This window comes from Thunnus maccoyii, chromosome 13 (assembly GCF_910596095.1).
Source record: "Thunnus maccoyii chromosome 13, fThuMac1.1, whole genome shotgun sequence".
Taxonomy (NCBI): Eukaryota; Metazoa; Chordata; class Actinopteri; order Scombriformes; family Scombridae; genus Thunnus; species Thunnus maccoyii.
Genome location: NC_056545.1, coordinates 12,346,302 through 12,454,267, shown reverse-complemented (window position 1 = coordinate 12,454,267; position 107,966 = coordinate 12,346,302). Strand labels below are relative to the sequence as shown.

The 107,966-nt window shown below is 39.1% G+C and overlaps 3 protein-coding genes across 7 annotated transcripts; 1 reads left to right on the top strand and 2 right to left on the bottom strand.

Annotated features, from left to right (window-relative positions):
- Nucleotides 1–1,188: 1,188 nt before the first annotated feature.
- On the bottom strand, nucleotides 1,189–41,251 carry dpysl3 (dihydropyrimidinase like 3). 3 transcript variants are annotated; one of them, XM_042430767.1, is made up of 15 exons: nucleotides 41,094–41,251; nucleotides 40,393–40,746; nucleotides 21,289–21,377; nucleotides 19,478–19,662; nucleotides 17,752–17,916; nucleotides 17,073–17,134; nucleotides 16,292–16,372; nucleotides 14,832–14,900; nucleotides 13,502–13,622; nucleotides 11,103–11,259; nucleotides 9,961–10,102; nucleotides 8,936–9,106; nucleotides 5,312–5,491; nucleotides 4,111–4,282; nucleotides 1,189–1,344 (listed from the first exon to the last, which is right to left on the bottom strand). In XM_042430767.1, exons 2-15 carry the CDS (start codon nucleotides 40,735–40,737, stop codon nucleotides 1,250–1,252), a joined length of 2,034 nt encoding a protein of 677 aa, XP_042286701.1. In that variant the 5' UTR covers nucleotides 40,738–40,746; nucleotides 41,094–41,251; the 3' UTR covers nucleotides 1,189–1,249. The 3 variants fall into 3 exon arrangements, with proteins under 3 accessions (XP_042286701.1, XP_042286702.1, XP_042286703.1); XM_042430768.1 differs by lacking the exon at nucleotides 41,094–41,251 and having other exon boundaries at nucleotides 4,129–4,282; nucleotides 40,393–40,808; XM_042430769.1 differs by lacking the exons at nucleotides 40,393–40,746; nucleotides 41,094–41,251 and adding an exon at nucleotides 32,788–32,995.
- A 5,109-nt stretch (nucleotides 41,252–46,360) lies between these two features.
- On the bottom strand, nucleotides 46,361–74,985 carry jakmip2 (janus kinase and microtubule interacting protein 2). 3 transcript variants are annotated; one of them, XM_042430766.1, is made up of 24 exons: nucleotides 74,735–74,985; nucleotides 62,515–62,762; nucleotides 61,425–61,679; nucleotides 61,047–61,289; nucleotides 60,078–60,287; nucleotides 59,674–59,772; nucleotides 59,351–59,497; nucleotides 59,109–59,249; nucleotides 58,097–58,153; nucleotides 57,467–57,589; nucleotides 57,099–57,227; nucleotides 56,027–56,110; nucleotides 55,658–55,720; nucleotides 55,466–55,564; nucleotides 53,499–53,600; nucleotides 53,087–53,140; nucleotides 52,933–52,998; nucleotides 52,756–52,824; nucleotides 51,916–51,993; nucleotides 51,516–51,566; nucleotides 50,963–51,115; nucleotides 50,747–50,812; nucleotides 50,360–50,436; nucleotides 48,626–48,710 (listed from the first exon to the last, which is right to left on the bottom strand). In XM_042430766.1, the coding sequence occupies exons 2-23, from the start codon at nucleotides 62,641–62,643 to the stop codon at nucleotides 50,386–50,388; spliced, it is 2,469 nt and encodes an 822-aa protein (XP_042286700.1). In that variant the 5' UTR covers nucleotides 62,644–62,762; nucleotides 74,735–74,985; the 3' UTR covers nucleotides 48,626–48,710; nucleotides 50,360–50,385. The 3 variants fall into 3 exon arrangements, with proteins under 3 accessions (XP_042286697.1, XP_042286698.1, XP_042286700.1); XM_042430763.1 differs by lacking the exon at nucleotides 50,360–50,436 and having other exon boundaries at nucleotides 46,361–48,710; XM_042430764.1 differs by lacking the exon at nucleotides 50,360–50,436 and having other exon boundaries at nucleotides 46,361–48,710; nucleotides 74,753–74,985.
- Nucleotides 74,986–78,243: 3,258 nt separating this feature from the next.
- On the top strand, nucleotides 78,244–91,059 carry LOC121910892 (sodium- and chloride-dependent betaine transporter-like). Its single transcript, XM_042432278.1, has 14 exons — nucleotides 78,244–78,361; nucleotides 78,532–78,666; nucleotides 79,065–79,205; nucleotides 79,622–79,709; nucleotides 79,998–80,130; nucleotides 84,141–84,275; nucleotides 84,366–84,469; nucleotides 84,772–84,896; nucleotides 85,688–85,800; nucleotides 85,906–86,043; nucleotides 87,529–87,631; nucleotides 87,795–87,895; nucleotides 88,344–88,522; nucleotides 90,736–91,059. Exons 1-14 carry the CDS (start codon nucleotides 78,244–78,246, stop codon nucleotides 90,794–90,796), a joined length of 1,674 nt encoding a protein of 557 aa, XP_042288212.1. The 3' UTR covers nucleotides 90,797–91,059.
- Nucleotides 91,060–107,966: the final 16,907 nt, after the last annotated feature.

Sequence of the window (107,966 nt, the reverse complement as noted above, 5' to 3'; positions counted from 1 at the left end):
AAAGCCAGAGTTGAAGTGCTATTATCTGAAAGCAGGTTTTTGTCACTTAATCATTTTATTGCATCTGTTTTTCTGTTTTTGTTTTTTTTCTGTAATCGCCCTCAATTGCAAAGCTCAATACAAGTTATGGTGAAGCTACGAGGGACAGTTGAGTTTATTCATACTTCTTGTGAACAGGTTTTTTATCTTTTTTTGCTCTGTTCTCCTTCTCAAGATGATGACAGGAATAGGCAATATGCTAGAAGCAAATGCAAAGGACGGTTTCTTACAATGTTCTCTTTTTATACAGCCATGATGAAGTGCAGGAAATAAACAGACATTAACCTTTTGGGGATAAAGAATAGTAAAACCCTTTCTAATATTTATTTTTTTCCACTCCATTGCCTTCACAAAATCGTTTCTTTAGCAAATGTGTCAATCTTCCTTTTTTAACATTAATAATCACGCAATCAATACATCATGGGGATGGTATTCATCAAGTACCTCAGAAGAGGAGGGCAAAAGGATCATGAATCACGTCACCAATGTCAATGTGGCCCATGCAGCTCCACGTCCAACAGCACTCCTGCTCTCAGATTTGATGAATACCTTTTACTTGGTCCAATAAACCCAAACAGGCTGCAACAACATCATTCACAAAGCTACATTACATCTACTGTATATACAATGCCACCTAGAGCTAATCAATGGTACTGCATGATATTACATGGCTAATGTGGGATCTAGTGTTATGTTTTGCGGACTATGGAGCGAGCAGGCTACTGAAAAGAGGGTGACATTGAAAGCCAAACAGGATGAAAGAACCATAGCATCATTCTGAGAAAAGCGGTATCCATTTTCCTTTGAGAACACAGTTTGTGTTTCTTTCTTGGTTGAATGTGAAGGTTTACATATATAGTTTCCCATTACCAGAGCACAAAGTGAACATGTTTTCACTGTATTTGTAGTGGATTCTTTACTGAGAAGAAGTGAGGCTACAACTGGTCATGTGTATTGTGATTTGGTGCTAAGTTTATCCATTCGTGTCCAAATTCCCAAGGAAAAGGGATGCTGTTCTCGTCTGAGCAACGTAGCATTGTGACAGGTAAGGCATGAGGATTCAGTGTTTTGCTCTTTTATTTTTTTTTTAACTAATCATGGTCCTCTGCATCTCCTCCTCCCTCCCTCCCTCTTTCCCTCCCGCCCCGTTCCCCCCTCCCTACACACTCTCACTCCTGCACTCTGTTGTCATTTTCTGTCCTCCTGCCATTTAACTGAGGGAAGTGATGTTGGAACGACCACCAGGGGGCACTACAATACGCCGGCCAGCAGGCCTGATGGGGATGTCATCTGGGGTGGGGGGACCTAAAGGGAGAGAGATGGAGATAAAGATAAGGATTACATAGAAAAAAACAAGATAACACAAGGCAGTACGGAGGACACGTGAGGGAAAGAAAAAGAACACCAAAATCAAAATAAAGGGCAAAGAAAAATATAAAGACATGCATTTTAAAGACTGTTGTCATGCTGGTCTGAGGAGAAATAAACACTGAGAAATGTCAAAACTGTAACAGGATGATTTGAAATTCAAGTAAACGTTAGAAACTGGAATAATTTTTCTTTGCACTACATTTCCATATAAACTATTTTGTCAAAACACCAGTCTTTGATTATATATTGACATCCCTACCTACATGCTAATTAGCTAGTGGTGCAATGCAGAACACTCACGTGTGAGCCCCAAACAAATGTTTTCAAATATTATATTACAGAAAACATATACAGTAGTAGAGTAAATGTTACATTTTACATGAACTCAGCTGAATTTCTAATGAAACAAGATTGTGGTATACTGTCACTTCCTGGAACAAAGGAGGGACATTTGCTATGGAACGTCAGCACAAAACAGATTTTGTAAAGCCTATATAAGACCTATTGGATTAAACAGATACAGATGATGAGATTTACTTTCTCTGCTCTTCTCTCTATACTTCAAATCCAAAATCTAAAGCTTCTTTTGTCAGTCCTTTAAGACTTACTCTACACAGAACAGCTTTTATGCTGTCATAGCACACAAATAATTGTTGTCATACAGTAACATTATTACTTTCCAGGCACTAGAGGTTTTGCAAGACATATTATTATTGTCTATGATATATGGTATGTGTCACTGAGATGACAGGGGAATGCAAATTTCAGCGGACCATGTGCTGTATGAGCACTAACAAAAGAGGCTACAGTTTGACATAACGCGCAGTGTTTCCAAAAGATGAGCCAGGGTTTCTGCTGCAACAAATTATCGGCAAGTATATATAGACTAAATGGAAAGTAGAATGATGTCAGACTATGATACACTGCATCTAAGCAAACAATTTTTCCCATCTCCCTCCAGACAAATAAATCAACTCTGCAGGTGGTGGACCTGGAAAAACTTAAATAGACATGAGACTGACTCACCCTGAGAGTACACACACACATATGCACACATACAAGAATACACACCATCTTAAACACACATAACCATTACAAAGCCTGGGAAACCAGGAGCAGCCAAACTCTCTTCTAAATGCATGTACTCAAATGTGGAAATTCTTTCCAGCGGAGGTCACCTTCTTTTTTCATCAATGAGGTATCACACATCAGCTATGCTTGTAAAGGCAGGTTGCTTAATACTGCCAAAGGCTAACCACCATTCTGTAGACTTTTTTTTTTTTTTTTTTTCAAAATCACATATCAACCATTAAAAATAGTACATGTAGTCACAAGGATCATGTTGAGTACAGCTGTGCTCTGTCCAGATTGAAAGGCGTTGCTCTCTTGGATTTAAGGTTACATATGGACACATTTAGTCTGTCAGGGAGGACAGAGTGACTAGCTAATAGCTATACGGTTGCTCTGTTTGATTATAAAACAGTGGAAACGCTGACTCTCTGGTTTGTGATTTCATTGTTTGGTAGCCTGAAAAAGACAATTTCTTGTGTTTGTTTTTTCTAAATCAAAGTTAATCCATTGCTGACATTACAAATAGGCACAATCAGACTGTCACTCAGCAGCTCTGCATAATAGAACAGATGTCTAATGTGAAGACATCGTGTTATAATCTCTCACATTAGATAGGCTTTTTTTTTAACAGACCATGTCCAGATGCCTGGACTGAAATCTTGTACACTGTATGTTTCAGGCCTTGAGCCAACACTCATCCAGCATGACTTACAATAAGTGTAACTGTGGAGAAAACTTCATTCCCTACTGTAGCTTAATGTTACAGGGAGGTTGTAGTTGTAGCGCAATGTCCTAAAAAGCCCTCCAAAATATTTTATTTGAGAGGTGTGGAATACTGTAAGAGAGCTTATCATTCAGCAGGAGAGAGGGATTCAAGATGCATTTTTTACAGATGAATCACAATGTGAGAATGACCCATCTGAGTTCGTTAGAAAAAGTATGATAAAATTTATGAGCAAGAATGCAGGATAATATAAACCATCATTTGCTTAGTGCAACATGCATAATAGAGAAACAGACTTAAATACTAAGCTCCAAACTTGAATGCTAAAATATAGTTTACATCAGAGATGAGTGTGGGGCAAAAGTACAGTTCATGAGGTTTCATTTTGAGGTAATGCTGACGTCATGTCAAACCACACTGAGGCAAAAACAACAAACAGCCATCTCTAACTGTGTAGATACATTTAACTTGATGCTGTCTGCATTGTGGCTCAAACTCAAAGGAGCTATGCGGCTAAGTTAGCAACATGCATAAACAGCCCAAATTGTCATATAAACACTGTATAGACCCATGATGCACTGCAGACAAATGCATACCATACGGTGCACATCATAAAGTATGAAACAGGATAATGAGAGATTATTAGGTTTTTTTTCTACAGGCTTATGATGTCTGAATGCATCATTCATGGAGAGCAACTACATGCCAAGATCACATGACTGTTGTACTTCACAGCATGAAGTTGAGTTGAGATAAAACAGGGGCATGATGGGAGATAGACAGATGCACATGCTCCTTTGATGTATCTACATACTGTACAGTGTAAATCAATGTAGACCAAAAACAGACGAAAGGAAGGACAGGGTGATAGAGGGGTTGATGTTGTATTAAGAAAATGAGCTCACCACATGGTGCAGGGTTACCTGCTAGACTAAATCCAGACTGGTGCAGGTTTCTGACGGGCTGTTTGGTGGGAGAGGTGCGTGCCGAGGCCGAGGGGGTACCGCCACGGGACATTGAGAATTCAGACACAGGTCCGTCATACATTCCCCTGGGTACTGCCCTCAGGACCGCCAGCTACAGGATGGACAAGAGGTAGAAGAGGAGAAGATGGGTAAGAACAAAGAGAGACATTATAGTGATTAAGCTTTATATGGTTGTGTAACTCCTTGTGCCCGAATTATTTATGCATTTTTCCTGCTGAGAACCAATTTCAGATTTACACATCCACACGCACACACTCATATGAAGGCACCACATACAAGTTGAAACTCTACGTTGTCAGTGAAAAAGCCATTGTCTATCTGTCTGTCAGTGGCGTGACTCAGTGGAATCTTCAAATCTCTGTCAAGAGTTAAAAAGAGACATCTGTGAATGAAGAAAGCATAATAGTGACTGCTACCAAGATAAACAGTGCACTGTTACTACAGCTCCATTTTCTCATCATCAGCCAGCTGCGAATAAGGAAATTGTTGAACAATGAGATTTTTGGCACATAAGAAAGGCGGCAAGAGAGCAGAAAGCAGGGTCTGCTTTCAGTTTAAGCCATTGTAAATGGTTAAATGGGATGTTTTTATACATTTTCAATTAACTCTTAATGCTTTGGAGGAGATAGGAAAGTGCTTTTGCATTCATTTTTTTTGACAGTAAACCTAGCTCTGTGTGTGGATGCCACCAGTAAGTACTCTCAAAAGGATTTTTAAGAGTGCAATTAACATGAATATCTGAGTGCAATATAAAATGTTTTATCCAGTCATCTATAAATTTTAATTCTTTAAGGTTTGATGCTAGCTTTTCAATTAATACAACAGCCTTACATCTTTGGTACTAAGAGATAATTCGCAATCCAACAGTGTGGTGGATCCTGTGATGGCTTTTTGCATTAAATGTCTGTTTGTCATTTTATCTTCATCTGCTCAGCAGCTCATTTTGATTTCAAACTAAATATTGTATTTAAAAATAGTAATGGTAGCTTTGTACTGTACAATCAGAGCTCATTTTTCCAATAGGATACTACATACTGTTTGAGGATTCGATAGCTGCCTCACCAAAATGATATCTGCTTAGTGTAAGTAGCACGCTGGACAGTGGTAAACCTTCATTTACCTGCTTCCTGGCTTTAACACGCTTGTAGGCAAAGTCAGGGAAAGGTGAGCAGGGAATGAAGCGGCCCACGCCGGGGGTGACGTGCAGGTTCCCATCTTCCAGGACAATCTTCCCCTGGCAAATCACCACTAGTGGGGCTCCGCGCAGCTCCATGCCCTCAAAGACATTGTACTCAGCAGCCTAAAGCACAAATATTAAATTACAACAGATACAGCCAAAGTAACATAATTGTAAATACACAATCATGGTGCTCAATAAATGCCACACTGACGCAAACCTTTGAACAAATAATTCCACTAAAAGTAAGAATTGGCAGAGGGGTGTTTTCAATTTGTCATGTGGTTTTATGATAAAAGTTCTTTCTGATCATGGTTTTGAAAATTAAATAAAATTTGATTAGAGAAAGAACAAAAACAACTGAGAAAAACTTCCCAAATCTTCCAGATTAAATAAGGGATGGATGAAATGAAGAAGACAACAACAGAGGGAGTTGTGGGAGGATGGGTGTAGAGACTAGAAGTGGAAACATAAACTCTCTTCCTCATTTTACTCTATTTTAATCCCTCACTCTATCTTTCTCACATTCTTTATCATTCATCACCTTGTTTCTTCTGTTCAGCATGTACAAACAGCTGCCATCATCCAGCTGGTGTCTGATAGTTCTACTCGCTCTCTGTCTCGATCTCTCGCTCTCTTCACATTGCTCACTTTCCAGTTGTTCATTTATCTCTCTTTCTACCTCTCTTTTCTCAACCTATGCCTTTCTCTCCCTAACCCGTTCTTGCTTGATTTACTAAATCCCTTGCATTTTTTTTTCCAACCTTGTTCACTATTCATCCTCTTCCAATTTCCCTTCAGCCAACTTTCTTTTCTCGACATGTTTGTGATCTGTGATGGTCCCCTCCCCTCATTCCATTGTTGCTTACTTCCTTTGCACACGGCCCTGTTTTCTGCTGCCGTCCAAATTCAGGCCAGAACAGGACATAACTAAGACTTACTGCATGCCAACATGATGTCATGCCTAAGCTGTGTGTGTCTCAGAGTATGTTGCTGCTCAGTTTTGTCTATGTGTCAGAATATCCTTACATTCATCTATGTATGTTTATGTTGACAGCAACAAGCAATCCAGACCAGATGTGGGCTTACTGATAACAAACTAGGGCACAGCACAGTGTAAGTCATATTTATCTACAGAGGAAGGCTTTCCCCTGCTCAGTGTGCTGGTAAACAGGACCGCTCCTGTTTGGCCTGGCATCAGACTATCCATTAAGGTAGATTTATTGAAGCTGGGAGCTGCCGTGCTCTGGTCTTCTGCTCTCTTCTGTTATTTTATCTGGAAGGACGACCAGCAGGAAATGAAAGGGTGACATCATTATGTAAGAACCCATGGATCCTCAGTGGATGTACTCCACATTTGGAGAAGGCATATTATTAGTCCAGTTCTCTCTTTCCGTTCTTCCATCTGGAGACAGAGCAGCGTTCTTTCTCTTCTACTAAACAAAAGCCATAACTTGATCGTCGGTGAGCAAGGCAAATTAAAATGCACAAGCTTCACCAACCTACATAAATTGTTAGCTAGCAGTAAGTTGATGAATACACCGTGCATGTTCACGATGGAAGCAGTGACATGCTCTAGCAGCTGCAATCCCAAGTTTAATGTATTCTTCCTCACTGGTGTATTTCTGTAAAAGCATGAAATGCAGTAGGCTGGTAAAGCCTTCATTTCCTGTGCAGACACTTCCTCTGCTGCCGAGTGGCCTGTTTGGGCTCCTCTAATGTCAGTGTAGTGGTAAGGACATAAGGACACATACTGCACACAGTGTGCACAAGAAGTGTGTGTGTGTGTGTGTGTGTGTGTGTGTGTGTGTGTGTGTGTGTGTGTGTGCTCATGTACGTCTATCTTTGTGAAGCTCTAGTCTTAGGCCTTGAGAGTGCGGATATTTATAGAAAATGAGGACATTTTTGGCTGGCTTAATGAGAGTCTCACATTATAAAGATTCAAATGTTAGCTGTAGTTGGACTGTACAGTTTCATTTGTTTCAATATTTATTTTTTTAATTTTGAATACATGACAAAAAAAATTCTCTTGATTTCACAATGTACTGTCATCATGAGTCATTGAATCACTGACAGTTACTGACAATTTTACACATATTTTATATGAAACAAGTGACAACATTTTCTATAAATAACTTCAAACCCTGGTGTTTTGTTGCAATTAATGGTCCAGACTATCATTAATGAAAATCTATCTTATCACATATATAACACAGCTGGATAAACACAGGAAAAAGTAACACTTCAAAAGGATTCATATAATTTCACTATGAGGAGATCAGCACCAGCAGGCAATATGTAGCTTATATGTTTATGATGTTGTTAAATTGCTGCTAACTTAGTTTAGTTAATAGATTTTCCCAAACAATGTATAATCTTCCAACTTAAATACATAATAGAATACAATGATTAAAAATCAATGCACACGTTTTGAGTTAAAGAAAGTGGATTGCAGAGGAGGAGGATGGCGTAATTGTCACACAGCACTACCAATTCTGATTAAGATTGCATGTTAAGTCAGATGTTTCCCGTGAAATCAAATGTCTTTGACTAAAACTGTTTTCCAGTTATGAGATCAGTTGTTTTCCAACAAGAAATGTGTACAGATGTCCCAAATCTCTGGGGTTTGTGAAAGTATTTGAAATATCAGTACTTACTGTAGCTTAATCCTATGCAATGAATGACATAATTTAAACCCACTAATCACAAGAATATTTTGGATGATAAGTGAATGTGATATAGAGGATATAGTGGATATAGAGGATATAGAGGACGGAGATACCACTTGATTGTTGGTTAGCTGTAGTTGGACTGTACAGGGCATTTTGGAAAATGATGTATATGTCATTGACATATACAGAATGTTTTTTGTATTTGGATAATCCTGTGTATTTGAACCAAATCAGTATTTTCGTAATTGCTGAGGGTTTTTGGATTTAGTGAGCCTGAAATTTACATTGAGAGCCGCTCATGTGGTGAGTACGGTGCGAGTCGTATTAGTAGTTAACATCCACTGAGACCTCATTTCCGTTCAGGGGAACTGAGAGCTCTCTGGAAGCTGATCAAAAATGCGCTCCCTCTCTCTCCAACCCTCGCTCTATATCTTTTTTTTCTCTCTATCTCTTGCACACATACACACACAGCCGCAGACACTGTTCTTATCTCATATCCTACATTCTGCTTAACTCTTTCCCTAAAAAATCTGACCTCTTTTAAAAGCATGCTTTTATTTCTCCCTTATTTCCTCTGTCTCACAATGCTTTTTTTTTTTCAACACAGCTCTTATATTTAGCCAACAATAGATCATCTGCACAAAAAATGGATTGATAATGCCACTAGCACGCAAGTTACATTGTTTGAGAAGCTGTGAAACAATATAGCTTCTACAGTTTCAGTAGTTTAAACACTGAAATTTTTGCTAAAATCTTTTCAGCTCTACTTAAAAGCTGAGTGAAAGGAGAGGACAAAAGTAAAACTGCAAAAAATGCCATGAGTTGTGAGCTGGAATTTCGCTGAAACTTGAAACAAACACAAATACAAACTTTGACCTGTGCACACTGTACGTACCGATTGTTGCGTCTTTGCAGTGATGGTGCGGATAGAGTCTGTATCCCAGATGACCAGGTCAGCATCAGAGCCCACGGCGATCCGACCCTTACGAGGGTACAGGTTCAGGATCTTAGCTGAATTGGTGCTGGTGACCGCCACAAACATGTTCTCATCCATCTTACCTGTAGTCTGGAACGGAAAATAAGCCAAGAAAAACCAGGGTGGCATAATTAGTATTTGTCAAAAAGGATGACTGGTCACTAGATGCCACAATGATAACCTTTTCACTTTCTCACGTCCTTCACTTTCTCATTCAAGTGAATAGGAAAGTGTGTCCAAACTTTTGACTGGCACTGTATGTAGCTCTAGCTGGATTACATTTAGATAACAGTAGCCAGCACCTCTAAAGCTGCATTCAGTCCAAGTTTGGTGTGAGCTTGGATTTTAAGTTACTGCCCTAGGGACTTATATTCAGTTTTTTTGTCCATTTTACAGGCAGCACGGTGCTCCACAGCTGTCTGAAGCTGCAAGGTTCTGTGTCTGTTAGCCATACTCTGATGCAGCGATAACAACAAAGAGGAAAAAAATGAGGGCAGAGTGCTGCATCCAAGGGTGAAGGAGAGGACAGACGTGGAGATAGAAAAGGCAAGTATAAAGCAAGACAGAGACAACAAGATGGTAAAATAAAGCTGGAGAGAGGGAGGGAGATAGACCAATAGCTGAGCAATGTAGGCAAACTAGCAAAAGCCAGATGAAAGAACAGAGACAGAGAACAAGAGCATCCTTATAAAACAAACAAAAAATAGAAACCACAGAAAGATGAGAAAGATGCAGATTTGACTACAGAGCAAACAGCACAGACTAAAACTCACAAAATAGAAGAGATACTGAAGGTGAGAGGTTTAAAACAAAGCTAAAGCTTAGAAAATTATGATTTGCCTTAAAAGAAAAGGGTAGAAAATGAATCTGTGAACAGAAAGTGAATTTTGTCCCTCTCTGTCTTCCAAAGTTTAAAAATGGAGGAAGAAAAACATAGTCCTCACCACAGCTTTATCCCAGATGAGGGACATCCTCTCCTCCACCCCGTTGACACCCTCCGGGATCTGAGTGAAGTCATCCTTGCCAATGGCCTTCTGAGCCACGCTGAAGGTACAGTGAGCACTGCCAGTCACACTCAGGTCTCCACTGGGAGATGAAGAGACATGGAAATACAGGGTTAAGATGGAATTACACCAACACGGCACGCTCTGTGTATTGCAATCACAAGGAAATATGTTTATTTACTTAAGCAGGAAAGGCACAACAAAACAGAACAAGGAATGGGAGCAATTGAAATATGCCTCATGCCAGAGTTTGTTCTCCCAGTGCAAACCGTTACTAATGTTTCCTGTTTCCATATGACGTTCTAACTCACTTACCAGACAAAGTTCAGCAGTTGTGTAACAACTGCTGAACTTTTTTTATCATAAGAAAGGAGAGAAACTCAGAGTTTCAGTTGAATGCATTAATTTAAATCTTACTTAATACAGCAGGGTGGATTTTTCAGAGATAAGCTTTGGACACGTCCACACAGACAAAAGATGTATTAAAGGACACTTAAACAATGCCAAAATCAACAAATAGCTGTCAACACGCATTTCTATCCAAGGACATTCATTAGGAATTGTGCCTGTGTGTGGGAGCTAATTTTTGACTTATTTTTCTTCTTGCCTCCTAATAATGGCCTGGTGAATGCCCTCAAGAATTTGAAGACTAGTATTTCAGCAAAGCATTGTGATTAAATCAGTCATGCTTTATTTGCCACTGTGCCATACATACAGTATGTTAACCATGGATCTTGTTAGTCTAATCTTGTTATTTCTGTGTGTCTATAGTACTTGCAGAAACTAACTAGTGCACATTCAAGTTGGGTCTTTAAATGTCGTTCACTGACAGGCTGAGTGTAGTTTGGATAGAAATGTATGTTTGAAATAGTGTGAGACAAGTGACTACCCCGCTTAAATGTACTCTATTGTGTTTTGCCTTGTATTATGTCATCTTTGCACACAACAGTAATATAAGATGATACAACATGATGTGACATACGTGATATAAATGCATGATGTGTTACATCACGTCTCAGCCAAACATAAAAAAGATAAAACATGCCAACAACCTAACTAGAAAGAGGCACTGTGATAAGTACCTGGACAGCAGTGTGTTCAGGTAGTCTGGAGTGGTAGGATCAGGGCTGAGAGGAGGTGATGTTACAAAAGAAGCAGCCTTGGCCCAATTCTTGCTCCAATAATGTGTCCCATCAGTCCCCAGGCTGGCTGTGATTGGCTCCCCAAACACAACATTTCCTGAGGAAGAAATATTTGTAAAAAATGCATCAAACCGATTTATTTGAGTGATTCTTGGCATTCTCAAAATCATTAGTTGCATTAATCAAGCCTGATTATTTTATCAACAGTTTAATCTCACTAAAAGCCTTGGTAATTCAAGTGTTTGCAGGAGAGGAACCATGACTAATCTCTGAAAATCCAAACACCACCCTTGGCAATGTGCAAATTTCACTTTGGCTCAACTGTCGTTTAGCCTGTTCTTCCATGCATGATGGGCCGGGGTTTGATTCATGTCACTAACACTTGCCTGCTCTTGTGTCTCTTCATGCTGCTCTGCTCTCACACCTCACTGTCTCATGTGTTTCCTAGTTTAAGGGTTTGGGAATAGCTCCAAGCAAAGGTGTCAAGTCCATAAAGGCTCTTAATGGGTGTGTGTGTGACTGCAAGAAGAAGGCCATCTGAGGTCTGCCTGTTCAAACCTCACTTGGCGCTTCAACCAAAGACATCCAAACACACATTCTTCTTCTCTGCCCTCCCCCGTTTTCCCCTTCTATTCTCAAAAATTGTATATTTTACAGTCCATCACAGCCAGGGAGCCCCCACCTCCGCTCTTTCCTGGGGTTGTGAGGAATCGTCTGTGTGAAAGCTGAACCACAGAAAAGATCCATATGACAAAGCTGAAGATTCCTCTGACAATATCCAAAGTCTGTGAACATATGCAGCTTCAGGGAAGAGAGTACAATGATCTTATAAGGGCATATGTGTAGGTGCAGTGATACTGGTGTGTGCATTCCTAACGTCTCAGAAATCAGACAGAAACACGTCAACCAATGAACAGAGCTGAATAACCAAAGAAATATTTAGAGAGGAGAAGACTGAAGCAAATTTCTAAAGCAGTAATTTCTCAATTCAAATGTGGTGCTCTTTTGCCAGATTATACATTATTTTAAAGTCTTGATGGTTTATACTGATTTGAGTACCAACATGTCAATGAGAAATACATGGAAATGCCGTAAAAAATACTTTGAAGTGGAATAAACATCATGTCAAAGATTGCTTGTACTCTACTCATTATACGCAATATCTAAATCACTGCATGCTTTACTCTGAAATTAGATAAATCTTCTAATCTCAAGCAATGTAGCGTATCTGAACTAATAGCAAGGCAAGGCAAGTTTATTTGTATAGCACATTTCAACAACAAGGCAATTCAAAGTTTTTTTAGCATTTCTTTCAAAGATAAAATGCACTCCTTTTAATCTAAGTTCCTTTTTTGTGTTGTAGAATCTGCTGTTGGTGATGCTGTTATTCATTGGTGGGAGAGAAGTTTCACACAATCTTCATGTAAATATCATGTACAATAGTGGAAAACCGGGATGTAAGTAACACTTTTCAGATACAGGTCATTTTAAAAGATGACGTTACAGACAAAAACTAATTTTCATTGTGATCAACAATTCACATGTGTGATCTATCAATACTAGGTGCTATTTTGTTCAAATGTGGAATGACTTTGGTATAATTTGACTTTGAACAGAAGGCTGTGACCGTCATGAGTTCAATCAAGTCCTTATAACACGGTTTGCTTGTATTTTTCCAGTTCTTTCAGGCTGCATTGAGGAAGCCTGCAAGGACTAACCTAAACTATGCCTTTGTAAGTCCAGCTGGTAAAACAGATTTGTCTCCAAGAAGGCAAAGACATGGCGAGCTTGGCAAGGGCTGGTCCAACCACTCCTCAATTTCCCCAACCACTCATGCTCAAAATGGGGAAACCAGTGGACAGTCCCAAATGAGGTGTAGAAAGGTACCCATGGAACTCTTACATTTCCAGCATTCATCGCTTTGAATAAGACCAAGCTTTTTAAGTCTGACTGGAGTCCAATAATATCTATTATTTTATAATGTACAAATTTGCTCTTACTATCCCTTACTGACCAACCCATGTGATGGACAGTATTCTCCCAAACCTCTTGTTCAAGCTCAATGTCCATGTCCTTTTGCCATACTATCCTCAGATTCTCACTTTTACCATACAGAGGCTTTGCTGTGACAATGTCCTTATTAATATGTAATTGCAGACATATTATATCCTTTACTTTCATCCCGTGTTACTTTCATGCCGGCTTTCCCTTACAACCTGTGATTGCTGCTGGAGTGTACAACATAGCATTAAATTACACTAAACTGAACCCACTACTCATCACACACATAGTTTACAATCTTCTACATTTAGCAGTGAAGTCTAAATGCTGCTCTTTACCTTTCTTCCTAGCCAGTGAGATGATGTCAGCAGCACTCTTGCTCATGACCCTGGTCACGTAGAGAGGACAGTTGGTTTGGCTGGCAATGGTGATGGCACGAAACACCGCCTCTGCCTCCAGCTAGAGAAGGGACAGGACATTGTGGCTGACTTGGAAATGTTTTTCCCATTAGGAGCTTCTCAAATAAACTTCAAATATCTTAACCACAGCAAAATTATGTATTTTTGGAATGTATTATTTGAATAATTCATTTTTAACCAAAACGAGAAGTGGAAGCTTATAATTTTAACATCATAAACCGGTGAGGTTAGGGATTTATTATATTACATTTAGTTCATAAGGTAGTTAAAAGTAATTTTAATGAGGCAAGAAAAAAAAATGCTGGCACCTGTCATTTAATTGTGATTACAGTTACATTTCTGAAAGTCAGTTGTGAAAGTCAATTCATAAGAGTCAGTGAGCAAACAAACAATCAACTTCCACGAAGAAATGGTAAAAAATAACGTTGCGAGAAGAAGGCCAAGCATAACTCCAGATGTGACGACTGTCTCCTACATGTGTTTTGTGGTTTGCAAGGTGATGTAAACACTTCAGACAATTATTGTGTTCTAGTCCACAAGCTCAACCTGGCTCCAATAAGCAATAAATTAAAACCATAAAGGACACCGGACATTGATAAAACACTAATCCAACTTGGCCTCTGATCAATTAAATCATGTTACCAAGCTTTTGATTCTTAAGACTCTGCTTAACTGCATGACACTATGAGACTGTGTGAGACAGCTTCACTCTAACTGCACCAGAGAGCGGAAAATCCCTGTCAGGCTAAAGGCAGACAAGTTGCTGAGTTGAGAGCATGGCTTTCATTTTGTTGTTTGTTGAGAAAACAATAGCAGCAACAATTGGGGGAAACCAGAGAGTTTTCACCCAACGCCTCTAATGTGTCTGAAACCACATGTGTGTAACAGGAACAATCTGTGTGTGAAGACAAGTTCAGGAACGTCATCACAACAATTTGACCCTGCTTATATGTGGCCATGTTTACACTGCAAAAAGCTGCTTGTACATTTTATTTATTTTACTTAAATTGTCTCTTGAGATTGAATTCTCCTAACAAAACTGGCAGCACATTTATGTTACACATGCCAACACAGAGTTGACATTCACTGAAGTAGGAAGATCATACAGAGGACAGATATCTAAAAGACTTTAAAATACAATATCTCAATAAAAAAACTAAAGGCGTGTACAAAAAACAATCATACTTGCACACATCAGTCTTTACACAAACAAAATAATTAGTGTATAGGTGCAGTATGTGTGTTTTACCTCTTCTGGCCTGCTCAGCACATGTCCCTCTGGTCCAGTGATACCCATCTGCAGCATACGGGCCTGCTCCTGTTGAACAAACATACAGCAAGTACCCTGTTAGCAGCTGCTTAGTTCATAGATACATGCAGACCTATAGTATATGCATACACACACAACCAAAGACATAATTCCCAACAGTGAAGTCAATTTTTTTTTTTTTTTTTTTTAAATTAAACTGGAAAGTTGACCAGGTGTGAATGCTCAGGCTGATGTGAGGTTTTAGTCACACTCTGAAATGATGTTCTGCTTCTGTTTCTTTCTGCCTGTGTGAGGAGTGTGTAAGGACGTGAGCAGCAGCTTTATCATCTGGGTCAGGCCACACACAGAGGATCGTGGGAATCTAAAGGATTTCGAGGGTCTCTGAACACAGGTAGACTCACCTCTCAAAATTTCTGACAGTTTGGTTAGCTAGAAAGTTGCTCTGGTAGTAGATCCCTATGCAATTTGCTACAAAAGCTAATGCACTGGGCTAATGATTATTTTTAAGTTGGACTCAGAGACAAGCATTTGAGATCATAAGCTTTAGGAGGCTCGTGTTGCTTGCTCCCATATATGTCATTTGCCTGAATCTCTACAGCAGAGGTGATGGGTAAAATACTCAAATCTTCCTAACCCTATGTATCCTTGATAGGAAAATATCTTTCAAAACTGCTGTTAAGACACACAAAATCACTACTAAGGCCCGACCTTTGTGGGGAAATGCAATGTATTGTATTTCTGGGGAGAAAATGAAGTTGGAAGTCTGAGGTTTCCTTAAGTAAGCATCTGGTGGCCATTAGAGGAACTGCAGCTTAAGGCACTTAGTTGCAGCGGTTTCAGCACTTATCCATGGTGGTTGTCACAACATGTGGCCTGTTACAACATGTCCTCTGTACCAGCACTAACAGCATTTATCACAAACAAATCTAAGGCCTCTCTGTCTCAGCAGCTTTTAAGTAAATTCAAGCCATGACATAATCTAGGAATTTAGACATTTTTGGTTTAAAAGATGATGGAAATCAGACTCCTTCAAAGTCCAACACTCAGTGACAGGATCCAGGCATGGTCTAGAGCTCTGACTAATACCAACCCTCTTAATCCACCAACTATTACGGTCCATTCACTTTCATTTGTCCACAATACGTCACAGCCCTGTATAAACTACACCCACGCATTAGTGTCCTACAGGAAACATATTCTCCCTCTCATCAGTGACAGTGTGTTTAGTCTGTAGGTAGTAGAGATGCACTGCGATAGGGCCCTACTATAAAGGTGAACTAAACTGAGATAAATCACACTAAAGCTAAAAGAGATCACACACTTGGACATGAGACAAGTAATTAAAGACAGACTAGGAAAGAAGGAGGAGACAAGAGAAGAGGAGGAAGAAAAAAATGTTTAAGAGTGGTATCTGTCGGTTTATTTATGGTAATTTTTACCTCAGCGATGATCTCGCCATTCTCAGCATGGACCTGAGCGATGCCTCCCCTCTCTGCCAAGAAGGTAAAGACTTCATAGAGCTGGATAAAGAAAAAGACAGTGAAATTACATTTTTAGTCTTCAAGAATCAGACTCTCGTTTTTATCCTAGGGGTCACCCTTGAGCCACAATTTAAAAGAAGCCCACAATTTACATGATGTCTACTACGACACACACACTGCAATTATTGTGTGTGGTCTCCAGAAACAGTTAAACTCATGTGGGATGAGCTGCAGTAGTTGTTAGTTTGCTGCACCACAGTTCCTCAGCGAGCTGCATGACATCAGTTTTTCAAGCTGCACTATTTCAGTTGCCTCATGTGTTCCTTTGACCAAACGAATTAGTTACAGCTGCATGAGAAACACGGAGAGTCCTGCCTTACACCGTCTGGACTTACACTTTTTCTGCTAGGACTTATGAACTCTTGCTATACATCACAGGCTACAAGTTACATAAGGACAAGGTATTTAAAGGGAGATAAAAATAGATGAATGTTTTTCTGAAACTATACTTAAAGCTAGGGTTCTTACATATTATGGTGAACACCAACTGAAGGTCATAATTTAATCACTTTTTTAAACACTGAATCACTGCTAAGATATTGCCAAATGTTTGTGCTTATTAAAGATCCAGTTTAACAGCAGGTCAGCAGTGACTAATTCAGTGAAATCAAGATAATTCCACCTCTGTAGCTACATGTTTGGGATTTTTCTAGTGTGCACCACATTAAAGTTATTGTACCTCACTGTTGCTCATCTGGTAGTAGTCCTTGTAAGCCATGTAGACCTGGAAAGAGTTCACTCCTGTAAAAAAACAACATTAGGAAGAAAGTATGTAAAAAAAATGCTACTTATGTCCCCCTAAAAGGGCAAATAACCAGAATGTAGTCATTATAAGGTATAATTTGAGTCTAATCTTGCAACATTATCAGATTTTTTGGTAAGGAGGTTTGCTTATTTGCCTGCCAGAACACATGACTTTTATTAATTAGTTATACAGTAAATGCTTCTGTGGTTACATTTTACAGCACCAAGGAAACTACATTCAAATTTGTCATGACCTTTTACTGTTGTAGGTTATCATCACCTGTGATCTTGAGCTACTTATTTTTAACTACTGCAAATACAATACTAACATCTTGGACAACAATAAAAAAGGAATCATTTTTGTTGTTGTATATCACTTTAATTTCATGTATTGCTCCCTCTAATCTTTGATTCACCATTTTCCTGTATCCTAAAAACACTAACTACACTATGTCTTTATCTTTCAACAAACATAAAAACCAAAACAACTTTAAAAATACTTAAAAAAAAAAAAAAAAAAAAAGTACTATATATATATATTTCATTCTCAAATTAAAAGAACTACAGACAATCACTCCCTTAAGTAGTTGTAATGTGACGCCATCACAGCCTACCTTTATCCTTGATGAGGTTATCCACCTCCTGCTTTACGCTATCGTCCCAGTGGGTGATATCCACATGGAGGGAGTAGTCGCAGCAGGTCTTTTCATCAGCCCACTGCCTCCACTGGTCATAGGCCTCCATCAGGCTGCTGCCTGCCTCCGGGATCACATGGTCCACTGGAGGAGATGAATGGTAGAAGAGAGAGCAGAGAGGGATGAAGGGATGAGGGGAGGATGAAAGTTTGGAGGGAGAAAAGGGTTTTAGGAGAGGAGACAGAGCCGGGCGGGGACAGTCACACATGGGGAGATGAAGACAGGGTGATGACAGGATTTGTCTGCTGGTGTTTCTACTTTCTCCCTGTGTACTTTATCTTGCATAATCAGCTGTCTGTCTGTGTTTCTGCTCAGCCAGTGGGGACCAACTTTGTCAGATGTCACAGTGAATTTGTACGACTTTGTCTGGGGTATGGGTGTCTTTGAAAAATTTGGGGCCACTTCAGCAGTGGATGTCAGACTTTTGGTTTTTGTTATGTCACCACAATCAATCTCATAGCTTTGAGTCCGGCACTAAAGAGCAATGGATTTTTCATAATGGAATTTGGAAAGAGTAAAGAAACATAATATTGGAAATATTGGCAGTAAAATCAAGCCTCTCTGCTGAAACATATCTTTCAACAATACATGCACACTAAAATTACAAATATAATATAGACATGGGTTCTGACATATTCATTTGCATAATTTACTGTGTATATTTGAGAACAAAGAGTACATGTTTTTCTGTGTGCATGCCTGTAAGGTGAAGACAGTCTCTTTTCACTGAAATTATTCATGGACAAAGTAAATCCTCATTGTACACAACAGTATCACCATACACAGAATATCCTGCCCCATCTTACTCAGCTCTAACAAAATAAGGCCGCCTGCTGGCTTGCCACCTGACTAGCTTCTTTATCTCATTAAAGACGACCCAATCTGCTTATGCTGTTCTTTGCATGTTAATGGGATAGAGCTGGCAACGGCAATCACATAAAAAGACACTTTTGTTTACAACGCCAACCGTCTAAACTACTTTTTTTTTTGCCATGACACAAACACAACATCATCTGTTAGCGTAGAAAGACATATACAGTATACAATACACACAGGCAGATACAACCCACAGTACATGTTTTCACTTTCTCACTCACACATCACCCACTGGAATATAATCCCTCTATGAATGGAGCCGATGAATAGGGCTCACTACAGTAGCACGCCTGTTAGTGAATGTGTGTGCTTGAACACAGAGCCACACTGGCACACAAGCAGCAAAGTAGCAGCCAGCTCAAAAGAAGTTAATGGTATTAATGAGACTTTGGTATCTACCAGCTGTTGGCTGTGATAGCGTCTGGTCTCTGAGCGGCATTAACCACACAAACACACACTTATAAACCTTTACTGTACACAGACACATTGCTGCTCTATTTCCGTGGGAGCAATCTTTCACTCTTCGGCCCCCTTTCCCCAATCCCACCCCCCCCCCTACACTGAGTCTTTTGTATGGTCCTATTTTGGAGAGCTGCCCATAATAGACCAAAATCGCTTCTCCCCCCTTTCTCTTTTCCTTTGTTGGGGTCTTGTCCATCCCTCCTCTTCTTTTTATCCCCTCTTTTTCACTTTTTTTCCCTCCTCTATCTGAAACAAGCTTTGTCCTCACTCAGCCTCACTGTGTGAACTTTTTCTTTTCGGCCCTTACCGATCATGGTTGTGCCCCCGGCAAGAGCAGCCTTTGATCCCTGAGCAAAGTCATCCACGGTTGTTGTTCCACGGTACGGCATCTGGAAGTGGGTGTGGATGTCAATGCCACCGGGGATCACCATCTTCCCATTGGCCTCGATGGTCTTCACCCCACCAGGCACGATCAGATTGTCGCCGATCTGCCTGTCAAGTGCAGATGATGCCGTCAGACACACAGTATGAAATATTACTACTGAAGATGTTTTGACAGCAGTTCCTAGGCATAATAGGACTTCTACAATGTACTGAGATGATCCATATATTCAAATGACCTTGATGTATTTTCAATTGAGTAAAAAATTGTCCAGGATGTGGTCAATTTCTCTGTCAACCCTAATGAGCATATTATTTGATGAATACGTTATTGGAATGATTTGAGCGGAAACAATTATTGATTATTTGATTAGTTTAAAGTCCATTCACAGAAAATTACTCAGCACCTACTGTGATAACTGATTAATCATCATTTTTCAAGCACAAATACCAAACAGTACCTTGTTTCAGCTTCTCTTTCAGCAACTGTGAGTATTTGTCAAATTTCTCTTTTTGTAGAATTGTATATTGAATGGCTTTGGGTTTTGAACTATTGATCAGATAAAACAAGCTATTTGAATATGTCACTTTGACTTCTGGGATATTGTGTTGGGTATTTTTTGATTACAAGAAAATAATTAAGATTAATGAATCATGAAAATAAGAGGTTTGACAAAAATTCATATTTGTGTTTGTGTCCTAGCTTTTATTTTGACACTATTTCCAGCATAATACAAACCAAACTACCAAAATAAAGTTCTTGACTTTAAAGTCACAGCAAAACAAAGTCAGCCAAGTTTGAAGCAGCACATTGCCCCCATGTCAACACATCAACGTTTCACCCCTGTTAAAAAAAAACAAAAAACACTGCTGGCCAGATTTTATAAAGGAGACAAGCCAGACAGACACACAGGCAGGCAGAAGCCAATGTCTCTGTGAGTTTGCCAACAGCCTAATGGTCCACCAGGCATTTAGGCGTTTATTATGCAACTCCAGGCCAGGGTACCTCTCTCTGTGCTGCCTCACTGAAGGGCAGAGGGGACAAAAGGCCTCCACTAGAAAATCAAGTGAGCAGGACAGGGGGGGACGAGTGAGAGAGAGGACAGACAGGGGAATTCACCCGAAGTACCCTGGCCTCATCTGATGGGGTGGGGACATGCTCTTAGTAGCACATAACATTGGGACTAGAGTGGTTGTTATCACCCTAACCATTACCCAGATATGGTGTAAGTGATCACCAGAAAGAAGTCCCATTTTTGGTTCATTTGGACAAATAGGACACAATGTACATGATCGATCGATCGTTTCTATTTAGTTTCCTTAAACTTGATTCTGGAGGAAGAGTTAATACGCTGTTATATTTAGTTAGGGTTGATATCGAGGGCAATATTTGGACTTGAAGTGAAGGCCAAAAAGTTCTCAAAAGTTTTCTTTAAAAAAACATCAAAAATATAACAAGGGGAACCAATATTTTCCTTTAACCTTTACATAAATTCATCTGGCTAACCATGCAATGGAAGGTCAGAATATCTCTCTGAGCATTTTGCACTTTACATTTCTGTAACAGCAATCTGCACTCTCATAAGAAAGATGCTGTTAAATATGAGAAAGGAAAGAGAACAGATGAATAAACTGGACTAAAAGATAGTAAATGGATGATGAGCCTGCGAGTGGAGGGATGAAAGCAAAAGGGAATGGATAAGAGCAGAGCAGAAAGGGGGACAGTGGAGGACTTACTTAATGAGGCCATCCTCCATGTAGATATCGGCATGGAAGGACTGGTCATCGTTCACAATCCGCCCACCTTTGATCAGAAGCCTGTCGCTCTGTAGAGAAAAAAGATGGGGGGATGGAGGGACAGGATAGAGAAGGAAAAATGTTATGATTTGCTTAACAAAGACCCAGTTTGGCTTGAAACACTGTCGAGAAAACCCCAATTGGATGAATATCTACTATGCCAGAGCCAATCTGTTCTATATTTAGAACTGCCCAAAGCTTCTCTATATCTCTGTACTGTAGTTAGATTATATCCATCTTTTTCCACCCAGAAAAGATGAACAATGTCTCCTTCATTCAGTCATTCATTCACAGCAGGGAAGAGACGAGGCATGTTTGTAAGTCTTGTCCTATGCAAATACACCAGACACAGTTTACCTATGAACCACCCTGTTGGTCTGTCTGCCCAGCTCTCAATGTTTCTGCCTGGCTTTTGTCTGGATATTTTCTCAATTTCTTGGACAAACGTGTCCATCAAATAGTATAAGTTAAGTTACCCGCACTGCTCTGATGCTCATTCTGCCCTTTGACTAGCACAAAATTATTCAGGATTAAATTTCTGTTATGTAAACATAGGCTTTATAAGATTAAGTTAATTGAATACAGAAATGAGGCTCACAGAGTCCTCAGTATGTAGCAGTTTAATCACAAAATTATGAATATTACTGTAAATATAGGTTAAGAAAAAGCTATTCATTAATAATAATCATAACAAAACTCTATTTGTGTAGCCCTTCTCTTTACAAAGGAAAAGGAAAAAGCACACAAATGCAAGTAAAAACAAGAAATGGAATCATAAAACACAAGGATAATAAAATAATCCTAAAGGTAGATAAGAATACAGAATTCGCTGAAGCCTGTACTCAGCATGGTGTCCTTTAAAATGACCTGAACCAGTCATGCTGATAACATTTGGGTGGTTGACAAGTTTGCTGTTGGAAGCAGCTTTTAAGGCCTGATCTTGGATTAACATCTTAACCATGTACATCCAGATTTTGTTATGCAACAAAACTAACTGTGGATGTTATTTTCTCAGTAGAATGCAATTATCCAACAGACCTTCTGCAATTGCAAAAATATTGATTATCGACCATTTCATGAGGCAGGATTTCTGTATTCTACATGAGAAAATAACGATCCTTATCACTGAATGTAATGCATGCATCCTGCTTTGGTGCAGGAAAATGAAGCGCATCTGAGGAGCCTTCAACTTCACATCCCGTAATGTGGTCTGATCTGGGCGTTGCCATGACGCCACACAGTCAGACATGAAATCTGCTGCTGCCACTGCACCACGGACTGACTCTGGCAGGCCGTTGCCATGGCAACGGGCTGACTGCAGGGAGAGAGACTGGAGAGGAGACTGGGCGCCTGGTTTTGCTGACTTGTTGGAGAGCTGGGTGAGTGAGCAACTGGCTGTCGAACAGGGTGGAGGGCTGCATGGATAGAGGGGAGTTGTTGGTGGGTTGACTGGGTGATATATGGACAAACTGTTTAAGATGCTGGTTAATTGACTGGCGATATGATGAATGCTAAAAAAAGATTTTAGTTACAACTTCTTAAATGAGAATGTTTTTCTTTGTCTTATATGATTGACTTTCTTTGGGTTTTGGACTGTTTTTCACCTTGGGCTTTGTATTCTTTTGAAATTTTATTTTATAGACCATGTGATTAAGCAGATTTATCAATAATGAAAATAATTGTTGGTTGCAGCCCTAGTAACGTCCAAAAAACATGCTGGTGTGCAGCGTAGGATTGGATGAGATTCTTTGAAGCTTCTTCAAAGAGTGGAGCCTTTTTTTCTGCCAATTCTAACCGTATAACCATCTGCTATAAAAGGTCAGTTCCTTGAAATGTGTGTCCCTGACTGAAATTTATCAATTTTATTCAACAACAATTCTGGTAATCAAGATTTGTTTCAATTCTCTGTTATATTATGGCATTATAAGGAAAATGCTTTTGGGATTCAGGCTGTTTTTGGAACAAATCAAGCCATTTCATGATGTCACCTTTGGCTCTGGGAATTTGTGCAGTACATTGTTCTGTTTTTTTTTTGTGACATTGCATATATTAAATGACAGATAAATTAAATGGTAACCAAAGTAAACCATGCATCATTCTGGTACAACAAATGTCTTTCTATATTATATTTAGGTCCACGTTTATGACATAGCTACTTTTATGGAATAAATATAATATTAGATTGTACCCTAAACAAACATATTCTTGGTTGTAAATTCACACTCTGTAAAATGACAGGGCTCAGTTCCCAGCCATGCAAAGAAAGACAGACTTCCATAATCTCTCATCAGCACATGTGCGCAGTGATTTAACACCCCTGGCTGTGGACCCAGTGTTTCATCACTGGGATGAACTGCAGCTACTCCTTCACACCTCAGATAAAAAGGAAAGAAAAAAAACATAATACAGTTTTGTATATAGCTCAAATAGCACAAGCCCAATACCTGCTGTGCTCCAAACACACACAATGTGTATATTCTTGTGTCTTTGCGTTTGATGTGATGGAGTAGTGTGAAGCAGAGCCCAGATCCTTCCCAGGCAACCACACCCTGAACACATTACACACAGTCATCAGTGACTGGAACAGCACCAGCATACATCATACTGTAGAGCACGCTGCCCTAAAACTATCGCTCATTAGCTCAGAGATCCTTCCAAAGCAGAACACTCTTCCACTGCTTCACCGCCCTGCAGTATCTTATTATGAACTTGAAGACAGTGTTCATATACTCATAGCTTCCTTAACCTCTTTAACAGGAGTACTGTAATATGATTCCAGGTTTGATGTGAATAAAAAGATACTTTGGATATAATCAAACTCAGACCCTTTAAATCCATTAACTGCGACAATTACTTGTTCCATAGTAGAAATGACCCAAAACTGAATAGAAGAGTATATAACATGACACAATTCATGGATTACTTCATTAGTTAATCAGCAAAAAGTGAATTGACAACTATTCTGACATGTGATTCATTGTTTCAGTTTTTCATCAAGCAAAAACATTCGCTGGTTCCAGCTTCTCAGATTCGCTGCTTTTCTCAGTTTCTATCATTGTAAATTGAATATCTTTGCAGGCTCTAGGAAATATGCAACAACAAAACAAAAAAAACAATTGACAAATTTGCATGGCTACATGTACCAAATAGTGGATATTGTTGCTGTATTGTTGTACTAATGTTTCCAATTGCTCTGCATGGTTTGTAGACTGTCTTGAGAATGCTTATTTTCTTGCTATTGTCTTAACGACATCTTGTTGTCTTCTGTCTGTAATTTCAAACCAGTTGTCTTCTGTCTGTAATTTCTAACCACTTCATTGGTTTCAGAACATCTTGCCAAAGGATTGCAGTTAAAAATTAGCCAGCTGGCTAACACTGGCACATTTACAGAAATGTTAATTAAAGTGCATTGTCCTTTTGAATAAACACATGGATGGAAGGAAATGAATTGCAAACTTCTAGCATTCACTAGAAGTTTAAAATGAGAATACTGCACAATCAAACAGTAGTTTCCATGCATAACATTTATTATTATGATTATCAATTAATTGTTTAAGTCATTGATTAAATCGAAAGTGTGAAATTCTGCTGTTTGCTATCATTGTAAACTCAATAGCACTGGGTTTTGGATAGTTGGTAAGACAAAACAAGCAATTTAAAGACACAACCATTTATTTTTTTCCTTAACAATTTCTTCATTAATAAAAAAAGAATTGATGAAAATGAAAATAATCAGCAGTTCCAGCCCTTATACAATAATAATGGAGTTCCACTCAGCAATACAGACCTGCTGTCATCAGCTGCACCAGACAAGTAGACTTTTAATGTGATTTACAACACTGCAGTGCTTTAACAGTCTCTCTTGCTCTCTCGCACACACATATTTGTCTCGGGCAATTTCTGCCCACTCTCCCCACTAGTCTATAAAAGCATGCAAGAGACCAAAATCATTTAAAAATCAATGGCTCTCCATTTCCATTTCAACCCAGCAACTCTCAGTCTGCCGATTTCCTCATTGGTGCATTTGCCAGTGACATAAAATGTGTTAAAATGCATAACGTCAACAACTTAAATCATTTTTCAAAAATATAACAGTACAGATCATTTGAATGGCAACAAGCATGTCCAAACTGTCACAGAATTTCAGGGACACATAGAGAAACTTAAATCTAAGTAGCGTTTGGCAAGGCAATGCAGACCGAACTGTCAAGACTTTTCAAAGACACATTATCTGACACAGGAGTTTTGTCATTAACACTCATAGACTGCATTTCATAAATCGAAATGCAGACACAACATCCTTTGTGGCTTTTACTGGAATCTATGACAAACAGCTTGAATTGTCACGTTTGCCAGCGCTCATGTCATCTGACCACAAGCAGCAATATGTTACAATTCAACGTTTCATAGAAAATATAACAAGTGACAGCATGATGTTTCCCAATGTTGCCACAGTTATGTAGTTAATGTGTGCCAAAAGACTGTTTATGTTTCAGAATTTATTCAGGGTTTCCATCAATTTGGAGAAATTGAAGGGATTTGTAAGCATATCTGCCTTTTTTGACTATTTAAAAAAAAAAAGAGGGATACAACGTGGGGCAAAATTTGATTTTATTGTACAGTAGGTGGGGATATCGTGTACGGGTACCTTGGTCAATCATGCCACCAAAGTTTTTGCAATGTCACATTATAACACTTTTCTTCTCAATATAACAAAACACAAACTCTTGTGACAGTGCCATAGTGACACTGCTAGAGTTAAACTGTCTGTGCTACGATTTGGTTATGGGAACAAATCTAACCATTTGTTCAAACATTAACGAAACAGCACCATCCACATAATGAACAAATACCACAGAACATACCGTTGTTCTGTGGTATTTGGATGATTTAATGGCATGATGTGGCTCTAGTGGTATTCACATGACCAAATCCTGACTCTGAGATGGGACTGTATAATCACTACTGCTTCAAGATGGTGGATTCAGGTAAATACAATATCATAGTGAACGTATTAGTGATGTGCAACCAATGACAGGCTTTTATCTGACAGGCCTTGAAGAGAAACAAGAGCAATGGCTGCATATAAAGCCTTATTGTGCTGTTATTACATTGCAATCACCTCTTTGTAGTGACTTTGTTTGGGAAAGGTGCCTGTTTTCACACATGTTGTGGTGAACATATGATCTGACCACAGATACTAGGCATCAATATCAGTCGATTCTTGCCCACACTTCCCCTGGAATCCTTGTTGGACAAACTAGCTCATATTCCCTACCTTGTTTTAAAGCCTCAGTGTTTTTCTTGGTGTCTGCCCCCCACAATAAAAACCAGGAAAGGGGATATACAAACACTGTTCAAGACACAAGTATCTCAGATGCCACTGGTCAGAATTTCATAAAGTTTCCAGGAATGATGCATGTGGTCCTTTCATTCTAGCATTTTGAAAATGTACTGACTGGCTGCAGTTTGGGACTAGAAAGTTTGTCTGTATATCATATAATATTATGCCAGTCACTGGATTTTCATGGAACTTTAGGGAACAATGCATCTCTGTTCATGGATTTTGAAGTAATCAAAGTAAAAGAATTCCCAAATTTTACACAACTCTGCCCTGCACCCATGCAGGGGACTGCAAAAAAATTTCTCGATCCATTCAGAGTTTCAATCATTCAAATTTGGACTGGAAGAGCCAACTAACTGACCAGACAGACTGAAAACTGTGATTCTTTTGGTTTCCCAGAATAAGCAGCTACTGTACAGTGGTGAGGGACAGCATGTACAACCATGCTGAACATCCTATCTGTCTAAAAAACCCGCCCAAATGTTCAGGAAAATACAACAAAGTGAAGTATTTGCTACAATTTGTTTGTTCTATGCTTAGATTCTGTTAATCTCATATCAAAATGCAACAATATAAAACCATGACACGTCACAGGTGTTTGAATCACATCCGTTTGTCATTCGCTCATATCCAGAAAGTGACTTGGTAACATATTTATTTTGGAGATTTTTTTTTTCTTTAATTTAAATTGGGTAAAACATTTATGTTTAGAGATTTATATTAGTTTAAAATGCTAGAAAAAAATACTATTCCTGTTTAAGTGCATGATTTGATGGCGAGTTAGAACATTCACAGACACAGACATCAATGATGATGTTGATCCTGATTTGTTCTGACCTTCCAGGGTCACTAACCATGTCCTCGTTTGTCAATCATGTCACTGTTAATGCATCCAGTTTTTGGAAGGGGAAAAAGTCTCACTGGATGAGCTGCACCCAGTCAGTAGTCACTAACAATAATGAACTGTAGCATGCTCACAGAATGTTAATGGAACGTGTTAATGCCCTGTTAAATTAATGCTAAGATTAGTAGGCAGTAGGCTTAGCTGTTACTAGCCTATAAAAACAAAACACACTGCGCATCTCTATAAAAGATCCAATGAAGTCCAGTCAAACTTTTTTTAGTTGGTCTAAATGATGGAAACATGGAATGATGGAAACATGGAAAATAATTGCAGCACTGACAGCTTGAAAGGTCATCAATGTTTTTTTTTGTGAGGTTCTTGGATTGTTTTGTGGATAACAGATACAACGCTTTGACTGTGACTGTGACTGTGTTTAGCTGGAAACAATGCCAACATTTAATTGTTAGTGGGGGTGTTTATGATTCCCAGTGTGACAAATGTTTCTTACTCATCTTTACTTCCATATGTGTACTTGCTTACGTGTGTGCGGGTGAAATTTTGGCGCTGGTTAAAGAGTAGAGGATTTGGTGTTTATCTACTGTAAGTCACAGAGGGCAGGATTTTATCAACAGTCCTGGAGTCGACAAATTAAAACAGTTGAAGGAGGATTAGCTTTAACACAAACATCACGCAGGATCACAACTGCCTGAGATCAACTACAAAGCTCTGTCAAAAGTCTGTCCCGATTTGAAACATAAGAAATCAGCAGGGCTTATAAAACTGTGTGTTCTGGCTCTTTTCATGCATTTAAAGGTTGGAAGTCTTACAAGAAAAAATCATTAAAACTTTTTTACCTGCCTCAACTGCATCTTACTTCTAGTTCTGACAAGTTCGTTTGATACATTTCTGACAGCGAAGTCAAGTAAAGTCCAGGTTGGAAAAATATCTTGTCATTCAACTCTGAAAAAAAAAAACAAAGCACCGAAAATAAAGCACCTCTCACAGCGCAGGAAACTGTCATTTTCTGTTACACAAGCCAGCAGTAATCAAAAATAGACGGCAGGATGTTGCTCTTGTACTACTACGCTGATATCCAGTGACAACTTTTTTCCACTTCCACCAGACTGGAGGGGGGAAGTGCTCATAAACTGGGCCGAAAATTTCTAATAGCCACTCCTCGGTGCTTAAGTGGGAATAGTCCTGGAAAACACCACAGCTACAAAACAGGCCAAAGGGGCTGTGAGGATATTAGTGGAGACCTCCATTTGATGTGACAGAGACCTTTGTGTGGGTGGAGAGAGCAGCAGGGAGGCAGGCAGGGACCAATGGAAGAGGGAAGTCATCCTGAATGTGCACCAGTGCCTCTGCTTCAGCCTTGTTGCCTAGCGAGCAAAAATATTTACTCTTCACCCAAAACTGCACTGGGATTTTTTTCACATTCTGGAAAATGAAAACAATGAGACTTATCAATCTAAATTAATTGTGGAGAGTCCTGCCAACTGAGATCACAGAGAGATCCTGCTTGTCTGGAATGTGGATCTTGTGATAGGCTGGAGTAGCATAACCATTTAAAACCATGGTGACAAAAAAAAAAAAAAAGAAACAATCTGGAGTTTGAGAAGGGTTTGTAAGTGAGTATGACTGCTCATTTAAGTGTGTCAGATCGTATCCCCACATAAGAAAGCAAACAGGAGTTGTATTTTCCTGCCATCACAACTGTATGCTGGTCGCCATGGTGAGTTGCACGGCAACGTCTGGGTGGCCACAGGGTGTTTTGTTTGCACTCAAGCCCGCTACGCTGCAGCCTGCGTGGCGATGGTACAGTCTGGTGTGGCGGAGCCCTGTTTTGTGGTGTGTCAACAGGGGGAACGGGTTTAATTTCCCGGGCAGAGCCGCTGTCTGCCGGCCCTGTTTCATGCCCACAGATGTTCATTCCAGCTGGAGGGGATTACTGATGACATGTACCAGCCTGGAAGAACACTGAGGCTGCTGTGAACGAGTATGAGGGAAGGGAAGAACCACACCTAAAAATCTGACAGAGCCACTCTGGCAGAGAGCAGATGTAAGGAAACAGCTGGAATAGAGTGGACATGCATGGAAATACAGTAGGAAAGTCTGGGAAGGAGAGGATTGTTATAAATACAGTATTTAAGGTCCTTGTGTGTCAGTATGTGTCTTAACACAAGATTTTATGGCCGCAGCACTTCATGGAGAGTTATTTGTCAAAAACCGCTTTTGAATCCTCTTTTAAACTTCCACCCTGATGAAAGCAAAATAGCCAGAAACATTTGGTGAATAAAGCATGGTGGAACTGGAGAAGAAATGGGCGACGTGTTTTAATCTGGATGGACTTGCACTGGTCTGCACCTTGCCATATGAGTGTTCTCAAAGTAAAAACTTGTTGAAGACCACTTTTTAAACCAACAGGCAGTGAGCATTTGATGCTCAGAAGAAATAAAATTGATGATATATTGATGATAGCATGAGGCCATTTCCATCACCATTATATGACTAATGATGGTGTGTAGAAATACAGAAATAGAGTTTCCATTCTGTTAATTTATAATCCTTAAGATCTGTATTCTGCAATTACCTCTGTATATAGTAGTTTTCATTATTACTGGCAGAGTCCACCTCTCCCGCGTTGGATTCAAATTGTGTTTTGACGACATTTACATGGAACAATTCATGCTGACTGGACATGATAAGGAAGTCGATATCCTGTGTTTTTGTAATTGAATCATAAATTCTGTATTACTAATGACACTGTTGACTGTGTTCTTTAAAACAACGTGACATGTTGAATTTTCTCAGTTTGTTTGGTTGCACTATTAACAGATGCGTGTGTTCCTCTGTTGTATTTCTGAGTAGCCATTAAAGGTGTGTTTGCTGCCCCCAGTGGTTGATACAAGCATAATTTCAAACGGAACACAGACCTTTATAATTAAGGGCATTTTCAAACCTGCATTGGTCTATCTAGTTGAATCAGACTGTGGTTCGGTTTCCCCCTTGTTACGATTTGTTTGAGCAGATCTGAACCCAGCAATCATACTCAGGTGTGAGACCCTGAAGAGAAACCGACCTTAATCTGACCCAACTATAAAGCGTACTCTGCAAGTTTGAGCTAAATGGCTCCCGTAGCCAGGAACGCTTTGCATACTTTGATGCAGATGAGCGAAATCATCAGTTTCTAGCAACTAGTCGGAGAATGAATCTTGGCCTGACCTGGACTAGCAACAAAGTGTGTTGCCTTGATTGATATTTGGGCATATAGGACCTGCTTCAGGACCTTCTTACTGTATTTACGTTTTCACTCCTGCCCAAGACACATCTAACCAATGAGTAGAGTGAACGTGCTCACATGGCTTTTAGTAATACATTTTGGTTAGCTTGAATTTATACCTGTGTGAAAAGAAACCAAACCATGTAGAAAACGTAAAAAGTTTACCAACTTAACCGCTAATTTAACATAGGTTTGAAATCGCCCTAAAACACACTTGCCACAACCACGAGTAGGCAAAGGTGTCACGACATTAACCAAGGATGAAATCTTAATGATTAATGAGTTTGTCACTCGTGTTACCAATCTTTCCAGGGAGATATCTTGCCTCCGTGTCAAACTACTAGAAGGTGAAAGATTGTATCTTGGTGAGTCTAATGCTCTCAGTTGTAGCATCACCCACTAATTTGGCCTGAGGAGATGGGCGTTATTAGACACATAAAATCATGCCTTCTGAAGATCTAACACCCCAAAAATCTCATATAAAAGCAGACCAAAAAAGGAAAAAGGGGATCGTTAAATTAAAATTTCCATCCCTATAATGACTGTGAAATATGCATTGGAAAATCATGGCCTACTTTAGCATATTATAGAAACATGCCCTACTTTAAAGAGTAATGACATTAAGAGACCAAAATTATGGATGCAGAATACAAGATCTTTACAGGCCAAAGCTACCACAGTCTTCACCCCTGTGGTTGTAATAGCAACTGAGGAGACGAGACAAAGGCTGTGTCTCCCACAGCCGAGCAACACACCCCTGACTGCAGCCCGAGCTGCAACAATGAAAACTGGCAGGCATTTCAGACTCACACACACATACAGACAGAGAGAGAGAGAGGGGGAGAGAGGGAGAGGGAGTGGGCTGCTAGTTTTATCTGCAGTTGTAACACACACCAGCACCCAGCTGGCTCACTGTGTAACACCAGCCTGCCCTGAATTCAACCTCTAACGGAGTCTGAATCTTTCTCCTTCTTGTGATGCAGAAAAAGAGGCACCCCTTCACAAGGCCGGTTTATCACAGCTCATCACAAATGGGCGTGTATTTCCCCCCCCCTCTCCTTTCCTCCTCTCACTCTCCTCTGCACCAGCCTGCAACATGAACAGTGCAGTGGCCCATGTCTGCAGGGGACAGCTTTCATTTTTAACAGTAAAATGAATAAACCCTTTTGTGGAAAAAATGAGCTTATGTGCAAGAATAGTGAATTATTTTACGCCATACTTACTTTTGTGCAATTATTTGCCAAAGAAGAGCCTCAGGACAATGTGATAAGGATATAGTATAGTAATGTCACTAAAACACTGTGCATCAAAATGGCACAAAAAGCTCACTGAGTAGGGGATTAACATCGGTTTTCAATAGCCTGCCATTTGAGTGATCAATTAGGCCCGAAATAATCTCCATGAGAGAGAAAGGGTTGAGAAGATTCCTGTCAAAATGGCTAAAACATGATTTTAATGGCTTCAAATGAATTGGAAAAATTCTTTTTTTTCAAATACAGGGAAAATGCACGGGCAATTAATGGCCTGTAATGCACATTCATGCAATAATATAACGATTTGCTATCAAAAAGAATTAAAAATGAATCTTTAAGTACGATCTTAAACCATAAACTAAAAGATATGCACATCAGACAGCAGAAACATTACAGTGATTATTATATGGGCGAGCCGGCTCGTCACACGCATGGATCCCCTCAACAAAGAAGATGCGGGACACCTTTAAGAAAACGCCTTATCTCCCTGTCTGACTGTCACTGTGTCATGCTATTTCATCGTGCGTATTTTTTCCAGCGGCTTCCTGCAGGATGAAGTCTGAAAATAGACATAAGAATTATAATCCCTACTGGTGCTCGTTGAGGATCCACAGCCGAGTCAGCGCAAAAAAAACACTAATAAAGCAGTGATTTCGCAAAAGCAGGCATCAAGAGTTCCCACATCCAATGAAGCGTAAATAACTCTTTTACTCACTGTGATCTTTGGGATATTCTTTTTTCCTTGATAAGACATTTTTCGTTCGATTCCACCTTTAAATCACGATTTAAGAAACGGTATTCCCTCTTTACTGGATGCTGCAGCGGCCCTCGCCTGGATGGGAGCTTCAGGGAATGGTCGCCCCTCTGTCAGTGCGATGTATAGTGCCTCGCAGACTGTTATAGGAGCGTCAATGGTCCAGTCACCCGACCGGCCCCTCCCTCAATAGGCTCAATTGGAAAGAAACAGTGTCGCAATCTTTCCACCGGAGGGCGCAGTGGAGCAGCTGGGGAGCAGACTGCAGCCCCCCAGTTATCATCCAGTTGTCTGCATTACTGAGCTGTCAGACATTTTTTCTTGCACATAAACAACATATATCAGATGTACAGTCGTCATTGTTGACCTCAGATCAGATTGTATTGCCTCATATATATAACAAATTACTCTAAACTAGCTGTCTTAAAATTCACCTGTCTGTAGTTTATTCTATTACAGAGTATCACAAAGTCACATAGGAGATTAATTGGTGAAAGTAGAGGGCCAGCAATGACTGACTGATTGATATATTTATTGAAAGAGAAGATATAACACTCCCTTTAATCCCTACAGGATGGAAATCACCATCATTAAACTCATTATTGTCATTATTATTATTACAATTAGGTACTGACATGTATTCAGAGGAGATGGAATTCACTCTGCTAAAATCCTAATTCTCAGGTACATACTGAATGAATAGACTTTGAACATTTTGCCTAATTATAAAATTAACTAACTGGCAAACTAGTGTGAAGTTGTAAAGTTTAATTTTCAAAAACACTGTAATACACAATGAAACACCAAAGTAGGCCTATGGGTTACATTTTCTATAATCATGTGATTTGCAAGTGTCTTCAACATTTCAAGTGTTGAATGAAAAAATAAGTAATTTCAGCCATTTTAAACCCCTTCAAATGGCTTATTTTCTAAGTGCAAGTAAATCTAACTAGATAAAATGTACATACATGTGATCCTGGATAAATTCAGGATCAAATATTTGGTTTAAATTAAAACATTATGTCGAAACATTACATCCAAGTGTAAATCTTTACTAATGATTACCTACAGATTTGATATTTTGTTTTTCTGAGCACAGAGGAGGGGGGCAAAATGGAGTAGCAGCTGTCACAGAGCCTGTCCACCACATTACACACCCCACATGTCTACTCATCCCACACACACACACACATACACACACATGCAGAGAGACCCTCTCCCTCTCTCTGCATGTCCCCACCCAGCCATGTGTCTCTATTGTTCGGACCTAAAGTGGATCCCCCTCCACTCCACTAGTCGTTTTCCTCCACCACTCCCTCCTCAGCACTAATGCACCCATAATGAGGCTTTGAGAATGACATGCATGTGAGAGCAGGCACGTGACTGAGGGTGTGCCTGTTTATGTGCGTCTATACTACTATTATAAACTGTAAAATTGTACTTTCATTCGGTACATATTTTTCATAGTTTTCAAGGAAGATATTGATTTATCGCATGCAAGATGTGAAGTGTAATGTTTAAAGGTTTTATGACAAAATGGTGGTACCCTATCTCTCTTATTAGTTTAGTTTTAGAATATTTGTAAGTTACTGTATATTTAACAAAAAAAATAATTGTGATTAATATAATTTGAGGAATATCTCATCATGCAATATGTAGATTTTGTTTAGATCTTTTAAGCCCCATAAAACAAAAAGAAATGTAGTATTTTGCTTGGTGTTTTAATCTGCAGTCATAAATTGTATATATCAGGAGGGCACACACTTTAATGATTCATATTTTGGGTATAAATTAGTAACTACTGATTGTTTTTCTCCTGCTTTTGGCATCTAGAGGACACAGCGTCTGCATGCTGACATGTCCTTTCATGGCAGTGAGGCAGGAAGGCATTACCTCAGCATTCCCCGGCCTTAGAGAATGCATCAACAACACACTTCAAGATTGCAGGCCTGCAACCTCTGCAGTCCACATTAACCAGCCGACACTGACAGACAAACCAGGGGAAGACAGATCAAGGATGCAGAAAGGACTCTGTCACGCCATCAAAGCTGCACCAGCAGACTTGGCACCTTGGTGGTCCCCAAATGACAAAGAGGGGTAACTGCAAAAATATGTACTTAAGGGATTTAATTCAATTTCTTTGGGTGAAAAATGGAACACACACACCTGACACAAGAACTGGAGAGCACTTTGGTAAAGTTGGGTGACTTGCAAGAGACAGATTTGAAAAAGAATGGTAAAAATCAAAGCCGCAGAGGCCGAGATATCCTGTCTTTTAGCACCAAAAACACTGGATCTACCATATCCCATAATGCAAGTCTTTGGACAGCCCATGTTTGGCAGTCTCCAAGACCGAGCTGAGAATGTTTTTCTCAGCTCATATATATTTATTTATTTGACATTATATATTTAGCTTTTTATTTTATCAGAATAAATAGATATACAACTGATTTCATGTGCTGAGTAGTACTAACCACAACAAGTAAACTGACCTTTATGTGTACAGTTGGTGAAATACCCCTTTAATTTCCAGGCATTGGTGCTTTTTTTTCTCTTTGAGTGTCATTCTATGAATCTGGATTGTATAAAAAAAACAATTTACATATACTTGTGGCCTACATGCATACACTTCACATAGATGTGCGCATATGGACAAGAGTAAATGTGATGATGTATATGTGGGCATATAATGTATGTGTGGGTAAGTGTATAAAGTGCTTCTCCCAGTCTGACTGCCACCCTGCAGGATAACAAAGAGGGTGGTCCTTCCCAAACCAGCTCCCCTGGACATCTGGTTAACCACTCCCCATTCTTCACTCCACTACAGCATCTGATTGCACTAATTATCATCAGACAGGAGAGAACCAATCAAACCTATAGTTATGATCAATATTGTTTTTATTACTACAACATCAACACAACCTGAAGGGTTGAGGGCATCTCAGTGCAAAAATACCATGTTTTTCTTATTGAATATTGTGATTATTTTACCATAATCATGATAATGAAAGGACTATAACAATGATTTTAACTTTTACATTTATCATCTGCTTGCATAAGAAGGTTCATGTTAGGCTACACTAGCATCCGCAATGTACTAGACAATGTCGGAAGAGTAAGTATGTTCTGTCTGTGCTGTCAGTCTGATTTCTTCAAACAGCTTACAAACAAAGCAAACACATACACACACATACGCGCACACACATACGCGCGCGCACACACACACACACACACACACACACACACATACACACACACACACACACACACACACACACAGCCTACTCCCTTGATTTCTGCTGAATCATCTGGTCATTCAGGAGGTGCAGTGTTGCAGTTCAGTCTCAGGCCAAAAGGGGGAAAACTGGCTGTCTGCTGTACTGAAGATGCCCACATTGTCCACATATGTACATGCTTAGAGGAAACACTTTATTGTATACAACACTGTGATGGTAAAAGTATTACAATTAACATTTAGAATTCAGAAGAGATAAGTTAAATATATTATTGGAATGATGTGTACTGTATGGATTCAAATACAGATAGGTTAGTTAGTGCGTGCAGCAGTCAGACTGTGAATCAATAACAGCACAGGGATTACTGAGGTGTTAGTGATAAGGACAAAAAAAACCCCAAAAAACAAAACAGCACTTTATGGTTTCAGTCAGTCCAGTCCAGTAGCATTATTCTGACATCAGGTCTGTCACCCTTCTGCTGCTGCTGAGTCTCCAATGAATTAATGATGGGAGACAAGGGAGAAAGACAATTTGCCCCCCCAGCAGGAACAGACAGTCTTAGGTTTTAGCCATGTGAGTGGACTTAGATCACGCAATATTTCGAAAAAAAATAAATCTGCAGTGCGGAACTTTTATTTATAAATGAACGTCCATTACATTCAAGCCCGTGCCAAACAAGGTCACACAATGCTGATTAAACCTATCACCAGCAGATAACTCTGTCTGTATTTCACAGTATAGAGAGTTTTTAAAACTCATGTCTGGCACAACATTCCCACAATGGCTGTTTGGCCATTAATTGTGCGGCTCTTCTAGACTTTCAAAATGTTATAGGACTAAATGGATCAAATTCTGATGGTGAAACGAGTCATTTCACAGAGGTTGTATGAAACTCCAAAAAGTTTATCCACTGTTTTACAGCCGCAGCAGTAGGTTATGGCCACTGGCCATCTGACGTTCTGGGACAAATCCCGGTGGGCCAGTGGGCTGTCAAAAAATATGTTTTTGGGCCGGTGGACCATCGAAACATATCCGTTTTTACTGGCCCTCTCTGTGTGCTTGTTTTTAGGGGTGCACACGAGTTTAGACAAGAATTTAATAAAGTATATGACTTCCCTCACCTCACACAAATATATGACTTCTGTCAGTTGGAGACAGTAGATTTTGCTGCCAAAATCATAAAAGCTCATATCCATGGCAGTGCTGAGCAGGTTTCTCAAGAGTAGTACAAAGTAAGTGTTGCTTTCCAAAGACGATGTTGTTGTTTCCTAATAAAATCCTAATAAAAGTGATCCAACAATCCAATTTTGATGATTACCCCATTAAATATATGACCCTAGTTACTAGACAGTGTAGTATCCTCTAAAAGAGAACAATCCATTTTGTAACGTTCTAAACTTGACTACAGCAACACAATCACTGATGCTGCTGAATCCAAACCAGAGTTGACGTCAGGTTGATGAAGTTTTATGCCTTTAAGTAGGCAATTAAATTTTATTGGATTCTATTTGACTGTAATCTATGACATATTGTATTACATCATATCATTAAATAATGTTTAACCCCTTCCTGCTACTCATAAAAATCAATTTGCTCCATTCCTGCATTGTGTGAGTATGTCTGTGCATGCAAATACATCATCAGCCCTGAAATGGTTAACTAGTAATCATCCTCCCTTTGTCTAATGGCTTCTTTCTTCTCTGAGCCAAAATTGTGTCTGTGTGTGTGTGTGTCTGTGTGTGTGTGTGTGTGTGTCTGTGTGTGTGTGTGTGTGTGTGTGTGTGTGTGTGTGTGTGTGTGTGTGTGTGTGTGTGTGTGTGTGTGATCCAGAGAGAGGGAGGGATATGAATCATCGTTTTTGTTGCCCAGAGAGTGATCTCAGTCTGGCATTACAAGAACCAAGTTTTACTGCTGAAAAAAAAGAGTCATTTAACAGTGGATGTAGCAAATAATAATAATAATAATAATCATATTACTGATAAAGAAAAAACATGGGAACATGGAGCAGGTTATAATTCAGATTAAAACACAATAATACAATACAGTCTACACTACAATTTTGCAGCAGGTATGTGAGAAACTTAAAGTTCTTTGTACTCAGACATAAGGTAGGTACCATAAACATTTTAGTTAGTGTGCCTTATTGGTAAGACATGGAAATAGTATCTTCCTTGCATATTATTCTTCCTGTTCCATATACCTTTTTTCCAAAAAATCAAAATCACTCTTGATTTTATTTATAAAAGACTGAAAAACATGTATTTTCCAGGAATAAGGAAATAGAATTCAGGATAAATCATAAAGTTTTTGCCTTTGTCATTGCTGTTCTAATGTCAGCATTTGGTTGTTGGAAGATGACATAGACTAAACATGTGTTTCATTTTGCTCTGTTTCCATGGTGCAGAAACTTTCAAACCCATTCTCTCTGTTTCTCTCTGTCTAAATGGTGCCACATGTTGCTCTTTGAGGACACCTATGACAACAAAGCTTTCCTGATGTTTGCTGTGCACATTGAGAATAATGAAAAAAGGTTTGGGAGGAATGCTCAAACCCTTACTTTTATGAAGTCATAAGTGTAATAAAGTTTTGCTGGAGTTTTGACCCCTTCAAACTTCTTCCCTTCTCCATGCACCTTGGAAGAAGGTGAAGTTGTGCCAGAAACCCCTACTCTCAAAGTCTTGAACAGGTCACTACACTTTAATGGACCACAATGAACTTTGTTGGTTTAGATAATGGGCCTCTGTTACTACTAAAACTAGTGTTGCTTCCACTGTTTGCACTATAAGTAGCACACCCTAGCAACCATGCTGTTCCCTCTGTACAGCCACAACCACTATAACAATGAGCTCATGCACAATGGTAACTAGGTAGCAACCATACAAAATCTCTAGAAACTATCAAAAACACTCACTCAGTACACCATAGAAACCACTACACAACCACTCAGTAATGCGCAAATCCAGAGCACTCTATCAACCACCTAGTACTTCCATAGCAACCACTCAGAGCACCCTAGCAACCACCCTGAATATGGTAGCAACCTCTTATTCATCCATCAAGCTGAGTCTTCTACAAACTTTTATGCCATTAAAACTAAGTGTGCTATACTAGGAAACAAGAAAAAGAGGAGTTCTGCAACAGAAGAGCACATATAGACGTTTACTTTTTGGTGTAAATATACTGCAGTTTTTTTTTCTGAGTTGCATTTGATGTGTATTCCATGTCTAATCTGTGTGGTTTAAGATAATATCACTAACCTTGTCATACTATTATAATACCTCTCAGTACTTTCTGTCTAATATACAGTATATCACTGACTTGTATTTTGGCTTGTTTTGATGAACTATACACAAAAATAGCAGATCAATGTGTTACTAAATGTGTGGGCATGGTCTGTGGTTTCATTTAATCAGGAGTCAGGTCTTCAGTTGCCCAGACCTGAAGCAATGAAAGAACTTTTCATTTGTCCAGTCTTGAGACATGCCCTGTGGCCATGTTTGCTTGTGCCTTTTTTCAAATTTTATTGTCTTGACACATTGTCTTGTTTTCCTGCAGTATTCCTCAAAGGTTTAAGAATTATACTAGCCAAACAAATGTTCGTAAATGTTTGCTGTGTATGGTAAGTCCGCCTCATTTCCCCGGCTTTTTTAACAGGTACTCTGTTGGTGTATTTTCTCCACATATGCTTTTAAGACTAATTTTATTTGTTGCAAAATCAAATTTGCCAATAAAATCCTAACTCCATTCATGGCTACTCATTATTTGCTTTGGGGTTCTATGACTGCACAATATACTGAATATATGTTAAGTTAAAGTATCTATTCTGCAATGCTTTTAAATTCTCTCTGCAATTTCTTTAGTTGATTTCTTCCAGTTATTTTATATAGGAATGTAACAGAATGACGCATAAAATCAGCAATTTAGAGTCTCATCCACATTTTCAGCTCCCAAATGCACTTGGCATAAATCCAGCCTCTCTGAGCTTTGAATGGGTAGATGAAGGGCAGCTTTTAAATTTTATTCAGGTGTGGCCCACAGCTTGACAGCACCATTGTCAATGTGGGCATTCAGGAGTCAGTTGACTGTACTCATTGTTTACAATTTCAAAAGGTTATAAGCCTGTATAGTTTGCCTCTACATCTCACAAAGCTTATTTCATGATCAAATATTGTTGTCTTACAATAATAATTGAATATTTAGCCCCTTCAAAAAACAAAGTGGATACAAGAAGTAAAAAAAAGGTGAAAGTAGTGACACACATCGTGGGAAACACTCCTGTCATTCACACATGCTGCAGCTCACATTGTCAGTCACACAAAAGTTACCTTACCTTCACGTCTCCCATGTTTTGCAACACTTCTTTACCGCCGCTGGCTCTGATCTCCAGCTGAGGTGAGTCTAAACCTCTTTTCTCTCCGGAGCAGCTCTTGTTGTCATACGCCGGGTTCCTCGCATCAAAACCGGTCTCCCGTTTGGCTGTCCTCGGGGTGCGGGAGCCCCTCTGCCCGACGCTCAGGGCATCAAAGTCTATGGTTTTACTTTCAAATGCGCCCTCCACGTTGCAAAACAAGCCGCCGTATTTCTGCCTGGGCACCTGGTCGGCTGTGCCGGGTCGGGCGAGATAAACCGGCAAGTCGTCTTCTGCCATGTCCCAGTTTCCCCTGCGCTCTGCCATGGTGGAGCCCTGCAAGAGTGACCGAGGAAGAAGTGAAACTAGTGCTGAAGTGGTGTGTGCCTGTTTGTGTGTGTGTGTGAGTGTGTGGCACTGTGGGGCTGCCAGAGCAGACAGGCAGGCAAGAGTTCAGTTAAAGCCAGAGGTGGCACTGTAGTGGTGCCTGATACACGGCCAGGTAGCATATAATTTACACACAGATCATGAGTGCTTGAGTTTGTGGTTTTAATTAGTCATTGAAAACAAAAATGCACTGCAGTAGAGGGATCAATGAACCCGTAAATTTCATTTGGAAATATTTGGTTAAAGGGTACCAGTCTCTATTTATGTAAACTTACATATTTTCGCTGTTTACCTACCTTTACTCTCTGAAGCAGAATTTTTAAATGAGCTAAGAGTCAAAATAGGTATATTGACACTTGAAGATGTCGATATTCAGCAGTTTCAGTAGTCGGCGCACTAATATTTTGGCCACAGGTGTGCTTTCAGCAGGAGGCAGGAGCTGTCCACTCTGTCGCTGTCCTTTCAGCACCACTTAAGACACTTGATAATGTATGTACACCTGCGCTCTCCATTCATACCCCTTGGCTAGGCTGAAACATTCGGACTCAAAGTATAGTCTAAAGCTGATGTTGCCTCAAGTGCCTGTCTGCTTTGCCTTCAACCGTCGACACCCCGGGGTGATTACTTGCGCCAGCACAAATGAGACAGGATCGTGTCAGCAGCAAAGCAGCTTTCAGGCAGCAGGTCCTCAAACTGAGAGAATGCTGAGTCGAGATGGCAGGAATGCAATTATGTAACGTCCACATATATCAGCTTGTTTCAAAAGTTAAAGTAGGGGTCAGGTCAAAATCGGTTTTGTAGGCCTTGTCCTCTTCTTTTTTCCTCCAAAAAGTTACTATACTAACTTTTCAGACAGCACTGACAAAACTAAAAGCAAGGGAAGAAATGTGGCATGGCACTTAATTTCACCCCTGTTTAAATCAACCAGAATATCCACAAATGAGTCTCAAAATTCAGAATTAAATTCTTATTCATCGCCTGTTTTATCCACTATTGATATTCATTAAAAGTGGAAAGAATAATGACAGTTCAGTCCTGTAACAGTACTGGTACTGGCACTGGTACTGTGTAAGGATGGCTTTGATATCACTGTGAGGTGAAAGGCTTCATCAACTGGATTAGAAATAACACGCCTGCCTCAAAAATCCCATTGAAGTGCTAAGCATATGAGAAAGAAAGAGGAAGAGCATACAGAGACTGAGACAGAGCCCCCAAGGTCAGTTACACTGTAGGCTACAGTGAAATCAAACAGGGCACATGTTCAGGTCTCATCTGACAGGTTGTCATCACTGAAATGACACCTTGGCTGGTTGTCAAGCCACTTCATGGGGGCACTGCACTCATGTCAGCTTCCAGTGTTTTCCTACAGTGCACACTCTTGCGGAAGTTTTGCAACCAAACTTAAATTTGTAAATGACTGAGCCTGATGATGAAGATTTAAAAATATATTTATAAGCCTGCAGAATAGAAAATGTAACTAGCAACATGCAGCATTTGAACATCCCTTTTAAACTGCAAATACATACAATATATGCAAGCGTGATGGATTTGTAATGCTAGAAATAAATGTAGTATTGTGCAGATTATAAAACTGAAAATCAGACAGTTGTATCTAACCATACATGTGTTTTTTTCTTTAACAACAGCTGACATCACCTATATTTGCAGAACCTTTTTCACTGGCACTTGGAGAAAGCCATAAGTTAACATGTATGGGAGGGGGAAAGAATGGTCAAGCACTATATTCTAAAAAGATGGTTTAGTGGAGATTTTTTCAGGGGACTGAAGCTAAGTAAAATATGATAAGTAGCTCTATTTCCACACATTCCTGGCTGAATACCACTGTCGCAGTTCCTGTGGCTCTGTTGGCATGGAGCACAGCAACTTGTCAGGCCAGCAGAAATTTCCCCTCACATGAATGTGATTAAAGCATCAAGGTTTGTGGAGATGCCAGGAGCCAACTAATATTTCTTGCTTCAGTAATTCTATGGTGGCTTACTCCGAGTGTCTCTGTCTGTCCTGCCCTATTTTCTGTCTCTCCAGTATGTTACTTCTTTAGACTGTAAATAATGCTGAGAGAAGGGGGACAAAACTAAATAAAACTGACAGCATTCTTTAGATTTTCAGCCATGCAATGGCTTTGTGTTTTGGCTGACCACACGTTTACATGCTGACACCAACCGGTTCTGATGACCTGAAAAGAATTAAATATTATGTAAGCAAACAAGGACAGTGCTCAAAGGCGGAGATGTTTGTCTTAAACTGTACCCTGTTTTACTGTGGTCGAGACAGAGCAGACTGACTGGGAGGCAGTGTAGCCATCAGCTCACACTGTCTGGCTTGCAATGTCAGTAATGTCAGGATAGCTTCAAACCAAAATAACAAAACAAGTTGTTTATTCCATTTGGGTGCAGCACTATTTTTCCATGCTTCAGTGTCAAAGTGAAAACCCTCTGATGACATAAATTTTTATTTAAATCGATAATATTTTCCAACAAATACACCACACAGTAACATAAAACTTGGCATTTCAGTTTTTGAATAACGTACTCAATTCAGTGATAAGCACAAATCCCAGCCTGGCACTTGGTCAAGAAGATGACTAACAGGATATTGCTCTGACGTAATGAGGTTTTTAAAGCAATGACAACAGCAATACTGGAACAAAGCAGGAGACTATCCTCCATCTTAGTATTAAAATGGATGTAAGGTAGGCCAGCTAGTAAAATGTATGTCCCCCTTAAAACAATAGCTCTCACGTTGCCACTGGCTTACTGTAATTGCATGTTCATTCAGGCATGATGGAGGGATGTTTGGTTGGTAGGACAGAGTTTGGCAAATTCATGCCCAGTGGTCTTCATGGATTTGGCACAAAAGGCCTTACAGCAAATGAGGCACTTTAAAGAAGTGGGTAAGTGGGCCACCGTTCCACAGGCAAGTCAATAGGAGTTAATTCAAACAGCAAACTATAACCACATGAGGTCTGACAATTGGGTTCTGCATTGGCTCACCTTGATTCAAGAAACTAAATACATAAAAAACTGCAACATGACAGGTTTGATTGTGACGATGTTTGTTGTGAGATGTTTTCTCTCTACACTGCCGCCTGTCAAAAAGGCTTAATACCACAAAAAATGTAATTTTATTGTATATTTCTAGAATTTGCCAACTACAAACTCCCTTCATTACAGCAACATGGCGCAACAGAGCGGTAGCCCACAGTCACCAGCAGCAGTCGACTTTTTGGCAACATGCACAGGATGATCAGCAGAAAAAAAAAAGACAAAGGTTTATGTGTAAGACCTACATTTGGATACTTATGTGAATGCCCATCTGCCTGATGTAGCTACATAAACAAGGAATGACAAACTGAGGACAAAGCTACAATGCTAACACACCTCAGCTTTGCACTATACCTCACAATGCCCTATGCAATGCACTTTCTTACTAGTCATAGATTTAATTCTTAATAAGTCATTGAATCAGTTTTGCTCTTTTAAAAGGACTTGAACACTGTGCATTGCAATTTGGCAATTTTGTAAATTCCTTGAATCCTTTGCTGACTAGTTGTCAAAGTGAATCTTCACTTTCACTAGAGATGAAAACCAACAAATCAATTACCAGTCTCTGTTTAATAGGAGTATGAGCCATGAAGTCAGTGTTGCTAAGCAGCTGAACACAGCAGACTGGGCAGCTGCATCCGCCTGAGCTGGTTTGCCTGCTGACCAGCTGCTGCTGAAATAAGGTTAAAGAGCCTAAGAGGATGTACTGTCAGGCATTTCAATCTTGTATCTCTTAGAGGGGGCTTCAAGTCATCCAGAATGGCCCATAATTAAAATATGGGCTTTCAACCGTCCACTCTTTTCTGAGTTCAAATAGTTTTTTGCTGGAAAAGCCTCACCAGTACATTTTCTGCAGAGTAAGCTGTTTCTGTTTCCACACAAGAAATACTGTATGTCATCAAGGATTATGTGTTCAGGAATCAAGAAATATGCAGAATTAACTGTAGATTGTCGAGAAAGAAAAAATAACATATACTAACTCCTTTCATGCAGCTTTTGTTCCATTTAAAACTTTATTTCCCCTATAAATGATCAGTTTTAGAAGGCAGTGCACTAACCTTTGACAGTGACCTCTATGTAAGTGGTGAGAGGAGGACAGATAAGAGTGCGTTTATGACAGACATCCTTTGGCAGAGCTGGTCTAAAATGAAGCAAAACCTGGCTTGAACTCCTGTTCTTGTCTGGCTTGGCAGGGACAGTCACAACTAAAGTGAAAAGACAGACTGTTATCCTGGACTGACTCTGTTCTGTGTTCTTTACAGCTGGTAAAAAAAAAAAAAACTGTGGGAAAGCCCAGTGTTTAACAAGCTTATGAGACAACTGTAACTTTCATTGCTTCAGTGCAGAGAAGTTTTATAGTATCATTCTGGTAATATACTACAAGTCTTAAAACTGGTTCATAACACCAAGCAAATTTATGAAAAACTGTTAAATATCACAGATAAATAATGTCTTTTGCAATAAACATACTGTATGTGGTTCTTGAAGAATATTATTGACCTGTAACAGCACAGGGTGTACACTAGCTACCCCTGATATATTTGTCCATTGATTATGGAGTGAAACATGTGCAGAGCAACACCAGCCACAGCTCAAAGCCTATTTCCCTCTCTGTGACATGAACAGCAAGCAGAGCAATAAGTTAACATGCTCGATTAGAACTGCATCAGGCAGGACAACTCATGACAGCTGCTGACTGAAGTCAGCATTAAACTAGATACACAGAGAAAAAAGCCAGATTAAATAACAGTGGTGAATGAATGAAAGATCATTCTTGACCTTGAAAACAGTGGTAGACAAAATAATCTCACCACAATGTCCATTTAGTAGCTATCCTGCATATTTTAATTGTATCACATGATCTTCTTCAGCAGCACTGTAAATCAACTGAAAGCTCCAGGAAAATGAATATGTTGTCAACTGTCAAAGAAACCATAAGAATGATGGAAACAGCAGCTGACAAAACAAATCCATTTCTCTGAGCGCTTTATATTGACTAAGAGCTCCAGAACAACTACTAAACGGATTGTGTGGTGAGTTGTTTGTCAAAACAAAAAGATAACAAATAGGACTCAAGTAATAAGTATAAACGAAATTTCTTCATATTGTATCTTACTAATTTTAAACAAAATGTTTTAAAGTCAGTCAAAATGGATATTTTGAAATATAATTCTCTAAAATATAATTCTTTAAAGAGTAAATTGTACATGTGACAAAGAAAGATATCAGAAAAAAATCTCTGAAAATGTCTTGTGGCAGCCATTACTCTTTAACTTTGAATGCAGAGAAGACTCAAATTTATTGAATTTGGAATTATGGAATTGAAAACTGTGTGAACTTACTGTGGAGTTGGGATGTAGAAAGGAGTGGGAGGTTTGGAAGAAAATTAACATTGAAGAAACTATCAGACGCTTTAAAATGCTCACCTTCAACATAAAAACCCCTTATCAAAAGATGTGAAAAGAAGACAATTTATCCTTCAAGGTCAAAGGCCATGAAATTTTTATTTTTTACAGCATTACTCGTTTTTCTGTTTATTTAATAATCTAGACGAAAGTAGGAGGGGTTAAATTCTCGTTGGAAGACAGACGGGGGTAAAGATAAAAAAAAAGATCCTCTGTGAAATAAAAACAAAAAAAATATACATTACATTACATGATAATATCAACCGCCTGAAAAAATAATTGTTAAAAAGGAACATACAAGCGAAAAAAGGGGGAAAGTGCATTTAAGGCAACTGCTAGTTAGCTGAGTTTGCACAAAAATAGTCTCAGTCATTCCCCTCGGTAAGTTAAAGTGAATGAAGTGGGTCGTAGTTACTGTTGGCTATGTAATGTGACGCTGGAGAGAGGCTAGACCTGTGAATGGAGCCAGAGGGATGGTCTGATGGCAGATACATTAGCTCAGGTACACAGGGAACAAGCACGGTCAGCTAGTAAATATTGCAGGGACTGGGCAGAGTTAGCTTGACAGGAGAGACGTAGAGTAGGTGTAGTGTTCCATTAACTTTCTCCTGTTTCATTTGGTGGAAGTAATAGCCTAAATAGTGTTTAGTAAAAGAGGGCCGTTAGTATCAAAGAAGTTTTGGTTAGTACAAAAGAAGGGTAGAGAGAGAACCTACAGTATTCTTGAGAGAGAAATGGGGGAAGTTGTTTTTTTTCTGTCTTTTCAGTCATATGAATTTAGCTTTTGCCCATTTTTTGTGTGATAAGAAATTACTGATGACATAACTGTTAGATCTGAATTGAAACCAACCAGATATTTTGCAAGGTAGTCTGAAAATATTTACAGTCTTGTTAAAAGTTCATGTAACTTTAAAGGGTGAGTAGTCGAAACTTGTTCAGGTGAAACCAGCACCCCCTGCTGGTCAACCAGAGCAATACATTTTCAACAGAAAGAATAAGGAACATACTGTAGGTGATAAGGAGGGCAGACAGAGGAAGGGGAGGCAAATATTCTGTTATTCAACATTCATATTCCAATGATTTTTCAGTTATAATTTCCAAGGAAATAAAGTTCATCTTTGCAGCTGTCACTACAATATATCAGAGCAATTTATACCCCATTTGAGTCATCCATAAACTGCCAAGTACATCAACTGTTCGAGCTGCTTCAGAGAGTTAAAAGAAAATGGCAACTATTCACAGAAATATAAGGGGGAGACTACATGAAATAATTCAGACACATGTACATATCAACAAATGTGTATATATTACAGTACAGAATTAGGATGTTTTCTCAGTGGAAATCTTGGGACACAGTATCTGAGTGGTGGGAGCTGTAAAAAAGAAACAAAGGAAGAAAAAAAAAACAAGAAAACCAGAGAGTAAAGCTCTTACAGTCTGCTGGCTTTTGAGAAAAATTAAGAAGCGGTTTGAAAATCCGTAGGTTTTTCTGTGGAGATCCAGACTGAGTGGAGCTGGATCAGAGAGCTTCATTTCACACTTGATCTTTTCTTCTTCTTTTTATCTCTCTTCACTCAAGTCTGTTATCAGTGTCCAGTGAAGTTGCGTCCTGTATCCCCCCTTCAGCTATAGTGTCTGTACACACTAGTCTCTGCAGTGTAGTTCAGGTCTTTTTTCCAGGAAAGTCCTAGCAGTCTGTGTAAGCACCATTCTGGGAACAGCGAGGGCAGGCCAGCCTGTAAGACACCATGTCCTGAGTGTTCCTTATTATAATCTGACCTGAGACCAGTCTGTTCAAATGGCCTCCGCTCTCATGGGTCCTGAGTTGGCTCGCTTCTATTCACCGAGAGGTTGCATTCGCAAAGAACGTCCTTTCAGGTTTGGAAAGGAAAGAAGAGAAAAAGAAGAGAAGCTGTGGTCTGGCGGTTTGTTTGCCTCTTTGTCTATGTGTTTTTCTGTCTGTTTATATTCCCACTGTGGCTAAATGGTGGTGAATGACATATTATTACCCTGCATGGCAGAGAGAACATTTCCCAGGCTTTGGTTTGGATTTGTCAAAGCATCTGTGTATGCATGCGTGTCGGTAAACTGTATGTAAGTACATACTGTATAGGTGTGTGTGTCTGCGTCTATTGTGAGCGTCTTTCTAATTGTGTGTCGTTGTTGCAGCTGTTTGGAGAGACGTTTAATGTCCAACACCGCTCTAAAAAATATCATCCTGGGCAGCATCCTGAGAACCCTACCCCCATTTAAAAAAACACAAAAACAAAAAGAATAAGATCTGAAGTGTGAACGTCCATGACCAACAAACGACACGTCCATCTATACTGACAGCAGTCACTGATGTTATGACATTTGCAGCCACTGCTATGCACATTGTTCCACACTTGTCCAGAAAATAAATAACACTGCAGTCACAAACAAGATCTCCAAGCTGACACACCACCTGAGAGAGAAACACAGAGAGACAGGAGTCATAGAGAATTAGAACAAAATTCGACATGCACTGAACATTTTGTTATATCTTTTTTATATCTTAATCTTAAGATATCATCTTTTTTATCTTTATGTTTGTATTTAGCAGTGTTTCAGCAAGTCTATCATTACAGTGCATTCCCCCTAAATTTTGACGTGACCTAATCCTTTTTTATTTCTCTTTTTTGTTGCTTATGTGTAATCCCCACAGAGAATTATCACCCAACTCTGCACTTCCTCTCAGATTTGTGGGGTATTTCAGGGTCTTGTCGCTTTGGTTTTACAGCCAAGATCTTTACTGTCTGAGTTCAACTCTCTGATCGACGTCACTTTCTGCCGAGGCAGGCAGCTGTTTTCAGTGGGAAAAAGCTCTGCACGCTACTTACTCTACACCAAACAGCAGCTAAAGAGCCAGATATTAGGAGTTGGTGGAGAGTTAAAAGGAGAGTGAATACTGGACTTGCATTCTCCAGGGGCCAGAAATATGACATCAAATAAATGGCAATGTTGCTCTGTGCCTCCTGCTAACATTTTAGCCATAACAACTTTATTAGGTGATAATATGTCAATGTTGTTTTTGCAGCTTGTTGTGCTGCCCCCAAGTTGCTAAAAAATCTAAAATCTATCAATGCAGGTTTAAAGGTCATTGCTGATATAACACCTAAGTTGTAACAACATTTTAATTTTCCTGCAAGACTGTTTACTGTTTTCATAATTTAAAAAACAGAGACACATAGAAACATGGGTTATGAGCTCAGAGGTGACAACAAACAACATATACAAGAAGGGGAAGAGGTGGTGATGTTGATGGCACTGTTTGCTTCCTGAGATATCGGCTACTGTACCTGGAAACCTTTCAATAAGTACAAATGATATGCTTATGTGATATTGAAGAAAATGTTGAAGGATGATTAAGTAGAAAGATTTTGAGAGTGTAAAGAGAAAGAAGGAATGACAGTTGAATATTTCTAAGTGAAGGCAAGGTGAAGCCAGTAAATGTGTAGGAGAGAGGGTGAGCAGACCAGGGTCAAATAACTGTTGCTTCTAGAAAGGACTGAGCCCCCTTGTGGTCAAAAGGTAGAGAAACATCTCAAAATGTCACCATTGTACAGTTGAGGGTCTGTAGTTTCCTTTCTGAATCCAGTAGGGATTAATGTCAAGTGAGCATTAAGTACAGTAGTATTTGGACATACAGTATATTTTGTGTATTAACCATAAAGACGAATTGCAGAGTTTCTTTTTCATTTTATATCAATGCAGCTTCTACAGTTCAATTACAACAGTTTATTTTCTATCTGTTCTTATTTGTTTTCATTTAACGGGTATGATGAATGAAATTACATTACTTTAAAATGATTAAAAAATCTAAACTTTTATTTTAAAGGCCAGAAACCCTTATCAGATAGTATTAATGTTACTAGAGAAATGCATCTTGACTGAGCGCTTGTCAAGGCCAATCCAGGCTATGTTCCCAGAGTATTCCCAGTTTTTACTTTGGCTGCTGCACTACGCCAAAACACTTAGTGTGCAGTTTCTGTTTTACTAGGAACATATTTGACCGAGGTCGACAAGAGAGAGGGTGCTGGTTTGAGCGTTCTACTCAAAGCCCGCAGGACTCACCTCTGCTACGGGACACGCCAAAGACTTCAAGGCCAAAGGATAAAGGCGAGAGAAAAGAACAAGAACAGAAACAAAAACTGGAGAGAAAGAAAGACATGAAGAAGGGACAAAGAAAGTGAGAGAATTAGAGGAACACTTGACATACAGCGTGTTAGTAACAGCAGAAACACACAGGTTCACCGTACAAGGAAACACATACAGTATCAATAATGAAACCATACGGAATATTACTTATGTGTTCATAGGCTTTCAGCTGAAAAAATCCTCTTAATTACAGCTGCCTGTCAGCAACAGCCTTAAAGTCTTATAAACTTGGTATCATTTCATCATGAGTTTCATGTAATTGACGGATGTGGTCACGACAGAAAGACATTAAACATGGCCTACCTTCTCCTCCAGGTCTTTAATTTGCCTCCTCTGGATTTCTGTCTTGTCTTCAAGGTCTCGAATTCTCTGCAAACATTCAGAGAGAAAATGGTGATTAGGACAAATGCCATTTACTTTTGAAAGAGAGGGGTTAAATCTCCAGCCAACAGAGGTTTCTCACATGCAAACCTATTTTCACACAAAGTTCTATTATCAGATTCACAAACATGGACGGACCTGGTGCGCCTGGTGCAGCAGTTCCATCCTCTCCTGGAGGATCTGGCAGTCGTACTCTCGACTCTTCCTCAGCATCTGCCTCCTCAGCTTCTCCACTGCCGTCCGCAACTCGTCCTTCTGAAGCTCATCTAGAGGCTCACCATACTTTATCACCTGCAGGAAGGAGACAGGCACCAGAGAGAGTAGATACCATGAAGGTTTTTTTTAAAACCCATGGTAATATTTCTTGTCTTATTGTTCTAATGCAAATTCTTTTTCTATCTGTAGAGCTTTCTTGGAATAAGATTCCTTGAAGCCTTCTAGAAATCTTCTGTTTCCTTGAGGCCTGTCTTTTCTTAATTCATGTTCATAATTTCAAAGACGCCACAGTCATAACATTTAATTTGCCAGAAATCATGTAAACAGGTCATTAAGACTCCGTGTAGATAGTGCAGATGTTTCAGATTAGTGGGATTTGCACGATCATGAGAATTCATTTTGAAAGCAAATTCATAATCATTTTTTTATGAATAATAATAATAATGATAATATTATGGCTGTAATATGTAAGAACCTTGTCCTGCTGCAGGGCGTTGTATAACGTTGCTTCCAACTCCTGGATTTGCTGTCGAGGGGAGAAAAGAGGAGTTGTTATTACTTTTAATGTCATACAAACACACACAGTACTACTGTACTATACTTATGAGGACTCTGTATTGACTTACCTTCATCCCCTGAAGGCTTAAACATAACCCTATCTATAACTACTACATACCTAAACCCAACTCTTAGCCTAATCTTGTCATGATTCTAACCACAACCCTAAAACCAAGTTTTAACCTGAAATTTAATGATAAACCTAGTGTGGACCCACATATTTGTCTCCAGATGGGAGATGACTCTCAACATTGTGATGGTGAACAGATTTTGGCTCCACAACTCAATGTATACATGGCAAACAAACACACACTTACCATGTAGGCCTGGTCCAGGGCTTGTTTTCTGTAGTCCAGCTCCTCTTCTAGATATCCTTTTTGTTTACAGAACATTTCCTGTACAGATTGTGTAGGGCAGGGTCCATGAGGAGGAAGAAAAAGGTTTTTTTAGCTACTCAGTTACAACATAATACTTAATTCAAACCAACATTTAAGCCCATGTGATTAAGCCTACAGTATAGATATGGATTTATTTAAATAATATAGATAATCCATGACCCTGTAAATGCACTATTAACTCCGATTTCAGCAACATTTTCTAAAAACTACAGTGGCAAGCTGTTTTAGGATATCATTTAGCCTTTTAAAAAAGTATATATTTGTGACCCATTTTAAAGTTTTATGTCTTCAGTAGGAATCAATGGGCTCAGGACAGAAAAGTTTGTGAGTTGGACTAACATGTTGTTGCTTAGTGCTTTTCATGGGATATCAAGAGAATATCGCCAACCTTATCCTTTAACCACCAAAGACAAAAATACTGAATGGAATGTTTTTTATTCTATTTTATTGTTCTTGTATTTAGAGAGATTAATTTATTATGATGATTCACTATTTAGGACTAAGTATTATACAGGTAATAACTATAAAAAGTGAGTTACCAACAAGGACCTTTTTGTTTTTGTTTGTGCAATGTGGCCTTTTTTATTACATCGTAAACTTAAAACTGGATGAAACACTCTATGGTAGTGTGCCTGATTTCCAGCATAATCTGTAGCTCTTTTGTCCTATCACATAATGTCTCCCCTGACCTAAGCTAACATTTACCGTTTCACAACCTTTAAAACATGTTTTTTCCTGTGAAAGACTGATGTCACTCACCATCTCTATTTCAAGATCCATCATCTTCTGATGAAGAGCTGCCTCCGTCCCTTCAATCTGTTGAATCCACTAGAGGGCAACAAACAGCAAAACATGAATCTGTGCAGCACAAACAAGTCTGTATGTCAGTTGATATGACTGTTATCCAAGGAACCATGATGTAGTCTCCAAACTTACCTTTTCTGCTAGTGACAAAACAGTGCTAGCCTGAATAATGGCCACTTGCTCCTCATTCCTTAAGTTCTATACAAAAGGAAAAAAAAATACTTTCATGAATAATGTTCCTGTATTAAGCATCATATGTTGATATGTTGAATTACACATGAGTTACCCCGTTGTCTCCCAGGATATCTAGAAGTTTGATGAGATCTGGTATGCACACATCCTGTCAAGAAAACAGAATAAAAACCTGTCAGGAGCGTCACATAAACCATTTACCTTCTGCTTTTACTTTTAATCAAGACTCTTTTCCACTTATTACATGTTATGAGTTTACAATCTTGTGATTGGAACTCCACATGCAGTCATCTCATACGAAGACGACAGGTGGTGTTATTCTTTTAAGAGTGATATAAAGATAAAGGTCGTTAAAATGAAAAACGTGTAAAAGGGATATAGAAACATGCAACATCTCAATTTATGGCACATGTACTGCACTGTACTGGGATACCTGGCCAGAAAAGATACTTTATGAGTAAATTTTTAATAAAATGATAAAACAGAGACTTTATTCTTCTGCATACCTTGACACCCTCCTTCATACAGTAAATCTGCAGTGCACTGACTCCCTCAGAGAAGGGATGTATCCTCAGGTGGTTGAATGGAGGAGACTTCCTCTCACGCTCCTACAACAACAGATATACACATTTCATTATGCCAAAAACATGTGTAACTGTCCATTTTGCTTCTGTATTCAAATCAAACCTGGATGAAACTGTACTTTCACTTTTACTGGCTTGTTTTAGACTGTTATCTGCAGAAAAATTACTTTTTTTTTTTTTTTTTATCAAACTGCATAAATGAATATTTACATTCAGAGCCACGCAAGATTTTTCATGACATTCTTATAGGTTACCAAAATAACTACTTTAGCACCGATGAAATGAAATGAAATATCAACCTGAGATTCTCTTTTTCTGACATTAACCTCATTTAGCTCTTGCTGTATTGACCCTTCTGCTCTTTTTCAACAACCACTAACTGCTGATAATCCTTCACATTACTGCTGTCAAACTAGTCCCAAAATTCTCTGATTCAGTCCATCATTGTTTCCACTGATGTCACTTCTTTATTTTTTTCATTGATGATGATTTAGTGTCAGTCATTGGTGCTCTTTGCTTTGTTTAGCCACGAAAATGCCAACCACTATTCTAGACAAATGGCATCACCAAGTACAGATACCACCCTGGTTACAGCCTTTTACCACTGAGGTCAGACACTGAATTTTTCTTTTCCCCAAGCAGCCTGAAGAGTACTGAATGAGGATAATTATACCTCTGTACAATTGCACAGACTCTTTTTTAACAGTATTTGCACAAATACATGTACCTTGATCTGTGTCCACTTTAAAAAACCTCAAGCTTGTATGCAACAGAAAACATTTCACTACTGTCATTTAGGGAATGTATTTGATTTCTATGTGAGAAATAAAAACCTTGAACCTAAAAGCTTTTAATTTAAATTAAGGTTAAATCACTGTAATGTTTTAAAAGTACACCTTAGTATTTTGATGAGTACATCGACAGTAAAGTGATGCCTTCTCCTTTGTACTCACTAGGTGGCAGCTTTGGCCCTCACAAGCATGTGTTAGTATCTGCACTGCAGCACAGCCAGAACACAAAGACCACTGTCAGCTAGTTATCATCATGACTGACAGGCTAGTGGGCTGCCTGTCTTTACAGCTGAGTGGATGACTTGACAGGCAAGATTAACATAGAAATCTGTCCTTTAGTGATTCATCAGTTAGCACACTGAGTTTAGTTTAGTTCCTCTGACCTTCATTTGAAGTGGAAATTGATTTATTAAAACAGCAAAACAAGTGCCACACTGTATAGTTTTTTAAATCTCAATAGTCTTTACGTCTTCCAACTTTATGTCATGGCTCAGCATCTGTACCTTTACAAAAATATATTATTTCTGAGAGACTGATCTCCAGGAAACCAGACTATGAGATCACTGTAGCCAGGGAATAGCTCTGTCAAAACTGCAAAAACAGCTGTTTTTTTCCGTCAAAAAGTGGCCAAGATCTGATTTGCAACGGAATATCAAATCTTGGCTTAATTTATTTTATACTGTACTTTGTTATTACATAACAGACATAAATAATAGCATGAAAAACAATTTGGATGGCAATAAACACCGGTAAAATGTGAGACTTCCCTTTAATCATCAAGGGGTTATTTCTGTGATGGATATGCGGACAGGAGCTTTTGGAAAGACTAACATTGGTTTTGTAACCTAACAGAGTCCCTGTAAAATGATGTCAGGATGTGTTCTCAGCATACTAAAATGTTTTTCTGGATTTCAGTAAAACACCAATAAAATGGTTCACACTGTTGGACCAGTAACCCGGCTAGTAAAATGATATTTGATCTTACAGCCTGATCAGTTTGCCTCACAAGACACATTTATTAGATTACAAACATTTTGGAAGAGCTTTGGACTCATCTCACAGGAACATTTGTCAAGCTTGTGTATCTTTGTGCCTCACCTCTAACTCCAGTATCCTGAACTCTAACAGCTCATTCTGGTCTTTGGAGTCTTGGAGTTCTTGCTGCAGCCGACTGCACTCTGAGTCCATCTTTTCCACCTGGACATCAGAAAGAATTAATAAGAAGATAGGAAGAAGTACTTGATCACAAATTTATTCAGATACCTTGGATGAAAGTTTTAAAAGCGCAACCTTCTCTAATAGCTCCTGATTCCTTCGTAAGAAGAGTTGCTTCTCCTCCACCCATTTGGAGTCCTGATGGAGAAAAGAGGCAGTTGATGCTTTAAATCACAGCTATTTTAACAAAGACAAAATATAATTTGCTTTATCTTGTCTCAAGAGATATCCCCTGTTAAGATCCTAAGATGTAGATAGAGTTAAGTTATTGGTTCAAGAATTAAGATATTCACTGGATATCTTTTAATTTATTTTTTGTTGTATTTTTGTGTGTAATCGATAGGCTTCTTAAAATGAAAAACAGCATATACAGCATATTTCATGTCCATCCACACCCATGCATACATGCATGTGGCTTCATTTATGTGTGTGCGTATGTCCTACCTGTCCCTTCAGGGTCAGTTCCTTCTCCAAGTCCTCTATTTTGGCCTTATACCTGAGAATGTCTGCTTGGAGCTGCTCCTGCGCCTGAAACATAGCAAAACAGCGATTCAGTCATTTTTGATCTGTCACTGTGTCACGAAAGCACGTCAGCTTCATTCTTTTGTCACTGTAACACTGGTGCAACTGCTGTGCACCATCAAAAGTGGTGTCAGTACTCTCAGCCCAATACACAATATAGTTATGTCCAAAAGTCAAAAGAAAAAAAACCCCTGAAGCCTTAAATGAAGCTTTGTGTCCTTGTAAAACATGGTCCATTACCTGGCCTACATTACGTATTTGCATTTGGGCTGCAAATATCCCTGTTACTGAACCGCTTCTTTCTTTCTCTATGTCACATTAGAATTAAATATTCACACCTAGAAAGAAAACCGCTTAAAATATTTTATAAATGAGCAAATTATCAAGGAAATAGTTGTAATTCATCTCTGAGCAGGAAAACTGAAGAACCACAACTGGCTTCATCTGAATGTGGCTTTGTAAGAGTCACAAGTGTGCAGCTGGGGGAGTTGCCAATAGTTTCTCTCAGGAAAGGGTTCTTGAAGCATGTCAGCTCATTACAAGTGGTCCAGTACTCAAAAGATGTTAAGGACCACTACACTAGAGGGCAACCTACTGTATTGAAATCCAAGCTGGCTTTTGTTTTTTGTCTATTGCTTACTCTTTAATGTTATACTGAGCAGTACAGATGAAACATGGTCCTGAAATGACCAGTCTTATATAATAAAGCTGTTTTCAAAATCATGTGTTAGGATATAATTTCAATCTAGAGATAATCAAATTATGTGTAACTCAATTCCCACAACCATTTGACACGAAGTCTCAAATGTCTGTACAATGACCCTACTTCAACCTACCTCAGACATAACTAATGAGGGAAATTACAGGACTTTTTGGATGTTTGTTTTCACTGGATGGTGATCAAAACGCCTTATTGACAAGGGTATTTTATTTATTATTATTTATATTTATTTAAACCCAAAATGAAAGTGATTTTCTCACTGTGTATATGTACCTTGGCTTCCATCTCAGCGTCCAGTATGCCTCCTTTCTGTTCCTGCAGCAGGGCATAGGCTCGCTGTAAGGCCTGATACTCCCTGGTCAGCTGACGGAAACGCAGCTCAGACTCCTCATTGGCTAGACCCTTGTTTGACACAAACATATTAGAGGTTAAAGTCTGTGGTTGCATTGGACTGATATCCCTATTTAGATGCAACTGAATGGATTTGGTGGCAATGCTGGAAGTCGAGGAGTTAAAACAGATAGTCTGACATAGAATAATTTCAGGATATTGATGTGAATGTAAATGTGGTGACAGTGATACACTAAAGAATGGAAGGTAAACGTTCTTCGTGATACGATGATTACAAGGCAACTTCTCACCTCATCCAGGTCTTCATCAGGAGTAGCAGGGGTCCTGTCCATCCGGAATGAAGCCACTGAGGATGTTTCGGAGTCCATAGATTCTTCATCATACCCAAAGAAGGTGTCTACTACGATGTGCCTCTGCAGAGAAAAAAGTTGAAAGATGTACAGATCTAACAACCACTGATGGTCAGTGTCCGAGGATTTTTATGCCTGGCTGATAACATCTCAGTTTAAAGTGACAACTTTTGGTCTGCAATGTTGGGTTTCCCAGATAATTTTATTTTTATATTGTTGTACATAGCAGAATACACCTTTTGTGGCATTATCATTACCATCGGCAACATGTGAGTGGTAGTTTGAAATTGGTTTAAACTGTAAAGAGTTAAGTTTTTTAGACTTTCAAGGGATTCTACTTCCTCAAGACTCAGTGACTTGCTTAACTACATACAAAGCCATTAATGTAGAAATGGTAAGCCTTTTTGATAAATATTGGATTTTTTTAATAAACACTAAGTACCACTTTGCAAGTGTTGCAAGATTTTGTCTTGTTTTCAAAGAATACTCCATCTGCCTATTGCTTTTATATACTGGAAACAAAACTATGTGAACTTAAACATAAATAGCCACAAATTCGATTCTTTCTACCTTTATTGGCCTGGAACTTCTTTTATGCCTTTTCTTTCTTAGTAGTTTCTCTCGGTCCTGGAAAAACAGACAAACGGAAAGAAAAATAGTTAACACACCACTGTACTATTACACATATCCTACTTTTTTTCTCTTTTAAAATTAAATTTGAAGAAAAAAAACAAACCAAGGAATCAATTTATTCATAACACTGAAACAAGCTATGATTCTAACAAGAAGACAGCAGTTATCATGTTGATGGAATTAAGTTATTTTAGGAACAGAGTATTTTTATGTTTAAGTAAAGAGTTTAACATGGGATATCTACTTGAATACATCATATTGAATGATTATTTATCAAGCACATGATTCACTGATCCTGACTTGTGGTCACTTTTATTTGAAAAGTGTGACATGCAGTATGATGCGTTATTTCTTCATCCTGCTCCATCCTTGCATCATTTTCATTCCTTTCCAGTGATCACAAATTTATTCTCTGGTTATCACAGCAGCCAGAGAATAAAGTAGTTGAATGGTGATAATGTGGTTAGCAAGCCTCAGCTCAGGATCTGTGGTCTGATCATTAAGGTTATTACTTTATTGTATTTGTAAAATAAGCTGCACAGATGACCTGGTTATGAGTACATTTAATTTATGCAGCAATACTGATGGTAATCTATATGTCAGGTTGTTCTTAAAAGACAACAGTATACAGGTGACCACAGCATTATAGCTGCTATTTAAATATAACCCAGATAAGCAATGATTTTATAAGTGATGAACAATTTGAAGACGTTAATGATCTGAAAATCTTATACAAAACATGTAAAAAGGAGGTGTCTCATACATTGTATACTGTGTATGTTTGCTGCCTCTTCATAATAAGGGTAAAAGGACATCTGGTGTCCACATGAGCTGAGGATTGACCCTAATGACCCTCAACTGCCTACTCTGCAGATTACTGAAAACATCAAAAGAAACCTCAAACACAGATGCAAATTTTCATCCTTGAGATGTAGAAAAAAAAACATACTCTTGTCAGTTCGTCAATCATGCTTTGTTGTTCCAGGACTTGAAGCTTGAGAAAGGCTATTTCCTGGTCATCATGGGCTTGGTCCAAGTCATTCAGAGACTTCAGCTTCTTTAGTGGAGGATGGGAACTGATTTTCTCCCTCTGCAGCCACATAACAGAAAGACAAAAGTCCTTTAAGATCACAACACCTGCTTACCCTCTTACCTAAAAAATACTAAATGTACTGTACATATGATGCTGACCATCTCAAGGTTCTCCTTGGCCAGGCTCTTGAGTTTATCTTCCAGCTTCTGGATAGTCTGGGTCAAATCATCATTCCTCTTACTCAGCAGCTTGTTCTTGTCCAGCAGGGGCTTGCACTGCTTCTCCGACTCTCGAACTCGCTTCAGCTGGTGGGAGAAAGGGACACAAGGATACATTAAATTGCGACTGACATGAGGAAGGTGGACAGCAAGAGACAGAAGCTGGAAGATCTGAAGAAGGAAAGGTAGAAAGATGAAGGTAAGTGACAGAAGGAAGAGAGAGAAGGAGGACTTTCACTTTTAAATGAAGTATTTGATCATACCAATTCATTCCTCTCATCGACCAGCAGCGAATTGCGGTCCTCCAATTTACGTATAGTTGAGTTGAGTTCAGCAATGCGCCTCTGGTTTCTCCTCAGGTCCTGACACACACAAACGAAAAACAATAAATTATTATTTAAAGAATGTCATAGAAAACAGAACTTTAGATTATTTGACTGTAATACCAGAATGTACATGGCATGATGATTTTCTAAATATAAGCCTTGTCTGTGAGAAGAAACATCTTGTCCTTGAAACCAAACCTGGCATATTGGCACTTTAATTATGTAGTGGTATACAAGGCCCAAATCAAAGAGGAAGTTTCTCTCATGTGAATAGGTTGATATTAATGTTTGATATGAATGACCAGAGCATAAAACTTCTCCTTGCTATCCATATCACTTACCGGGCTGCCACAGTGCTCTGCTCCATCTCCAGCTCGGCCTGGAATCTCTCTTTTCGGGCTTCCCAGGCCGCACTCGGCCTCCTTGACAAGGAATAGTTGTTCATCCAAGGCGTCTTTCTGAAGCTGCAGCTTCTGTAGGAAACCTGCTGTTGACTCCAGTTCCTTCTCCAGAGCAAAGATGGTGCGGTCTTTAGATTTGATTTCATCCACCTAGTGAAGGAGAAGGAAATAGACATAGTAAAGAAATTGCTGATACATCACTTGCCTTTATTCCAGGGTCGGTACTTTAATTGCCAATGCCACTCTGCTGTAGCGGACTTTCAAAAGTAACCATCAAAAGTACAAAGACAAGGACAGTTATTGTTTTGAGAATAAACTGACATAAAAAATATCGAATATTCTCTGTTTCCAGCTTCTCAAATGTGACAATTTGCGTCCTTTCTTGACTTTACATTATTGTAAATCAAATACCTTTGGGATTTTTTTTGATTGTTTGCCAGTCAAAATAAGCAATTGAAATGTTATTTTTATACATGTTATGGACTTAAAGATTAATTGATTTTTATTGTAAAAAGTATTCAATGAATTAATTTGACTGCAAGAAAAAAAATTAATCAATAGTTGTAGCCCTAAATTCCACACATGTAGCCACCTACACCTCATAAATCTCTGTGCAGCAGACCCCTACTTTTATATGGGTATTTGCATCCTTATTTTTTTAAAACCTTTTACATAGAAACCCAAGCTTTGAAATTATACTTCAAAAGCCACAAAAAGGTTGGCCAGGTTGCCCTGTAGCTCTACAACAAACTTGCACACAGTTTATATGTAACAGAAATGTAGGTGGTATAAAATCTACCACACTGTGCTCCATCCCAATTCCCACGCTGTGTACGTATCCGATGTACCATTAACAGGGGCAACTCATCATATCCAGTATAAATCATTTGTTAAGTATTTCGTGTGTACCAGTCTGCGGATGTCCCTCTCACAGTCCCACTTGATCTTGGAGATCTGCTCCTGGTGCTGCTGGTGCTCCACTCGCAGGTCGCCAGCTTTCATCTTGTCAGCCTGGATCATGTTACTGAGAGCCTCATCGGTCTGCTTCTTAGAGGACTTCAGCTCTACTATCTCCTGCAGGAGCTTCACTCTCTCCTGGTCAAAGAAGCGACGTGCCTCCTCCTTGGCTTCCAGGGTCAGTGCTGTGCGCACCTGAAGAATCAGGGTGAGAAAGAGGAAGGGTGTTAATGTTGCTTGGCAGAATTGTAAAATAACCTGTCCTGTGCCAAGCTCCTCTGTCCCTGTCTCAAATTAAACACTGGCTTCACTCTCCTGGCTTAACCTCACCTTCTCCCCACTGCCATCACGCATGGCGTTCAAAGCGGCCTTGAGCCTCTGGTTCTCCTGGTCTTTGATTTTGGCATGGCGAGCCAGCTCCTGCTCATGCTGCCGTGTCAGGTTTTCCCTGAGAGCCTGGAGCTCCTTTTGCTTTTCCTCGTGCCACTTGGCCCGCTGCTCTGTTAACATGGCAGTGTGACGGTGCTGCTCCTGCTCTCGCACTCGCTTTACCTCCTGCACCTTGTCCCGTTCCAGCTTGCTCACCTTGTTCAACAGAGAAAGAGGAGAGAGGAGAGAGGAATGAGGTTATTTTACACATCTAACATACCTATTACTGTACTCCAAGGAGATGTCAGTCAGTACTTTTCAATTGACTCTGGTTTACCTCTATTTTTACTTTAGTTGGGTTTCCCTTGGGGATCGGAATGACATTTCTCCCACATTGTATCGTTCATTAATAAAATCACAATTATGATGATCTCATGTAAGAAGATTGAAAGAGAGTTGAAAATGCATGGAAGAAGTGTGAAAATGTGTACATGTAAGACAAAGCTTACTTAAGTAAAACATGCTGTTCTGTACAACATGTACTGTCAACATTAATATTTAACCTGATCAGCCAACTGCAGAGGGCATAAAGATGTATATTAACAAGTGCATTGCAACAAGACATCATTACAATGGCTTCATTACAAGGCCTTATGATGTAAGCTGTGCATTAACCCATGTGGTAATATGTTATAGTGTAGAAATACACAGAGAACAATTTTTCACCAGTAGCATGTACAGCGCTTTACCATTAACTGAACACAAGCAGAAAATCTAGGTAAATATGTTATTTAGGGTATCATGTCACAAGATGTACTTGTACCTTTGAGACGGTGTTTAGATGTGTGCAACTGGTTGAGTCCAAAGGTTGCTGTAAAGCTTCCATTTAAAATTTCATAGTTTTGGGACCTTAACTTACAGACTGGCATTGAAAAAATTAAGAAGCCAAAATGACTTAATACTTTGTGAAAGTAAGGTTTAAATCTACTAAGTATACATTGAAAATGAGCAATAATATGATCTCAAAAACTTCTGCCTTTGGATATTGTACCTTGCATTTTTCTTGGTGTAGCTCTATCTGAATGTCAGTCAGCTTGGACCTGAGATCTTCGTTGGCTGCCTGCAGGGCAGAGATGAGCGCTTCGGGCTTCTCGCCCTTCGGACGCCCTTTCTTCGCCATTTAGTCAAATACTAGAGAGGCTCTTCTAATGCTTTCATTGAGACTTCACAGAAACTTTCCAAGGCGCTCCCAACGTTTCCAGTTCCTCCTCTTCCTCATTCTCCTATTAGACAAAGGGGCTTGGGGGGTCAAGGAGAAGAGAAAAAACAAACAGACTGAGACATAGTAGACATAGTACAGAGAGAGCAGTTCAGAGGTGACATAATTAAGACTTGATTTATGTGCAGACTAGCTTGCGCTTCGATGTGTATGTGTGTGTGAGCAGGATGACTTGAGAAGTGGCAACTCTTATATACTTCAACAGTTATAAAGAAGGTCAAAGCTGAGTTTAAACTGCAATACGGGCAGAAAAGGAAAGGTTTCTGTGGTATGTGTGCCACGGGAATTCACATAACATACATTTTGTTGTTGTCTCACAGGCAACTGAAGTTTGTCTGTTTTCCATATCCCTCCTTACCTACAAATACAGCAGTCCCTATATGCAGTGTATGTTTTTCTTTTGTGATGTCAAGACTGCAGGATCTGTCATAGTGGGTTATAACTTTGTGCTCAGACTGAACGCAAAAGTGAATTTTATCATACAAAGTTAATGGAAAGAGGTGATCAGACACAAAAGCGTTGCGAATTGAACATGTTTCAACTTGAGTGAAAAATCTGTCAATGCCGGGACTTTAAGAATCTGCTTCAGAAATGTACAGAGACTAGAGGATACAGGAAAGAGACTCGAGGAAAAAACATAAAGAACCAGAGTTCAGTCAGAGGCTGAGCTGAACACAAACACACTGGCACAGTCGCTGTGTCTGTTGCTAGCTAGCTTACAGCTAATGTACAATTGGTGAATTGGCTGCAAACAAGGCTTTAGTTAGTGCCTCGCTCAAGGGCACTTTGCAGCGAAATGGATGTCACTACAGATTAACAATTAGCCAGCCTGCAGTTGGAACACTTTGTTATCAGTGTTATGGATCAGACCAGAAATCCTTTGGTTACTGGTTGGCTAACCTAATGTAGTTAGACACAATGTGACTATGCAGTATTGATTAGTTACAAAATGACAAGTCAATCTCTACTGACACTTGACATCAAAATTAGGTTTTACCACTTCCGGTGGTACCAATCAGCACATATTATCGACATAGATTCTAATCATCTATCGATTATAAGTTGTGGCTCCTCTCCTGATCTGTTAACAGATTTACAGAACAAATATTATGGAACAATTTTCAACTTATAAACAATAAAAATCTGGTCACAGTAACTCTTTATTTTACATGTCCCATAGTTTTCTAATGATTTCCTAAAAAAAATAATTAAAAAATAATACCCTGTAGTACCTATTTGGGGGGTGCATAGGATCTGGTCATTATGATTTCTTTCAAAGAAAATCCTCTGGAAATCAAAAACTGCTTATAAACTCTACCCAGCTATGAAACTATATGATATAATGAATTCCTGATTATTTCTTGAAAAGTCAAATAAATATGTGGCTACTTACTAAGTGTACTGTCTCAAACATCACATTTTCCCTTACCAAATTGCATAGGTCTTTCCAAGAAATGTCCTGAGAAACTACTAATAAATTATGGAACACGTAAAAAAATAATTACTACACATCATACCACTTAAAAAAATCACTGTAAGACTGTGAATATGACACTTGCACACCGCACTTTTTGCTCATGACACATTATGTATTAAGCTGTGATTAGGGTCAGTCAATTGATTAAATTCACATAATGACTGTGATGCTGTGAAGTGCTGGCAGACTGTCTAAAGGTCATATCTTGACTTAACCTGTGGTACAACTGTCTACATTCAACCACTTGAAACACTTTTTTAGGAGTATTTGAAGAATCTACAGACAAACACATTGTGTGCTTATTAATTGCAGATGCTTATTTGATTGTCTGCATAATGTGTCCTATATTTCAATTTGAAAATTATGTTATTTAGATTTATTAACTCTAAATCTAAAAGTTATTTTTATGTTATTGCTATATTGAAAATCTGATGTTATGAAATGATACAGAAATTATGTGCATGCTAATCTATTATAATATCTAGTGTTTTTCCAAAAGGTTGCTAAATTGCTTCTTTTAAGGGATCTTTTAGCAGTGTCTCATGTATGTTTATTTTCATTATTGTACACTTTTGAGTAACTAGTGTACCCGCAAAAGTGAAAATGCATGTCAGTGCATGTGCACACACCATGATGACTCAGGATGAGTTGCATGGTGTCCGTCATAATCTGAGGAGCGATGACATAACATCGCTTAAAAGATTTTGAGATGCAGATTAGAGATGAAGCAGTTGTCATTATCACGTTTAGTCCACGTGGGATTTTCACTCTGCAGTGTTATGGGGCCTTTTAAAAGTGCTGCTGCTCTTTTTAAGTATCACTTATGGATGTTGTCCAAGGAAACACTCATGAAAACCACTGCCTAGATCAGTAGCTGTACATGAAGTACTGTGTAGTCAGCACATCGCACTGAAAAAAGGGCTAAGTGACATTTTCTTTTTAAATTTTTTTTAATATATATTTTTAGGGCATTTTTATGCCTTTATCATAGACAGTGAAGAGAGTTGACAGGAAACGAAGAGGAGAGAGATGGAGTTGACATGTGACAAAGGTCTGCTGCTGGAGTTTGACTGTGGATGTTGCAATTATGTGGCGTGCGTCTTAACCAGTAGGTTACCAGGGCTCGCCCAGAGTTAACTTGTAATCAATAATTAATGATGAATATGAGATGTTTTGCAGAGGGAACTTCAGTTTCTTTGACTTTGTGTTTGTTACCTAATGTCACTGTGTAAAGGGCACCCAGTAGTCCCCATTATAATGCTTTTTTCCATTTTCATACAAAAACATGATTAATTTAGAAGGGGAGGGATATATGTTTTTGAATATTTTCTCAAAAAACTCAAAAGATATTAAATGTACAATGTTAAAACAGAAATTTTTGCAGCTCAAGCAGTTGCTGCCAGCAAATGTTTTGGCATTTGTCCTTAATAAACAATTACAGTCTATAAAATTGTCATTCATTTATTTTCTGTTGACTAAAAGATTTATTAACCAGCTGTTTCAGACCTAACATATATCACATAAGCCTTTTTCGCTTAAGACATTTTGACATGTCATAGAATGAAAATCATGTGTAAATATTAAAATTAATGATGGCTACATTGTATTGTGCATGCTGGCTCATGACACTTGTATAGAACAGAGCCATCGTTACTGTTACTAGTAACACCTGTGCTTTTCCTAATAAGTTAAAATGGCAGCTGTGAAAAAGGCATATTTTGTAAAAGGAAAAAGGTTGTTTTCCCATCTAACCCTAACCTTGCCTGGGTCTCTTGACCTACATTTTTAGGTCCTGTTTACTCCAGTGTATCTATCTATGTAGGGCTAGTGGAGGAGCAGATAAAGTATCTGTACAAAATGTACATTTACACAGCTTATGTAAGTATAGAGAATGTTAACAAATCCAGAAGTCAGACAAAGTAGAGTAGAGTAGGTTAGTTTTTGGATGTTTGCCATGTAAAAGGTCCTGAACACCCACACAATTATTGTGTCTGATTGGACCTCCGCTCAGGTTGAAGGTGAGCGGAGCTACACTGGGAATTACGGGACACTGACGTACTTTGTGTTCTAATAATTAGGATAAATGCGTAACTGTAATTGTCCGACTTGAACAGGTACAACCAAGTTAACAGGAAAGTGAGGGAGACGTCAATCAATCACCGACTGTGCACACTAAAGCCAATATTAGCTTATTGCAGATATACTGGTATCGGTGTATATGTCAGCCAATAAATGACAAGAAATTGAAGTACATGTTATGTAATACATATTTTGAAACAGTGTCACCATTCTACAGTTTGTCCACAAGAGAGTAATGACAAGAATGGGATGGTATGTCCTGACTCAGTACATTTCTAATCACAAAAACAAAATTAAGGGAGCCTTATCAAACATGTTTGCAAGAACATGTTGAACCAACTTTCCCAATATAAATTTGTGCCTTGATGTGAGATTTACAATCTTGGTATACTGTTAATGGCACCACACTGCTCTGAGACTTTTCTCTGAACTCACAGTGAGCCTGAAGTCAAAATCATGATCAAACTGAGTAGAAAATCTATCTAGTGCAAGGAAATGATTAGATAGTATAGGATTATACAGTATAGTGGGACAGAAATATAATGAAATTCAGCTCAAGAATTAGTTTGAATCGCCCTCATAAAAATAATCAATGACACAGTTGCCTGCATTAGATTGCCTGAAACTTTACGCTTAATATTTTTCCCGATGCTGCAGTAGATCTGATCTGTAATTGGGGTAAGGGAATACAGGAAACTCTAGGAAGGATACTCAAGTCTCAGGAAAGGGGTATCTATCTCCACTTGCAAAGGGAAAAATCATGGCATAATTTATTTGTACTTTGTTTTGCACCGTAACATTACACCACTCTTGGTCGCAGGATACTGGACCGGGATATCTCCTCCCAGACAGGCTGTTATCCTTACTCAGCACTCCCTTCTTTACCTGACAGGCTGTGCATGTAGAGTTGGTTTAATATTTTAACAGACACAGCTACAGCAGCAGATTCCTCTGCATAAAGGGTAGGTTTACCTAATAACTGCCTTTTTAGTGTGCTATTCTTAGCAGATGATGGACGGAGAACTGAGCTTTTTCGTCCTACCCAAAACATTTTAGCAGACCTCAACAGGCCTTGTTGAGGTTTGTAACACTACATACTTCCCAACTCTCTCTCATACAGGCTGGTTATGTCAGCTACTGTCCCAGTCATTTGTGCAGTGTGATGTAGTACCATGATTCAGTTTAGACAATGTTTTAGATCTTATAACTTGAACTTTTTTAAAAATACATTGATTATTGTTATTAATCATTATATTGGTACCATGTTCTAACAGGGCACCATTTATAAAGAGTTTAAAAGTTGTAACTTTTTTAAATGGTTAATAAATAATCTACAAATGCTTTACACATCAGTTATAAACCCTTAATAAACATATATTTTAGGTTGTCAGGTTGTGAGAAATCCCTTTGGCTGGTGTTTATACTTTCTATATGATAATAATGCTGTTATAAATTGGTTGGTAATCGATTAACAACTGATGAATAAGTTGGTCGTAAATGGTCAAACAAAGGAATTTTTTCACAACCTGACAACCCAAAATTTATTCTTATTAATGGCTTATACAGTAAATGTATCATCAACATCTAAAAAGTTTTAATGAATGATTTATTTACCATTGATAAAGCCATTAGTTACAGCTTATAAACCCATTATTAAAGGTCCCATATTAGAGAGTGGTACATTATATTCGGTTATTATTGTATTTTCATTTTTGGTCAAGATAAGCAACAATATGTACAAAAAGCAGTACTGACAAGGAAAAAACAAAAACATTACAGTGGCCATCATGATGATTCATCAACATCTTGGCCCAGCTGAATGAACCACCTTCATGCAAAGCCGACCACAACTCACCGTGGCTGTTAATACTGTATTAACCTACAAACCATCCACAGCAGCCAGATACTGCTCTGAAGGGTTAGACTAAATATGAGTTTGCTGTGTGTCCAAAGCAATCTGATTACTGTCATATTCCATTTTCAGACTCTACTAGGAAATAATCCACTGGCTAGTCGAATGAACACAACACACCCACAGGCATGCATGATGGGTAATACTGGGCCATGCACCGGATGTAGGCTCAACTGTCTAACCTATTTTGACTTCCATTTCTATTTTTAAATGCATCTGTGGAAACATAAATGATTTCAGGGTTAGGATTAAGGTTAATTTTACCGTGTTGTAGCCTTGCTGCTGAGATGAACAAATAGCAGGAATCCCTCTTGACTCTCACATCTCCTGTGATTTCTATTTCCTCTTGGAGTATCCACGCAATATTCTTACTCAGCACTCTCCTCTTTTCACACGGCATGGGAACAGCTTTAATATTTGAACACAGGAAGTTATAGCAGCAAATTTCTCTTGTTTGAAGAGTTTTCTCAGCAACTGCTCCTTCAAGGCAACTAGTTCATTACACAGCAGGTAACACACTATTTAACCAACCTCAAACTGAGGGCGATCAACCTTAGAGGCATCTTCATGACACTGCAAACTCATCCCACAGACAGCATGGTCCTTATGCATAAAACATACATATAGCATCTTCTTATATAGTTTTGAAATATTGGTTGCAAGCTGTTCCATGTACTGCTGTAAATAGAGGTGAGGAAATCCTCATATAATGTGAGGAAAACAATGACGAATTCAATGCTTGCAGAAGACAAGAAGAAAAACTAAGAACTCCTTATCAACTTTGCAGACTGATTTCAATCCCTTAACAGCAAAACATAAACTCTGAGTGTATCAAACATGAGTGTGAATTACTGATTGCAAAGATGCAAATTTGTTTGAGAAAAATGCTATAATCCTAACTTGAAGCGTGAAAACACAATGGCATTTTAGAGCTAGTTAAAACAACACTAACCACCGACATCTCTCTTAAGCAAAACAACCTCAATGGGAGCCTAAAAAACTATAAAATAGAATAAAAATGTATCAGCACCTTACACAACACTCCTGGTAGCTGCTGTTACAGTGTGTGGTACCTCCTCCGACATGAAATGTCACCATCTGACAAAACTGAGAACCATTTTATAGGGACTCCCAGGAAATCTCAAGAGACTCAAACAAGTTAATGAAATTGCTACTGTCATGCCAGAAAGGGTTTAAAGGACTGGATCTTATAAAAGCTGTTTATGGTATTCCTTTAAGAACTAGCAAGTAGGTCAAGCAGTTCACAGATCCATCACACTGTCATGCCATAAATTATTATTTAAATTACCATAAAGTGGAGAGTTGTGCCACAAAATGCATTCATTACCTTGCAAGTGATTCCTTCACTCAGTCAAAGGTGTTATAACTATTAAGATCTAAACACAGGATTTGTTCTGTCATAACCTCTACAATGTGTGCATGATGTGAGCAAAGCTATGGTGGCCAACGACATATACCTGCAGTTATACAACCACGGTTTCTACATTCATTGTTTGACTTAGGGGCAGGGGGACAAGCTGTAAACACAACATTGACATATCCCCTTACAAAGCTGATATATTGAAAGATGCAAGGCAAACAGCCTACTTTCACATCCAGCAAACGAAGGACAACGTTAGCATTCATTTGAAGTTGTGTTTCTGTCCGCCTGACAAATGTAAGTCCAACATTCATTCACCTTTTAGCTCTGTTTTGGTTTACACCCACTCTTGAGAAAAATATCTGTCTCTTTAGCAGATAAATGTTCACCAGCTAGTTGCTGAGCAATTTTAGTATCCATTTGGAGTCATGTTTGTAGCCACCTGACAAATATAAGTCCAATATTCACCTTTTAGCACTGATTTAGTCTACATTACTCCTGACCAAAAACATTTAGGTCTTCTCTGCAACATGTTCGACTTTCCTTCTACGTTATCTGCCATTTGGTGCTGGGCAGGTATTGGCTTTTTCAATAAAACAGCTGCCTACTACACCTGTAGACAAGCTTGATTAGAGCACTGAAACCGAACTGTACAATAAATTTAAAACCAAAACATTGATATCAGTGCTTCCCCTGGGTCGACTACTTTGGGGTGGTGGTAGCGGTGGTTGCCTGGGGTGGGGGGATGGGTGGGGGTTGTGCGCTGAGCAAAACTTGGGAGAGACTCAGCAGCAACACATTTCTCCATTCTCTGTTTAGGGGTGGCTGAGACTGACACTAAAATGAGAACAGCTGGTCCACCTTAAAGGTCAATCCACCTTAAGTGAGCCTGGTCAGGTTAGGCTAACCCATTGTGGCTAACTTTGGGGCTAACCCCCTTCACTTTTCCATCAGTTAGGGAAACAAAAGACGAGACTTTTCTTTGTCTTGAGAAGCTGCAGCTTTAATTAATTGAAACACTGTACATTTACTGCCAGACTGACAATTTACTGCTAACCTTTTCCTTTGCTCTGCTCACGTTCACCGTCACTTTTCTGCAGCTTGCTCAACCACTCACTCACTACACACACACATTACACACTGCTTTATTCCTTAAAGGAGTTACGCTACCAAGAGTTTCCCAGGCAACAACACAGAGGTTGACTCACATTGCTGAACGGCACTGCACAGAGGCTCCCAAATGCTATTGATTTCCAAATGAATGGATATTTGGCGTTATTTTTGGCATTAAAAAAAAGATTTTTTTTGGCCTGGCGGGGGTTCTCTTGTCCTGGAGGCCCGCCAGGCCTGTACAATTATAGGGGAAACACTGGATTTTGAAGCCACTGTGGAGCTGCAGAGTCAGGCGATAATTCTCTTGGTTTTATTGACTGTGAGCTGCACTTTTCCCATTACACTGTCAGGGCATTCAAAGCATTAGAAAACAAAATGTTCAAATGGAGATGCTTAGCATCGAACAGCAGAACACTATAGTTGCACAGAATGAGGGCACCCACTCAGGGTGAATGTGAGTATCTGTATGATAGGAGGTACTGATGGTAGGTGGTGAAAAAGAGACCATGCATGCTCAGAGAATCTGTTAGGAGAAAAAGGTATATAGTATATCTGCCTATATCTGAACAGACTGGGAGAGAAGCTCAACAAACAGTGAGGAAAGAGATAAAGCAGACAGACTCCGGTGAGCAGAATGGCCCATTTTCTCTCTGTACTTTGACTGTGAGCGTGTGTACGTGTCCCACAGTGTTCGTGTATCGATGTGAGCTTGTGTGCATTGAATACTACAACATGAAGCACATTGGCACCATGACCCACTTTTGGCTCCTCAGACATCAAATTTGGGTGTTAGCGCTGGATTTTCCAGACAGTCCACCAGGATACCAACAGAAACAAAAGCCTTACTGCTGCTTTAGTCTGACAGTACTGTCCTTATGGTAAAAGCTATGTAGAAATTATCAGTGGTTGATGAGCTTTCAGGACATATTTTTGCTCTTTTTTATAAGATTTTCAATCTATTTAATGATAAGTTGTGATAAATGCCAAGGCTGCATTTAACAATATTTCACATCAGTTTAGCCAAATGTGGCTCATTCATTGCCATTCAATTTCATATGCCATAAAAGAAATGAAAAGCCAGCTACTGTGTCATTCATGGTACAAAAATGTGGGCTCACAAAAGAGCTGACATTAGACATACTGGAAGTGGCCATCTTTATCTCTGCTCATAAACAGGAGGTGGAGCTAAGGAGGCTATTGATTTCTGTAGTTTTTCCCATTTCCAAAATAAATATTTCAATATGGAGCCAACATTTTCTATATCAGGACCTAACATCTGTCATCCACTATCCAGTCAAACCACTATACAAACCATACATTTAGGGAATAAAATAAGATTTGGCTGCTTTTGGGGGTTCATATTTGGAGTTTCTATTAGCCCTCCAGGACTGTACACGCAGCTCTGTAGCGAAGCAGTAGATCATATTTTGTTGAAAATTATTTGGCAGGAAAAAAAACAATTAAAAAATACAGCGGCTGGTAAATCTTCCATACAGTACATTGACAGCAAATGCTGACAAGATCGTGTTCAAGCACACAAATACACTAACACTTAACAATAAGTCCCTTGCATGATTGTGAACTAGGTTACAAAAGACTATTCACAATGAATGTACAGTAAATTTGGCTGTGAAAACTGTTTACAAAAGTGAGGGTTTGATTTTGCTGGGTCAAATTAAATAAGAATTACATGCCCAAAGGCTGAACATCTCCAAATATGTAATCTGGTTGTGACTGATGCATTTTAGATATTAAATTTTGTATAGATATTGCATATTGTATTTGGATAATGAAACCCACTGTATTTGCAAGACTCTATGTGATGCATGCATACAGAGCTATATTTAATGATGAATTATACTGTATCATACTGTAGTAGGCCCACAAGGAAATTATAATTTACATCAATATTGTTGCTTGTTTAGTTTCTGATACAATCTCACAGATCACCCATCACTGTTGCAAATTGCAAAGTCAAGAATATCTAAACCAACTATTGAAATAAAGTTTTACCAAAAAGTGTACAGTGTAATGATAAAATACAAAGAGGGTGCCATCTACAATTGCCCGTTCTCGTGTTTAGGGATCCGAACTTAGCCCAACACCAGACACAGACAGACAGATCTCTTTAGTGATTTCATGTCCATGTATTTGTATCCACTCAACCAACAGGCACTTTTGGCTTAATCTATCTTACATTTCTGTCTCTTACATTTCTACGCTATTTTCTTTTTGCTAATCCGGGTTATGCAATCAAGTCAGCAAAAGTTAGTCAGACTGATGCCAGCGTGGCCCCAATGTCAATGAGCAACTTAAGTTCAATCGGGGTAGGATGTGGTTATGATGTAAGTTGGTTCAATGGAGTCAAGCACCACTCTCCTGTTTGTTTTTTGGATTGCATTTTGTCTGCTTCTTAGTTCAGGCCAAAAAATGACTTCTAATCTATCTGGCTAAGGTCAAAATACCAACCCAGTGTATGAACAGAGCTCCACTAATGCTGGAAATAGTGCAGCATTAGTAGAGCTCTGTGCATCAAAATGGTTCACATCTGCTCCATGGTTTGCATGTCTCAGATTATTAATTTAATTGGTGTTTGTAAAGTAAACATAAAATATAATGAAAATTCACAGCATTAGTTGCTATTACCAAATACTGTTCATCAGTGTTGTGTTTACATCACTGTTTATGTAACCTGAATCTCCGATGCCAATCCAGTGTTGTGATCTTTTAGTCCTGTACAGTAAGTTTCACATTTTGACCTTCATTAAAAGTCAAATTTACGTATTAAGTTGTTGGGTAGTACAGCTGCAATCCAACTTAATGCTTCATGTGACAACTGATTACATGAGTGAGATTTTCCAATGATGTTAGATTAACAGTAACATGTGGAGGCTTTATCTATTAAGTAATATGACAATATAATGCAACTTGATGGCAGTTAGATACGGAAATGAATATCATTGTCACCTCTGCTCAGCTGGCTGAATATCACAGATAAACACTTCAAGATAAATCTGATGTTCCTAAATATAATCAAACTTTAACAAATGTGTTCATTAATATGGCCGATCCAACCAAAAAGCAGAAAAACATCACTGCCACAGGTTAATCATACTGCCTGATTGTATCAGTTCTGATCTAGGCTCAAATTCCAATCATTTTTAAACTGATTTATCTAACTTTTATCCACTTGCTCCATCAATATGTGCTATTGACTTGCTCTTCCTTTGCAATTTAATCTATAAACTATTAACTTGTGGGCAGTCGTTACCCTACATCTGTGCTGACCCTAAAACAATAGTGACAAATGCCCTCCCAGCAGGGGTGATGTGTGTTAAATCAGGCCAGTGTAGTGTAACACCCTAAGGCAGATGCACGCTAACCAGACCCTGTGCCTCAGTCTGGAGGCCCTGCCAGCCCACTGTGGACTAGCATCCTCTTGCAACATCACTGCACCATCCTTTGAGGACAGTAATATGTGATGACCTGTCAAGCAGAAAAATGCACATACTACACACCACAATACATGGGGGATAGAAGCCACAATGCGCATCTGGCTTTACCTGAGGCTCATGCATCAACAGCTGGAAGCTTCACTGCACAACAAGCAACCAACCAGCAACCAAAGATCTACCAGCCGTGGGAATACACAGACAGACGATGCAGCATGAGTATCCGTCGTGTAAAACGGCCCTGTAAGCCGATGAAAATCCCACACAAGCTCTATCCCCGTCATCTATGAAGGGGCTTGCTAGTGTAGGCCAGGCTGTGCCACTTCCGACAGGCAGGCTATGCCAATGCTACACGCCCAAATAAGACAAGTTGCCCGATTGTATGTCATTGTACACGATAATGACATTTATTGTTTTAATGTTGCCGTTTTGGATCAGCAGCAGTGGAATAAAAACGAATCCGATATGCATCTCGCACCGCTGCTGAGATGATCAACCTGACTCCAACCAACCAGCAGGCCCGCTAGTCCCACTGACTCCCAGTTAAGACGTTGTTCAACCTCACAACATCGCCTTACCTCGTGATCCATTCTCACCGTGTGGCGTCCTAATATGTGTGAAACCGTGTCCATGGCATGCTCCTTTTGTTTTTGTGAAAATCAACAAATTTAAAAAAAAAAAATCGCCCCCCTCCGCTATGATCTCAGCATCAGCAGCAGCCCCGTACAATGAAGCAGTGATGGCCGGTGGTGATGATGATGCTGGGAGCCCCGCCCTCCTCTCCATGCAGCCAGAATGAGCTCACTGGTTTCCAGCTCAGACGCCTCCAGTGCCGCCGCAGTCCACCAGCGAACAGCACAGACCTACTTCCATCCCCTACACCGCAGGAAACGGGTCGTTTAACCGGCCTTGATGGTCTTGTAACTGTCCTCATAAGGTTTCATACAAGTACCCAAAATGTTAAGGGGAAACGTTTCAATTGTAACGTTTCGAATTATAATAAATAAATAAATAAATGATGTCCCTGCAATATCACACAGTAGGCTATATATGGTTCCTCCTGACTGTAGTCAACAGGACGGATAGCACATTGTTCTTTGGAGGACGTCCATACAACATTATGTTGAGCTGTGTATTTTATTTTATGCACAAATTAGAAAGTAAAATTTTCTAATTTAAATAAACAGATTTCTAATAAAAAGGATTTCTAAAAAAAGATCTAATAAAAAAGGGATTTAAAAAAAAAATTCTAATAAAAAACATAATAAAAGAAGGATACTCTTGGATCAAATTGGTTACCATTAATGAGCCCCTTTAGATAACAATTCTCATTTTTGCCATGTAGCACAATAACCTAGGCTTTAGGTATCGGCTGATACTGACTACCGATCCAATACCAGTGTTTAATTAATAAACTGTGTGGAAGAGACTGGGATCATTCCTTTATGTGTAACGCAGAATCAGGCTTGATTTAAACATTGCTTTCCTAACTTTGTAAAATAAAATGTAACAAATAAATACATAGATATAAATTTACTGAATTGTTATTTATCAAAATAATGGTATCCAATACCAGATTGGCCCATTGTCACCTATACCGATCCAGCTATTTGAGTCAGTATTGGACCAATATCCAATATCAGTATCAATATAGTTGCATCTCTAATTTTAAATCATATTTGTCCAAATGGAGTAATCCACTCATCAACAATGGGGATAACACCACCATCATTACTGTAATGAATCCACTCTGCAACAGCAGGAGGCACATCTCTAAATTGACAGTATAGTTACAGAATATAATGTTGTATAATTTATGCTGTATAGTGTATGTGTAAATTACAGACCATTTGGTGCATTTACTTTTTGAATTATTATACTTACATTGTCCATTGTACCTGCTTTGCTAATATTTTGCCATGCCAGTAAAGAATGTGTTAACACCAGGCGAACATTTACAATACAACAGTCTGAAAATGTTTTTAGGACAGGTCACATCCACTTCCTTGGAGAACTACAACTTATACTGAACATTAACAAACTGATTGATGATTCTCGCAACCTTTGTTATGTAGCCTTAAAAAGTCATTTAGTGCATATTTTTACAGCTCCCCTCATGTTGTGTTGTGTCAAAAATCAGGTTAGGAAAAGGTGAGAATTTGGAGTGAAGAGTAAGAAGAGCAAACAATTTAGCCTGTCAGTTTGTGTGATTGATCAGTGTTTGAAACTGGTTTTTATGTGTTTTCAGCGTTTAAGAAACCTAAATTCAATTCAACATGTATTTGCAAACACATGTAGCAACACTAACAAGATTACCTAAGTGATAAGAGCTGCAACATAGTTTGCACAGTTACTGAAGCAGAGGGTAATGATACAGTATAGGACAGGATTATGCAACTTTGTATATTCAGTTACTGTACATGATATATCTGATGTTTGCTGTCTGTGTAAAAGAGCAAACTGTGGTAAATACAGAACGGCAAAGTTAAACTGATGCAGTTTTGCCTTGAACTCTTAAACAGACTCTATAACCTTTATAGCCAACAGGTTTAATGAATCCATTTCAGAATCAACATCAACCACCATTTCAAAAACCTCTGATACTCATGATTTGTATCACTGCAAAACGTTTAGATGAATCAAATTGAACAAAATATGTCTTTTATTTTAAAGGCTAGTCTGGGGGAAAAAATCCCTCTATGAGCTGCATGGATGATGCAGTAAAAATTGACTGAGAGGTAGTGCCACCCAAAGGTCGCTCCCAGAACTGTGCGTAATTGCCAGACCCATTTGGTGGATTACCTCAGTTTTCTCTGGATGCAGGAGGAGAGGAAATGAATGTATGAATACTATAATAAACTTTAATAGGATGTTCACCTGATACTTACAGATGCAGGAGTCATGGATTCCAGTCAGCCTGTAGAGTTCAAACTCTGACTAACTGCAACACTTCAGACCATACACGGATGAACAAAAAGAAAAGCTCCGGAGTGCTCGGAAGTTCAAACAAATGTGATGAAGATGCTCTTTGGTAGGAAACACAAAAGTTAAAGGAAAGAAAGAAAGAAAGAAAGGTCCAAGGTACTCTTCTGGCAAAAAGTTTAAAAGCCTTTATTCAGATGGCTATTTCATGGTGAAATTCTTAAAAACATGGACAATACTTGTGCATGTTAAAACGTAGCGGTACAAACAGCTTTCCTCAGGGTGTGACACACGAGAATGAAGTTGGAGGAAAAGTAGACTCTTCATAGAAACCACCTAACTGTTGCTGAAAAGGCACATGTGTGGTATTTATTTTATTTAGTTAAATCCTGGCAACACATTGGAATGGAAATGCTGCCGCTGGAAAGATAGTTTTGCATTTTCTACTTGTTTAACTTTGGAAGTTGAGAAACAAGTTGTGTGTTTCCATTCACAAGTGACGGGAGCCGACCTACTGTTTAATCTGTTACAGATGTTGCCTTTTCTGGTTTAAGGCTGCAGATCACGTTTTGTGTGCGCGTTCCTCCAGTGAGTGGCGCGTGCTGCCACTCGTGAGAATGAAACATATGACTTCCTTTGTGTCCATATGTGTACACACATGCAAACACATAACAAAACACTGGGTTATTTTGCACAATTAAGTCCTTGATTCCACCAGACATTATTGTTTCGCTTAGGTGTCTGATGAATTAAGGTGGAACAGACGATCTGTACCGCCCCTCATGCTCTGTCTCCAAGCCTCTTTAACTCAATGACACACTCCCCCAGCCCCTCCATCACACGCATCCACAACTTAAATAGTTACCAACATCATTCTCAGTAACAAGACTATCAGAGCTGCTATCACTGCTGCTATCATCTACACTTTGCTTACGGCAATTCTCAACACATCCTCAACTTGAGGATTGAAACACAAGTGTTTGAGGTCGTGATCAGTGCGCACTCAATCTTATGTGGATGCAGATTACAGTTGCATTTATAAAAAAAAAGTGTTTTTCTGAAACTGTAGGTTTAAGTGATTTGAAGAGAGGAAATGGTTGTGAACGGAAAGAATGGCACCTACACAGTTTCTGTGCCAAACGGATACCCTCAGAAGCCTAAAGAGATGGAGGGACGGGGATACTGGGGGACCAAAGCCGAATTCATCCTGACAGTGATGGGTGCGATCATCGGACCTGGGAACGTATGGAGGTTCCCCTACCTGTGCTACAGAAACGGCGGAGGTCAGTGACTTTCCACAAAAATTGAAATTGTTGTTTTCAGTTTGTCAAGCGCATGTTTCTGAAATGATCCTCTAAGACAGTTACAGGGATTTTTAAATTTTTTTTATCTGTACAATATCGTTTTTTTTTTTTTTTGAGCATTTAGAAGTAAATTCCTCTTTTTCTTGCAGGTGTGTTCTTCATCCCATACATCTTGTTTATGTTTACCTGCGGGATCCCCTTATTCTTCCTTGAAACTGCTTTAGGACAGTACACCAGCCAGGGAGGAATTACGTGCTGGAGAAAGATTTGCCCTCTTTTTCAAGGTACATAAAATGGCTCATTTGCCTTTAACTTCTTTTGAAAATATTAATGATAACATACTTAATGCGTCGTCATACTTGTCTGTTTCACCAGACACTTTGTGCGTAATTACGCACGGAATCTATCCTTCTGACCATATCGCCGTTTGTCATCCGATTGGTTAGGAGCAGATATCTCGTACTTTTTAAAATCACAGCATAATGATAATGTTCCAAATAACCCACTTTTGCACAGGACACTCTTTACTCAACAAACAGTCTTGCAAGTGCATCAACAAAATAATATCTTCGCCTAATATGGCCTTCACTCATCTTGTATTTTTATTCTCTCTCTCTCTCTCTCTCTCTCTCTCTGTCTGTCTGTCTGTCTTCTTCTTCTTCTTCTTCTTCTTCTTTTGCAGGCTTGGGCTATGCCAGTCATTTAATCATTGCGTTCAGTGCCACCTCCTATATTATCATCATTGCATGGGCATTCTTTTACCTGTTCTCATCCTTTAGTGCGGATTTGCCTTGGGCCACATGTGGAAACTACTGGAACACAGGTAGGCAGTCCTGCAGCTTTTGGTGAGGATTTCAGAAGCCTGTAGATGTAAAGTGTTGTTAATAAAATAGCCAGAAGTGAGCATGACGAGTTTCCCTTTTAGCTGAGATGTAGTAAGTATGGAGTTGATCACTGTAGTTTCACTGCAATATTGTTGAAAAACCTGTGGGTGTTATGACCAATGCTGGGGATTTTATGTGTAACTCTTGAGATGATATGAAATAGAAAGAAAGACAGAATATAGATCAGTTAGTCTTTGTTTTTGCTGATAATTTGCATGTTAATATATCTGAGGGATGCAACAAAGCATGTTTTAAATAGTTTCTAATACTTGTAATATATGATATCCACGTAGTACAACATTTACTTTGACAATGAGCTTTTTTTCATTCCCAGTATTTTATCTTCTTGCATTAGACTCATGCTTGGACTTAAGCCATCCGAATATGAGCCACAGCATAACATCCAGAGTGAACACTACTCTTCCTGTTGTGGAGTTCTGGCAGTAAGCACTAGTCAACTCTAAAAAGTTAAACTGAATGCTAATTTTTCTTTCAATCCCCGCCCTCTCTTTTTCTCTCTCCCGCTCCCTTTTCTTTTCACAACACTTCGTGTCACACCAGATCCTCTCTTCCTCTCCTCCTCTCTCACCCACCCATTGTTTTAGCTAGTGTCTCCCTCCCTGTCACTCTTTGACTCCCTGTTTTCCTTTCTGACTATAAGTCAGTTTTTTTCACTTTCACCCATAATTCATTTTGGTCTCCCTCCACCATTGCTCCCCTCCTCTGTCCAGGCGCAGAGTTCTGAAAATATCTGGTGGTATCGAGGAGGTGGGCAGCTTGAGGTGGGAACTGGTCTTGTGTCTCATCCTAACCTGGGTCATCTGCTACTTTTGTGTTTGGAAGGGTATCAAGTCCACAGGAAAGGTTAGCTGATTTAACACTGAATGGAATTCATGAATGTTTTACCTGTTGTATAAAAATATCCCCAAAATGCTGATGAAAATTTTTTGATTAAGTCGGACATCTATGCATTCGGTTCACACTCCTCCAGACAAGGCATTTATTGTAGATACAAACTGCTTATACAACTGTAAATATATTTAGAAAAAAAGGAAACTTTTTAACATTAGCTCACAATTCCCCCAAAGAATTTGGGTCCCTGGGGCAAAAAAACCAGAGCATTATCCCTCACTGGCTTCTTACCAATTACCATGCTAGTTGTGTTGGTTACAATGTCTGGCCAAGTTTGAGACCCTGCTCCCAGAAACTAAACCCAGGTCTCTGCAGTGGTGGGCCATATGGACACTGCCAAAGCTTTTGGTGTACAAAATCCACAATTGTTGGGATGTTTGTCATTGTTGTAGTACACAAAGTTGAAAAATGTATAAAACATTTCTTCAATAAATATTTAGAATGCACCCCAAATGCATTACATTATATGCAAAAAGATATTACATTATCCACTTTTTCACATGGTTGAAATCAAATTTTAATGAACATTTGTAGATACAGTATGTCTTAACTCTGAAGAGGAATAGTTTGTTTTTGAGAGTTCCTTTAAAGAGTCTTTCCTGCTAGATCTGACAATCTGAAATAAATAGTTAGTTCCTTGACGTAAGTGTCTTGGAAAGAATGAATGTATTTTCCATTAATTTCAAATTTCATCACTGTAGAAATTTACATGGCTCCAATGCTTTGGGAGCAACACCCTACCATGCACATTCAGGTTTCACTCCAAAACACTTCAAGTTCGAGCTGATGTCATCTGGGCCCACACTTCAAAGTTATTATAGATCCACAAAATGAATAAAGGCTGGCATTGTTTGGGAGAGATTCTGCAATTCATGGTTTGTGGTTGATCATATCATGTTTCGGCTCTGCAGTTAATATAAGAGTTACAACCAATAAAGAAAATTGTCAAACTGAATATATTTAGCCAAAACAGCATTCGAAGATTGCAGGTAATCCTAAAATAGCATGTACCTCAGAACACAGTTAAGAAATTGTCAGATATGATCATCAGAATTGCTTGCTAACCATATTCCTTGGATAAGAACCATATGACGAATGGTACCATACCAGCTAGGTTTTGGTCTTATAGGTCCTATCTGTAGGAATCAGAAATTCCTTCTCATTAGTGACATCTGTGGCTGTTAAATGAGCTGCAGTCAACATCCTGGTGCTCGTGCATGCTAGCGGCACAAGACTATTGCAGGTGATGTCTTTTTCCTCGTTTACACTTCTCATAATTACATAAAAGATCTCGAACTTTGTGTTTTATACCATGTTTCAGCAAAGCATCTCTCACTCCCAGTCAGTCAGCCCCCTTCCCCCTACTTGTGCTTGCCTCGCACACTCACACACAAACACACAGAGGCTCCTGCTGTGCTGTGGCTGCTGGCTGGTGAGAGCCAATCTGCAACACCCAACTTGCACAAATATGCGTTAATCAACCACTCAAACCTGACCTGACCCACAAACCGCCAGTTTGTGGCTCAGTGAGCTAGGCAGCAACGCGCTGTGGTCAGGGAGCAACATGCTGTGATCAGGGAGCAACATGCTGTGGCCAGGCAGCAACATGCTGTGGTTTTGTCGTGAAATATGTGCTTATTACGACCTTTGGACTACTAACAGGAAAAACAAAAGGGGTAAGCTATGTTCTGCTATCACTCTGGAGCTTGTTTTCTGCTCCTTTGTTGAGGAAATAATGTTGCTTTAGCTGTGTGTGTGCTCAGGAGTGGGTGACTTGTCATTGCGGGGATGTTTAATTGTTAAATGTGTTGTGGTTGACGGAGGCAGCTAGCTGTTTCATTAGCTGGAGAGTTAATATCTGCAGGGTGTTTCTAGTAGGATAGCACCGTTTTTGTTGTGTTGTTGTGTCATTATGCTGGTCGTTTGTTGACGTTAGTGGGAGAGAGGCAAGGCACTCAGGAGCGCTCAAAAACGTCACTTCCACTGGATTTGCATAGAAAATTTTTATGTTACATTACTACCTGTTCACTCATTAGCAATAAAAAACAACTAATACATATGAATTGCTTCACAATTCTACATATAGAACCTTTAAGCTGCAGGTATTTAGATCAGATCTGATATTTTGAGTTGCAAAACAGCCACTCAAGACAGCAGCCGTCTAGAGTGCTGATCAGAATCAGAATCAGAACCTGTTTTTAGCCAAACATACAACAATACAAAACAATAGAAAGTAAAGCAAAGCAAAAGTAGGGTAATAATAAATAATTCAATAAACAAAGTAATATTAGAATTAAATTTAAAAAATGTAAATCTATTTACAGAATGGAATAAAATAGTTTTCAAATGGGTTATAAAACAAAGAAATTAAGTGTGTGAAATATATGCAGGTGACAAGTGCAAAAATTTGACATGTGCAATAAATAATTTAATTTTGTAACAATGTAGGTTGAATGCAATGAACAATGTTAAGTCCAGTTTGATGAAATATATGAAGATGACAAGTGTAGGGATTAAATGAGGGATGTGAAATGTAAAGTCCAGTTTGATAATAGTAGCTTCTGGAAAGAAGTTGTTCCTGTTTCTGCTGGTGGAGGTTTTTATGGATCTCAGTCTTTTTCCTGAGGGTAGAAGTTCAAAGAGTCTGTGTTGAGGGTGGGATGGGTCGGAGATGATCTTGCTTCCACACCACCTGGCCCTGGTGGAGTACAGCTGATCAATGGGGGGCAGTTTGAAGCCGAGGATCTTCTCGACTGAGTGAATAATGCGCTGCAGCCTGAATGTCCTGTTTGGTTGCTGCACTGTACCAAACAGTGATGGATGATGTGAGGATGGACTCGACAATGGCAGTGTAGAACTGGATCAACACTGCCTGTGGCAGGTTGAGCTTCTTCAGCTGCCTCAGGAAGAACATCCTCTGTTGGACCTTCTTGGTTATGCAGCTTATGTTGGTGTCCCATTTAAGATCCTTGTATATAGTGGTGCAAAGTAACTTAAATGACTCCACGGCTGCTACTGTTTTGTTATTGATGGTAAGGTCTTGAGCATTTTTAGCTCCAGGCTTTTATAGCTGCACCAGGATGTTAGCCATGCCACGTTCCCATCCTGGATCAGACCATTGATGGTTGTGTCATCTGTGAACTTGAGGAGCTTTATGGAAGAGCTTGTGGAGGCGCAGTCATTTGTATACAGACAGTAGAGGACAGGGGAGAGCACGCAACCCTGTGTTGCTCCAGTGCTGATGGTCAGAGGGGTGGACATGTGCTTTCCCACCCTCACACATTGGTTCCTGTCTGTCAAGAAGATAGTGATCCACAGACAAGAGAGGCTCACGCAGTCAGCTGGGAGAGTTTGGTGTGGAGGACATCTGGCACAATTGTGTTAAATTGTGTTAAAAGCTAAAGTCATTGAATTTAGATGGGACAGGATGAGTCTTTCGGAGGGGGTAGGGGACCAAAGGAGGTATGGGAAGGAGTGGAGGTGGAATGGGGCAGAGGGGTCTGTTGAACCTGCAGCAGAACTGTTTTGGGGAGCAAACGCCAAGACACATTCTTTATATGCTTGCATACTTGGCTAATTAACAGATTCTGATTCTGATTTTTATTATCATCCAATGGCTGTTATATTCACCTATTTGCTCTAGCTATAGTGTAACTAAAAGTGTTTCAGTCCCAGACCGAAAGTTAGTATTGGCAATAGTCACAGTTGTTTTATTTGTGATTGTAAGATGGAGGTTTCCTTCGGCTCCCTCTGCATTATGTCATTAAGTGTCCTCACGAGTAAAAAAGGTCCTTTCTTCATGTAATCACTGTAGAATGCTTTCCAGGAAGATTAAATGGATGAAAATTGGAACTTGGCATAAAAATGAGCAAAAGAGTAGATTTGATTTTTGAAAATTAACCGATGGTCCACAGTAATCTGCAAAATTCCTCTGACTTTCTCTGTTTCCTCTTTGATTTCAGGCAGCCTTCTTTACAGCGACCTTCCCCTTCATCATGCTGTTGGTTTTGCTCGTGCGTGGTGTCACCCTACCAGGGGCAATGAAGGGGATCATTTACTACCTCTACCCTGACCTCTCTCGCCTTTCAGATCCCCAGGTAAAAACACAAAGTCTCTACACTTGAACCTCTACATTATTTTCTCTACACATGAACATACACATGCATGTATTTCTTTGACATTTTCAGGTGTGGATGGATGCTGGCACTCAGATCTTCTTCTCTTATGCCATTTCTCTTGGGTTCCTAACCTCCCTTGGGAGTTACAACACTTACAACAATGATTGTTACAAGTAAGCGCAGTGCTAATCTGTCAAAGCTATCCTGCTGGATATTAATTTTAACTTGAGCTGGATACTTAAAGGAAAATGTTTTTTTTGTTTTTTACACAATATCTCTGCAGCCTTAGATTGTTGCTGTGTGTGGACACAATGCGGTTAACCCATGGAGTTAATACTTCTATTATGTTTCTGTATAATGCAAATTCTTCTCCTAGCAAATATAATGAGCATTCACTTCTACAACACTTTGTATCCTCTCCATCCTCTCCTAAACTGCTTACACATTTCTAGAATTGGATTCATTTTTCTTTCAGGGACTGTTTCTACTTGTGTTTGCTGAACAGTGCCACCAGCATTGTGGCAGGCTTCGCCATTTTCTCTGTTTTGGGTTTCATGACCTACGAACAAGGAGTGGATATTTCTGAGGTTGCCCAATCAGGCAAGTACTGATCCTGTTAAGTTCAACTTTAGTGAGCATTAGAGTGACAAACTTACACTTCCTGTGAGGCTTGTTGGGAGAGTTTATGGTATAATAGTAAGATCCAGCACCCTGCATAGACACTAATACTGCACTCTTTGTGGAAACTGTGCCAAATCATGTGATGTTTCTTCATCCTTATCCCTTCATCTTTCCAGCCTAAGAGGCTTTCTGGCAGACCTAATACCTTCTTCTGTCACTTGTTTTCTTTTGATATTTTACTTTTAACTTGAAGCATGCAGCTCAGTTCACGTGAGCATGATTACTGCTAACCAGCAAGCAGTAGGAATACAGATCTGAAGACAAAAAAAAGTCACGGTTGACATCAATCACGATCTACATTTTAGAAATCATTAAGTAATTTCTGAGTTGCATTGACTTTTTTTTTTTAGCAATCAGAGCTAGTGCCTCAACAAGTCTCAGGTGCCTCTAACATGTCTTAGCAGCTGAAATAACCCCCCAAAAACCAAAAGCTTCAAATGTCTACAACTAGCCAGTAAGTGAATTTTTAAGGCCATCAGCACTAGAGGAAGTAATTGACCAACAACACTGTAAAATCCCTGCAGATACAGTATATAATGGTGATTGTGTTCAAACATTTCAATCATTTCCTCTTTTCATATGACTGTGACAGAAAACTGACAATCAATCAGTTTTATGGACACAGAAGTGACATCTTTGTTTGTTGCCTATACTTTATGTTTTACCACACTGTACATTTTACTCCACTACTCTACTTGTTTGTTTTTTAGGTCCAGGTTTAGCATTCATTGTTTACCCACGTGCTGTAGCCATGATGCCCATGCCTCAGGTGTGGTCGGTGTGTTTTTTCATCATGATCATTCTGCTTGGCTTGGACAGTCAGGTACCAGTAAACCCCCTCTGAATGAATAAATTAATGATTGAATGTATAAATGGCACAAAATATTTTACTGTCCCGACTCACCTTCCTCCTACTTGCTTCTTCCAGTTTGTTGGTCTGGAGTGTCTGATGACGTCACTGGTTGATCTGTTTCCAATTTACCTGCGTCAAGGCTTCAGACGTGAGCTGGTTCTACTGGTTATCTGTTGCACCTGCTGTGTGCTGGGACTCTCCCTGGTCACCGAGGTTCGTACAGTACACACTGAGCAGTTAGCAAAATCCCTTCTTGGAATAATTATAGGAATGTATTATTTTATTATTGTGCTGTATTATTGTAAAAGGAATTGTTCAGCATTTGGGGAAATATGTTTAATTCACTATCCCACTCTAAAGACTGTCCATTCAATTTGAAGCTGGACAAGCAGCTGGTTAGCTTATTTTAACACAATGACTGTAAAAGGAGGGAAACAGTTTATAAAACAGGTATCAATCTTCTGTACTGACCTAAAAATTAAATGCTGAAATGCTGAGCTGTTCCTATAAATCTGTATTTTTTTTTCCTAAATATTTTCATTTCTTGATTCCTTTAAGTATCCAGCTCAAGTTGAATAGAAAATTTAAACTGCTAAATGTTGCAATTTCTCTCATTGTGAAAACAGCAGCCGTTTCTGTTAGCATGACTCCAGTGTTCTGTAGCTACAATGTTACAAAGTATATTTAAATAATACATTTCTCTTAATTTCATTTTAAGTTTAAATTAGTTTGAACTTAAGTTTAAACTTAAACAAGTTTAAACATTTTGAAGAGATTTTGGATCCTGGATCTTTTGAATAAAAATTGTAGAGACCCATAAAACTTTTAATGACTCTATTTCAGTTGCAGTCTGAATGCACAGTCACAGTCCACAAGACAACTGTGAAATTAAAGGCTTTATTGATCGATTTGATTAGACTGGGATATTGACCAAAACAAATTGCAGTACTGCCTAATTGACAGGTTCCTGGCCTCATTCAATCACATGAAGACAAGCATGTTTTACATGTTAAGCTCTTTTTGTTCACTGAGGTGAGTCAACATCAGACATCAGTTTCTTGGCCAAACACAATGAATAGTGTACTTTCAGTAGCGGTAAGTCTTAAGACATTAAGAACAGGAAAACATGTTTCTGCCAGCAGAAGCACACAAGCTAATGCACACCACAAAAAAAAATTGGCCTCAGATACATTCCAACCTTCTTCTGTTGTTCTCCTAGAGGGCATGAAGGAGAGCCTACCTAATCCTCAAGCAGGATTCTTGCCAGTTTTCCATTAAAGTGTAACACAAATTACATTCTCACACTTTAGAAATCTGAATCTTTAGTACAAAAGCCAAAGGCATAATTAAACTACATGAATCATTAACAAAAACAAGTTGCAGAGCTGTCATCTCAGACAAGTGTAACAGGTATTTTCTGCTCACATTAAACAATAAAAATACACATTGATCCAACTTAGTCTGGATTGACGCCATTGCTAAATGCACCATTTTAAATGGAGGATTAGATTAGAGGATTAGCTGCTATCTTTTGTAATCAAACCTTTGTACATAATGTGCTATTGCTGATTAATGCCATTACTACATAAAAAGGGTAATATGATCATGGCTGTTTATCGGGGGGGGGGGGGGGAATTGATCCAAAAAACAAAGTCTTGGTCTTATAATTGTAATAATTGTTATTACTCTCCTTGTTAGGGAGGGATGTACCTGCTCCAGCTGTTGGACCATCATGTCTGCAGCGGCACCACCGTACTCTTGCTCTCCCTCTGCGAGTCTGTCAGCATTGCCTGGGTGTATGGTAAGTCACAGACAATAACACTAACCAAGTAAAGACTACGTCCCTGTTAACAAAACAGACACAGCTCTTTTTTCAGACAATGAGACACTTGAGTTACAAATATTCTCAAAAAACTTGAAAACACTTCATCTCAAATTTTTAATATCTTTCCTTTTCCTTAAAGGTGCTGACCGTTTCTGTGGCAACATCACAGACATGATCGGTTATCGTCCACACCCGTTGATGATGTACTGCTGGCGTTACATCACTCCCTTCATCTGTTTTGTAAGGATCCAGTAATTGAATTCACTGTCATGTGACTTATTCATCTCTTTCACATGTGTCACTATCTCTCTGGTGTCTGTTTCTGTCTGATGTATTAATATCTAATGTGTACATTCATAAGAGAAAAGGTGGACCAACCCAGTGAGGATTACTGTATGTGCAGATGAATCACAGGCACAGATGTACACAGCTGTAAACAAACACATAGATAGTGGATTTACTGTGTTGTGATAACAGTATAGCACTCATCTTCACCTCTACCCCCTTTGACTCTTGAGGTTAACTTGCAATCCCACAAAATTACAACCCAAACTCCCAACCTCAACTGCTGCCATCACAAGTTAATATTCAAGTTATATTTATATTCTATTTATATTCCCTTCCAGTGGTTCTGTATCTGCAGACTGTAACATTAAATATTGATCCACTTTGTCTCCTCTCATCACAGGGTACCTTCATCTTCTCTTTGGTCAAATACTCCCCGTTGAAGTTCAGCAACACTTATGTTTATCCACTCTGGGCCAACATCATGGGCTGGTTCATTGCCACTGTCTCCCTCTCCCTCATCCCGCTGTTTGTGTTATATAAAATGATGCAGGGAAAAGGCACTCTTCGACAGGTGAGCGTGTTGTTTCTCCCTGTATTGAAAAAAGTAGAGAGTTAGATTGGTAAACTAGAAAGCTCAGCATTTAGCCAATGACTTGCTGAAGTAGATCATTTTGTGCTTGTTTGCAGTTCAAATCATACTCTGTGCTGATGTGAGAAATCGTACATTCACTGAGTAAACCGGATTTTTATAAATCATGTTTAGATTTGTTAAGATGGCATTTGGGTAAGTTCTCCACCATTCATAAAGAGTTCTGTGGGCTGGATGAATGACACAGCTGAAGGTATTTGTGTTGGCTTCATTCAAATCTTGGCTGTCACAACTGGACAGAAGACTGTTTGATTCTGGGTATGTGTAGGGCTTGTTCTACAGTCCGGCTTGGCCTTGTATACAATAAGATTCCTGGCCTTTATCCAAGATTTCTCAGCAGGATTTCTCAGAATATCTTCCCGTTTGCAAAAAACACCCCTAGGATGATATTACTAGAGGGACATTTGAACTTTTCACTTTTGAATGTAGGAAGTATTCCTTGCTTAAAGGATAAGTCTGGTGATATGTTAGATTTGTCAGCAAATTCCATGAAAAGACCAAAACCAAATTATATTTCTGTAATGTAGGAAGTATTCCTTGCTTAAAGGATAAGTCTGGTGATAGGTTTGTCAGCAAATTCCATGAAAAGATCAAAACCAAATTATATTTCTGTGTGCTGTTTTTAAAGATTTATGTATTTAGTGGGTATCAGTGGGTTTGGGGCAGAATGTCACAGAAAGGTTGTAGAAGGTTTTGAGAGATGCACTGATTCATTGCTGGTTTGGGTCTTATCAAGGGATTTGTTGACAGTAACAAAAATATAAAACATTGCCAGCCTTATCCTTTAATCCACATTGTTACAACCCAGCTCACTAACTGAAAGAGAAGCAAAATAAAACCATATGTTTTTGGTTAAACATTTACTTATTACTGGGAAGGCAGGTAATTTAAAGAAAACACATACACAAGAGGCAAACAACTGACCGAGGAAGAGGGGCCTGTGGATGCTGTTCAAATAAAAAAAAAATCAATATAACCAAAAGAGGACTCCTAAATCAGAGCTAAAACTAAATAACACAAAGAAAACAATAAAAATAATACCTCACTCTCTAGCCCTAGTCTTCAGTGGTTTAGAAAACATAAACACAATAAGAACAGCACCCCTGCTCCTGATGAGGCTAGCAAAGAAACAACTAAGGAAAGTGTGAGTAATCAGTGGCACATAGAACTACACCTGGCCCAGTCCCCAAGAAACAAGCAGGTACCTCATACTAGTTTCACAACAACTGACGTCTACATCAACGAGAAGCACATTTAAACAGCGGGCGCTTCGTACAAGTCTCACAAGAGATATCAACACACAACAGGGGCCACTCCAATCAGGACCACCGATAAGACCGACCGGGAAATGGAGAGGAGCCTAGGAGACTGGAGACTACTTGACATGAAAAAAAAAAGACGCTAAAGAAAATGACTGCACACATACACACACAAGGCAGACATATAAATATTAACGGTAATCAGATTATTGCTGGTTGGTTGTATAGTTTTTTTACATTTATTTCATTGTTGGTAAAAATTTTCTCTCCTGTTTTACACAAAGAACATTTTTCTGATTCAAGGTAGAATTCACTTCAATTCAATTAACTTGTACTGTCATCATGTTTGTGAACATAGCCATGTCAGTCCAGTGCATCTTACTAAAAAAAGAAAACAGAAGACAATTGTAATAACTAAAGTTACATATCAAAAGCAAAAAAATTATCACATGCTAAACTGTTTGAAAGAACATGATAATGTTACTGTACACTGTCAGCATACAGTCGTTCACACAGACATGCAGGGAAATAGTTGCAAATAAAGACAATTTACTTCTGGTATGCACAAAGTAATTAAGACTGCTTATCTTCTCCCACTTGGTGAATTTCAGCTCACTCTTGTATCTCTTTTTTCCTCAGCGTTTCATTTTACTCTGCCAGCCTGTGGACGACCTCCTCTTGGATCAAAAATATCTTCCTGCACTTGGAGCCAATGGCACCCCACCAAACACAGAGCTCAAACCTCTGTCCCACACTGGGGAACTCACTCAGTGAACATAAACTGAGTGAGTTGTCCAGCTGAGAGGTGTACTATAAATTAGTCTGTGGTACTCTGGGCCTGTATTTATCAAATGTCATAAGAGTCATAAGAATGCTCTGAAGAGCCAGTTGAAAATCAAATTGAGGCAGGGAGGAAAGTCTGCTGTTGGTAGAGGAGGTTCATAAGAGAAAACAAACAACAAGGGTCATCTAGTACATGAAGGGGCAACTGAACCTACTATATAAAATGTGCATTTGAAGATAACAATTGACAAGAAAGAAGCTGCCGCTAACTACTCTATTCTCAAATACTCATATTGCTTCAAATAAAATATTATTTATCATGAACAATTCTATATTGTAAAATCATTCCAAAACATGTCTCAGAGGGTTCATTCCCACCTCTGTCTCTGTACTACATCTGAAACCCTGACAGGCTACTCTGAACCTACTTCTGAGACCGCTGGAGTTCTCTAGAAATGTGATAAACAGCTTTAGTTTATGAGTAGGAATAAAAGTGGAGAAATTTTACTTTTATCTTCCATCTTAGCCCAAAATTTCACTCTTAGTCTGACAAATATGGGGCCCGTCCTCGTCACCGTTACACAGTTGTTGGTTTAACTTTCACAGCAAAATAATATTTAAACACACAATATGTAATTTCTGCTGCTAGGGATCTCTCAATCAAAACAATAACAAAAGATGGAGTTTGATGACATTGCGAAGTAGTGTGGGATCATGGGAGTTGTTGTCTTCATTGTTAAAGAACCAGCTTCATCTGGTTAGGATTCCTTCAGTGTTCATCGTTCAGGAGGTTTTACAAGGAGCGTAAATGAGAGTTCTCCTCCTCTACAGAACAAACAAACCTGGTGATTAAAACCGGTAAAAACAGTAAATAAAACAGTTTCACGTTAAAAATCAGCGTTTCTCCGATGCTGTTCGGCGGACACAGGATGTCCAGAGGGGCTGCTAGCTGGGCTGCTAGCTGAGCTGCTGCTAACGTTTGTTTAGCTTGTGTCTCTGACAACTTAAGATCCAGACGTTCAGGAGGTTTTTACTGGGAGCCAAATTATCTGTAGAGGCCTCCTCCTCTCCAGAACAAACGTACATGGCAATTAAAAATGGTAAAAACACTGAATAATGCAGTTTCACGTAAAAAATCAGTTCTTCTCCAACGCTATTCGGCTGACACAGGACGTCCGGAGGGGCTGCTAGCTGAGCTGCTGCTAACGTTTGCTCCGCTTGTTTCTCTGATAACTTAAGATCCAGACGTCCAATGACTAAAATCCTTCATCCGTTTAAAAGATATACATAAAAACGACCAAGACCTAAAAAGTTTATTGTAAAAAATGTGGCTAAAAACTGAATCAAAGTCAATTTATGACAGTTTCTGGCAGACAATCACAACGCCAACATATTATCTTGTATGCGTATACACTTTGGTAGATGCCATTGTGGCGGACAACCACAATGCAGACGCATGCGCACAAGATGATTATCACAACCCACCAAAATATCTAACATAGGTCTAGTTGTCGACATTTTAATACGGAATAGTTACATATTATAGCTTCAACTTTTACTGCAAAATAATATTTTATAATATTATTATTTTGCAGGGACAATGAAATCGTCTCATTTGGTAAATATGGATTTTATTTGTTGCTCCAGGCTTGTGTAAGGATTCTAAATCTATTCTGAGACACAGTATATGAACATTTAAAGCTTACACATGCTAAGATCAAAAATGTCAGTTTGTCACTATCTGACATGTTGCATTCTGTATGTGTGTGTGTGTGTGTGTTTTTAATCATTTCTCTCCTGTTTTTGTAACTCGAGCAAACTGTTGATAAAAATGTTATGTTGTTTCATTGTGCATGATACATTAGCTCATTTTGTATTTCAAAGCATTCACTGGCTATGTTTTTTAAACATTCACTGCCCTGTGTAGTGATGCAGTATCTTTGTAACTAAATATCATGTTTGGAATGTGTACACCCTGTATAGTGCTATATACTGTACCTCTTTATATAATGTACCTCTTAAACTATGGTAAGTGCCTTACTACAACATCAATCAACAATCACTACGGTGGTTGGAGTGTTGATTGAAGAGGTGTGTTTGTGCAACTGCAGCATAGGATATTGACCATGGGTACAGCCCATGCTTAGTCATTCATGATGGAATATTGGTCAAGAATAAATATGTTTCATCACCATTTACGCAAGACTTTGATACTCTGTCATGTGTTTCTCAAATGTTATTTAGCATTTTGTGTTTTGTCTACCCCCTGTATGCAATCTGTGGGTACACCAATAAGATTAGTGTTTCAATGTCATCTTGGTCACTGCAGATTTTAGCCATGCTAGTGGTGTTGCTCTGGTGGTCATTAGTCCACTTCTTTGATCCACACTGAAATATCTCAACAACCTTTGGATGGACTAAGATGAAAATTTGCACATATATTCCAGACTAGTCGTGATGTCACAAATCATGCTCATAATTTCACCCAGATTTTCACTGAGCACAGAGAAACTTTCAACAGATGAACATGAAAACAGCCTTCTAGTGTCAAACTCTGCACAGTGAAAGTCAAACATCCAACTGAAGGAACAAGAAGAAAAACACACTTTTGAGGGGAGGGGGACTTTAACTAGGATCGCTTTCCAAACTGGAACTAAAATGGTGAACATGGTAAACATTATACCTGCTAAACATTAGAAGGTTAGTATTGCCATTATGAGCATGTTAGCATGCTGACATTTGTACTTAGCTGAAAGCACTGCTGTGCATGATTACAACCTTGCAGAGCTCTTAGTATGGCTGTACATTCTTGATTTGATTTTGGGGGGAAATTATTAGGTGTAAGTTAATGTAATCGTGTTATTATGTCACGTAAAAGGTACAGGTAACAGCTCACATGTGAAAAGATTGCATCATGGTTGAGTTCACCCTTTCAAAAGCCAAGCAGTGTTGATAATTAACCCCAGTCTTGAGCAGGATTGCGGATCCATATGGGATAACAATTCACATTTCAGTCAACAATCAGCAATGCCTCTAGATACATTTTTAAACTACTATGAGCAGATCTCATTCACCCCTGTATTTTTACTAATATTATAATTGTTTTTTTTAATAATATATGTGAAAAATCCCAACTGGCACATGATCATGTCACTATCTTATTTGATAAGTTCACAGATCAAAGATTGAAGTTTCACTGGCTTCTTCAGCATAAAACCCAACAGTCACCTGACTGAAGTTTATAGTGACTAGGACAGGTGTTTCAAATCAGAGCTCTCAGGGGAATCAACTCAGGGGAAATAAAGACAGAGTTCCTAGCAAGGCTGTTCACAACTTGAAGTGTGTCTCCTTCACTTCTTCAGTATCTTATTTCATATCTTTATCGCTAACACATAAAAATCAGTCAAGTCAAATCATCTTTTCTCTAATGCTGTCATTATAGATGTTTCAGTAGTGTGTATTGATTTTGTTTTTAACTGCTCTGCACAAACCACACAATAGTAGTCTTCCCCCAATATTCATCTTATATCTAATTATGTCTGAAACTAATTTGCAAGCATATTAAACAGAGGCTCAAACTAGAACCATGTTAAGGAATTAAATTGATACTGAACTTGTAAAATCTTCTATCAATCTACATCACCAGAGAAAACATCTTAATCTGTACATGTTGAAGAGGTAAAACAATTTATCTCAAGTATAACTGACCCAGAACTGGCCTTGATATTGCTGTAGGCAACAACACAGGCACACCATACCTAACAACAAATTATTGCATTGCATTATTCCCTTCATCTGTTTCTACAGGTTCAGTCACTGATATGTGACTTGTTTCTTTCTTCCACATGTATCATTATCTCTCTTGTGTGTCTGTTTCCATTCAATATTTAAAGTATGTAATTTTCAGGTTAATAAGAGCAGAGAAAAGGAGGAACATGACTGTAACACACTCAGTGGTAAGTATGCACAAGTCCACATGTACACACTGAATCACTGGCACAGATGCACACAGCTGTGAGTAAAGACACAGGTGTAGTGGATTTATTGTATTGTGTTAATCTTAAAGGGCTGATCTTTACCTCTGCAGCCTTGATTCATGAATTCAGCATCCCATACCTCCCACTTTACACTCCAAACTCCCAACCTCCATCACCTCCATTACAAATGAAGTTTATAGATTTATAAACAAAGTTCGGGAACAAAGACCACGCCTTGTACACATCCCACTTCCACACAACAGAGTATTTAGGCACACCTTATCTGTTCCTCTCCCCTCTTGTCTCAGTTTGCGAGCGACCTGTGACAGACTTGCATTACAAATGCTTACCTCCCGCCCACATTCACACATGCATCCCTTCATCCCTCATCCCTCGACCCTTCATCCTTCGACCCTCACCATTTCATCCCTCACCCTTCCTCCCTTCATCCTTCGACCCTCATCCCTTCATCCCTTGACCCTCATCCCTTCATCCCTCGACCCTCACCCTTTCATCCCTCAACCCTCAACCCTTCATCCCCCATCCCTTCATCCCTCGGCCCTCACCCCTTCATCCCTCGACCCTCACCCCTTTTATCCCTCAACCCTCACCCTTTCATCCTGCATCCTTCATCCTTTCAACCCTCATCCCTTCATCCCCCATGCCTCCCTCCGGACCCTCAATCGTTTCCTCCTATATCATCCCGGCTTTTATCCTCCCATATTATCCATTAAAACAGCATCCCTTTGTCTTCGCTTCCTCCAGCCACAGCTGATATGGCTCACTCAACTCCGTCTGCTTCTTTTTCTTCCATTCAACCTTTATTTGAATCTTGAGGCATCATTTTTCATCGCTGTCAACCAACCATCTCAAATGCTTCAACACAATGAATCATCTTCAATGCAATCATTCTTTATCGATTCAGCGTTTCAGTCAGCTTTGTTTACCCCATCACTACTTTCATACCATCAGCAAGCCACGGAATTTCCTCCTTCTGACCCACTCCATTTCAGTTAGCTCCGAAGAACCAGCCAGACCATCTGTTTTCTCATACATGGTCATCCCACGGTTCGCACTCAGTCCTCACACTCGACTCCCTCCCCCTTTGTTCTCCCTTTCTTTGACTCCCTTCATACCACAGGCTTCTTAGGTCTTCGACGGTCTCAAGTCTTTATCACAGGCTACTAAAGTCTATTGCAGGCTATGCACTTCTCTTCTCGCTTCCAATGGCCATTGTATCTCTCCTGCAGTGGTGCCCATGTCAGGCGCAGTGGCCCTCACAACTCCACCAAGCATGGTTCATGACACCACTACATCCCAAAGCGCCAATTACTATTAGCCCCGAAGAACCATCCAGACTGCCAAATCATCCATTTTCTTGTACCTGTTTGGACGCTCCCAAGAGCTGTGACAACTGCATTGCCCGATCTCGTGACGTACGGCTGCACTCCAACTCAGCTCCTCCTTCTGTTTTCAGGGTTACAGCAGTCGTAGGTGGTTCACCTCCATTCGGCCACTTCAACTGTCCCCACCCTCCCTCCCCTGAACCATAACATGTCATCATCGAAGCCCTTCTTTGGGGGCATGAGAGGTCTTAGTCATCCTCGTTCATACAACTACATCGTCATTGACCATAATAAACAAGAAATCCTCAGGGGCACCGCATCTAGCCTTGCTCCACACTTCAGTATGTTATCCAAAGGTCAGTAAGGCTGAACCCTGTCTTAAGCCACTACATCGGAATTCTCCGCACAGGCTACCTGCCTCCCAACACTGACAAAGTCTTAGAATCTATGTTTCTACAGACATTCTACAACCTTCTGCGCTGCTCAAAATTCACTGCCTCTTCTCCCAACCACAATCCATCGCGATATGCAACAATGTCTGATATTTCCATTCATTCTTCTGAGACAAAGACGCCACTCCCAGACACCCTCATATTTAACCTTAAGCAAAGCAAACTGATCAGCTTGGCCTTTCTCGCCCTGCATTTCTCTTCACTTAAACTCATATCTGAGCCTTCAGAACCATTCAAACCTACATAAACCAGAGACTAGCCCATCACGCATCTCCACAAGACCCGCTCTTCACCGCGGAATCAGGCAGAGTTGCTACGCATTCCTGGTCAGTCAGCCGTTTCTCCCGAACCATACTCCAGCCACTCATTCCGCATCGGAGCCACTTCAACCACTTCAAGACTAGGAATCTCAGATCACCCGTAAAAATTCTAGACCGCTGGTCTTTCCCTGCTTACCTAACCTACACCTGCCACAACCCGGACAACATGAGAAATGTCCATGAACGCCTCTGCGCATGAAGTTCTTTTGGGGGCTCTGTCCAGCTGATGGACTGACAAAACAGCTCCCCCACTCAGTCTCAACCTTTCCCCTTGTTCCCTCCTACCTTCCCACCATGAGCCATCATCATCTAGTTGACAAAATACGATACATCCATCGTCAACCCTTGACCCTCATCTCCTCAACCCTCCATCCCATGCTCCTTGACTCTCATCCCTCATCCCTTGACCCCCATGACTTCATCCCTCCATCCCTAATCCCTTCATCAGGATTCTCAAACCCATCCATCAACATCTCAGCTCTCTTTCATTATCTCAATTAAACTATCAAAATCCATATTTTTCTAGGCATGGTCTTGGCTAGTGAAATGTTTTATTCATGTCACAAGATGCAGAGGTAGGGCTCCAACATGTTTATAAGCTCCACAACAGATTACATTCTTGCTTTTGTGATGCTGATTTGTAAAACTCATGAGCAGAATAGCACTCCCATTACATGATTTGTTATTGCACAGATGTTTTGGGCAAATGTTGTTCCTCAGCAGGCAAACTGGCAACGAGTTGTCTTGTGGATCTTGGGTTTTTGAGGATTCAGCACCAGAGTGGAGCTGAGCACATTGATTAATTGTTATTTTAATGCAAATCTTTAGCCAAAAAGCCACACAGAAAATAGAAGATTTAACAAAATATGTGAATTTTAAGTGCACAAAGTTTTATTATACAAACATTTATTTTTACATTATACCCTAACCCATCACAAGATACAGGTTTTTTAACTCAACCTCACATAGTGTACAAGCATAGTGTTAATTAATCCTGATCGTACAATGGGAATTAAAATGGAACAATCTGATGGAAGTGTCCATTACTCTTGGAACATTAGGCCTCCTAACACCAGCTCTGTCAGAAAATCCCAGGTATGTTTCAGGCCCCTTTTACTTTTAGTCCCCACACACACCCTTTTCCCCCTGTTGTCTCATACAATCTCTCTTGATTATCCCCTGGAGCTATTCTTAATCTTGTCGGGCTATTGCACTAATTCGAGAGTCAGTGCAAAAGTCAGTTTTGATTTCATCTCCTTTATCCTTTGATACTTCATCTGTACAACCAACTGGAGTTTCATGACTTGGCACATGTTCTAAATATTGGGCTGCCATGTGACCTTAACAACTTCAGCCCATTGAAGACCTAGAGATTTTATGACAACAGCCCAGTAGGTGGTTTAAATTCCAACTTCACAAGCACCAAGGCAACAACAATAATAATAAATACATTGCACCCCCAAACTACTACTATTGAATGATGGTTCTTCTTTGTCTTTATCAACCCAATAACAATGTATTTCATTTGCTGGTTTGACTGCTCAAAAAAACTGATCATTCTCGTGACCATATCTGATGGCTCTATACTTTTCTTGATATATTTTGTATGGAAATATCAACAAGAGGAATGTATGGGACAAAGCAAAATGCTTCCAACATGTTGACTTCTGTAGTTAATATAGTGAAAATCTAGTTAATCTCCATTTACTTTGAGTCTGTTTTACAATCTTTGGGGTGCGGGGCTGCATCTTGCGGTGAATCCCCTGAGGTTATGGTCATGAAGTCTTCTCTTGACAAGGAAACGTGCACCTACATCCTGGAGAGCATTCTTGTCTTGCTGTGCAGTCACAAAGGGGGTTTCTTCACCATGCAAATTAATTTCCGGTCATCCACAAAACTTGTGCTCCTCTGTCTACCAGCTTGTTTGCCTTTTTCTAGTTTTCCTGTGCACACCTGCTTTTTCAATTGATTTTGGCAATCTGACTCATTTTTATCGTTATCTTTTTCACTTGCATAGTCACCTCTTTACACCTCCTATTGACAGAAAACTCCACATCAATCTAAATGGCAACTCTCAATTAGCTCTGAGCTACGTGTGAGCTCTCTTATGCATGAACTAACGTTAAAACAACACACAGCTGCCCAAGAAACATTCCCATTATCCCATTACATTTGAAACCCTATGTGTTAAAAGGGTGATATCTCCCACACAGTTCTTTCAATACTGACGTAAACCTACTCAAATTAAAGCTGAGACATGGTACTTTAATGCAGTATTCATTACTGTATTTCAAATTGAATGTTCTGCAGCACTGAGCCTAAAGGAAAAATAATGTGTAATTCTCCAAATTCTTACTGTGTGGACTGCATATGTCATATGTATGTGGATATATATATATATATATATATATACTACCTTGCTGCACCTATATAATGTTTATGTTTATGAGATAAATGCAATAAAAAATTATCAGACAACTGAGCTCTAAATGATCAATTAAAGACATTAAGCTTTATTCCTGATGTGGCTCTGGGGCAATATGTCATTGAAAAGTGTGCATCAAAATTAACTGTAGGTTTATTGGGTAACATTTTATAATACAGCCCGCGTTTTACGGTGTAACTTCCCATCACTTACCATGTAATTTCGGTGCAATTTCCTCGTATGAATCCATACATATAAAATACTTTCCAGTTCTTACTGGTACTTAAATGTAGGTACAGCAGAAGAAAACGAAACAACGAGAAACAAGGGAGTAACAATTGGGGTTTTAAAGTGTAACTTCCCAACATTTACCATGTAACTTCCCGAAACTTATGGTGTAATTTTCTTGTATGAATCAGTACGTTACATGTGTATATGTGTACTAAAATCAAATGTTTTTGCTTGTGGCAGTTATGACAATCATTTTTTATGCCTGTGTGTTTGACAGGCAAGCTTCACCCACACTCAAGAGATTTATTATGCTTATGTCTTCTACTTCATTGTATGAAGTCAAGAAATGGGTCTATACTTTTGAAAATTGGCTCCTAGCAGCCATGTTGGTCCAGCACTGCAGCAGCTCATAACAGGCAATCTTACCTCTCTCCAGTGCACAGCTATGAAAGGCTTGTATTGTCATCCGAGGATGAAAAAATAACAATACAGTAATGTAATAATATACATAGTATATGTCATTGTTTCATTAACAACACACCGGACATCGTTGTTGACCAACACCAACAACAAAAACAATTTTCAGGTACTTTGTTCTTATATTCTACATTGCCACTTTAGTGGGAGGAGTTCATCATTTCTTTGCAGTCTTTTTTATTTTGTTCTTCAGCTCAGGGCAGGAATCCACAAATCCTATAAACATAAGAACAAAGTACATGAAAATTGTTTTTGTTGTTGTTGTTGGTCTGTTACATTTACAATTTAAACAGACTTTCCTGTTTTGTTTTTGTTTTTTTTTTAAACTAAAATTAATCATTTTATAACTACTTTTTGATAGATTAGTTAAGATAGATAGATTAGTTAAGAGTTATTTTGTTGTTTAAGTTTTATATATAGTTTTATATATAGTTTTTGTTAAGTTATATATTGTACAATTTATATAGAATATTTATATTGTACAATAGTAGTTTATATAGTTAAGAAGTTATAAATGAAACATGTTCTATTTAATCATGTTCAATAATGTTTTCTCATTGTCTGCTCAAAATGTTGGTCAGGTGTGTTGTTAATGACACGTTGCATGTTGTTAGATTGTGACATGAAAGGTAACAGAACCAAACAGCTAAGTAAGGACAGGAGAACATAATCCAGCCCGCTCCCTGTTGTTACCATGTACGTATAGGGTAACTAGCCTGTACCTACAGAGTAAGGACTGGGGAACAGTGTGAACTTAATAATACAGCCTGCTCCCTGTTGTTACCATGTACTTATAGGGTAACTAGTCTGTACCTACAGAATAAGGAATGGGGAACAGTGTGAGCTTAATAATACAGACCGCTCCCTGTTGTTACCATGTACTTATAGGGTAACTAGCCTGTACCTACAGAGTAAGGACTGGGGAACAGTGTGAACTTAATAATACAGCCTGCTTCCTGTTGTTACCATGTACTTATAGGGTAACTAGTCTGTACCTACAGAATAAGGACTGGGGAACAGTGTGAACTTAATAATACAGACCGCTCCCTGTTGTTACCATGTACTTATAAGGTAACTAGTCTGTACCTACAGAATAAGGACTGGGGAACAGTGTGAACTTAATAATACAGACCGCTCCCTGTTGTTACCATGTACTTATATGGTAACTAGTCTGTACCTACAGAGTAAGACTGGGAGAACAGCACATATGTTGTGGTTTATGTGTAATTAAAGAATAAAATCATTTATCATAACTTCCTGCGTACCTTATTATTGTGTAATTAAAGATATACTATGTATATTATTACATTACTGTATTGTTATTTTTTCATCCTCGGATGACAGTACAAGCCTTTCATAGCTGTGCACTGGAGAGAGGTAAGATTGCCTGTTATGACCTGCTGCAGTGCTGGACCAACAGGGCTGCTAGGAGCCAATTTTCAAAAGTATAGACCCATTTCTCGACTTGTTCTATTGAAATTCATACAATGAAGTAGAAGACATAAGCATAATAAATCTCTTGAGTGTGGGTGAAGCTTGCCTGTCAAACACACAGGCATAAAAAATGATTGTCATAACTGCCACAAGCAAACACTTTTAATTTTAGTACATATATACACATGTAACGTACTGATTCATACGAGAAAATTACACCATAAGTTCCAGGAAGTTACACAAATGTTGGGAAGTTACACTTTAAAACCCCAATTGTTACTCCCTTGTTTCTCGTTGTTTCGTTTTCTTCTGCTGTACCTACATTTAAGTACCAGTAAGAACTGGAAAGTATTTTATATGTATGGATTCATACAAGGAAGTTATACCGTAAGTTCCGGGAAATTACATGGTAAGTGATGGGAAAATACACCGTAAAACGCGGGCTGTATTATAAAGTGTTACCGTTTATTGTAGATGATTGTCATGATTTTCTCGGTGAAAAAGCAGTGAGTGCTGACTCCCAATTCACATCAGATCTCAGGGAACAAGACTTGTTATTGTGTACACCTGAGAGGAAGCAGGCATCAAGAGGGAATGTGAGGATGTGTTTGAGAGCAAGCCAAGACTCATCACAAGTGTGAACAAATATTGATTGTTGAACTCATCCTAACTGTTGTGCTTTTTTGTTGTTGTCACCTTACCTTCTCTGTGCTTTTTACCTAAGAGATTCAAATGCTGAAAAAGATGTTGATTTTTCCTTCAGTATTTTCTTTGACTTCATTTATGATGATGGTTCTGCCATTTTCATTCAATTGTTATCCTTGTTTATTGACCATGCATGTGCTCCTTAGCCTAGGAAGCAGGCTAAGGAGCTTATGTTTTATTTGCGAATAGGTCTGGCAATGTCAGATTATGTGCTCCTCTGTGCCCATGAAATGTGGTCAGTGCTTGACATCTTGGGTTTGAGAATTATTCTGAATTTTTAAACCAGGCTTGCTGGGCTGGCAGTAGGGATGTGCAGAGGGCACAGTATTTGTATTTGTATCTGTATTTGTTGAGGCAGCAAAATTATTTGTATTTGTATTTGAATAAAAGTGGAAAGAGGCTTTAAAATCCTGTTTTTATTTTTATTACGCTTTTAATTTTAGAAAATTTAAGTGTTACAATAAGTGTTTATTCTCTTTGCAGCACATCTTGCATCTTGTTTCGAAATATGTCCAGAATATGTCCACAGTGACAATAAATGTTTCAGTGTAGCTTTTCTGCCCATGATAATGAGTTCAACCCAGTTCAGCTTTTTACACTTTGTGTGACAAAATCATAACCAGCACAATAATTCAAAATGATAAGTTTTATAGGTAATTAGTAAAGTGCTGCACTGAAGTCAATATCTCTCCTCATGTATCTCACTATGTCTCTACTGTATGTATGAATTCTGTTCATACAGATACTGATTTAACTCTGGTGCCTTAAAACAAAAAAGATTCACTTTGTCTGTTACTAAAAACACAAAGTGTCCAACAACAGCTGCAACACAAAATTATCATTCCAAAATCTCACAAAGAGCTATATTGTGAGATGCAAAGAAATGTGATTTGCCTCCAGAATCACAGCTTCAGCTTGACTGTATTACCTGTCTTATGGTTTGAGCTTCTTGGTTTTTCTTTTTTCTCTCAAATATTTTTTATTGAGCCAAAGAAAATTTTACATACAGTATATTGTTGTGTCAACGCTCATTTTCATTTATATGATAGAATTATAAAATTATATGTTTGACACATTTCTTGAAATTATGCTCCATTTCCCAAAACTTCCATGTCAAAACCAAACTTTCCACTCAAAACCATTTAATTACAGTTAATTACAGTACATCTAAACCAAACTTTGCCTTCAAACATCACACAAAAGTCATCAAATACACACACACTACAAAAACTATAAAATAGACCATTACACACTGGTGAGATCAATTCAAAACACTACCGTAAAAACCTGATACTGCAATGAATAATGGAGCTCATGGTTTTCCCCAAGAACAACCTCTTTACATGATGAACACAATATAAAGACACACATTTTTCAAAAAATTCAATTCCTCAATGTACTGTAGTAAAATAAATGAATGAAATTAAGTGAAAAGGTAAATGTACTGTAAAATATGCAACTGATAAAGAATTTAGAATACAGTAAAATAATTTCCATGTATTTACCAATATAATCCAATGGGAAAAAACATTTTGTACATAAAGACCTTTATCTACCTTTATCTGTCTGTGTAGTCTTCATTATCTTCCCAAACCTCTCCTGTTTCTTTGTGCTTCTCAGATTTTCTTTGCACTTCTGGGATTGGTCATGTTCTAGGGGCAGGGATTCAGATAAATTCTCAGGCTGAGTTTCATTAGCAGTTTGTTTTTAAAAGATCTTTATTGAATTTCATGACAAAAAACAATCACATATGGAGTACATACCAGTGCCAAAGTCCAAAACATCCATGCAGTAATCTTGAATAAAGTGCTGTTAGTTCATAAGTCCAGTATGTTCCAGGAGAGGCACCAAGATTTGGCTAGACTTCTCCTCCTCTGGAGTTCAGCTAGCATCTGTTTGGTTACCGTGATGCTGTCGACTACAGTTGGTTGTAGTATCATAACACATCTTGTTTTAAACAGTTTTAAACATACAATACCTATAATTATCTGTATCAGACAGATTTGACAGATTTGAAACATAAATTAAAATGTACACCATGCGATTTCAATTTATCCCAGGCTTCCTAAGCTAAAAATGACAAATCCATTAAAAGATGCTGTTGTGTCTCATCATCATTGCAGTAAATCATTGTACATTCTTTTGTTGTGACATAACAACTCCAAGACACAACAGCTCTAACAGGAAGCCCTTGGTATGAAGTAACAGCATATGTTGCACGAAGGCCATTTGGAGAGCAGAGGGAAACGGAGGGAGGGAAACGGAGGGAGGGAGGGAGGGAGGGAGGGAGGGGAATGCACTTGCCCTTGCAGTCAGTAGTCTCAACCTAATGAGGAGCTCTGTCTCTTCATCTGACCCTTTAATACCATAATATCATAAACAAACACAATTGCATGGCCTAACATTACTATAATATGAAAATGGTGTGCAAAACAGCATAATTCAGTAACATGGGTAGTTCTAAATGCAAATAATGGGGAATTGCAACATTCTAGTGAAGTAATTGCATAAAGCAAATTCCATAGCACTGACAAAAATTTAATTTTGACATGACTATTCTGATTATCTGGATATTGTAAATAACACTTGCAGATTGTTTGCTCAGACATTCATCAGTTTGTTCTAATCACAAACATCTGTTTTTAATTTATTGCAAAACTTAACAATAATAAACATCAATAGACATACATGCCAAGGGTTAAGGGGCAAATAAATTATACAATGAAAGAGAAAAAAGAAGGACAAAAAGGGAAAAAAAAGGTTCAGCAGTTCAGACAATTATACAATTTACACATATTTACACATACACAAGAGTTTTTAAGGCTTTGGGGTTTGTGGAGTGCTGAATAGTTTGTATATATTGTTACATTTCGTTTATAAAAATTAAATAAAGGTTTGCTGTTATAAAATGTACTTTTGTGAATGTGAAACTTTGCTAAGAAGTTTGATGATATAAAACTGCAGATGTAATAAAAACCAAACAGCTCATCTTTGTAAGGAAATGAAAATTGAACAGAAATGTTACAACGAGTATACTGGGCAAGTTCTTTTCACAAAATAACAGTAAAAAGACAGCAAACATCTGTTTTGAATACGGAAAATCAGCAACTTGTTGATGTCATAGCTGAAATGACGAGAAACCGCATTGCACAGTGGTTGATCTGCAGCACTGAGTAACCATGGATATTTAAAGAGAACTGAATACAGGCACAGCCCTGGGCTTTGAAGCAAATTTGAAATAGCAGCCAATTCATGTCAAGATGCTATTGGGCCCAAAAAGACTTCTTCCCATAGACTTACATTGTGAAATAGACGTTTTTTGAGTGTCACAACCTCCGCGAAGTAACTCATTTCACTATCAGAATTTGATCCATTCAGTTTGATCACATTTCAAGCCGGCTGGCAGAAGTCCATAGTGCAAATGCTCTATGGACCACACAGGTGCAGAAGATCCGGGTAATTTTATACCCGGAAGTTTAACTTTTTTGGCTTTGTGCACCCCTGAGCAACTTTGATAGCAATGAATGGGGCCCCACCTCCATCTGTTGATCACTCACTCCCTAAGCCCTCGAAGGGTCGATCTCACAAAGTTCACTTGAGTTTTTCAGAGAATTGGAACGACAACTGTCATGGCGGCAGGTAGGTCAACGAGGGCATGTTGAACAACTGATGAAACGCAGCCTCAGTCATATGCCACCAGGAGCTCTGGGAATGTGCAGAAATACAGACCGAAGTACAGGCAAAACGGTCACACTGAAGGTATGGCTAAGTCAGCTTTTTTCTCAGATTATTTTGCATGTTTTTCAATGTAGAATGTCTTCCAGTTGTTTTTGACCAAAATAATCACCTTGGTGCCTTTCATCAGAGCAATAAGCTAATAGCACCACCTTGCACCCCCCTTCCTGTATGCACTCTAGTCAGGTTATGGCTCTGGGCAGGTGGCATAAATGTATTTAGCTCCATGTTGCTCAATCATATCCCCATGACATCCAGTGCACATTCCAGATCCAGTAATTTTATGAAGAGAAAGCTTACCAAGCCCATAGGTCCTCTGAGCCTGAGCAAAGTAGTCACGTAAGCCCAGTACTGTAACATTCCAAGTTTATAAGATTGCCTCCCTGCTGCACCAAGGCCAAGTGCCTATGGTGCACAGCGGGTGTGAAGAAGATATATGAATGTGGAGTTTAAGTTTCATACTTTGTGATTCATTCCATGTATAAGGTGCAAAGTAGAGTAGAATGGGTCTTCCCAAGTTCAGTATGTACCATAGTGGACTAGAGTTTATGATAACAGTCCTGAGATCTGCTCTGATAAGCTGCAGTTTTCAATTTGAGAAGAGAAGTAACATACTGAGCAGCTTTTGCAGGAGACATTTTTAAATAAAAATGATAGAATGTAGTTCTCTTCTTGTTGCTAGTTAGGACTAGCCTATGTCAACAGTCTATGACAGAGTTTATATGGACAGACAAACCATTCACACCTATGCATAATTTAGAGTCACCATTTAACCTGTAGCTTAACTTATTATTGTCCAAAATTTCCAAAATAGGACAGAGAGTAGCTGAAAGTAACTCAAACTACCAAAACAACTTTTACTTGTCCAATAAAAAGTATCCCAAGGGGGTCACTGGCTGTGACCCCCTTGAAAATCACAGTCAAACATCTGCACACTAACACACTTAAGATTTGGATAAGACTTTTTAACTGCTTCATAATTTGTTTCTTTGTTGTCTAATACATTTATTTTCAATGCAGGACAGTGCACCAGGCCTGTACAGAGTCATTTCAGTGATCAAGGCAGGTCAATGTCAGAAAAAACTGGATCAGACTACATGGCTTCTTAACACAATTGAGAGACACTGAAACTTTCAACCAGAGCCCTCAGTGGGACAAGAACTGAATCCAAAATCAAATGGCAAATCAGATCTGTAAAAAAGCTCTCATGGCAGCACCTAGCAAAGACGCTTAATCTAATCACCACACATTAAATACTGGCTGTATATAATAATTCCTAAATAAGGAATGTCAAAATACATACAGTCTGATCTAATCTAAGATAAGATCTTCCCATATGTCACACATCCATGGATTTCAAAGATATATTAACGGTGCAGTGTGTAGAATTTAGTGGCATCTGCTGGAACGGACTTGGAAGAAATGTAATAGTAATAAGTATTTTTTAAATAGTGTATAATCACATGAAACTAAGAATTGTTGTGTTTCCGTTAACTTAGAATGAGCCCTTTTATCTACCGCCATGTTTCTGTAGTACCTCAGAACAGACAAACCAAACACTGGCTCTAGAGAGGGCGTTTTGTGTTTTTTGCGAGTTTCGCGACCACTGTACGTTCTCCTACACATTTGGAAGGGGAAGGGGAGGGGTTATCAGTTGGTTGCAATCTGCAACCTCACTGCTAGATGCCACAAAATCTTACACACTGGTCCTTAAAGTACATTCATATACCATCTCTCGTAAGCCCACTAGATTGTTTTCAGCACAGAAACACTAAAAAACTAGGGTTGAGGAGTTCCCAGTAGATGTAGATATGTGACTATCAACTATAAATCAACAGAGTGTATCTTACGTACTTTGTAAAAATCTCTCTTATCTGGGTTCTTAAAGCACCATGCTGTTTATAAAAGAGCCTGTCCCAATAGTGTAACTACTATATATCAGACAAAGACGTATGCAGTTATGTAGCCTGCGGCTATGTATTTCATTACACCCCAGCACTGCATACCAACGATGGCATATTTGCTTTCTGCCCTCCTCCATATCTCACTAAGGAGTAACACATCAATATCTTATGACTAGTGAGGGCACCACTAAAATAAAAAGCAATGATAAGCTTTTATTGAAATTTGCACCTATTCAAGTTTAAATGATTGTCCTCCTCTATTTCTCACTAAGGACTTACACATCAGTATCTCATGTCCACTGAGGGTTTTGTTGAAGGAGAAAATA

Excerpts from the sequence above, each read along its gene's own strand:
- dpysl3 (XM_042430767.1), bottom strand. The coding sequence starts at position 40,737 with ATGGCAGAGCGCAGGGGAAACTGGGACATGGCAGAAGACGACTTGCCG. Across the intron at positions 21,378-40,392 it reads AAAACATGGGAGACGTGAAG|AGCGACAGGCTTCTGATCAA; the intron begins GTAAGGTAACTT and ends TTTTCTCTACAG. Across the intron at positions 17,917-19,477 it reads CGGGGGCACAACCATGATCG|TGGACCATGTGATCCCGGAG; the intron begins GTAAGGGCCGAA and ends CATCTCCTCCAG.
- jakmip2 (XM_042430763.1), bottom strand. The coding sequence starts at position 62,643 with ATGGCGAAGAAAGGGCGTCCGAAGGGCGAGAAGCCCGAAGCGCTCATC. Across the intron at positions 60,288-61,046 it reads AGAGGGACATCCGCAGACTG|GTGGATGAAATCAAATCTAA; the intron begins GTACACACGAAA and ends CTCCTTCACTAG. Across the intron at positions 59,773-60,077 it reads CAGAGCACTGTGGCAGCCCG|GACCTGAGGAGAAACCAGAG; the intron begins GTAAGTGATATG and ends TGTGTGTGTCAG.
- LOC121910892 (XM_042432278.1), top strand. The coding sequence starts at position 78,244 with ATGGAGGGACGGGGATACTGGGGGACCAAAGCCGAATTCATCCTGACA. Across the intron at positions 78,667-79,064 it reads GATTTGCCCTCTTTTTCAAG|GCTTGGGCTATGCCAGTCAT; the intron begins GTACATAAAATG and ends CTTCTTTTGCAG. Across the intron at positions 85,801-85,905 it reads TGCTTGGCTTGGACAGTCAG|TTTGTTGGTCTGGAGTGTCT; the intron begins GTACCAGTAAAC and ends TGCTTCTTCCAG.